The following is a 110,141-nucleotide window of genomic DNA, read 5'->3' as shown; positions in this document are numbered from 1 at the left end:
CTGAATCTTGTATTTCCCAAGATCAATCAATCATGACACATATTACCGAAGGTAGGCCTACAGGAAGCTACATGGTGAATTGACAGGCTTTGATTTTTATCCCCTAAACTACTCTTCAGAAGCCCACATTTTCTCTTTACGACACCATTGAGCCTCATACACATTTGTACTGAAACAAATTCTCCTATATTTGAGGAATTATGAAAGCAATTGTCGTTTTCTGCAGTAAATTATATGCGGATAATCTGCATTAACGTTTTCAAATTTCAATTACATTTTGGCTGGATAGGAGCGGCACCCGCAAAGGAAATTAAATTACTAATCCAAAAAGTTTTTCGGTTTTCACTTTTGCCACCGTATGGAAGCTACTAAGAAGGTAAAGAAAACGCTTATTCAATGTGAATAAGCATTTAAATTTGAAAATGGCCAAACATTTGCTGTCTCAAAAAGAAACTGTAACTCATTTATCGAATTAACTGCCTCGTTTGCATCATGATAGCGTTGTACTAAGTTAATTATAAAAACAGAATAACGTTAAATTAATTTTTACGTTTAAATACGTTGTAGCATAGGTTACATGACGCATACACATACAATGAATTATTAATAATTACAGTCTGAAAGCAGGCTTTTTCGAATACATTTTTGCGCAGTATAGGCGCACACGATACGCAGGCAGAATGTAAGGGTGACCGGGGTTGGTTGGCACACTTTTCATTCTTTGCTGTAGTTCTCTGGCATAGTTTCTGTTGGAATATTCTAACCAGTAGCAAACAAAATGTTAAGGTCTTTCCAGCCATTAATATATTTTATGGTCCACAAATGTGGACATTAAAATATGTGTATAAATTTAGACGACTAATTATTAAAGTCATGTTGTGCACTTGTGCCAACCAGCCCTAACATGGATAGGAATCATTTTCAACATTGAATTAAAATAAGAACCAGAAAACATGAATATTCAATCGAATTAATATAAATATAATACATATATCAAATATATAATAAATATAACATAGAGTAGAAACCAAACAACATTTTTAACCAGTTCATCATTTGAAATGCCACTGAAAGAAACCCCTCAGATACACCAAACGGTGTGTCGATGTCACCGACATCAAGAAACCAAAACTTAGCACGTCGGGGTCACCAACTGTAAGAAACCCCTCAGATACACCAACAGCGTAAGTAGCCTATCTGAGTGGCGAAGGATCGCGTGTAGTCTTACCCGGTGTTACTGGAAGGGGATTAATGTAACGTTGCCTGTTATTTGACTCAAAAAAATAATGTTTTAATCTTTCCTCTGTGCTAACAGTTATGCATAGGAGTAGACTGCTGTCCGCTAGTAGTGTGGCTTTATGCGAATCGTTATCTAACTTGGTAAATTCGGACATGTCTTTGGCTTGTGTAATTTGCATGAATACAACTGTGTATCCTGCTACTACACTGGTGTATAGGCGAGTACGGGGTGCAGATATCATAAATGTGTAGGCTAGGACCTCAAAACAGCGATGTGTTCAGTGGTAAGAGTGAAAGAGGAAGGCCAAGTTATAAAGCAGTTTATTGTTCATTGTCTCTAATGACAATATACAATGGTGCTCAATGTGAGTGGTGATGGCTATACGCGTAAATGGCTTATACGCGCAGGAGACCGTGTTGACGACTCTCCCCGAACCGCTGCTTGTTTCCCCTTATATACAAAACGATCAAAGCAAAACACCAAGTCATCAAATTAAGACATAACCATGGCAAAACAGTATATATCAATAATCCTGCTTGCACTACCTCTGTCGGCATATCACACAGAGTTAACCTTTGTATCTGGCTAGGTGCGGACCCATAGGTCTCAAGATCTTTACGCCGGGCACCCACCGCACGCGTAGCGTAAGCGGCGCGTAAACAGGTTTGTGTCGCGCAAAGGTTTGCTTAAAGCTCTGTATTCCTAATAGCTCTCGCAGTCTGCAGTGGGATTACATCGTGTATTTCACGTTTGTTCACGAGTGTTGATTATGGGTTAAGTGAATACTTGGTGAGAGACCTTTTTCAGTTTGTTTATTTGGTAATATTTTGTTAACTCATGTAAATACGTGAGAAAGTAAACGCTTTAAAGAATTAACATAAGCTTAAATCGCAACGTAGCCTACATAATAATCAATCTCAAACTGTATTAATTTATTTGCTTGGTTAACAAGCGTGCCAATTTTATGAAGAATATGTAATTATCATAATATTAATAAATAATCCGTAGTCAACCATTGGGAATTCCCGTGTCATCATTCACGTCAAAACATTTATAGGATCAGATTTAGTAAAATCAGCTAGGCTGATCAAAAAGATAGCGCAACAGTTTAAACTTGAAGGGATATGAACACCACAACGCCATGAACACCGGAAGCTTTGAAGTACAAGTGCAATAATGGCTTGCTTACAACTTTATAAAATAGGTGCATTTTCATCGGCAAGACCACTAAATCAGATTTTTTAAAGCTCTGTGGATTATCTGATTTTTATTAACATGCCCTTTTTGAAAGCACAGCGAACGAAGACATCGGAGAAGTCAAATAGGCTGAGCAATGGTTGGTTAAAAACTACCTTCCAACACTCGAGCTAACAAACCGCTGCTCGGTGCATTCACTTCTACATCATTCAATAGGCTACGCCTTTCTGTGGTGTATTTTCAAATTTACCCCAACCCCTCTGCAAAATAAGATAGCGAAACTAAGTTTGCCTTTTCCCCAAGTTCCAGTTTTGTTTAGTTTTTTCTGCAAGGACAATACAAAAACGGAAAGGCTTGTATTTTTTAGCTGCTTATAAAATATCTGGGAGGGAACGAGGGACACACCTCCAGTAGCCTAATATAAGGATGAAATATAAATCAGAGCATGTATACCTAGTATTTCAGAGCATATTTATATGTATAAACAGGTCATCATGACGCCCGGCAAGCAAAAAAATAGAACTAAGCTCCAGTTCGCTTGTGTCGCACAAGTTTCGCAGCAGGTTCGTGCCGCGTTCGCAGCTGGTGTAGAGGACGTCGCCCGCTGCCGTTGTAATAACAGTACTTCAACCACACTTCACTTACGCGCGTCGTGCGCTCGCGGCCGCTACGCGTGCGGTGGGTGTCCGGCTTTAGTCAGCACCACACCACCAAAGACACCAACCTGTTCCTCATTACACCAGTTTTCCAACAATGCAAAACATGACTACTTTGCATTAAGGAAAACCTAAAGCAGCACTTGTTTTTACTGTGTGCGTGTGCGCGCGCGCGTGTAAACCTGGTGCGTGTGGATCGGCCCTATGGAGTGTGTGTGTGTGTGTGTGTGTGTGTGTGCCTGTGCGCATGTGTGTTCTTGTGTGTGCAACTGTTGGGACAGTAACCACAATATTGTGCGCGAGTCCCCCTTAAACACAGGCACGTGGATTACAACACGCCTATACCGGGGGTGGTTGTCACAACACCAAAATAACTGCGCCAACCAACCCTGGTTTCAACTCTATTTGATATTATATTCATGATATATTTCATGTTTTATTTTGTATAGGCTATTTAAATTTATTCAATGAATATTTATTCCATTGAATAGTCATGGTTTCTAGCTCTTAGTTGTTCTTATAATACGATATTACCTAGCTAACATCACAGAATCATATATCAAAATTTAGCTGATTCCTATCTCTACTAACTGGAAGTAATACATTTTCAATATTTCTGTCTAACACAGTTTTATGATACGTTTACTGTAAAGACCATTTTTTACTTTTGAAACGGCAAAACTGGAAGGTTGGTCGCACAAAAAAGTGTGCCATTTTTTTAGATGTTTTAACATGAAACATGACTTCAGTTCAAGGACAACAAACATTTTGATTTTACAGTTTTGTGTCTGTGACCCACAAAGGACCTGAAAATAGCTGTGTGCCAACCAACCCCAGTGCCTGCCAGCCAGCCCCGGTCTCTCCTACAATTTAAAGTACGTTAATCAATTAACATTTACATTTTGGCAGGTTTATGCCTCCATACGTGTCGACAGGTTGATTTTGTGTAAAAGTAATTATCTTAACATTGTTAATGTTTTAAATCAAGGGTGGTGCAATTAAATTTGGGTCTCTTTGTGTTTCCTTTTATGTTCCCGTGCGCCACCAGTGAATGGCTATTGGATAAGCTATACTTCTTTACGAACGATCGACTCTGAACAGTAGGCAAAGTACAGTTTGTGTTCCGAAAGTGGCTTATCGGGGCGTGGTGTGTCGTTGGGCGTTTGGGGGAGGAGGGCTGACGCCGTTGTTCCGTTGGCTGTTCAGTTGACACCCTTCTCGAGCGAAAGAGAAGGATGAACGACCCTGGGCTTCAAAAAAGGATTTCCCCAACAAAAAACTTTGTTGCCGGGGGTGTAGGCGGATCGTGTCTTTTACTCGCAGGGCATCCACTAGATACGATAAAGGTGATGCGTTAATCGTGTATAAAATAATAATTTGCTGCATGCATGTCTATAGCTTTAAGTTTAAATAACATACAGTAGCCCAAGCTATCCATAACAGGAATGAAAGTAGCATTTAAGATATACTGTAATTTAAGAATAACACGCCGTTTAACATTGATAGATAGGGTCTACTAGATAGCTAGCGATATTATTTATGTTAATTTCTAGTTTGTATATTTTGGAACTGTCCGCTTTGGCTCTGAACCTCTTTAGCTGCAAGACCCGCGCCTCTGAGTCTGATTCTCCAAGCTACTTCGTAAGGAGCGCGTATACTGAATGGCTATAGTACAAGAGTTGAATTCACCTTAATTTCTGTTTGAGTGAAGGGTGTTTAATAAGGTGAGCAGGTTATGGCTTGCGACATTGGTTTAATTGTTTAATTGGTTAAATAGACTGTTATAAATGCAACAGTTATTGTACATTCTCATTTTAATGTAGTTCCATCACATTGTCTCAGCTGTATGTTTATAATAACCGAAACATCGTAGGTCTACATGTTCGTCTGTTGAGGTATTCCGGCTATTCAACATGTTCTTGTAAATGAGTATGATATTCCAAGTGTAGAAAATAATTCATACCGGGGCTGAAGTCATTAGTGTTTTTCGTGCTTTTATGAAGTTGGTTTTTGTGATTATTCATTTTACCGCAGGTCCCAGTTTTATAGCTTATGAATAGGACAAATACAGGTCACTTAGCCACTGCACCCCATTCCCTTAAGTGGTCTCAGGGTAGCGTTATGTGGGGGAGTGTACAGTGCTCGCGGGCATATCTCAGTCACGCAAAGCAAACTAAACGTTTTAGTTTAGTAAAGCAACTGATTTGTAATTTCTCAGAAATGCATCGACTGCTGTCAATGAATCGATTTCATTGACAATACGAACTATGAACTATAATGGGCAAAAGGAAATCTGTTTTGCCTGTCAGGTTATGACAGGTGCCAGGCAACAATGGCTCCAATGTGGAATTACGACCTGATTGTGGGTGGTAAACTTGTTTACAATCTTGGTGACTTTCCGGTGTGCGGTACAGCTTCAGTCACCTTGAAGCCAGGCAGTTTTTGTGACGTTTTACGCTGCCACGGATACATTTTTGATACACCACAATGCGTAAAAATAAAATAATTGGACAGTAGATCACCTCCTTAAAAATGAATGTCCACTGGCACATGTAAAACAGTCTGTGAATGTCACAAAATTTAGCCAAAATTTTTAACTGTATGGGTCTGCTACTATTCTCAACTAGAATGAATGTGATATAAAACACATTTAAAAAAATAATTGAAATAAATTGCTTAAAATTTGTAACCCAAAAAAGGTAATAAGGAACAATTCAGTTGGCTTCAGGGGTTCGTGATTAATATTTTCTACTGGTCTGACTCCTAGAGTATTTAAAAAGAAACACAATTTGCCGCGTCTTGTAGGTGAAGGTTGGTTGAAGATCATCCAGGGTTCCTCAGGTTATGACTGCATCAATTCCTCTCAACAGCAGTCTGCAGGTTACCAGCTGTCACACATTTACTTTAGTGGCATCTACCCAAGGATTTACAACACTAACGTAAGTGCAAAGATCAGGAGCAGAAGGGCATTAATTGCTATCTTTTTTCTAAGATGCAAAACTTGAACCAGAGCCTATCATTAATCTGAAATATACTCTGTATACTCACACACATTTTGTGTGTACTGTGTGCACCAGTGTATACAGTGGTGCATTCTACTAAGAGCACCATTATGCATTACAGTGGTGCATTCTTCTAATATGTATTTTGTAACAGTCCAATTTACAAGGATGGTTCAAGACATTCTATTATTTTTCTGGTACACAAGAGGTTGTGTACCAGGTTGCATTTGCCATAGGAAATAGTTCCAACTGAAAATGAGATTGAACATGATTTCTTGATTAATAATCAGGTAACATACACACGTAGGACCCTGGGAGTCGTGATGTCACTGAAATAGCTGTTTTAGAGTTACCTGAAGTGCACTCTATTTCTTTAGATGACAAACGTCCTAATGCCCCTTTGCCAGGCAGTTTAACACTTGCAGGTCGTCATAAACTTTAAATTTACTTCAAATCTAATTTTAGATACCTGCCAATAGCATAAAAAAATATCCTTAATTTCTGCAAAACAATCAAAAACATACACCAAAACTGATATAATATCAAAAACTCCCCAGAAAGTGAACTATTTATTTAACCGGTTGCTCAGTAGCCTTTTAGAGAGTTTTCAGACTGAAAATATCAGCATTATTGATTACCCTGAAACATAATGTACCACCAGATCCCAATCAGCACCAAACCTTTTTTTGGACTGGTGTTTGGTAACTGATTTTATCTTTGGTTTTCTGTAGGTTCGTCTCCAGACTCAACCCAGGGCCTCTCAAAGTCACGCAAGTGTCATCTATACTGGAACATATGACTGTTTACGAAAGACATTATCAAAAGAGGTGGGATAATGTACATTTTTTATTGGTACTTACTGCCAGTTCCTGCTTCTTAATTTTGTCTTTACAGTAGTGCTCTCTCTGCCTGTAGAGGGTGCTGGGCCTGTACAGAGGGTAACGCAGTACTCTCTCTCTCTGCCTGTAGGGGGTAATGGGCCTGTACAGAGGGTAACGCAGTACTCTCTCTCTCTGCCTGTAGGGGGTGCTGGGCCTGTACAGAGGGTAACGCAGTCCTCTCTCTCTCTGCCTGTAGGGGGTGCTGGGCCTGTACAGAGGGTAACGCAGTACTCTCTCTCTCTGCCTGTAGGGGGTGCTGGGCCTGTACAGAGGGTAACGCAGTACTCTCTCTCTGCCTGTAGGGGGTGCTGGGCCTGTACAGAGGGTAACGCAGTACTCTCTCTCTCTGCCTGTAGGGGGTGCTGGGCCTGTACAGAGGCATGGGGGCTCCACTGCTGGGTGTGGCCCCCATGATGGCGATAAGTTTCTTTGGCTTTGGTTTGGGGAAACAGCTCCTGCAGCCAGACCCCAGAGCTCCACTCACGTCAGTATGAAGGAATGCAAACTTATATTGTGTGCACGTGTGCATTTGCACCTGTTGTATGTTTGTATGCGAAGATATGTGAGTGGGTATGGGAATGTGCGTGTATCTGTGTTTGTGTGTGAGATTGCGTGTGTGTGTTTGCGCTTGTGTCTGTGTATGAGGTCATGTGTTTGTGTGCAAACTCCTGTGTCTGTACACTGGTATGGCGGTATGGAGGAATGCAGAGAACTCTCTCACACACTTTCTTCCTCTCAGGTCCCAGCAGGTATACCTGTCTGGAATGCTGGCAGGGGTCTTTACTACAGTCATAGTGGCCCCTGGGGAGAGGATCAAGTGCTTACTTCAGGCAAGTAAGCAATACGTGTCTTTACTGTGTGTGTGTGTGTGTGTGTGTATGTGTGTGTCTATATGTGATTGCATGTGTGTGTTTGTGTTTGTATGCACATGCATGACGCGTGTGTGTGCGTGTTTGTGTGTCTGCGTGTGTGTTTGTATGCACATGCATGACGCGTGTGTGTGTGTTTGTGCATCTGCGTGTGTCTTTGTATGTTCATGCATGACACGTGCGTGTGCATGTATGTTCGTCTGCGTGTGTGTTTGTATGCACATGCATGACGTGTGTGTGTGTGTGTGTTTCAGGTGCAGTCTTTGTCAGGACGGCTGAAATATGCAGGACCGCTGGACTGTGCTGTGCAACTATATAAGGAACAGGGGATCCGCAGCGTTTACAAGGGAACGGTCCTCACACTCATTAGAGGTACTGGCAGAGAAATTCTGTCACATGGCAAATATAATAATAATAATAATAATAATAATAGGAGCCAAGCACCTATTATTCTTTTTCCACTGTTGAATATGAATTGGACACTGAGCATGAACATAACCTTTGAATTTAATTTGCAGCTTGTATTCTGGAATTCAGAATTTGAAATTGTACTTTACTACTCAATTCAATATTTCACAACTTGCTATTGTGTTTTCCCAAGCCTGGTCCCCTGGAGGTCTTCAAAGGTCTTTTATTTTATTTTATACAATTTTATGTACATTTGATACAGTTTTCTATGATCTTTCTCCCTGTTCTTCTTTGCTGTTCTTCATTTTATCCATCACATTATTAACAAATGCAAACAACTATAGAACTAAATATTGTTCTTATTTATTTGCTATCACATATTTTGAAATAATATTTTCACAGTAGGAGTGTTTGTGAATGGATCCTTTCACAAATCATTCAGGAAACTGTTTTATTTTCTCATGAGCGCCCTCTATCCAGTGTTCTTGGCAGTGCTGACACACAGGATGTTTGTTTAAATAACTTCAATTTGGTCGATTGTGAAAAATGTCTGCTGTGCCGCACATTAAAACGTCAGAAGTTAATAAAAGTTACATGACTAATGAACTTCTATCACTTTTGAAATCAAAAACAAGAACCTGTGTTATATAATGACTGTCCATATAAAGCCCAATAACCAGGTGCTCATATGAAGGAAAGGTGCAGTTTGAGGTGAAATATGTAATTGGAAAGGGATGTATGTTCTTATGACTCTTTCAGATGTGCCTTCTAGTGGTTTGTACTTCCTGACCTATGAATATGTGAAGAACGCTCTGACTCCTGAAGGACAAAGGTCAGGGTCCCTTTCTCTCTGGTTTGAAGTTTGGGGGAAAATTTAGAGAGTTTGGGGGATGTCCCTCACCTCTGTCTCCCCTTTTCTTCTTTTCAGTGTCACCCAGCTTAGCACTCCCAGAATCCTCTTGGCCGGTGGTTTGGCAGGCATTCTGAACTGGGTGGTTGCGCTTCCCCCAGATGTTCTCAAATCAAACTTCCAGACAGGTACGGGGATTCGCCAGGACTTTTTAAATTCCCTTACTCATTCCCCTTTTCTTTCCAGTTCAGAATGTCCAGCTGTATCTATCAGTGCACATTATGGACCACAGCAATCCGTTTGGTAGAGCTCAGACAAGCCTGAGCTCTCCGCTGAAGCACGTGATGTTGCCTCTGCTTCTCATCACACCGCAGTTCACTGGTTGGGCTCACACAGACACAAGTCTGAGGAAGACACTTCGGGCATGATTTACTAAGACCTTCAGCGCATGGAAAACCTTTTAGCACACGCAAAGCCAGTAACATTTGCACATGCTAAAGGTCTTAGTAAATAAGGCTTTTAACATGCGGCTCAACTGAATGTATGTATATAGGCTTAAATATATGGCCATACGTGTACAGTGGGATAGCACATAAGTTTCAAACTCCAGTGGCGACAACATTTAATTTAAAAAGTTCAAATTGGCTGTGAATGAAAGAAAATGCATCTTTCCCTGATGTGCTTTTCCCCGTGTGCCACTTTCAGCTGCAGAAGGGCGCTACAGGGGGGTAAACCCTAACCCTAACCCTGATGTGCTTTTCCGGTGCCACTCAGCGCGGAAGGGCGCTACAGGGGGGTAAACCCTAACCCTAACCCTGATGTGCTTTTCCCCGTGTGCCACTTTCAGCTGCAGAAGGGCGCTACAGGGGGGTAAACCCTAACCCTAACCCTGATGTGCTTTTCCCCGTGTGCCACTTTCAGCTGCGGAAGGGCGCTACAGGGGGGTAAACCCTAACCCTAACCCTGATGTGCTTTTCCCGTGTGCACTTCAGCTGCGAAGGCCTACAGGGTAAACCAACCTAACCTGATGTGCTTTTCCCCGTGTGCCACTTTCAGCTGCGGAAGGGCGCTACAGGGGTTTGCGGGATGTCCTTGCGAACCTGATCCGGGAGGAAGGGGCTTGTGCTCTCTACAAGGGCTTCACCGCCGTCATGCTCCGAGCATTCCCCGCCAATGCGGTAACATTACCCATAGCACTTAGCGCTACCCTTAGCATGCTGCATTACCCATAGTCCTTTACATACCCATAGCGTATTACATTGGCCTTAGCACTTACAGTATCAAATATGTATGGTTTCATAATTCCAGAACGCTGTAACCATTGTATATTTTGTACAAACTACAATCTGATCTTATTGTGAACTATAATAACACAAGCAATAGGTAATCAGTTACATTAAACACAGCCAACTCCTCACTATCTTATTATGCTCCTAGGATGGAAAAGCAGTTATAATTTGCAGAGTGACAGACTCAGAAAAAAAGACATTTTATGATCTAAAGAAAGTCATTTCAACCAGTTGCAGTGTAAAGGTAAACCAAGGCCTCACTGTAAAAATGATGCACTTCAATAAGCACAAGGAACAATACTAGACCAAACACAAGCCAGGAGAATGTAGGCAAATATGTGCAAGTCCGGTCACAGCTCTTAATGCTTCCCACAGGCCTGCTTCCTGGGATTTGAGTTAGCTCTGAAGACTCTCGACTGGTTGGCTCCCAACTGGTGACCTCTGTGATTGGTTGGCTCTGGACTGGTGACCCCTGGGATTGGTTGGCTCACTGATGACTTGAGCAAGACCAGGACTTCTGGTACCTGGTGTCACTATGACAACAGCTTTCTACAATTTATGATTTATTTAATTTTTTTGTGCTGCCAATAATGTTTACTGACCAGTTGAGTTATTGTAATATCTATTTTTCAGTAAAATTGATTGCTATGTTTGCTTTTGAAACAAAATAAATCTACATTTGTTCTGACAATTTCTGTCTAAATTTCATATTCCTTTTTAAGAAATTCAACATTCCATACGAGAACAATGATGATGCAATCATATAAATAGCAGAATAACATTAACACATTATTGAATATTCTTCCTCATGAGCTGAATCACAATTAGTGTAATGAGGTGTCTAATAAATTATAAATATGCACTTAAACACAGTTCAATTCACAGTCAGACAGAAAAATTTAAGATAATTAATTCTGTGTCGGAATGCTTGTGGAGGGAGAGACAGGGGACAGAAGAATTAGATTAGCCAGAGAGCCTTAATACACCACCTTAACGATGCATCCATTCCACATATATTTTAAAACAAATTTAAATATTAATTCCATGTTTTGATTCAAAATAGTTTGCAAGATATACTCAGTGGCTGCATTGCCAAATATGCCAACAGGCTTTGACTAGCATATATAAGTATGCTTTTAAATGTACACTATATGACCAAAAGTATCTGGGGCTGTTTTGCATGGTTTGAGCTAAGCCAGTTCCAGTGAAGGCAAATCCTGATGTAGCAAGTCTGCATGTTTCAGCATGACAATGCCCCTAGTCACACGGCAAGGTCCATATAGAAATGGTTATGTTGAGACTGGTCTGGAAGATCTTGACTAGCCTGTGTAGAGCCCTGACCTCAACCCCATCCAACATTTTTGGGATGAATTGGAAAGCCAACTGCGAGCCAGGCCTAATCGGCCAATCAGTGCCTGACCACACTAATGCTCTTCGGGCTGAATGGAAGCAAATCCCTGCAGCAATACTCCAACATCTAGTATAAAGCCTTCCCAGAACAGTAGAGGTTGTTATAGCAGCAAAGGTTGGACCACTTCCATATTAATGCCCATCATTTTAGATGAGATGTTGAATGACAGATGTCCACATACCTTTGGCCATGTAGTGCATCAGCTAGCTATGTTAGGCCATTGACGCACCATTGATCCTTCACAAAGGTTAGATAGCTACAGATAAAGCTACCATCCCAATGGACATCAGGGGCCAAAGTAAGCCTCTCCATTATCAATTTTGCTAAACTGCCAGCGGTGGGTAGAGTCTGGGCTGAGGGGTGGGGCTCAAGGTGAGCAAGCCTATGTGGAGCCATAAAATAATATTGTCCAGTTTTGTGACCACTGGGCCTCACCCTGGTTGTGAGTACAGCCTAACCCACATATGGTTAATTAATGAGCGTAGTTTATTAAAAAGAGTAATGACAGACTGACATTTCAAATGTACCTTAAGCTTACAGTGCAACATGAATGAGTAAATGATTTACTCACTCACCCAAACGGAGCTGGCCCAGCATCTGCTATTCACCCTCCTGGCTTTTGGAGAAGTAAGCTCTTGTTGCTGGCATGTTATTTTTGGTGGACAGAACAGAAAGTTGACAGAACCTTTCCTGTGCCAGTACAGTCCGCAGTTTTATCTTGGAAAAACGGGTACTGAAACAAGTGTGGTCAGTAGAGTCCTCAGCATGACTTCTGTATTTGGAAAGGTTTCTACAACACTTGATCAGTTGGTATTGCAAATAGAGTCCCTTGAGGAATCATGTCGTGCACGAACCTTAATTCTGAAAGAGTTCTTTACATTATCTTAAGTTTCCCCAGAGCTGAATACTCTTTAGGGACTCAACTTTTTTTAGGCCAATGTCTTCCTGGGATAGATTACACACTGAATCCCTCCCTGGGATAGATTGCACACTGAACCACTGCCTAGGATAGATTACACATTAACTCCTCCCTGGGATAGATTACACACTGAACCCCTCCCCAACAGATCCCTCAGCCACCGCTGAACAGATCAGCCACCGCTGAACAGATCACACCCACCGCTGAACAGATCACACCCACCACTGAACAGATCACTCAGCCACAGCTGAACAGATCCCACAGCCACCGCTGAACAGATCACACCCACCGCCAAACAGATCCCACAGCCACCGCCGAACAGATCACTCAGCCACAGCTGAACAGATCACACCCACCTCTGAACAGATCACTCACCACCACTGAACAGATCAGCCACAGCTGAACAGATCACACACCCACCGCTGAACAGATCACTCAGCCACCGCTGAAGATCCCACAGCCACCTCTGAACAGATCACCCAGCCACCGCTGAACAGATCCCACAGCTACCGCTGAACAGATCAGCCACAGCTGAACAGATCACACCCACCACTGAACAGATCACTCAGCCACCGCTGAACAGATCACACCCACCTCTGAACAGATCTCACACCCACCGCTGAACAGATCACACCCACCTCTGAACAGATCCCACACCCACCGCTGAACAGATCACACCCACCTCTGAACAGATCCCACACCCACCGCTGAACAGATCACTCACCCAACTGTTGAATGGAGAAATTTCTGCAATATATCACTCAACCAAGATTTTTTGAATTTGTTTTATTTTTGTATTTTAAAATAAATCCCCATTGACAAGTTTTATTTAGCATTTCCCCTAACAGAATGTATTTTACAACAGGCTAAAAACAAACATGGACATAAATAAGTATATTGAGATAAGGCACCATCGGAAATTTTATTCCGTCATTAAAACACACAAACCCAAAGTAAAAAAAATAAAATAAAAAAAACTGTATACAAAATAATTTCATATAAAGGCCTAGAAGGCTTTTGGCATGAGCAAGGTCAAAGGTCACAAGTCCAGACAGTCTGAGGTTTATTCCCTCTGTGCTCATTTGGACATATTACTGCACCACACACTATTTTCTCAATGCCCTAAAGGGAAAGTCCAGTCAATGTCTCATAGTCATTTCATAGATTTGTCATGAATGACAGGAGGTCTCGGCCAATAGAAAGTCCGAAAGCTCAGTCTTATAAGTCAGCACTTAAAATTCATCAAAACTCCTAAGACAGTTTGCCATTGCTGGGCATGCAGTCAGAGCCAGGCGTCACTGTACATACACACACACTCGAATGCGCGCACGCAAGCACACACACGCACGCACACACACGCAAGCACACACACGCAAGCACACACACGCAAGCACACACACGCACAGCTACGTGCTTTAACTCCAGGGAGATGAGGAGATGAAGAAGACAGGATGTATTTTGCACGTTCCCCGATGAACCCGCCTTTACCCCGATGCACAGCGTGTGTGTTCTGCACAGTGCATGTTCAGGCTAGGCTGAGGAAGAGGATGGAGGCAGTGATGAAGAGGAGGGAGAGCTGCGCTTCTGATCGCCGCTGTGCTGATGCCTTCAAATCCACCTCGATGGGATAGTGGTCACTCAAACTTAATGCCTGAAATACACGCACACACACGCACGCACACACGCAATTCCTTAAATACAGACACACAAGCACTTGACGCCTTGCACACACAATGTGAAGTTAACCAACATTACAAGGAGTGGGGTCATTCATGGTGAACAGTGCGCAAGAAGAGGCCAACTTGTTTTGGAAGCTCACTTCCTGGCCTTGTCGAGAGACATTTCTCACTGGCGCCAGTGCGGTTGTCTCAAGTATAGGTCTTTCAGCTACCCGTTTCAACAAAAGGCAGTTTTTTTCCACCAGAACATTGTCACAGTGGGCGTTTTGTGTTGTCTAATGTCTCCCCATGTACCAATTTGTTTGACACAAAGTTATTGTGTCATTTGGACAATATCTTAACATTCTGTGGACGAATCGGGGGGGGGGGGGGGGGGGGAGTTTTAAAGGCAGACAGAGGAGGAGAGGGTTGAAGAACACTGACCTCTTCCTCTTTGAGATGGAACTTCTTGTCAAATTTGTAGACACCAGCAGAAGAGGGCTCAACCCCTCTTAAGAAAGTTTCCCCATGGACCACGAACCTGAGGAAAGGCAGGAGGTGGTGAGGAGAGTAGAAGGCAACCACTTGAACGAAACCACACCATTCACAGGCAAGAGCGCAACACACTCCAACACACCCGCTCCAGTGAGAGCGGAGGGCAGCGGTGGCTCACCGGTCATACGCGCAGCTGGTGCTCTCCCTCACTGTGGTGTCCACCTCGTCTCCAATCAGCCAGTAGAAGCGGTCCATCGTCATCAGCCGGATGTTCTTCCTGTTCTTCTTGGCCACGTAGCCACAGGCCGCGTTGAAGTCCCCCAGGAACATTACGTTCTAATGGGGAGGGGTGGGGGGGTCAGACCAACAGTATTGTTCTCTACATCACATGCGCACACCATCACAATCGGTTTGTATTTTAAAGACAATGGTCACATTTTTACCATTTCCTCCACTTTCACCTCTCCCTCCTTCACCTGCCTCTTACCTCAATTTTCCACTTTTTTTGCACGTCAACAAAAACGTCGTACAGCTCATCGATCTCTTTGGTGGCATTGCTAGGGGAAGAGTGCAGCGGGATCAGGACGAATGTTCCAATCACTGCGCAGAGAGAGTGGTGTTACTCAAACTTTCACTGTGCAGAGAGAGCTGCGTTATTCACAAACTCTCACTGTGCAGAGAGCTGCGTTATTCAAACTCTCACTGTGCAGAGAGAACTGCGTTATTCACAAACTCTCACTGTGCAGAGAGAGCTGCGTTATTCACAAACTCTCACTGTGCAGAGAGAGCTGCGTTATTCACAAACTCTCACTGTGCAGAGAGAGCTGCGTTATTCACAAACTCTCACTGTGCAGAGAGAGCTGCGTTATTCACAAACTCTCACTGTGCAGAGAGAGCTGCATTATTCACAAACTCTCACTGTGCAGAGAGAGCTGTATTATTCACAAACTCTCACAGTGCAAGAGAGCTGTATTATTCACAAACCTCACTGTGCAGAGAGAGCTGTGTATCAAAACTCTCACTGTGCAGACAGAACTGTGTTATTCACAACTCTCACTGTGCAGAGAGAGCTGTATATTCACAACTGTCACTGTGCAGAGAGAGCTGATTATTCACAAACTCTCACTGTGCAGAGGAGCTGTATTATCACAAACTCTCACTGTGCAGAGAGAGGTGCGTATCACAACTCTCTGTGCAGAGAGAGCTGTATTATTCACAAACTCTCACTGTGCAGAGAGAGCTGTATTATTCACAAACTCTCACTGTGCAAGAGAGCTGTGTTATTCACAAACTCTCACTGTGCAGACAGAACTGTGTTATTCACAAACTCTCACTGTGCAGAGAGAGCTGCATTATTCACAAACTCTCACTGTGCAGAGAGAGCTGTATTATTCACAAACTCTCACTGTGCAGAGAGAGCTGTATTATTCACAAACTCTCACTGTGCAGAGAGAGCTGTATTATTCACAAACTCTCACTGTGCAGAGAGAGCTGTATTATTCACAAACTCTCACTGTGCAGAGAGAGCTGTATTATTCACAACTCACTGTGCAGAGAGCTGATATCACAAACTCTCACTGTGCAGAGAGAGCTGTATTATTCACAAACTCTCACTGTGCAGAGAGAGCTGTATTATTCACAAACTCTCACTGTGCAGAGAGAGCTGTATTATTCACAAACTCTCACTGTGCAGAGAGAGGTGCGTGGGCCACTCACACCCTTTCTGGTGCCATTGGTCACAAACCTGTTTTGGGTGCTTTAAGCTTGACCACGAAGGGTGGTCTGGAGAAGGCCCCTTCATCTCCTTCCTGCTTGTCTGGATACTGGTACTCATCCAGCACCTTTACCGAGCCTGTCCTGCAGGGGGAGACAGACAGAGCATAACTACACAAGTCACCTCCCCCCAGAACACAGGGACCAGATCCACTACAGGGGTGCTATTGAACAATGGAGAGAGGAACCTTCTGACTGAATCCCTCCTCCTCCAGAGATAGGGTGTGGGAAAAAATGAGTGAGGTTGTGGGAGAGGGAGGGGGAGAGACAGAGAAAAATAGGAATAAGTACAAAGCATACATGAGATTGGAATGGCAGAAGTAGAGAGAGGGAATGGGAACAGAAGAGGAGGAGGGCAGAGAGAGGGATCGGGGAGGAGAGTTCTGAAAGCATGGGTGTATGCTGTCATATGTACTGATGAGGTCTGCTCTCACCTGTACACAAAGACATACTGCTCCTGGTAAGTAGATGATCTGCCCAAACGCTCACTGGCCACATAATCATAATGATACTTCTCATCATACCTACAAGGCAGGGAACAGATGAAGGACAAGGGGGGGGGGGGGGTACATGTCTTTTAAACATTTTTCTTAAACAATGCTATCCTTCTTAATTGTCCAAAGAGAGTAACAGTTTTCAAATATGGTATGCTTTATTCTCCCTTGATAAAGATGAGCAAAGCAGGCTGTATAAAATAAACTATACAAGCAATGAGTTATGTTATATGCTACAAAAATGGGAAAAATATTACTTAATCCTAAGACCCTCCTTTGATAAAGATGAGCAAAGAAGGCTGTATAAAATAAATAATATAAGTAATGAGTTCTGTTATATGCTACAAAAATTGGGAAAATATTACTTAATTCAAAGACAATTTAGCAAATTCTTTTCCAAAAATATGGCAGTTATTCACACCCCCATTTTCAGTAATTTGTGCACCCTCCCTTCCCAAGGGAAACACTACTGCTTGGTCTTCTTTAGCATTTATCACGAAACTGATGAACATATTCTGCTGAAAGTCTAATGAACCACTCTGGTAGTGTAATGAACATCTATGTTCAAGATTTTTTAAAGGGAAGTTCACAGAAGTCGGCCTCTTATCGGGTCCTCAAAGTAAAACAGACTTTACTGTGCTGACAGGGAGTGAGATTAAGAGACAGAGCTCAGTTGCAGAACATCCGATTGAATCAGCATTATGTGAACTTCAGGTTCTCCATGATACAATCATGTTTTGTATTGTTGGAAAACTGATGTCATGGGGAACAAGTTGGTGTCTTTAGTGGTGGGGTGCTGACTAAAGATCTTGATAACTGTACCAATGGGTTTGCACCCAGCCAGATACAAAGGTTAACCCAGTGTGATATGCTTACAAGCAGGATCACTGATCTATACTGTCATGCCATGATTGTGTCTTCATTTGATGACTTGGTGTTTCGCTTTGATCTTTTTGAGTATAAGGAGAGAAGTGCAATGGTTCGGGGAGACTCATCGACACGGTCTCTTGTGCATATAAACCATTTACACGTATAGCCATTTCACCACTCACATTTTGCACCATTATATTGTCATTATTACTAGACACACTGAACAATAAACTACATTCATTTTAACCTGGTATTCCTCTTTGACTCTTACTATTGCACACCGAGCAGTTTTGAGGTCCTAGCATACACACAGAACTTAGGGTAGTCACTCGCCTACACACTAGTGTCGTAGCAGGATACACAATTGTATTTATGCAGGCTACACAAGCCAAAGACATTTCCGCATCTACCAAGTTAGATAACGATTCGTAGAAAGCCACACTACTGGCGGACAGCAGTCTGCTCCGTCTGTGCATAATTGTTAGCACAGAGGAAAGGTTAAAACATTATTCTTTGAGTCAAATAACTGAGACAATGTTGCATTAATCCCGTTCCAATAACACTGGGTAAGACTAGACACGTTCCTTGGCCTCTCAGATACTTCCGCTACTTGGTGTATCTGAGCGGTTTCTTACAGTTGGTGACCTCAATGTGAAAAGCTCTGGTTTCTTGCAGTTGGTGACCTTGACGCACCGTTTGGTGTATCTGAGGGGTTTCTTACATCTCTGAAATTCAAGTGAACATCTCTGCTGTAGTGCTCCATACTAGGACAGAGATGGGACAGACAGAACACCACGTGTCCCATACCAGGACTGCATTTGGCAGACCCGCTCAGTGCTCGTCGTTGGCTTACCTGTTGAGCGAATCCAACAGCTTTCTAACGGCAGTGTGCTGCGCATCTCTCACCTCTTGAAGCAGGCACACATCGCAGCGAGACACAATCTGACGGAAAAGCAAGCGTCTCACGCACATGCAGTAAAACTCCGAACAACTGCCGACAGAAGAGGACTACTACCGAAACTTAGTAGTTCCTGGATTTTCTCCATTTAGGAACTGTTTACTGAGCTGACTGAAAACAGGATCTGAAATTTCCATTTCCCAAACCAGCCCATCTTTGATAATCACTTAAGGTTGCATATACTTATAAGGCCAAGATAATAAACATGCTGTTTAATGGATGAAGGCAGTATGACAAACTGTCTGAATATTTTAGCGTCATAATACAGAATGTATATGCAGATCTTTGAATGTGTAGCAACCTGTTCAGTACTGACTCTGGAGAACTGAATTTAAAGTAGAGGTTGTTTTCCCCAAAAAAGCCCTGCAGTTCATCCCTCGGGGCGGGGGGGGTGGGGGTGGAGTGCAAGGGGGCCATTCTCACCCGGACGAGGTTGTGCATAACCTTCGGTTTGGACGCCTTGGAGTCACTGAAGCTCTGGACGTTGAAGGCACAGATTTTTAAGCCAAGGCTCAGCTGGGGTCCTAGGGGGCAGAGGAAGAGGAGGAGATGGAAGGGGAGGAAGCACTGTAGAGGAAAGCCACACCTCATCCTTCAGCTGCAGTAAGGAGAGAGAAAGAGAGAAATGAACATACCTGGACTACTGTCTCCAATGGGGCAAATCCCTCTCGACTGTCTGGACTGTGTGTAGGACTGGACTGCGTGTAGGACTGCACTGGACTGCGTGTAGGACTGCACTGGACTGCGTGTAGGACTGCACTGGACTGCGTGTAGGACTGCATGTAGGACTGCACTGGACTGCGTGTAGGACTGCACTGGACTGCGTGTAGGACTGCACTGGACTGCGTGTAGGACTGCATGTAGGACTGCACTGGACTGCGTGTAGGACTGGACTGGACTGCGTGTAGGACTGCACTGGACTGTGTGTAGCACGCTAAGTTCCTCATACACGTACACACACACGCAAAGCACCTCATACACGCACGCAGAGTACACGCAGAGTACCTCATGCAAGCAGACACACACAGGCTTGCCCCCATAAAGAAAAATTGTGCAAAAAGCAACTTGGTATTACTGGAAATTCCACTAGTCTGAAAGACACGCAGTGACTTGAACAGTCAAATTCAGAACAAGCCAGTTTGAAAGAAATAATTGTACTAAGAAAGAGGACAAAGCTTTTCCATTTGCATAAATCTACATAGCTTTGAACACGGTCAAGCTGAGATGTCACTGATGTTTAGCTAAGCCTTAACAACAAAGAAACATGGACTTTAGTGACAAATACATGGTGTTAAATGCTTTATAGCTGTAAAGACATTCAACAGAAAGATGCAGCGTTGAAAACTTATGGGCCAAGACACTCAATATAAAAATCTCCATGTGCTGCCAGGAGAACAGGTTCCCTGTTTCAATTAGTCAGCGCTGTAAGAGCCACTCAGAGGCAGCCATCTTCATGCTTGAGTAACTGGTCATGTACAGATGAGTAGGGCCCACACCCACCCTTTACACTGACTTCAGCTCAATCCAGGAGCCGACAAAAGATACTCTAAATAACTCTGCCTGCCAGCCTAGCAGACCTAACACTGCACACGTCCCTCTTATACAGACCTAACACTGCACATGTACCTCTAAGCACCATCCCTGCAGTGAAGCACAGTGGAGGCAGTGTCATGCTATGGGGGTGATTCTCTTCAACAGGCACTAGGACACTGATCAGTGCAAATTATAGGCAAATACTGACAGAAAACTGGTCTCAGTCTGCTAAAGACCTGGAACGGGGAGAAAATCCACCTTTCAACAGGACCACCATCCAAAGCACAAGGCCAAACCACACTGGAGCAGATCAAAGATGAAAAGATAAATGTCCTTGAGTGTCCCAGTCAAAGTCCAGGCCTCAAATCCATCGTCATTTTGTGGCACAACTTGAAAATGTGGTCCAAACAACCTGAGAGAGCTGGAATAGATCAGCTAAGAAGAATAGGTGAAAATCGCCCTAACTAGAGTACACAGTTGGTAGAATGTTCCCCAAAAATACTTAAAGCAGTTACAGTTGTGATTGTGAAAAGCAGTTCCACCAAATACTAATGTGAGTATACTTACGCAAGAAACATAATTCAATTTTGTCTTTAAAAATATTTTGCTGGCATAAATATACAGTATATACTAATCCATTTCAAAAAATTTTTTTTTGCCTTTGACCAATGTTTGACATTGAGCATGTGAATTTTGAATAAAAATATTAAATGAGTTATGGTTTGGTGACCTAGTTTAATAACACAAGCGCAACAGAACGACAGGATCCTCAAAAAAAAACAATAGCTGACTAACTGTAGCTCACAGCTATCGGTTGGCAGCATGTTCGGAAACCAGCTCCGGTTGCACAATGACATTGTGTTCCAGACATGAAATTCACCAAACAACAAAGAGTGACGACATCGCCCTTGCACACAGTTCACATCTGCAACTGACAACATGAATCGCTGACACCGTGCTCACCTGATCGCTCGAAGCTGTTTATGTGGCACAGTATGTGCCTGTAACACATAAGCCTACCATTCAACGGCCGGTGACGGCGTTAGCATTTAGGTCAAGTCACGAGGATAGTCTATATTTCATAGCAAAAATGGTTCTATTGAGCAATACAGGATTTCAACACAGAATTTCCGCATGTTCGTTTTTACACAGGGAGAGCCTTGCTTTCACCAATCACAGCTAGCTAACTTTTGGACTTGGTTGGAAAACACTTTCATATGTTGGGCTGATTAATTGGAAAATGTAATCCAGTATCGATTACAAATTATATGACTAAAGTCTAATTAGCAACTAAATATTTTGGATTACTGAAAAGGTGGAATCTAATCTGATTACTATTGGATTACTTCTAAATGAATAAGACAAATATACTTTAGATTGAATGTGTTAGCAAAAAACATAAATAAAATGCATTTCCAACAAGACTGGTTTCAGTACACACACTCCCTTCCTCCTCATCTTTCTAAGTAGGTGTGTCCACGCATGTGTGCGAGTTTGTTAATCAGAGTCCTTAAAAAAGGACAAAGGCCAAAAAGTTGATGCAGAAACAAACTGATGAGTAATAAATATTTTAAATTATTTTCCATCACTCCAATTCCATTTAATAGTAATTTGCAGGTTGCTCATTCATAAACAATGGTAAACATGAAGTTCAGTGAATAAACATTGGTAAACTGAGTTTAACTGCACTGACCTATGACTACAACCCGGCAAGCACCGGTAAAGCTACAGAAGTGTTTGTAAGTGTTTGTAGGCTACTAAGCTGGCGTTGGGCCCAAAGGTTATTCCTATTTGTTTAGAATGCTCTCATTCGACTCCGGCGAATCGGTTAGCGTCCGCAGGGAAATACAATTATAAGTAAATGTCAGCCGCTTAAAAGGCGGGCGGGCTTGCAAACGAGCAGTTCCGACGAGAAATGGCTCTTAATCTGTACCCTACGGAAGCGCAAAACTCCATACACAGTGGTTGCCTTCAGAAAACAATGCCGATGTTTCAGGTACAGCGCGATCGCCGCCGATAAGCAAAGCATCTGGTTGATCCTATGCCTGCCAATTCACGCGCTATGCAGGTCGGCTGTCCTCAACTATCTCGTATTGACTGACAGGGAATGTAACGTTGCAAAACGCACTTGAGGACAGAATAATTGAAACTAAACGGCCCATTTAAGTGTCGTCCTTCACTACAAGACCTCCCACGAACTTTGTGGAAAACTAAGAAACAAGAGAATAGCATGCAATTATTGTACGTCGCTTTGTATAAAAGCGTCTGGCAAATAAATGTAATGTAGTGTAATGTAACAGAAATAGCCTAGTGGTGATAGTTTTTCCATCTTGACTTAGTGCGCACGCCAGCCAACAAGAAAGATTATCGTATGAAGAGGAAATAAATATAAAACATGTAGACATTCAAGAAATGGCGTTAACCTACCTTATTTTTAGCCACAATCCAGCTGAAAGCCCAGAGTTCACAGTGTACTAGCGCTTTTTTTAACTTCTAGTTCCTGTCCCACCCTCTTTTTTTGGGGGGGGGGGGGGTTGCCTTTCGGCAGCCGTGTCAATAACGAATAACATAGGCTACGGAGCCGAGAGGAAGGAAGAAAGAAGGAAAAACGGATGGATATATGTGGAAAATAGAAATTCGAGACTACAATACGGTAGACAAAAGAACTCCGTCATTTTTTGTTTGGTCAAATGAAAAATGGTGAGATCGCATCAGACGTGTTCTGTTATTCATAGGCTATAACAATATAGGCAAGTACAATATGTATGTCCTATGATTAACAACGGATGCATTAAAATATGCATAAGAGGCCATTCGTCCAGTCACGTTTACCATAAAATGATCATTACCTGATCATTTTTTATCGTGTGTGGTTAATTATTTTATAACATCAAAGTAAATGAAAGAAAACTGAAAAACAAGACAGTGCAGAAAACTTACCAAATATTTGAAAAAGCATGGCACCGCTATGTTTCGCGTGATATGTTGTCTCATTTCTGCCTCTGGCTGCTTTAACCTCTGTCTTGAAGCCTAATTTAGGATGGAAGAAGGGATTAAAAATAACACATACACAACTTGGGCCAGCCGGGGACGGAGTTACGAACAGTCCAGCTCAGACCTTTCATACAGCGCCGTCTGGAATTGTTGGCACCCTTGGTAGAAATGAGCAAAAACACTGATAAATTTCAATTATCAGCGAGACCTTGCACTCAAAATATGATAGAAATCTAGCATTTTATTGAGGTAAAATTCAGAAAAGAAAATGCATTTCTTCATCAACAAATAAATGGTATTCTGAAAAACATGCATGTCCCAGTTATTGGAATCCTAAAACTTCTTATGATTAAAATGTAGTAGTATATTAACAATTACAATAACAACTTTTGTACACATTCATGCAAGTCTTTAGGAACTCAGTTAGTGGTCATCCATGACTTATTGTTTCACTGGGGTATACATATGAGGTGACACATGCAAAACTCCCTTAGTCATGTTGTATCAACATGGGGAAGTACAGAGAACACACTAAAAGTTGTCTTAGACAGCAGCTACTGAAAAATAGCTAAATGCCTGAAAATACACATCTCCACTTGTTTAAGCAACCTGGGATGTGACGAACATGCCCTTAAGAGAATTTTGTATTTTGGTTCCATGCCATGCTTAGAACCAGGTTCCATGGTCAGATGAGACAAAAATAGAGCTTTTAGGCCACAAACAGCAGATGTGTGTTTGGTGTAAAAAGAGGGATGGTCATGCAGAAAATAATGTATTCCCCACTCTGAAGTGTGGTGGTGATGGATCTGATGTTGTGGGGCTGTTTTGCTTCCAAAGGTTAAGATGCATGACCATCCTCCACTGGTCAGCCTGGTGATAAGCAGACAGCAAATAAATGGGTTGAACAGGTAACATCTGAGGTGAAAGCTAACAGGAATACCAGAAGACCAAATGGTATAGTTAGAATAGTGCAGTTTAGAGGAGCCGGATGATGGATCTGGAGCTCCAGGCTGCGTCAGGGCATGGGCAGGGGAGGAACACGGCTGAAACAGTCCATGACCATGAAGCAAAAGACTGGAGCGATCCCGTGGATACAGGCCGAGGAAACAGACTGGAGCGGTCTGTGGACTCAAGGCAAGGTAGGGGATGGGAGCCCCATGGAAAGAGAAAGAGAAACAGAGAAGACAGGGTTATGGTCAGGTGGACACTAAGCTACCTAGTGTGTCAACTCCATAGGGCCTTCTTGACACTTGAGGTTAAGCTAACTAGCGTGTCCGCTCCGTTGATGCGAGCTTAACACTTAATGCTAAGGTCCCTACCGAGCCCAGGCATCAGTGTTTACTTTCATAGACTCCATGATTATACATGACCATTTGACAGGATTATAGGACTACAGGAATGGCTAACTATAGGACTGACTAAAGAGGGAAGTTTTCGGCCCACACTTAAAGGCAGAGAGTGTGTCTGAAGCCCGCATATACGTAAGGAGATTGTTCCATAAAACAGGAGCTCTATGAGAGAAGGCTCTACCGCCCATTGTAATTTGAGATACACATGAATTTTTCACATAACCAGCATCTTGAGAACGAAGTAACCTTGGAGGAGAGTAAGGAATAAGTAACTCACTGAGATAAGCAGGGGCTAAACCGGTCAGAGCTTTATTCGTTAACAGCAAGATCTAATTGATTCTAGATTTGACAGGCAGCCAGTGAAGAGATTTAAGCACTGGACTGATATGTTCCCATTTCTTAGTTCTACTAAGGACCTTAGCAGCTGCATTCTGTACAAGTTGTACACGTTTCAAGGCCGAGTTGGTGCAAACTGACAGTGCAATGTTACAGTAATCAAGCTGAGAGGATACAAATGCATGAACCATTTTTTTTCAGCATCCTGGGGGGACAACATCTTCCTTAATTTAGTTATGTTCTTTAGGTAGAAGTAGGCAACTTGTCTGATAGTATTAATGTGGGCCTGAAAGGATAGATCTGAATCAAACTGTAATGTTAAATATGTCAGGCAATAAAACGCTGATACAAAACTCGCCCTGATTTTTGAATGAGGGATACAACACAGAACATTGTAGACTGAGCTGTGGCACACCCTTCTGGCCACAAAAGGAAGAAGGTTTCCAGCACTTGATCTCCCCATGAATCCCAATGGATCCCACTGAATTTAAAATTTTTTTAATTTAATTCAGTTTAACAGTATGGGGATCACAAAACACATTTTATGTGCATTATATTCACAGTTCACAATCGGGGTCACAGTAAGAGGAAAAAAGATAAAAGGTAGTAATATTAATGTGTGGTAATAATAATAGCTGCATTCTCTCAGGCCTCAGGTACATCACAGTACAGTACACATACTGTAGAAATGTGACACTCATCATACCTGCTTGTACATAGACAGAAACCAGACTTAAAATAAATATCCTACAAACAAGGATTACCAGCCCTTTCAAGACTTTCATGGGGAGCACCACTACAAGTAATTTCTTCCCCTTTGTAATGGTGAGACTGATTCATTTGGAAGGGAGTTTAGCAATGGTCCCCAGACCTTAATAAACTTATCATTCTGTTTTAGGCTGGCAGTCAATCAGTCCATGGGCCTGAACTTTAAAAATATATACATCTATATCACTGTGTAACTGTATGGGGTTTGTCCTTAATCCAATTAAACAAGATAAAAACTTTTTTTTAAACTAGTCTGAGTCCAGGGATATTTATTTACTTTATGTTAAAAGTTATCGGTATTCTGTGCAGGCTATGAGTACACAGCATTGCATTGCATGCAAAAGTTGTGAGAAATAGATTTAGGCAAAGCAAACTAACAGAACCAACTAACACGCATTTCAATACACTCACCTAACCTATGCTTGCTTGTTTTAGGCATTTAACACATGTATGCTTTGCTTAAATCTGACAAAACATTTATATTGTATTATGTATTTGGAGTCAGGTGGTGTTGAAAACAATAAAAACAATCAAAAAGTGAAAAGTTTTTAGTTCCCCAAGAACTTTTTCCACAAAACTCCCTTTTTCAAACACATTGTGATTAAAGCTTTCAGTAATTTCCAATCATCTCCAGGCCCCCCTGTTTCCATGATGATCTGGCCCTATAATGGCTGGCCACAGCTGGTCAGGGCGGCAGCCCCAGGCAGTGTGAATATGGTGAGGGTGTGGAAGCTGCAGTGGTACAATAATTCACTTTGCTAAATATTTAATATACTCTGTCTGAATTGATATGCCATAACAAGTTTACACCATGTGGTGTCAGAATTGAACCTTTTTAACAATACACCATAGAATTACAACAGTGTGGTGGAAATGAAAGTAACTATGACATGCTAGCTGTTCATTAAAAAACATACATCTACTGAAACTCAAAAGAACTTCACAATTACTGGCCTAAGTATACTACTGCAGGTATCAGTATCAGGTGATCAGTTTATTTAACCTAAATTGCCTAATGTTAGATCACAAACCCTGAAGTCATATAAGGAAGCTTTCTAATATCTAAAATGAAATCAGAAGACGTGTTCTAAATTATTTCCGCATGGTTTAGGATTTAAAATAATGATTACTTTGTTGTGAAAGATGTTGCATTTATGCACTGGCAAGCACATAAGCCCTTTGTTGTAAAATATGTTCGGCTCTCATTTTCTTGGTGTAGAATGTGGTGTTCATCTGTTCTCCCTCACACAGCTGAAGAGGCTGCTGTTCACCCCAGAGTGGGTGAGCAGGAGGTTAGCACCGGCAGGTGTGGACAGAGACAGCGCGTAGTTCAGATACCTACCAAAACAACCGTCTGTTGCCCTAAGATTTCAGGCTCACGTTATGCCATTCGATGGTGAACTGTTCTCTCACCGACCTCAAAAGAGTTGCAATATCGAGGACGGACAAACCAGCTAATAACTCTCCTCAGCTTCTGTAGGCGGTAGCTATGTGTAATGTGAATTTTGGAGCAAAATCACGAGGGTCGGCAATATTTAATATAGCTACTTAATAGATTCAATACAATTTAATAAACAGTATAAACAATCCTCAGAAGCACTCTCTGGCCCAGAGAGGAGTGGGCTGTCCAACTAGTTCCTCTGCTCACAGGCACAGCATGTAGTGCATTGGTAACCAACCCTGTTCCTGGAGATCTACCATCCTGTAGGTTTTCATTTCAACCCTAATTTGGCACACCTAACTCTACTAATTAGCTCAACAAGATATCTAGCTGTTGAATAAGCTGTGCTTTGTTAGGTTTAGAATGAAAACCTACAGGATGGTAGATCTCCAGGAACAGGGTTGGTTATCACTGATGTAGAGCATATGGACATCGCCGATTCTGAGAGGTCTGACAGGGCCATTCTCACCAAGTATGAGATAACTGCCGACACCTACCGGAGAAGGTTTCGCTCCCTGGAAGTTCATCAGGGTGATTTCACTATTCCTTGGTCACGTGCCTTCTCATTGAATATCTCCAGCTACAACATCAGTCAAGCTTACCAGGATGTTGGGATATATATTCAGATTTGAGCTCAAAAGATGAATAGGAGACAAAAGACAATGGCAATGAGATTTTTTCCCCCATGGAATTTACATGCATGTATGTTTTACCATCTTACAGAAACAGTTGTTTTTGTGTTGAGTCCCCCTGGTGATGCCAAGCTATCAGGCGATGTGCGGCTATTATTATACTTAGAGGTATAGGGACCCGGTGAGAGCAATGTTTGCTGATTTCATGAGCCAATAAATGACAGGAGACATCTTTCTGGGCAGTCAACGAAACTGTCAAGCAATGCAATCAACACATCTACCCTGGATTGAAATTGATATTTACCACAGATATTTCAGAAAATAAAAATGGCTATCAGTTATTCAAGATGGTGTGCATGTGTAAGGTACCTCACGTTTTTAAGGAATGTGTTAAAGCACAACAGTGCAAAGAAAGAATTTACACACACATTCAACAATTTTCCAGGTAACACCATCTCACCTCATTGTTACCTTATCTCCCAAGGCAACCACCAGCTACTCACACACCCAGCTTCCAGAATATAGTCTACCTCAATTTCTTTAAAAAATTGAAACATTATGATTTTGTTAAATATATTTGATACAATAATCTCAAAAAGTGACATCTTAAAATTTTTTAAATTAAGTAATGACTTGACTTACCTTGGGAAGCTGCTGAATCCAACTTGAAGAAATATGAGCACACATGATGGGGCGACATAGCTCAGGAGGTAAGACCGATTGTCTGGTAGTCGGAGGGTTGCCGGTTCAAACCCCGCCCTGGGCGTGTCGAAGTGTCCTTGAGCAAGACACCTAATCCCTAACCCCTAACTGCTCTGGCAAAATGAGAGGCATCAATTGTAAAGCGCTTTGGATAAAAGCGCTATATAAATGCAGTCCATTTACCATTACGCCACATGCTTATTTCTAGAACTTATGTGCATTAGAGAAGAGTCAATATTTACCACACACACAGATATGCATACTATGAGATGGTTAATGGAAGCACCTGTAGTTGATAATAGATATTAGAGAACACAATAATCAGTCAGAATGAGTATACAGGGGGAGATACGGGTTGCTATTTCAGCCACAGGGAAAAACACATCCCTGTCCTGTCCAGTGTTATTTCAAATACAACAGTACTTATGAGTCTAATAGGGACCATATGTACTCTGTAAAAGTTGCTTTAACACCAAACATTTACAGTGTACACTAGCATGAGCAATGCTGTTGGTCCTGAAGAGAGAACAAGTGTTGGAGCATTATCACTTTTAGGTTTGGATAAAGACGAGTCCAATGCAAATGATTGTGTGTTGAAAAAATGTGGGGATAACTCACATCCTGGTGTGAACTGCAGTATCCAGAGCAACTGTGCCTTAAACCGACCCTGTTTGACAACAGCAATGCCACTTAAAGTAAGTTATTTGATATCTGACATGGTACTGTCCAGGCATATCTGAGCAATGCCACTGAAAGTAAGGTATCAGATACTAGGTAACATCCTGTATGACTTGCTAGCTCAACAGTCCTTGAACATCTGGTGATGCCTAGCTGTCTGTTCAGCCTGGACTTGCATATGGCTTCTGGGATCATTCTGAATGCAAATATATTGCCAATGAGACTCAATATCGCTGCATGGGCCAGTGTCCTGATTTTGGATCCATTTTGAGGTACAGTATATAATACATCATTCAGACACTGTCCTCAGCTTTTCTTATATGAGGAATGTACACCAGTAGGGGCTCTCTTTGTCCAGAAACAGTATATAGTGTCTAAATCCAATATATAGGCCATGGGACAGCCTGGTAAATGTCTAGAAGCAGTATACCCATTCCAAATCCAACATGTGAATGTTCAAAACAGGATATTTTGTCTGGAAGTCATACTAGTCATGATAGTGTCTAACTTCAGGAACTTGTCCTATGTTTTATGAGGGTCTGGCTTATATTGCTTGTAGATCTGACAAACATTGAATGCTTTCTATACAACCAATATGCGTTTATTATGCATCTGCACTCCCAGAAAAAGGGTGCTTTGGCTAGTCTCTGCTGTTAAACCCTTTTTAGTTCTTTATAGAACTCTGGGTAGCTGTGAAATGAGTGAAAGCTCCCAGATTGAACCATTTTGCCCAACAAAGAACCCTTAAACTAGTTAGGGTTCCTCTATGAAGACACAGAGGATCCTTTAGGAACCCTTTTAAGAGTGCGGGGGTGCAGAATAGTCATGTTAAGCCTTTTTTTTTCAGAAAATGGTCAGTTTTTAAACTGGTGACAAACAGGCCTGTTCTCAGAAGGATCTGAAAGAAATAATTTCTGCATGGGCCTAAGGAATGAGCCAGCATTTGGGATATGTTGTTTGAGGCACTCCCCTGCACTAGCAGGGAGTGAATTCTGGACACAACCTCCTAGCATCTTTCCAGGTTGTGTCCAGAATATAGAAAATATTTTTAAAGAAAATTATGGACATTTTGCAATTGGACAGGGCCTAATGTTATTTAAAACGCATTTGCATTGAAAAGTACAGGGTGTTATGGGTGAAAACAGGCATCACACAGCATGGATTCATCAAGACAAGTGTAACTGTATCAAGCTTGAGTTGTTTGCTATGATAAAATTTTGCAAATTTTGATTTCCTGGCGCCCTTCCAGTTTGTGCCCAAAACAGTATATGAAAATGACTTGAATAAACTGCAGTTGGACAGTCCCTAATGTTTTTTTTTACTTCTGTGAGGAATTATAGGGTTAAACAGGAATACAACAATCTAACGGCATCTACTCATCAAGATGAGGCCTACTGTATCCAGCCTGAGTCATTTGCTATGCTAAAACATCGCAAATTTTGAGTTCATATCACCTTTCCAGCCTGTGCCAAAAACAGTATGAAAATGACTGGGATTAAGAAGACTAGGAATGAGTCAGAAGTCAGCATTTTGGATATCCTGTATCCTTTCAACAGCTTGGCGCAACTGAATTCACCAATCTCAGGATGCCAGCATCCTGACCACTAGGGGGCATGCACAAAGTGTTCACGAAAAACACACAAAAAAAATAAATAAACAGTTACATTAGATTACATTACATTACAGGCATCTGGCAGACGCTCTTATCCAGAGCGACGTGCAGCAAAGCGTATGACCGTAGTTAGAGCTTAACTAACATGAACATTTAACTATGCATTTAAAGGGCAGTATGTTATAAGTTCTCAGGCTTCATCTGTGAGCGTAACACTGCTGCGTGAAATGCATATTGATTGACAGTTGCCCCAGGCTTCTTCTGTTAAATACTGCATCATTGCCGCACTGTCAGCTTAACAGTGCAGCAGCAGAATGAAAGATTTTCATTTAAGGAAATGTGCGTTTAATTTGTCAGGTAAGCCTAGAACAGGTATCCCTAAAGCTACATACAGCCAGTCTAACTTTCAATTAGCATGCAGGGCTACAGCGACCATCCCTGAAAGGGGCAGGGTTACACACACACTATAAACATCCACCACGCACCACCCTTACCCAGTCCCTGAGACATCCCACAGAGAAGAGTGGCTTTAGAGAGAAGACACTGACTCTCCAGCACTGCTGCCCCAAGATGACCTCTGGTGAGTCAACTACAGCTGCATCCAGCTTCCAGACAAAGTTCTGTATGAAAGAACTGCGTTTAAAATTTTTTTTTTTTTTTTAAACATTAAAAAAACCTTTCAAATGAACAAATGCATGATGATTACAGATTTCAACTAATGCTACTACTGATACAACAAATTGTTATTATTACTATTAGGGGTCCAAGCTGCATAGCTGCTGGAACCCTATCGTGTTTCACAATATAGGGTGTAGGGGGTGTTTTCATTTACTGTTACAATTATTTCGCAAGTTTTGAATATAATTGAAACGACTAATGACTAGACTACTGACATGTCAAAGCTGTTTGAAGTAAAATTTCATAGTTCCAGGCTAAATATTTTGTGAACAAATAAGCTATGACTCTCCCCTACTCTAACACGCTGACAGTGGTGGTAAAAGTATTCAAATATCATACTTGAGTTGAAGTAAAGATACAATGATTAAATAATTACCCTAGTAGAAGTGCAAGTCACCTATTAAAAAAAAAAATACTTGAGTCAAAGTCTCCAAGTAGCTGGGTTTTAATATACTCGGGTTTTAAAAAGTACAATTTAAAAAAACATTTTGCAATAAAACAAAATCGACCATTTTATACACCACCTAACATCTCTGTATAGTGTAAAGACGTAAGGTGCCACATTGCCAGTTGAAAAAAGGGACAGGCATGTTTGAATTCTCTAGTGCCTTCTTTGTTTACCCAAGGATGGGAAATAAGTGCCTTCACTTACTGTAGTAGGTAATGCCCCAGGCTCTGCTCTCTACAGCTGCATGTGAGTAACAAATGCACCAATACATTTGTATTGTAAACATACAGTTGAGGCCAAAAGTTTACATACACCGAGGCTAGACATTCAAACTCAATTTTCTGCAACTCCACACATTTCTTTTTACCACACATATCCTATGTTAAGTCAATTAGGGTATCTACTTTATTTCCATAAGAGGTCATTTCAAAATAATAGAGACAGATTTATTTCAGCTTTTATGTACTATGCCAGATTTTCTGTGAGTCAAAAGTTTACATACACTTTGTTAGTATTTGGTGGCATTGCCTTTTAATTGCTTAACTTGAATCAAACGCTTGGGGTTGCTTTCCACAAGCTTCTCACAATACTTTGCCAGAATTTTTGTCCATTCCTCCAGACAGAACTGGTGTAACTCAGTCAGGTTTATGAGCCTCCTTACTCGAACACGCGTTTTCACTTCAGTCCACAAATTTTCTATGGGATTCAGGTCAGGGACTTTGTGATGGCCACTCCAATACTTTTACCTTGTTTTCTTTAAGCCATTTTGTAACAACTTTGGGGGTATGCTTAGGATCATTGTCTTGCTGGAAGACCCAGTTGTGACCAAGTTTTAACTTTTAATCTAGCTGATGTCTTGAGGTGTTGTTTCAGTATTTCTAGATAATCCTCCTTTCTCATCTATTTTCTGAAGTGCACCAGTCCCTTTTTCTACTTTGGACTTGAAGCAAATCTGCCAAGAAGAAAGGGAAAAAATAACTTCCGAACAGTGTGCAGAGCTGGTGGATATAGCTGTTACATTACCACAGCCTTTACTCACATTACTATAATAATTACATTTGTGTATTAGAGTGACCTGTAGCTCTGATGACAAGTTGGATTGTGGGTTTTTTGAGTGACCTGTGGATCTAATGACAAATTGTATCCTGTGTTTTAGATCTCTCCAAAGTGGATCTCCTCTGTCAGAAGAACAATGAGGGCCACAGAACAAGTGAAATCTCTACAGAGCGGCTGATCGTCAGGCGAGGGCAGACCTTCCTGCTTACTCTCCACTCCAGCAGTGCCCGAAGCCTCAAGTCGGAGTCCTTGGAACTCACCGTCCAAACAGGTGTGCAATCGCTCTCTGCTCTTTAGTGATGAGCTCACTAAAAGTATCTAGGGGGCTATCACACTCTGCTGTGTCCCATTAGCCGCTTCATAAGGGAACTGAAGATCACGACTTAACACAGGTCTCTTTTTAAATGTAACAGTATTTTGAGATGTCGATGGCAAAGTCAGAAATACTACACTGACTAGCTGCATAATTATCTGTGATATGGACAGTGGATGTAAAATATATTTGTACAGCGGATAGAGGATCATTAATGCTGAGATAACACAAGGGCGTCGAGCTTAGCGGATCACTGAAGATAACCAGCTGGACAGAGAGCACATGCGTAATTCTCTGGAGAATAGTTTAGTATACATAGTACACATAGTTTTATGAAATTTGAACAGAAAAGTTGAACAAATTGCTATTTCACCCAGCAAAGTGATCTCTGGATGTTAATTAATATTTTGGTTAACAACGGTCATTTCTATTTATTGCAAAAATTGCAATTTGCCGCTTCGCAACCCCGTCGGTCAGCGGTAGGAAGGAGGTCATCACGTCTCCTCGAGCCGTTGATCGTGATCCTGATAACCCACAAGGCCGATCTGCACGCAATCATTCTCCCTGCCGAGTTCCTCCCTCCCTCCCCGGAAGCGGTCGTCCATTCTTCCTCTTCCTCAACGCGGCGGCCATACTCGGATCAGGCAGGACCTGGGTTCGAGCGAGCAGGACCACGGTGTGCATTGACCACTGCACCACCGAAGCTGCAGTCCAAACACTCTTAAATGGCCATTGACAGAGATCCCATCTGATGTTATTTCATGTGTAAATGATAACCCAAGAGAAGTTGCTGTTAAGTGAACAGACGACATGTTGGTTTTTATGTTACTTGCTTGGAACACTAGAATCTAATTTTGGGAAATTCTCATAATCCCTTCTCACAACGGAATGAGAGACTAGCAAGAACAAAACCAAAAAAGCAAGTTAATATTGTGCTCTTTTTAATCCAGGACCCGAGCCCTCTGAAGATTTGGGGACCAAGTGTGTGTTTGGTGTCGCCGGCGAAAGCCTGGCGAAGAAGTCCTGGGATGCTAAGGTCCAGGAGACTTCCGCTACATCAGTGACCCTGGCCATCACTAGCCCGGCGGATGCCAGCATTGGGGAGTACACCCTCTCTGTGAAGACGAACCCCGATATGACCGTGGGCCACAGCGCTGGGGCCTTTGTCCTCCTGTTTAACCCTTGGTGTGCAGGTGAGTGTGCTGTCTCTCTGTGGAAGGAACTTTCCAGAAACACATAAGTCAGGGATGTACAGCTCTACTTATTTTATAACCCGCTACCTTGCTTTCATTTTATAAGTGGCTATAAACACCAATGCTGTTTCACTCCTAAATCAGACTATTGAGAACCACTTTTCACCAAAGATACGTGTGCACTCTGCAGCTGTATGGGCTGATTAATTTACAACAAAAGTTGTCAAGAAATGCTGAAAGATTTCCTTTGCTCGTTAATGCTGCGCTGTGTGTATAAGCACTCCATAATCTGTGCTATATATATATAAATGTGAATTAAATCTGCCCTGCTCATATAAGCATTCATTCAAGCTGTGCTGTATGTACAAGCACTTATTATCGATTCCCGGGTAAGGACACTGCCGTTGTACCCTTGAGCAAGGTACTTTACCTGCATTGCTTCAGTATATATCCAGCTGTATAAATGGATACAATGTAAAATGCTATGTAAAAAGTTGTGTAAGTCGCTCTGGATAAGAGCGTCTGCTAAATGCCTCTAATGTAATGTAATGTAATGTTATTAAAGCTGTGTTGTGGGTACAAGCTTTATTAAAGTGGCACTGTCTGCTCATTAAAGCTCTGCAGTGTGTGTAAGCGCGCATTAAATCCGTTGCGTATGCATTCTCAGAGGACTGGGTGCACCTGGCCGATGAAGAGGAGAGGCAGGAGTATGTGATGAGTGAACACGGCTTGATTTACAGAGGGACAAGTGACTACATTCATGAGTTGGCCTGGGACTTTGGACAGGTAATGGAGCCTGAATACATAAGACTTCCTGCACTGACATCAACTCACATGCGACCATGCCTCCTGACATATCAAAATAGTTATTGAATGGAAGATACCTTCACAAATCACTACGCTTGTGATGCAATTATAGTCTGGCCTGACAATTATATACAGTGCAGGGCAGACCAGAAGCTGCTGCATATGTCATGTTATAGATTTATATAACAGCCTATAACATCCCTTCAGAAGCCAGTAAATATGTGTCCACTGTACTCTGTGATGAGAGATCTTTCTGATGCTTTCAGTTTGAAAGTGACATCCTCGACATCTGCTTGAAAATGCTGGACCTCAACCCCAAATGTAAGAAGAACGCAGCCGAGGATTTCTCCGCACGCTGCAACCCCATCTATGTCAGCAGAGTGGTCAGCGCTATGGTATATCCATCCCTACACCCCAACACACACCCCTCTACACCCTAACACACACCCCTCTGCACCCTAACACACACCCCAATACAACCTATACACACACCCCTACACCCTAACACACACCCCAATACAACCTACACATACACTCCTACACCCTAACACACATTCCAATACAACCTACACACACACCCGTACACCCTAACACACACCCCAATACAACCTACACACACACACCCCAATACAACCTATACCCACACCCCAATGCAACCTACACACACCCCTCTACACCCTAACACACACCCCTCTGCACCCTAACACACACCCCAATACAACCTACACACAAACCCCTACACCCTAACACACACCCCAATACAACCTACACACAAACCCCTACACCCTAACACACACCCCAATATAACCTATACACACACACCCCTACTCCCTAACACACACCCCAATACAACCTACACACACACCCGTACACCTGAACACACACCCCAATACAACCTACACACACACTTCTCTATACCCTAACACACACCCAAATGCAACCTACACACACCCCTCTATACCCTAACACACACCCTTTTACAACCCACACACACACCCCTCTACAAACTAGCACACACCCCAATCCATGCAAGGACAACATTCCCAAAACCAATATGGAACCAACAGAACCACCAGAATCCCATGAAAACCAGAAAACCATGTTGTGCTTCCATTGATTTGTTTCCCATCTATAATGAATGGAGACTTCCTCTATTGTAATTACTTAGACTATAAAATCCAATGTTGCATTTCCAGAATAAAAACACACGTCATTGGCAGATTCATATTCCTCTCCACTACAAGCCTGGTGAAATGGTGCTCTTCAGAGCCCTAAATTTTTCGACAGAATGTACTGAATATTTCCTAACTGATAACATCAGCGCAGTGAGGGTGGGTCTGATGTTATTCAAACTATGAGACACAGGGAAGTTGAAAATAGCGAGGATGTGGGTGTCAAATGTCACATTTCCATGTACCATCCCTCTGAGAATCTGACCAAGGTCTAAGCTGCACATCCCTGGTGTGGCCTATCGCTGCTACAGTAAGTGCTTTTCCCAGACGGCCAGGCCAGAGTCTCCAGAGATCTCTCCATGTCTGGGATCAGAGACTCACAAAGACTTCCTGTATCTGTGAGTGTGAATATGAATGTGAAATAAAGCCGCTTGCTTCTCTCCGCCAGATCAACAGTAACGATGACAGAGGCGTGCTACAGGGCAATTGGAGCATTTTTTTTTGGGGCGGAGTGTCTCCAATGCACTGGAACGGCAGCTTGGACATCCTGAGGAAGTGGAAGGAGTCTGACTACCACCCTGTCAAATATGGCCAGTGCTGGGTGTTCGGTGGGGTCATGTGCACAGGTAAGGGATGCTGTCGACATGCTGTCAGCATACTCTCAACATGCTCTTAAAATACTCTCAGCATGCTCTTAACATACTCTCAACATGCACTTAATATACTCTCAACATGCTCTTAACAAACTCTCAACATGCTTCTAACTTGCTCTCAAACTCAAGGACATGATGCTTCACTGGCCCAGTCACACTGCAGAAGTACACTGATAACCCTGCCATTTAAAATACACTGTTAATGATGACCCTGTCATGTGTAGCAAATTGTTTTATTCAAAGCATATTTGTGATAGACTGGCAAAGATGTGTGCAGACAAGAGACACCCGCAGCAAGCAAGCGAGGAGAAATTTAAACCCAACATGACGGTAGTTTGAATAAAAAAGTCGTTGGATTTTGTATTCAACAGGTTTTACTGGTAGAGGTTAAAAAAAACATGTGTCTGAACATGTGCAATGATTTAAAAATGGTAATGAATCATTCATCGTGTCTTTTTGTTTAAGGTAAGGCACACAATTGACTTAAACTATGGGCACAACTGACCCTGAGGATGGGGTCACTTGTTCCTTATGAACTCAGTCTGTTTGAAGTCAAAATAGGCCTTTCATGTTAGCAATTTAATTAAAGGAACATCACCAGAAGTTAATAGACAGTATCAAGTTATCTAAGCATTTTAGTAAAAGACGAAATGGGGAACAACTGACCTCGATCTCCCCTATCCGAGGTTATTGGCTGATGTAGCTAAATGTCAAATGGGGAGCATTACTGATTGTGGTACTGGAGCATCTGCGATGATGTAATTGGCAGGAAAAAAAAGAAGAAGAAGCAGACGTGAAATCCCCTAAGTTTGGGGCTTTATTGTGGACATGTGAAGTTGTTTGTGAATTCTGTCTATTCGCATGAGGTCAGAAGGTACATAAGTTAAGGTTCTTATGGGCTGAGAGTCTGTAGTCATTGTGGTTATTTGTGTAGGAAAGCCTGAAAAGTGCCAAACCCTCGGTGCTATGTAGGTATGGGGCTTGCTGGTGTAGGTATGGGTTGACATAGGGAAGAGCAGGGCCAAAGGTAACACTGACATTTTGGGTGGTTGCTTCGAGCTTGAATGGTGTATTTCAGGTTAAACACACAGAATTACCCTCTCTTTGTCTGCAATGAATGGCCTGAGATTTTGATAAATATTCCAGGAGATACTGCCAAAAGTCTGTTGGCTATATTATAAGTGTATTTGTGTGTGTGTGTGTATGTCAAGGAATCCAAATGAATGCAATCGTAAACAGTTATTTAGTGATTAACAGATTGCATAGTGTAGTGCATACACTTTGACCCCCCCTCCCACAAAAGCATTTTATGCCACAAATGACTGAAAGTACTAAAGCAGCTAAGTAGGGGAGACCGGGGTTGGTTGGCACACAAAAAATGTAACGGCAAAATATTTGTTTTCTTGAACTGCAGTCATGTATCATGTTAAAACATCTGAGAAATTACTCACTTTTTTGTGAGGCAAACATTTCAGTTTTGTAGTATCCAGTTTTGGAGATAGGAATCAGCTCCAATTTGTCGCCAGATTTTAAAGTCTGTGATGAGTGATGTTAGCTGGGTAACATAATACTATCACAGAGGTGGGTCGCAATGTGAGCGGGGTTGGTTTGCACATTTTGGGGGTTGTGCCAACCAACCCTGGCACAGGTATGTAGTTAATGTGAAAACATCGCTACCGGTAACATTCTCCCATCCTTTACAAGGACTGGCAATTAAATTGGACATTATGTACACAAACAAAAGACGTACGAATAATTTGAAAACCGGACATTCTGGTTGAAAACTGGCTGTCTGACAAGCGTAGTTGCTAACAATGTTAGTATGTGCACCAAGGAAACATTACTTCTCTACAAGCATTCAAAAGAAAAATGCTCACTTCAGGAGGTAAAATGGGGCAAACATTTATAATTTATGATAACATTATCATTTTCTTTGTCATCACCAAACATGAAATTTACCCACTATTGTTGTAAGTTACGGTAGTTACCTAAATTCCAACTAGCAGTTATACACTCCAGTTCAACAAGGCTAATGGTACTTTATCAACCTTGCAAACACCACAATTAATGTTAGCTTGACCTATGGATCATCTACCGACATACAATTAGGTCCATCATGTATACAATAAAACCCATGAAGAAACACTTACTTTAATCCATTTAAAAATGTTCCAAACACTTTCATTTATTTGCAATTCATGCTAAAGGAAAAATTACTTAATCTATGCCTATGCGTTTCTTTGAAGTAGAATGTATATGGGTTTGTGCTTTTCAACACCTAAAACACTAGATGTATAGAATTGTTCAAAAATATAATGTGGTTATTTTATTTTATTTTTACGCAGCAAGCAAGACTAATAACTGTAATCAATTTTCTTTAAAGTTTTGAGGTGCTTGGGAATCCCCTGTCGTGTGATCACAAATTTCATGTCTGCTCATGACACTCAAGGAAATCTATTAATCGATGAATACTACTCTGAGCATGGCATCGAACCCAAGGAGAGCGATGACAGTATATGGTGAGTTTCAATATTTCCTGCCAGATTACTCAATCACTAATTTTTTTCCGGGGTTGCCAGATCCTGTCTCTATACAACAAAGATACTCACTCTAACCCCTTTAATTGCATTCATTCAATTTTTTATTGTGGAATCAGTCTGGCCACACAATATACCATTTTAAAGTGTTCAGAGTCACAGTTCTGTCTCTATAAACTATCTCCATAACCGATGTTAAAACACAGCAAGCGTATTGTATACATATGAATGGGGGAGGGGAGGGTGACAGGCAGGGGGAAAACGAGCTTATTTCATGTCTTATTTTATGTCTTCAACTAGCATGTAGTGTACGATATATAGTATTTTACACCTATAACACCCAAAATATCATTTGGTTACCAAGTGTCGTTCTGGAGTCACCAATAGCCTTTTTGGAAACCTGCCTAGGCATACCATAGCTCAGAAAAAACTATGCAGCATGCTCACCTTTGGTGGCATTGTCATCAAATTCAAACCAGGATTTGTCCAGTGTTGTGTCCAATGGCTCCATCATGTTTCTAAATCCAGCAGCCACACCCACAAACATCTGCATCAATTTTTTTTAAAATCATTTCATCCACTGTTTTTGAACTTCTGTTACTTTCAGAAACATTTAGAGTAATTCTGAATCTTGGAAAACAAGGGTTACCTTTCAGAAGAGACTAAGACTATGCCTGTCTTCAAAAGAGTTCAAGAATAGTACCCATTTTATTTTGGGTTCATTTTCAGGCTTGTGTTTAGAACAGGGTGGGTGATATAGCGGAGGGGTTAAACATTATTGTCCTTACTAAGGCAGTTTGTTTTGCAGCCTACAAAAAAAGTCAATACAACAGTCAGCATTCAACACATAACAAAAGGGGATGAGCAATATCTTATCTGCCAAGGTAGATCTTGCTGTTGCTCACCTATAAATTTACCACACATCGTGATTATCCTACCAAGCCTGTTTTTTCTGTGTAAATTTGGCATGGCCATACCTGCTGGTATGGCCATGCCAAAATTACACAGTGTACTGTACAGACAACAATACAGTACACTCAGTAAAAGTCCTATAAATAGAATCATAATGGTGTTATTAACTTTCAACGAGTTCAATTTCCTCAGGCTTCAATAACCTCAGTACCAATCAGGACAGGAGGTTGAGGTGTTCTATTTTTTCTTTTTTTTCTAAACAAAGCAATTTTACTACCAAATAGTCTCAAAAAGTGTAAACCCCACCATCTGGTCATATCGGCAGGCTCAGTTACACCAGGCAAGATGAGCAGAGCACAGATAAGTATTTGAATCCAAAACTAATACGTATTTGACACAGGTCTGGCTGTGAAGAACAACTCCTGTCAGCTCTGAGATTATGCACTTAACAGAGAACTAATACCTGTCTGACCGTAGGTCTAAGAAAAATAAAATGTTCCAACTAACTCATTTCACTGTCTGTTACACCCGATGGAGCAGGATGCAGAAACTGGTCTTTAAATCATTAGATCATGACTCAAATCATGACTTTTTAGCCTCTCGTTAAACAGTCCACCCCCATGCTTTCATTTTCTGTGCTGTGTGTACTATGGCAAATAATGCCAAATGAAAGAGGTTCAGTTTCTAATTGATACAATTGCAAAATGACAGGTAAATCAGTTGGGTCCCATTTGCCAAGAGTGTTGAAACCTGGAATCATCTGTGCTACGTGAACTTCTACTGACAGAAAAAGCTAAACCTGCATTGTGTTAAAAATGAATTTAACTACGGAATTATGGTACAACACATTTTCAACAATCTTCATTGATCAAGTGATTGGCTTTGACAAAAACCAGCATACACAGTGGGTCCCGAGGACCAGGGTTGAGAAACACTGCTTTAGATCAATTAAGGATTGATTCTGATCTCTGTTCTGTACGCACACAGGAACTATCATGTGTGGGTAGAAGGTTGGATGAGGCGACCTGATCTCCCTGGAGAACCACTTTATGATGGCTGGCAGGTTCTGGACCCCACCCCTCAGGAGCTGAGTGATGGTACGGTCCAGTTCCCGTCCTGCTCTGTCTGAGAATCAGTACATTCAGAACTTGGGCATTAAACATGCTGCAGATACAGAGTTATGTTAATGTATTACCAGACCCAGTGAATCCTTAGCTATGCTAATGCATTACCAGATTCAGTAGGTATTTAGCTTACCAGACCCAATAGGTGCTTAGCAAGTACTGAGATTTTCAGTAGGTACTTTCCAGGGGTACACTGGCTCAGCCCCTCTCTCTCTCTATCTGTACCCCAGGGGTACACTGCTGTGGCCCAGCTGCAGTGAAGGCTGTACATGAGGGACACACAGAGCTGAAGTATGACCTGCCTTTCGTCTTCGCCGAGGTCAATGCGGACCGGGTCAATTGGAAAATCATGGCCGACGGGTCACAGAAGAGGATCCTATTAGACACAAAGTTGGTGGGTCAGAACATCAGCACTAAATCAGTGGGCAGTGACGAACGACTCGACATCACTGCAAACTACAAGTATCCAGAGGGTAAGCCAGAGGAAATGGGATTCCTCACTGCGAGTCTACTGTCATTCTGCTTGAAAAGGATCCTCCTGTCAATTATCAGTATTTCTCCTTAAGAAAAATTCACCTCTTATTTCTGTGTGGCATGTAATACAAAGTACAGTGCCCTCCAGGAAAGGCACCAGAATGCTCCAAATGAAATCAAACTTCTTGTTTTTAAACTGCCCCACCAAGAGATGAACTAAAAGAGGCAGCGTTTTCAGCTTGAATGTCACGGTGTGTGCATGGCCCCAACGAAAACATTTCACAAGCAGGTTGAAAGTTCATAGACATCCCCCTGTCTGAAATTAGTCCATCCAAATATCACATGGCTGGTTGGGGCAGAGTTAAAGTTTCTTTTCTGGTTTATTTCATTACTGTGTGTGTCCCATTACTTTTCACTCCTCACCTCCTTTCCTCCACTCCCCCACTACCACTCGCCTGGAAATATGTGGAGGAAAGGTGGGGAGGAGACGAGTTTGAAGTCACATTGCCAATACAGTTCTGTCCGCTTTGCTTGTCTTCTCCACTATTGTTAATAAATGATCATGGGTTGTGATTTGTTGTTTTATTCATGTTCTTCTTAAGTTAATGTAGTTGCATGTATTTGTTAGGTGTTCTTTTTTATACTGATAACATTACACTGTACTTTATGTACAATGTAATGTGTTTTGCAACGATTTGGCAACACATACTTAAGTATGTCATGCCAATAAAGCATCTTGAATTGAATTGAGTAATTTTAGAAAGAAAAAGGAGGGTAATTAAGTATTTGGTTTGATCAATTGAACCAACAGTACAAAAAAAAAGTGTATGGTATCATTTATTTGTGCATACGGTAACAATGAGGGGCTGCAACCATAGGTACAGTACCATTGGGGAGCTGTAGCCACAGATACAGTATGGAGGACAGAGGACGCGCATGGTTAGAGCTTGAGCGAAACTAAATGCTTACTTGCGATATGGACAGATACCTCCGTTCAAAACAAACTCAGATCTATTTTCGCTACAGCAGCACCCAGATGAAGATGAGACAGCTTCTGTATTAAACAGCTGTCTCATCTTTTGTTATTGACCTGCCTAATATGGCATTTTTCCCTTAATTTTAAGAAACTGAAAAATGCCATACAAACCTCCCATTCTGGAAGTGGCCACCATCTTTGCTCTTCAAGAGGCGGAACAAAACAGGGAGTGGGTTGTCGGGGTTCTGCATTTCTTTGCAATCAGCTTTAAATTTGGCTGACCGGAGACGCATCCTACTTACCAGGCGTAAATGTAGTGTGGTTGAATCTTATCCAGGTATAATCTAGATGAGTCGCAAGAAACGAACAGGTGTAAATTGGGCCATAGGTAGAGTACCATTACAGGGCTGTAGCTATATGAATATAATTATGTACATCAGCGCTAATGCATGTATGTCTATGGCACTCACAGGTACAGAGAAGGAAAGGGAGGCGTTCAAAGAAGCGGTAAAGAGATCTGAAAAACTCCGCGAACCAGAGCCAGCCCCAGTGCCACCCCCTCCCAAAATCTCAGTCAAGATTGAAGAACACAGCAAGCTAATCAACGGCACGGACATCGACCTGGTGATCCGACTGCAGAGCCCCACGCCGCGTGATGTGGTGCTCCATGTCAACGCCCAGGTCATGCTGTATAACAGTGTACTTGAATCTGATGTCTGCAGTGAAGAACAGGAAGTACAGCTACTTACCAACGAAGGTGAAAGGTCACTCTCTTCTGCTGTACCGAACACAGTTCCCTTATGCACACACTCATGCTACTGCAGCATTTCTGTAACATTACGCACATGCATACACGCACACACACGTGTCCATGTAACATTTCCGTAACCTTACACACATCATGCTGGCTTAGAATTTCAGAAGTCTTACGCAAACTCACACACTAGCGGAACATTTTGGTTATCTCATACACATCATCCTAGTGTAGCATTTCAGTGACATGTACACATGGGATTTCAGGCATGCTGTTTAGCAGTTACATCACAAACATATGAAAACACGACTAAACAAAAAAGCGCTCTTTTGTGATTGGCAGAGCTGACGGTCCCTTTCCAGATTCCCTTCTCCAAATATGGGAGTCACATACAGGAAAACAAGAGCATCAAAGTGACAGCAGTAGCCAATGACAAGGAGCACACCGAGGAGGTGTACCTGGCAGAGAAGGACATTGTGCTTGAAAATCCCCCCTTCAGCATCACTGTGAGTCCTGCGCACTCTCCTACTGAAGATACATCCTGGGCTATTAAAACACTGCGGGGATGACATCACTGTATCAGACCAACACAGACCAGAATAATGATCTTTACAATACATGAACAGCATATATTTCTTAATAGATTATGTAAATGTTGCATATAATTTTTTGAAAATGTCCTGAAATCATTTATCTTCTATATACTACTGCATTTAAATTTGAATAATTATAATAATAATAATAATTATTATTATGTATTTGTGGTGACACTGTCACCATAAAGACCCGCCATTTAAGAATAATAATTATCATGGGCTGGAGTGTGTGTGTAATAATAATAATAATAATAATAATAATAATAGTAATTATTATTATTATTATTATTATTTCACACACACACTCCAGTGGCCTTTCTCAGGCCTTATATAACTGTATCCATGCTTGAAAAGGGGGTTCGTCTGTAAACTAGGAATTCTGTTCAGAATCCAGGGTGCCCAGACACTCAGCTTCTTGTGTGAACCTTTTCAGGTCATTGGAAATCCTGTGCAGCTAAAGAACTTGCAGGCGGAGATCAATTTTGATAACCCGTTACCCGAGGCTTTGACTAATTGCTCCATAAAAGTGTCTGGCAGTGGCTTATTGAGGGACCCTGTAGAAACCAGGTGAGTGTCCACCTGCATGGTTTCCAACACAGCAGGAGTGTTTCATTTGACTGATATGATTGTTGGAATGGACAAAAATTAGAAATGGAAAGCACCCTCAAAAAAAGACATTGATCATGATCGTAGGGCCTAAGAGAACTTGGCTTAGCTTGAGATCATGCTGCACAAGCACCTTCCCACAGAACGGCAGAATTCCTGTATTCACTTTTACTGCAATACCTTATATTTGAACAATGATCCCATATAATACATATCTTGCATGAATACAAAATGTCATTTTGTTAATAAAAACTAAATTTAATTTAAAATATTCTAGCTTGTTAAGGACTATGAGCAAAACCGCCATTTGAAAAATTAGGTTGGAGACCATGAAGCGATATCAGGACAGAGCACTAGATAATCCAAGCATGTTGCATGTCTAAAAGTTATTGTCAATGAGGTCATATTAATATAAGAAAATGTATACGTATCAAGTTGAATTTTTTTCATTTAGACAGACGTTCAGGCCTATCGAATTAATAAACAGATATTTTTTCATGAATAAATTTACTCAAATATATATTTAGCTAGCTGGCTAGCAATATGATTTGAAACCATAGCTAACATGTTTAGCGAGCATGCAAATACCACGCATTTAGCTAGCTAGAATGGTTCGGATAGATCCCTTGCTAACTATAATTTTAGCTAATGTTAGCTACTTACGGTAGCTACGCTCTTATTCATAAAATTAATGAAACAGTAGTAACACAAAACAAATCATGAAAGGGAATTTATTAGCTAGTTATAATGTTCATTCTTAGCACTAGCTGGCCATATAAAATTAGTTAGACAGTTAGTTAGCTAGCTAGACATGAAAGTTGCCAGAAAGATCCAACTAAATAGTAACATTAGTCACCACGGCTGTAATTATCTAGCTAACAAAGACAATACGGTACCTGAAGTTAATACAGTTGACTAGTTACATGGTTTTTCCACTTTAGTGGATGTGACATGTTTCATCAATTGACTGCTTGCCACTTTGGCAGTGTGTGACTGACTGACTGCTACTGTTGGTATGCCCATGTGCCTGTGCACTAGACACAACGGCTTCCATTCTTGTTCATTTAGAACTTCAGAACAATGGAATTATTTGGAGAATAGTCAACAACACAATAATGGCATAACATAGCTATACCAAAATCTATATTTGGCTAGCCCATGGTGATTGTGGACCACCTGTGAAATAGTTTTGAAAATGTAACATAGTAAAATGTACTGTGTTGCTGTGTGTGTACGTCTCTCTGCAGGTTTTTGTCTGTGGGCCCAGGGCAGCAGGCTCGAGTTATAGTGGCCTTCACACCCTACAGAATTGGACCCAAGAAGCTGATGGCTAACCTGAACTGTGACCAGTTCCGGGACATCCAAACAAGCTGCAAAATACATGTGAAATCCATGATAACTGGCTTATTTTAAATGTTAAACCACTTCACACTGTAAAAAAGTACAATGTAGGGATTACAATCTCTTGTGGTATCTATGGTGAAGGTTCACAGAGATGGCAAAACAGGGATTCTGTCCATTTTCTGCAGCTATGCTGATGTCGCGCAGGCTATAAAGGATTATTTGAGTGGCTCTGAGCTGGAATAAAGACCCTTTACTCCATGCAAACCTTATTTTTCTTTCATTCTAACTGTTGGAATAACTGCACTGTCCTCACTAGTCATTTCCCTGACATTATACAAAATGGAACCGCACACAAAACATATTAGTGAAATTAACCAACACATACCCAATTTCATAATGAAAAATGAGTCTCCCAAACCTACACACAACCACACGTTCTTACACAAAATCACACAAATCTACACGCTCTTACACAAAATAATCTTAAAAAGCTTTTGCACTGTTCTTCAGCTAAGAGCTGGACCGTGTACAGAACTAAAGCAATAAAGCCAAATGCTAGTGGCCATCAGAGATATTTAGGGTATGAAAATCTCAATTAATATTAATTAGAACAAAAAATAATGAGGAAAAATTGAGAACAGTCCTATCGCTGCATGGTGTTTCTATTCATCACATAAAACAACATTTTAAGTTACATTTGCTGAAAGGCTCAAATGGCAAGGATGCTAACAGCGCAGATCTTTGACAACTGCTACAGCTCTGTATATGTCTACTGTACTTCAAAAAACATGCACTCACCACTGGGCAGATTGCATGAGATTCAAACCTTCTCTCAAAGAGCCTAATTCATACTCTTAGAGTAGGCTGACTGTACAGCATATTGGAAATTGTGAAGATTAAAACCAGAGGCAATAGACTTACAGACTTTGCACTTTTATAAAGCAAGTTTCATTTCCAACATGTCCATGTTCCCTATTTGGGACTACGTATCTTGTATCACTCTTTCAGCAGAGTTTTTCCACAAACTGCGTAGGCACGTAGCGAACAATTTTGAAACTAGTGTGAAAATATGATGGATCCTGCATTAGAGCGTGTATTGTCATTTCATCATAATAGTTGTCAGTTGGTAGAGCAATGCCCTAACAATGCAAAGGTTGTGGGTTTGATCCCAGAGGACTACATATACTGAAATGTACTGTATGCATTCATACACGTTCATATGTCTTTCTTTGGACAGGTGTTCAGATTAAGGTGAAGACTGATGGGGATTTTGACCTGCTAGGTGCGGATGTTCACTCCCAGACCCCTAGGGGGTGTGCGGCGCTACACGCCGCGGCATCGCGGGGCCAGGCTGACTGCATGTGTGAGTTGCTGGCCAAGGGGGCGGAGCTGCACCTGCAGGACAGGGAGGGGCTGACGGCCGTAGGTGTGGCCAAGCGTCTGGGACAGACAATCAATGACTCATGGCGGCACGCATGTGTAAGGTGCCCCACTTTTTTTTAAAGGAACATGTTATAGCACACAGCGCAAAGAAAAAAACTTACGCAACCTGTCTGCCAAATATTCCCCACGGGAGTACGTGCAGTCATCAGTTTTCCAGGCCACCTCACTTCATTCTTCTCATATCTCCCGAGGCAACCACTCACACACCCAAAACAAAAGAGTTTTGCTAAATTTACTTAACCCAACAATTTCAAAAAGCAACAATTTTGAATAAAAAAAATATGTGACTTTTGTCATCTTTGAGGCAAATAGCATCCTCAACAGAAACTCTTGCCTTAAAATGGCCTTAACTGTACACCTGACTCCAGGAGCTGGCTCTCCCCTGGTTCCTCTCAGTGCTGCCCTTGGTGTAAGAGTGGGATTCACCATCTTCCCAAGTTGTTGCCTCATTCCTAAATTCTAAGTTGGCACTTTTTGAGATTTCGATTGCCAATATTGCAGAGGGGTAGAGCAAGAGGAGTGAGAGTAAGAGAGGAAGCAGAAGAGCCAGGTCAGGTCAGAGTTATTAACATCACTCATTAATAAAATGATCAAAGCCTGGACACATTTTCATTGGCAACTAATAAAAACAATAATTAACTAAAAATGGTCTAGAACTGCATGTAGGCTACTGTGTGCTATGGAATGTGTCCTTTTGCACGCAAGACTACGTGTACCTAAAATGTACGCAATGTACACACCCAGAAATACATTTTTTTATAAGACACAATGGTGTCTGGTACTATTTGCAGATGATTTGTGGTTTGAAAGTGTCATTTAAACATTCCAGCTCTGCACACTGCAAGTAAAGACATCTCCCTGGTCATTTGTGATGAATAATCTAACTGTTTGCTTAATCCTGATGAGTAATGCTAGCAACAGTTGTAATGGAATTATTTATTGAATTGTGTAATAGGGAAAGTGGAAAAAATACTACAGGTGCTAACCTGTCTGCAGGTGTTATGACAGGAAATAACAGCGTGTACTTGTCTGACTGGAGAAAAACAATGCATGAAAAAAAGCAATGAACCTTCAAAACATAATTATACATGTGTGTGTGTAACGGACTAAACATTAACAGGAATTTAACAAACATCCTCTTTTTAAGACAAGCCCAAAAATAAAATGGTTATTGAACCCCTTTGACTACAGGCATAATCCCGGCATTGCAAGATAAATTGTAGTTGTAAAACAACCTTTTTAAGTATAAAGTCTCAAGAACTTCTTTTGCCTGTGCATAACATTCTCAGCATGCATACAGGAAACATTTATGGATTGTTTAATGCAGAAGAAACAATTTGTGTCCTTTTATGAAAGCCTAACCACCTGTACATCATTAGTATCATAATTTCATTGGTTTCCAAGAGCCTGAATTTTTGAGTGAGGTTTTCTCAAAAGAATTTGAATTATTTATGGTTTTTGCACACATTGAATGAAAACAAAATCCAATTGCTGATTTGCATTATAGTCTGAATTATGATGGGATTATGCTTTCAGAAATGGGATCCTCCAGAAATGGACATGTCATTTTCCAGAGAGCCGATTGGTCAGGAGGCAGTGTCTTTAAACACTAGGCCTGAACACTGCTCTGCAGCGTAAATCACCATGACAATTTAACCCAATCAAAAGAAAGCTTCTTTTGCGGTACCAGAAACTCAGGATTAAGCCAGAAGTTAGGTGGCCTACCCATTTAGCCTGAATCGCGATACAAGCCCCTGGTGTTAGGTTTGTGTAGGGAACTGTTGTATTATTGGTGTTTGGTACGTGTAGCATACGGGTGTTTGTAATGGTGTTAGGTGTGGGTACCGGTGTTAGGTTGGTGTAGCATGTGTTGGTGTTACATGTGCAAAATGCTTTTTTTTTAAAAATACGAGCATGAGCTTTTGCCCTGGCTTGCTTCCTGTGTTCCTGGCACAGCTGAATCTGTGGAGGATGGATGGATCACACTAGTGTTTCACAGACAGGACCATAAGGTGCAGTCTTTCATGACACTATGACTAACAGAAGCATACAGATGTCTGACTGATGAAGACATCAGGCAACTCCCTGCATTTTAGGGGAAAGGGCCTAGTATCTAACAAAAACTATACTTGGGGAAATCTAGTAATACCAGTTTTATAAACATTGCATTTGCCAATACTAGCAACAGTGTTCTGGCTCACCCTAACAAAGCACACCCCATTCAACAGATAGTGATCTCATCGAGCAGCTAATTAGTAAAATAAGGTGTGCCAAATGTTTGAAGAGAACACCAGGAGGACAGCACATCTCCAAAAACAGGGTTGGGCAACCCTGTTCTCCATACACAGAACAACTGGCCAACATCATATCACTCATATCAAAGGCAAGTTGCTTTTGTTGCATTCAGAAGCAAAAAAAGAATGTGTCACTGATGCAAAGTTCTAGCTTATCCGGAGACATTTCATAAATACAGTATCACTGTTACTTGAATGCTTACAAACAAAACAAAATTACAACCTGAACAACTTCAGTTTGTTTCCTTAAGGGACACTTCTGCATAATTACAAAAGCAGAATGCAAGATATGAGTGCACAGACAGATTAAAAAATATATTTTTTAAGACTTCATGAAAAACAAGTAAACTGCAAATTGGGAATGCAAGTCAATGTTCTCACAGAGACAAATAAACCTACGGAAATACTAAGAACTAGAGTTGCATTACATTACACCACATTTTACATTAAAGTACACAGGTTTACAAATAAATCAACTCTGATAAAATACATTTTACTCCAAGTACAGTATATTTGATTAACTGCAGACACATGTACAGTAAACATGGTTAAAGCTTAACCAATGTGAACATATTACTGTGCATTTAGCAGTCATTACTCAGTTCTCAGGCTTCATTTGTAGGCATTACACTACTGTGAAAAATGCATGTTGTCTGAAAGTTGCCTCAGGCTTCCTGTAAAATACTGGATCAAAAGCAAACGTGATTGCCTCACTGAGACATAAAAAGTGCAGTGGCAGAATGTCAGATTTTCTTTTAAAGGAATGTGCATTCAATTCGTCAAGTAGGCTGATGATGAATACAGGCGTTCCTAAAATACCAAGAAGTCAGCGTAACTTTCAATGAGGCATGCGGGGCGATAGCGACCAACCCTAAAAGGGGCAGGGTTGCACACACATTAAAGACATCCACGATCAACCATCCTTACCCAGTCCCTGAGACATCCCACAGAGAAGAGTGGCTTTAGAGAGAAGACACTGACTCTCCAGTACTGCTGCCCCCAAGATGACCTCTGGTGAGTGAACTACAGCTACACCCAGCTTCCAGACAAAGTTCTGTATGAAAGAACTGCGTTTCAAAAAAGCTTTTTCAAAAACCTTCAGAATGAACAAATGCATTATTACCATTATGACAGATTTCAACTAATGCTACTATATATTAACCATGATCATAGATGTTATTAATAGTAGTATGGATTTTGTACTAGATGTGACTTCACTGCCTTCACTGTATAAACACTAATCTAAAAAGTCTTAAGACCACAAATTTGTCTCAGAAAAAGCGAAGATGTTTGTTGGTGCCAACTTTCGCACTCCGGGTGACACTACTGGGATGAACAGAATCGCTGGATGCAGGGAGTTCGGCGATTCGGTTTTCACCTGCGTTTCATTTGCCGAAAGAAAGAACGCAACTTATTTTCAAATCAACGAACAAACGTGCAAATCTTAACCGTTCACCCTGGCAGGTTGCTGGCAAAAATAACAAAGACAAAGTAAACCAAACGCGAATGCAGAGAAAGTTTTTAAACCTCTGTCTCTCTCTCCCTCCCTCCACCCCTCCAAGTGCGTGTTCCAGGTCGCACACAGCTTCGCCACAGGCAGACAAGGCGCCTGGGCAAACTGTATGCGACCTGTAACACGCACGCCGAGAGAGTAACTAGTAACCAAAAATGTTGCATAAAATACTCCGTACTGGTTATGGTTTATATTGCATATAAGTTATTACATTTTGAAAAGTAATATTAAAACAGCCGTATTTGAATTTTCAACAAACAGCACACATCGTTAGACGTTCGATACTCACTCAGCGGAGTTTAACCTCAATAAGTCACTCTTCCCAAAATTTGCTTCGTTGAGGTTGCTGAATATTCAGTGGTGTTTCACAGCTTATATCTTTTCATTATTACCTAAAATGTGAAGTTATAGCAAACATAAATTTCCGTGCAACCGAACATCAACGGAAAAGATACTCAAAGTACCAGTAACGTTAGGGATCGTGTCAAAAGTGCGAAATTTAAGCTCCTGGACTGATTTAGGTTGCCAAATAAGCTGACCTCCCTTCCCCTCATTGTCCGTATTAATCTGCATGCTACCGTGAGTAGTTCACCTCTCCCCTATGCTCCCCTAATGCTAAGTGAGACTCAGTTGGTAATGCAACTCGAAAGGAACAATTCCTTCAAAATATACTGGATGAGTCACAGACTTGAAAGGTCCATCCATTATCTACAGTATACCCGCTTATCCTGAGCAGGGTCGCGGGGGGTGTTGGAGCCTATCCCAGCTTGCATTGGGCAAGAGGCAGGAATACAGCCTGGACAGGCTGCCAATCTATCGCAGGGCACACACACCATTCACTCGCACACTCATACCTATGGGCAATTTAGAGTCTCCAATTGGCCTATCTGCATATCTTTGGACTGTGAGAGGAAACCGGAGTACCTGGAGGAAACCCACGTGGACATGGGGAGAACATGCAAACTCCACACAGAAAGGCCCCAGGCCGAGATTCAAATCCACAACCTTCTTGCTGTGAGGCGACAGTGCTACCCACTGCACCACCGCGCAGCCCTCACTTGTGCAAGATGTACTGAATTAATCAAAGACTAAATTGGTAATAAAACTAAAAAGGTAGTGAAAGAACAATGACTCACACATATACTGAGTGTACTAAGTACTGCCACAGCCGTTATTGAAATGATCATGAACATGACTATAAGCATTACATTTGTGTTCTAGTGTGCTCTGCGGCTCTAATGACAGGTTGTACTGTGTTTTAGAGTGATCAATCAGCTGTATTATGTGTTTTAGATCTCTCCAAAGTGGATCTCCTATGTGAGAAGAACAATAAGGCCCACAAGACGAGCAAAATCTCTACAGAGCGGCTGATCGTCAGGCGAGGGCAGACCTTCCTGCTTACTCTCCACTCCAGCAGTGCCCAAACCCTCAAGCCGGAGTCCTTGGAACTCACCGTCCAAACAGGTGAGCAATCGCTCTCTGCTCTTTAGTGATGAGCTCGCTAAGAGTATATAATAAGGGGCTATCACACTCTGCTGTGTCCCATTAGCCTCTTCATAAGGAAACTGAGGATCACACATTCAGTCCCTGGTGGTTTCTGGAAGTGTGGTTTGTTAGGGAGATGTAAGGCTGCTGCTCATCCATGGAAGGAATAGTTACTGTTCTTGTGTCATGTACAGACTCACAGAAAATACACTCAGGTATAAATAATTAATGTGAACATAGGGAGCCCATGACAGATATAAAGACTTAGTTTATACATAATGTAATGTTTGTATTCTCAGGATGCTTGGCCGAAACATGTTGGAGTTTTTAATGTTCTTATATGAACTGGCCTTATATTAAAGCTTTTTAACTTTAGAAGAGTGCCTTAGTTCTACTCTTTATCCCTCGAAATCAAACTAATATTGTGCTTTTATGATCCAGGACCCAAGCCCTCTGAAGGTTTAGGGACCAAGTGTGTGTTTGGTGTCGCCTCTGAAAGTCTGGCAAAGAAATCCTGGGATGCTAAGGTCCAAGAGACTTCCGCCACATCAGTCACCCTGGCCATCACTAGCCCGGCGGATGCCAGCATTGGGGAGTACACCCTCTCTGTGAAGACGAACCCCAATATGACCGTGGGCCACAGCGCTGGCGCCTTTGTCCTCCTGTTTAACCCTTGGTGTGCAGGTGAGTGAGCTGTCTCTCTGTGGAAGGAATTTTCCAGAAGCACATAATAAATCAGGGATGAACACGTCCGCTGGTTTTAATTCCAAACAGCTATCTTGCTTTAATTTTATAAAGTGCTTTAAATACCAGTGCTGGTTCACTCCTATATCAGGTCAAAGAAAACCAATTTTCACCAGATACATGTGCACTCTGCAGCTGTCACTTAATCAAAAACACCAGATCCCAAATTTAAATGGGCTAGGAGGAATGGGGAAGTAAGAGCAGAAGGTGTCTAGAAGTCCTACAACAGGCATTAACGATGTAATTCCGTGCTCATTAAAGCTGTTCTGTACGTATAAGTGATAATTAAATCTGTGCTGTGTGTATAAGCACTCATTAAATCTGTGCAGTGTGTATTATATAAGTGCTTAATAATGCCATTCTGTGTGTATTCTTAGAGGACTGGGTGTTCCTGGCCAATGAAGAGGAGAGGCAGGAGTATGTGATGAATGAACATGGCCTGATCTACAAAGGGACATGTGGCTATATTAGTGAAATGGCCTGGGATTTTGGACAGGTACATTGAGCCTGAATACATAAGACTTCCTCAAATTAAGACCACCTCATGTGCAACCATAGCCTAGGCTACTTAATGTTGTTAGCTAATTGTATGCCCAGAAGCTACATCCAGGAATACCACTGCTTCTGTTGCTACCGTATTGCTAGCTACCTTGAATTGTTCTTTACCAAGTTGGATGGATGATGTCCTTAACTATTGGTTTCTGGGAAGCATAGCTATACCTAACTGTTACAGTTTAAGCTACTGAGTTTTCCATTATGTTTTCTGTAAGATAGGAGCACGTCTTTGTGAAGAACCAACGTAACAAATGTGAATTCAATTTTTCTTCAAACAACATGTACTCACCACTGGGCAGATTTCTCACACACACATACACACACACGCACACACATACACTTTTCCTTTAAACTGTTTGCACTTATTTATACTTAATTCACAGTTGTATTTATGTTAATATATTTGGTCTTCTGGGCTAAACCTTAAAGTTAGTTCTGACTTCCAAATATTTTAAACTGCTGGCTTTTTGTATTAGCTGTCTCTTGAACAACAATTTGCACATTTTATTCTAAATGTGATGATGGGCTCCAAATGCATTTTTCTTCAGTCAGTTTCTGGTTTAGTGGATATATAGGCTATAGGTTTACCTTTTATATATTAGTATTTCCCAGTATTTAAAATGTTCAAACTGAGAGTTTTGAATTATTGGTAATTGAATTAAAAATGTCAAATATGTGTCTTGTAAATATGTGTCCACTGTACTCTGTGATAAGAGATCTTTCTGATGCTTTCAGTTTGAAAGTGACATCCTTGACATCTGCTTGAAAATCCTGGACCTCAACCCCAAATGTAAAAAGAACGCAGCCAAGGATTTCTCCGCACGCTGCAACCCCATCTATGTCAGTAGAGTGGTCAGCGCTATGGTATGTCCATACCTACACCCTAACACACACCCCAATGCAACCTACACACACCCCTCTATCCCCTAGCACACACCCCAATACAACTGACACACCTCCCTACACCTTAACACACCCTCTTACACAACCCTACACACACCCCATGGCACCCTTATACACACCTCCCTACTCATTAACCCCACCCCGTACATTGCTAAACATACCTCCTTACACAGTAACATACCCTCTACACTCTTACCACACTGCCCCCTACAACCTAACACACAGCTCCAAACACCAAGGCACACCACCATGCACCCAAGATACACTTCTGTCTGACATCTACATTTAATTTCTGGTCTTTTTGGAATATTTTGCTGTCTTTTGGTTTTTGAATTTCATACTTGACACATCCTTGGATTACTTTAGGACAAGCACACTGTGATTTGTACTTTAGGACAAACTTCCTCTGTAGTGAATAGAGACTTCCTCTCCTGTAATTACTTCAGACTATAAAATCCAAGGTTCTGAATCAAGAATAAGAACGCATACAGTTCATTAGCAAATTCATATTCCTCTCCACTGTAAGTCTGAGGAAAGCAGCACTCTTCAGAGTCATAAATCATTCAACAGAATGTACAGAATATTTCCTAACCGATCACATCAGCGCAGTGAAAGTGGGTCTAAGGTTATTCAAACATGAACTATGAGACACACAGAAGTTGTTGAAATAGCAGAGGACGTGTGTGCCAGGTGTGACACTTCCATGTACCGCCCCTCTGAGAATCTGACCAAGGTCTTAGTTGCATATCCCTGGTGTGGCATATCGCTGGTGCAGTAAATGCTGTTCCCCGACGGTCTCCAGAGATCTCTCCAGATCTGACCGCTGGGTTCAGAGACTAGCAAAGACTTCCCTTCCTGCAAGTGGGGATACAAATGTGATAAAAACAAGTCTATGGCTTCTCTCCGTCAGATCAACAGTAACGATGACAAAGGCGTGCTACTGGGGAAGTGGGGCACGAACTACATTGGCGGAGTGTCTCCATCGCACTGGAACGGCAGCGTGGACATCCTGAGAAACTGGAAGAAGTATTACAACCACCCCGTCAAATATGGCCAGTGCTGGGTGTTCGGTGGGGTCATGTGCACAGGTAAGGGATGCTGTCAACGTACCCGCGACGTGCTGTCAACATACATGCTTCTAAACTGACTCCTAAACTCAGGAACATCATGCTGCACGGGCACAGAAATAGATTCTTAATCCGTTCATTTTAAATACACAGAAAACCATGTCATTTTAATCAATAACTCTGATGTGTCCTGTACCTCTGAATCTTGTGGCTGTGGATGTGAGTGTAACAATTGGTGAGAGAATTCATAAGGTATAAAATCACAAAAAAAGAAGACTAATAACTATTATTTATTTTGTGTTCTTTTTATTTTTCAAGTCCTGAGGTGCTTGGGAATCCCCTGTCGAGTGGTCACAAATTACGAGTCTGCTCATGACACTCAAGGAAATCTATTAATCGATGAGTATTACGCTGACTATGGCGTCAGACCCAAGGACAACAATGACAGTGTCTGGTGAGTACCACTGTTTTCTGCCAGATTACTCAATCAACTGTAGGGAATATACTAATTTCAAAATGGCGGGGATAGTTAAAACGTGTCCATTTTAATTGTTAAAACAATCATCCCACAGCACCAATTATTTCGTTTTTATTTTATTATTTAACCTTTATTTACCCAGGGTAGGTTCGCTGAGCACGGATGCTCTTTTGCAGGAACACCCTGCTTCACACTCATACACATTCACACCTGGGAGCTGCGCAGTACAACCACAATCCTCTATTGTTAGCCACTGAGCAGCTCCACTGGAGGGAGAGAACATTTTTGTCAATTAAATCAGGAAATGATTAGGTGGCAAGTTTTTGTGAGAGCCAGATCTGGGATTTTAGCCAGGACGCCGGGGAACCCCCTACTCTTTGCGATAAGTGTCATGGGATCTTTAATGACCACAGTGAGTCAGGATCTTGGTTTAACGTCTCATCTGAAAGACGGCATCTCCTACAGCAGTGTCCCCGTCACTGCACTGGGGCATTGGGGTTCATTTGACCAGAGGGAAGACTGCCCCCTGCTGGCCCACCAACACCACTTCCAGCAGCAACTCAGTATTCCCTGGTGGTCTCCCATCCAAGTACTAACCAAGCCCACACTTGCTTAGCTTCAGCCAGTCGGGCAGGAGCAGAGTGCATGGTGGTATGGCTGCTGGCCAATTTAGTTGTAGTAATAATTTCAGTAAGTAATCACTCTCATAAAATTACTATTATCTAAACGTAAATTTTGGATTTCAATTCATTGTTAAAATGACAATATTAATAGTCAAATTAATCCTAACAAGGATGTAGTTGTTTTTTATACACAAGTTTAAATGAATTATTAGGCCCTGTTAAGAACTCCTTTTAGTTCTGAGCTTATGCACTTAAAAGAGAACTGTAATACCTGTCCGACTGTAGATCAAAGGAAAATTAAATGGTCCAACTAACTCATCCACTGTGTGTTACACCCCATATGGTATAGGATCCAGAAACTGCTTTGGTCCGCATGTCGAGACTCAATAGTAACCTTTTAGTCTCTTGTTAAATAACTCGTCCCCTATATCCCAAATCTGTTCCCTACTTAAGTTGGTTGGTATAAATGGTGCTTTAGATAAACAACGATTGATAGATTCAATTAGTGATTGATGGATTGAACCCTCCTATTCTGATCTCTGTTCTGTATGCACACAGGAACTATCATGTGTGGGTAGAAGGTTGGATGAGACGTCCTGATCTCCCTGGAGAACCACTTTATGATGGCTGGCAGGTTCTGGACCCCACCCCTCAGGAGCTGAGTGATGGTACGGTCCCTTCCCCATGCTGCAGATACAGAGTTATGTATTACCTCGCCCAGTAGGTACTTAGCTATGCTAATCCACTGCCAGGCTCACTAGGGTCTTAGCTATGCTAATGTATTACCAGATCCAGGAGGCGCTTAGCTATGCTAATGAATGACCAAACCCAGTAGGTAATTAGCTATGCTAATACATTACCAGACCCAGCAGGTACTAATCTGTGTTAATACATTACCTGACCCAGCAGGTACTAAGCTATGCTAATACATTATCTGACCCAGCAGGTACTAAGCTATGCCAATACATCACCAGATCCAGTGGGTACTTAGCTAGGCTAATGTATTACTAGACCCTGTAGGTACTTAGCTATTCTAATGCATTACCAGAGCACTAGTACTTACCAAGTACTGAGTACTGAAGCATGGCAACCTCTCTATACTTGAGCGGTACACTGGCTCATTCACTCTGTCTCTATAACCCAGGGATAAACTGGTTCACTCTCTCTCTGCACCCCAGGGGTACACTGCTGTGGCCCAGCTCCAGTGAAGGCTGTACGTGAAGGACACACAGATCTGAAGTACGACCTGCCTTTCGTCTTCGCCGAGGTCAATGCGGACCGGGTCACTTGGCTACTCATGGCCGACGGGTCACAGAAGAGGATCCTATTAGACACAAAGTCTGTGGGTCAGAACATCAGCACTAAATCGGTGGGCAGTAACAAACGGCAAAACATCACAGAAAACTACAAGCATCCAGAAGGTAAGCGAGAGGAAACTGGATTTCTCACTGCGGATTTACTGCCATTCTGCATGAAAACAATCCTCTTGTCAAATATCAGTTGTTCTCCTTACGAATGATTCACCTCTCATTTATGTGTCAGATATATACTTTAGTCCACAACAAAGAATCCTATTTGACCACCTGTTTACGTCTACTTTTAAAAGGGACCCATCTGATACATGTGTTAATACGGTTTACAATTCAAGCAGCCTAAAAGCGTACACGAAGGTTTGGTTACTGATACGATATAAACCAATCGCAAAATGAGATAAATAATATTTAGAAGCATCTTAGGTCCCCAACTAACATCCCCTGTATTTTAGCTGATAACTACTCTTCTTCCCACAGGCTTTAAAGTCACTTAACCTCGGTATTCAACAGTGGCCTGACCCCTCGTCTCCCATTTAACTTCTTTTAACATTTAACAGTAGGCTACTTCCAGAGAATGTTTGCGCATGTAATTATGTCACATACAATGCATGTGCGAAAAACGTATGATAATATCGCGTTTTGAATGACTTGCAAATCGCAGTGACCGAGAAATTCCGATCTGTGCGTTTAGAGTCGCATTGGCCGATATTATAGTCCTATGAGATTTATTTCTGCATGAAAGTGGCCCAAAACAGATCTGAAAATATCCGCTTGCACGTGCTTGTTTTCCCGTTTACATGTTCATAATACATATCTGATCCATACCACGTGAGCAAGAAATCTGAACTGCGTCACTTTTACCAGGTAGTGTAAATGTAGATAGATGTAGAACAAGTGTGGGTCTGACTGTAGCCATAAGTGGAGTTAACATCCAACCATAGTTGCGCATAAATTGAAACTGCGGTTGAGGGGACACCTTCAATTCGAAAAAACGACAAAATATCGCTAAAAAACTTTTAAACTTGGCCATGGTGGAAAAGTTGCCGTTAACGATAAAGGGTAATGGAAACATTTTTTTTTTGGTAGAAAAAATGATGACGTGACAGCGACCAAAGTCACAAGCTTCCACTCCAGAAAGCCGCAAAAATCTCTTGTATGACATGCTGGGCCGCAAGGGACACAGCAATGTGTTACCTAGAATGCTGAGCGCGTGTGTCTTGCAAACTCTGTTTAATTATGTTTGGCTGGCACTTCTGTTTACGTAGGCCTACTGGCCTAATGTTTTTGCGGCCTCTTCAGAATATTCGCATAACACAGCGATTCGCATTTTCTTTTGCCGACATTTTCGGAAATTCACTTAACATTTGCAAAACATTTGGATGGAAGCTTAGTGATAGACACTACCATTGGGCGACGGGGCTGTAGCTACAGATATAATTATGTACACCAGCACTAATGCATGTGTGGCCATGGCTCCCACAGGTACAGAGAAGGAAAGGGAGACGTTTAAAGAAGCGGTAAGGAGATCTGATAAACTCCGCGAACCGGAGCCTGCCCCAGCGGCACCCCCTCCCGAAATCTCAGTCAAGATCGAAGAGCAGAGTAAGCCAATCAACGGCAAGGACATCGACCTGGTGATCCGACTGCAGAGCCCCACGCCGCGTGATGTGGTGCTCCATGTCAACGCCCAGGTCATGCTGTACAACGGTGTACTTGAATCTGACATCTGCAGTGAAGAAAAGGAAGTACAGGTCCTGCCAGACACAGGTAAAAATATTTTCTGCTGTACCGGACACAGTTGCCTTTTGCATACACACTCTAGCATTGCATTTCAGTTACCTTACGCACTCTCATGCTACAGTAGCATTTCAGTAACGTCACACACACACACACACACACACACACTCATGCATATGCACAAACATACATGTTCATGTTAAATTTCAGTAACCTTACACACATCATGCTAGTGTATAATTTCAATGACTTTACAGACACATCATGCTTGTGTAGCATTTCAGTGACCTTATGTACACTCACATACTAACATGGGATTTCAGGTTTGCTGTTTAGGAACATTACATCGCAAACATATGAAAACATGATCAAAAGGTGAAAAGCTCTCGTTTGTGTTTGGCAGAGCTGACGGTCCCTTTCCAGATCCCCTTTTCCCAATACGGGAGTCACATACAGGGAAACAACAGCATCAAAGTGACAGCCGTAGCCAATGACAAGGAGAGCACTGAGGAGGTGTCCCTGGCAGAGAAGGACATTGTGCTTGAAAATCCCCCCTTCAGCATCACTGTGAGTCCTGCGCACCCTCCTACTGAAGATACATCCTGGGTCATTCAGACACCAGGAAGATGACATCACTGATCTTTACAATACATGCACAGCATATATTTCTTAAACGAAAATGTAAGTTTTGAATTTAATTTTAGAAAATGCACTGAAATCACACATAATGTATATACTAATGCAAGTTTATTTGAAATAATAATAATATTTATTATTATTATTTGAAATAATAATATTTATTATTATTATTATTATTATTATTATTATTATTATTATTATTTCCCACACACTACAGCGGCATAAAATAAGCACTTTCCCAGCATTATTTAAACTAAAGGTTGTAAACTAGAGGTTGTATAAAGTAGAGGGTGTATAAAAGTCCATGATCAATATTTTGCTTAAACTGCTAGATAAAATAATTATAACTTTAATGACTGCATAAAACATGAATCATGTTTCTTGTGCACTATAGTGCAAATAAAAAACTGAGGTTCTATAACTGAATCCGTGCATTGCATAGAATCGTACACATTTCAGACCAGATACCGCAGACAGAGCACGTAGTGCAATACTGTTGAGAGGAGGTTTTAATGTCCCAAGGGCTCACCGTCTAAGGCTGAGGTCCAAATCAGAACACACTGACCTGGGTTATCTAGTTTGGAGAACGTCTGTGGCTCTGGAACGTCTGTGGCTCTATTCCCTCAGCATATCGCTCAGCAATCACCCTGGACTGCCGGGTCTCCGCGGCAACAGTGTCACCGCAAATGAAGTTCCTCAGTGTGCAGTCTTCCACATCCATTTTGTGGATTTTTGTAACTGTATCCATTTTGAAAATGGGTTCATCTGTAAACCAGGAATTCTGTTCAGAATCCAGGGTCTTGTCACTGACACTCAAAGCGCTGCTTGTGTGAATCTTTTCAGGTCATTGGAAATCCTGTGCAGTACAAAGACTTGCAGGCGGAGATCACTTTTCAAAACCCCTTGTCTGTGGCTCTGACTGACTGCTCCATAACGGTCTCTGGCAGTGGCCTATTGAGCGAATCAGTAGTAGCCAGGTGAGTGGCAGCTCTATGGTTTCCAACACAGCAGGAGTGTTTCATCTGACTGATATGATTGCTGGAATGGACAAAAATTAATATGACCTTGCCAACAGGTATACTAGAAAAGAAAAAGAAAAGGAAAACCAAACAATTATGTTGCATTCTGTCAACAGTTTGTCGTGGAATGTAACTTGTTCAGCAGGGCTGGGGTCAATTTTGAATCGCATTGAGAATTGCTGAATCAATTACAGTTCAGTACTTGAATTTGAAATATGATTGCAGAACATAGAATTGAATGAAAGGAAATTATATTTTATTAAATTTCAATGGCAAATTAATTTCGTTTTTAACTTTCATTCATCACAATTTATAACTATGTACACTCACATATTAATGGCATATTGTTAGAAGTATTATGTCTAAATTTAACAATGATAAAAAATCAGTCTTTTAAAAGTGCAGTATGTTGCCAATTATGAATTCTAATCGATACCAAAGTTCAGAAGCGGAAGTAGCGTGAGTGCTGTGGGTGAGGCGCTCCCATTTTAGCAGCCATGGGGGACCCCCTAGGGAGCCAAAACATAAACACTTAATTCATGAAAAACATTGATTCATGAATGTAGACATGTATGCTAACATTGTGTATTGTTTGCAGTAAATTATATATATATATATATATATATATATATATATATATATATATATAAATTATTTTATTTTAATCGGAATTGATACTGAAATTCATTTTTACATTGGACTTGTTTTTCCTTTCCGATTTTACTTTTTTACTTACATGTCAGACACCATTGTGCTCATTTGACTGTTTTCAAGAATTTGTGCCTGCACTTAATCACATTGAAAACACCATTACACATTTTCTCACAAAAAACACTATGAAATGTTTTAGATGTTACTTATTCATACGTTCGTATCAGACCTAGGTCAAATACACATTTAAAGTATTTTAAATACTTTTTTAGAGATGAAATTCAGCATTTACAAATAGAGAATATTTAAATTACAAAATGTATTTGAAAATATGTTTAAGGAGCATTTGCATGTATTTGCAATTACCTTCAAATATGTATTATAATACAGAATTTTCAAATACAAAGTGCTTGATTTAATGGAATTATTTGAAAATACTTTCACAACATAAGGCCAGTGCAACATGTGCAATTGCACCAAGGTGTTGAAAGACTTGAAAAACACTGGATATGCAAGAACCATCTCCAAAAGTTGAGTATTTTGTCTAATTAGAGGACAGTATTTTGATGAGAACGTGTCAGGTGACTGCTGACGGCCCCAGTCCAGTTGTACCAATTACCATTGTTAATTGGTAGTGAATATGCACAGCTGAATTCTATTCTATTTTATATTTTGTCTAACTTTACAAAATGTAAAAGATGGAACTGTACATATTGCCTTCACTCACCCTAGCTGGTAGCAGGGCCCGTATATGGGCAAGCTTGTACACAGTTTGCATATTGGACAGTTGAAATTGGGTGTGATTGGAGATGCCAAATTTTTTTTTCTTTTAAAGGTACTCTATCAGAATAATATGTTCTCCATGCACTCTGTAAGAGTAACATGTTTTCTATCAGTGTGAAATGTATTAAAACAGGGTTGATTGAGCGCTAAAGATTTTGTTGTGCGTTTCTCTGCAGGCTGGAGTCTCTGGGATCAGGGCTGCAGGTTCGATTCCTGGTTCCCTTTACGCCATACAAAGCTGGAACCAAGCAGATGGTGGCTGATTTCGACTGTAAGCAGTTCCGGGACATCAAAACCAGCTGCAACGTAGATATTAAACATTATTCCAGGGCCTAAGGTAGAAGAAAGCTGTCAATTCTCTCTACTGTGACAATAACTCCCTTTGTACCTGGCATTGACATGCGTTTGGGTGATCGGACGGCTATCAGAACCATCAGAAGCAACGGCAGCCCCCTCCCTGGACTTCGCCTTTTTGGGAGCATGTCTCCTAAGCCTGCCATGGCCATGTTTACAAGCGGTACCAGCAGAGGGCAGCACACTGCAGACCTGCAGGGGTCTGAACATAGTTTCCTTCAGGGGCACCAGAGACGCTGATGAACCAGGGCGATCATCTTGACCATATGAAAATAAAGGTGTAAATGCACCCACGACACATTGAGGATGGAGTGTGATGCAGTCGCCCCAAACCACCTTCAGAGGTGGTCAGGGAAGCACTGTGACTGTGACACTGCGAGAGTAAAAGCATTTTCAGTCCACAAGCTACAACTGCATAATTGGAAATACGCATTCATGTACTGTAGCTTTACAGACAGCCACCAATATCATTCAAGGGTCCCTTTTTTATTGGAAAAATAACAGTAACATTAGCCTACTACAAGTCAGTTACAGTATTTTTCAAGGGACTTGCGCACTAGGGAGAGGGGGTTGTTGCGTGTGTAGTTGTTTGAGCTGTAAGTGAGATCGTCATCGAACCTCAGTGCGGACAGTGGAGGCGTATGTTAATGCCATGTGTAAATGTAATCCAGCTAAATCATGTCTAGATACAATCTGGATTCAAGATGAATGTTAATACCAGGCGGGTCAGTGCTACAATATGGTGTAAAATCCCTTTACAGATTATATTGTGAAGGTTCAGGAAGATGGAAAAACAGACATTTTTGCTAATTTTCTGCAGCTATGCTGATGAATGTGCAGCCTATGAAGGATTGTATTTGATGAGCTGGAATAAAGTTCTTCTACTCCATATAAAACTTATTTTTCTGTCATTGTAACTGTTGGTATAACACTGCGAAGTCATTTCCCTGACGTGTATACAGAATTAAACAGCACACAACACATACAAGTTAAAATAAATGAACCAACACATCAATTTTACAAAGGCAAAATGAATCGAGACCTTAGTGCACAAAGGTGACAGCACTGTGATACCCACATTAGTGGAGATATTTTTTTTCACACAGCTCTTAATGGTCTGGCCATAATCGTTTCACGCTACATATATATATATATATATATACACACACACACATATATACACACACATATATATATATATATACACACATATATACATATATACACACATATATATACACACACACACATATATATATACACACACACACATATATATATATACACACACACATATATATATACACACATGTATACACACACACATATATATATTAATAAATATATATATGTATGTGTGTATATATATAATATATATATATATATACACACATATACACACATTATATGTATATATACACACATACACACACACACACATATATATATATATGTGTGATATATATTATATGTGTGTGTGTGTGTATATATATATAATATTGTGTGTGTGTGGTGTGTATGTGTGTATATATATATTATATGTGTGTGTGTGTGTATGTGTGTATATATATATATGTGTGTGTGTATGTGTATATATATATATATATATATCAGGCTTTATCCAGTTGGTTGTTAGGTGGACACAGGTGCGCATCGTCAGGCAATCAAGCCCTAATCAGCTCCACCTGCAGGACTGAGACGTGCACGCGGCCTCCACAAAGCAAGGACTTATTATTGACTGCTGTTTGCAAGCCAAATTGCCCCTTGGGGACATTAAAGGTTTACTCTACTCTACTCTACTCTACATACACAAAATCAGACACACATACTTGCTCTTACACAAAATCATACACACCCACATACTCTTACACAAAATCACACATGCCCACGCTTTCTTAGACAAAATCACACACACTCACATACTCATACACAAAATCATACACACCTACACACTCTTACACAAAAATACACACACCCTCATGCTCCTACACAAAGTCACACATACCCACATACTTCTACAGAAAATCACACACACCCACATACTCTTACACAAAATCACACACCCATATATTCTTACACAAAATCACACACCCATATATTCTTACACTAAATCACAAGCACACATGCTCCTTACAGTCACACACACCCACATACTCATACAGAAAATCATACACACTTGAACAAAATCACACACTCTTACACAAAAAAAAACACACACCCACATGCTCTTGCAAACAATCACACACACCCACATACTGATACACAAAATCACACATGCCCAAATGTTCTAACACACAATCACATAAACCTACTCTTGCATAAATTCACACACACCCACACACTTACACAAAATCACACACACCTACATGGTTTTATTCATACAAACCTATACATTCTTACACAAAGCACACACACACTCTCACATAAAATCACCACACCCACACACTTTTACACAAAACACACACACACACAAAAGTATTTGCATAGCTAAGAGCAAGACAAAGTGTACAGTATAAAACAATAAATACCAAATGCTAGTGGTCCTCAGAAACATTAAGATAAACGTATTGTCCCAGAAGGTAAAATTGTCATTTGGCAAAATGTTTCACAAGTCTAAAAACAGCAGGGTACACAGAAAAATGCACAATCATACAAAAGAGAAAAGTTTACAACAGTGCAGCACAGAGCGATACACACCGCAATATCGGCAATCTAAAGTGCTTCTGTGTGCAATACAGGCGGGCTGTTGTTTGGAGTTCCGTGTGGTGTTTGGCGCCCCCAGGTGTTTAGTGCTGTAATAGAGCTCGGGATAAATGATATGTATCGATTCCGTCTGAGCTGTAGAACCCTCTTCATGTATGGGGGTATTATTGTCTCAAAAATAAATAATTATATGAAACAGATCCACAAATAAATGTAGCAGATCCAAAAATAAATGCAGCTGGTTCACATTTGTGCATTGTCTGTCGCTTACATTTATTTATGGATTTTTGGCACATTTTGGAAAAAATGCACAAATAGTTTTTTTTCCACTGAGTCGAGTCCTGCCAATCAGATTTTAAGACATCCTTTCGCCGACGCCCTCTTTACTCCAACCAATCGCAGCACGCATACACTTCAGGATTCCGTTGCGTGGCACCGAGACAACCGTGCGGTGGGAGACGATTGCTGCATCTTTTTGATCAACGAAAGATCAAACCAAAGTGAAACCACATCATCTTATATTTGTACTATCCCACATTACAAAAAAGCTCATGTAGTCAACATGGCCCTCCCATAAAGACTTGCAACACATATTTAACGAGTTAGCTTGCTTTCTGTAGGCCCTGCGCAAACTCTAGACGAGGCTGGTGTCCTTAAAGTGTTGAAAGCACGTCAGTAATCCATAGCTTGACAAACGCTAACGTTAACTAGCTAGCTTCTACTGGCTAAGTATGTCAACAAGACGTTATTTGCAGTCCTCCATTGTGGAAGGAAGTCCACATCTGATGGATGTAAAGTTACAAAATTTAAGTTTTGGAGCGGCCTAGTCAAAGTCCTGACTTGAACCCAATAGGTGCTTTTGTGTTTTGCATTTACCCAGGTTCCATTTGTCTAAAGATCTGAGACAATTCAGTGTGACAAATATGTAATAAGAGAAAATAAAGAAATAATTATTATGGCACTGTATGTGTGTGTAGTTGTGTATCTTCAGATAAGGTCAATATTTTTATATATTTTTATTTTCTGTATTAACAGCCATTTATACAGATATGTGTGTGTAAATATGAGAGAGACTGCAATGTTCATGATTTACAGGATTTACACACACAAACACACCCACAAACAAACAATGGTGTTATCATTTCTAAGCGCTTTTGTGCTGTGTGCTCTTAATGCCAGACACTTGTTTACTGTGTGTTGGAGTCCAGTGGCAGGGTTGCACGCCAGCCATTACAACAAAACAAAAGGTAACTACGGATACCTTGCTGCTGCCAAACAGGAAAACGAACGAGTCGCTGCTCACGCACCAGCGCTCGCAAGATGCTAAAAGAGGACAAGCTGCTAACATTATCAGAAGCTTCAAGCAGGCTATGTCGAAGCCTTCTGCGATAACATCGTCTAGACAGCTGTCACTTCGGGCTTCAAATGTTGAACCGTCAAGCTCACGCTCGAGACAGACCTGGTTCAGCGTCAGGGTCCGCTTGCACGATACCGGAGAGCTGTTCCTCGTTCCAAAGTGCAGCTTCAGTATGAAGATTAGAGAACTGAAGAATGTTCTGGAACTGGTCGCTGGAATACCCACAGATTTCCAGAGACTGTGCTACCTGGACAAAGGTAGATAGCGAAAGTAGACAGTAAATGTAGATATGGTAAAATGTACATTTTAGTAATATATCTGTGCGTGTGTGTGTGTGGGTGCGCGTATTTCACCAGGTGTCTTGATGGATGAAACCTCATTTCGATATAATGGCATTGTCCCTGGAAGCACACTCTCCTTGATGATCTGGCCCTATAGTGGCTGGCCAGAGCTGGTCAAAGCTGCAGCCGCAGGCAGTGTGAATACGGTGAGGGTATGGAAGCTGTGGTGGTCCAATAATCCACTTTGTCACTTTGATAAATATTTCTTATACACTGGATTGATAGGCCATTACGCAACTGTCAGCACTGAACCTTTTTTAAAAAGTACATCACAGAATTACAACAGTGTGACAGAAATCAAAGTAACTAGCATGAGCTAGCTGTTCATTAAAAACATGCATCTATTGAAACACAAGAACTTCACAATTACTGGCTTAAATATACTATTGCAGCTCAGGTATCAGTATCAGGTGATCAATCCCTTTATTTAGCCTAAACTGGCTAATGACAGATCACAAACTGAAAAGTCACCTTATGGAGATTTCTAATATCTAAAAGTAAATTGCAGGACATATTATCAGAATTATTACCTCATAGTTTAGGATTTAAAAAAATGTATTTGTCAAAGATGTTGCATTTATAAATGGCCAAACACTGTTATTTGAACATCTTTGTCATAAAATATGTTGAGCTGTTGTTTTCTTGGTGTAGAGTGTGGCGTCCACCTGTCCTTCCTCCCACAGCTGAAGAGTGTGGTGTTCAAACAAGCCCCCTTCTCTTCTTCTAAGTCCAATGAGGCTGGCAGTTTGGCAGCATCCTGGCTCTCCCACCGCCTCTTCTCCGCCCTCTTCATAAGTGTTCACCGAGGACACCTGCCTGCCGTCCGCTTCCTGTTACAGAACGGTACACCTTCCTGCTGCCCACTTCCTGTTACAGTTCGTACACCTTCCTGCCATCCACTTCCTGTTACAGAACGGTACACCTTCCTGCCGTCCGCTTCCTGTTACAGAACGGTACACCTTCCTGACGTCCGCTTCCTCTTATAGAACGGTACACCTTCCTGACGTCCACTTCCTGTTATAGAACGGTACACCTTCCTGCCGTCCACTTCCCGTTACAAAACGGTACACCTTCCTGCCGTCCACTTCCTGTTATAGAATGGTATACCTTCCTGCCGTCCGCTTCCCGTTACAAAATGGTACACCTTCCTGCCGTCTACTTCTCGTTACAAAATGGTACACCTTCCTGCCGTCTACTTCTCGTTACAAAATGATACACCTTCCTGACGCCCACTTCCTGTTACAAAACGATACACCTTCCTGACGTCCACTTCCTGTTATAGAATGGTACACCTTCCTGCCGTCCGCTTCCCGTTACCAAATAGTACACCTTCCTGCCGTCCACTTCCTGTTACAGAACGGTATATCTTCCCATTGCGCCCCAATACTTCAAAAATCTATCCTCCTTTCCTCCACTACCACCTCGTCTCTGTGCCCAGGAAACCTATCTTTGAGTCCTCAAAACACCTTCAGTGTCCCAATATTGGAGGAGATGAGCAAACGTACAGAACTGTGTTAGCGAAGCGGCTTCAAAAATGTCTCCTCCCCTCCTTTCCTCCACATACTTCCAGGTAGGAGACAATTGATAGTGGGGGAGTTGAGGAAAGAGGGGTGGAGAAAGTATTAGAAGAATTATAGAAGTATTGATACCAAAATTAGGTCAGGTTACAAGAAACAATACTGGTTGGTGGTATCTACCCTAAAAAAAATCGTTGGACATGTTATTGCATTGGCTAGGACAAACTGATTAATTTCACATATACTTAATTGCGTAGAACCTGTCAATAATACTATTAAGCTAATGCAAAAATGTATTTTTTTGTTTACTTTCTAATATTGCGTACAACTACTAGTAGATTTTTTTTTTTTAGTGTAGTAGAGTTTGATATCTTGTGTTGGGCAGAGCGACTAGCTTAACTAGCCTACATTTTAATAAGAATTCCTAAGAAGTTTGGGGCTTTATCGTGTGCACATGTGAAGTTGTTTGTGAATTCTGTCTGTTAACATGAGGTCAGAGGGTACAGAACTGAATGTTTTTAAGGGCTGAGAGTCTGTGGTGATTGTGGTTATTTCTGTAGGAACCCTGAAAAGCACCAAACTCTTGGTGCTGTATAGGTATGGGACATGCATTCTTCATATTTAATTTAGCTTTTCTCTCTTTTTTGCTGTTGGGCATTTTTAACATCATGGTAATATTGACCAAGAGCAGATGTTCAGACTAAGGTGAAGACTGATGGTAATTTTGTCCTGGTAGGTGCGGATGTTCAGGCCCAGACCCCTAGGGGGCGTGCGGCGCTACACGCGGCGGCATCGCGGGGCCAGGCTGACTGCATGCGGGAGTTGCTGGCCAAGGGGGCGGAGCTGCACCTGCAGGACAGGGAGGGGCTGACGGCCATAGGCGTGGCCAAGCGTCTGGGACAGGGGCGGAGTGTCGGCCTGCTTTTCCTGTGGGACTGGCAGCAGAGGGCTAAGGGCCTGGGGGCCACGCCCCCCCTGCAGGAGGGAGAGCTCTTTGCCCATCAGTGTTTCGATTCCTGCCTGAAAACTTGGCTGTGTGGGCCTGAGGCTCAGCAGTACAGAGCTGACCTGCAGGAGAGGGGCCGCCCCAGGGGCCCTGCAGGGGAGGGGCAGCTCCAGGGGGCCCTGCAGGGGAGGGGCAGCTCCAGGGGCCCTGCAGGGGAGGGGCAGCTCCAGGAGCCCTGCAGGGGAGGGGCAGCTCCAAGGGCCCTGCAGGGGAGGGGCAGCTCCAGGAGCCCTGCAGCAGAGGGGCAGCTCCAGGGGCTCTCTCCCAGGGCTCCTCTGAACATGGACCCAAGAGGATCCCAGAGAACCTTGATGACAAGGACAGCGAAGAGTTCTGACTGCAAGAAGAGGATACAGCAAAGCCCCCAAACAGGAGTTCATATAGTTGAAAATGTGACTTTATAACAGAATGTAATTACTTACAAGCCATTTAACTATTTTGCCTCCGCAGTGGAGTCATGGGACAGGCATCACATCTGCTGACTGAGACGAGTGCAATTGTACCTTTAGCATATCTCTAAAAAACAAGGAAATGGAGAATGAACATCATTGGCTACAATGCCATTGTTGAAGTCCTTAGCCAGCACGGAGGAAGTATCACATATGTGTATGTCCATTACCATGCCTAGTACCATTGACCACTCACAATTTTCTGTTGTTTATCCCCCTCCCCCCCATTCTCAATTTCTCAGTCCCATTAAAAAGTTTTTCGGCATGGCGGTGGAAGGTCTTTGACCGCATTCCCCAAATGCGATTGCCCCTTCTACAACTAATGGAGAAGGCGTGTGGCGATATAGCTGTAGACACATACCAGGGCTGGATCCATCATGCCAGGCGATGCCTCCCCTGCTGCTTGACCAGGGAGAACATTGCCTGTGATGTTAACCAGGTCCTGTGGCTAGGCAGAACCTGAAGACAGGATGCAGCCCAGCCTATTTTTCTATTGTGTTCTGCATGAAGAACACTTTACGTACCCAACTGCGTTTGCTGAAATGCATACAGGATTTTGGAAAGATTTTGCTGTGTGGTATTTCTGTTTTTATATATAATAATACTGCAATCTTTTACTGTAGCCTGTTGAGTATAATATTAGTACAACAGACTACTGAGCTAAAAATGTGACTATTCTCATATCCTGCACCCTCACTTGGGACAGAAGACACTGGAACATGTGGTCGACTAATTCCACTGGCCTGGGCTCCATTGTGATGTTCAGCACTTCTGCTGTGCTTGCACTATGTATCAGCAGACCTTAAAAATTCCGTCTAAAGAACTGTTAAGGTTGATATTCTGGGTTCAGTATTCAGAGTGCTGGCCCACTAAAAGGGTAACTGAAAGTGACCCCTAAATAGTGATTCTTAAAACTAGGTTGGGGATGGTCCCTTCTGAGGAGTTTGCTTTGGAAGAATACCACATCATCTTCCAAACTTTGCCCCAGCAAGTTGTGGTATACAGCAGTGGTGAGAGAGGCCCTAGCCATTAAGTGGGCTCTCCCCTCCCTCCAGTACTACCTGCTGGTATTGAGGTGTACCCTGGTGCTGGACCATGATCCTTAGCAGTGGATGGAAAAAGGACAACACCAGGGTAACTCGCAAGTTCCTCTCACTGCAGGCTTTCAGGTGGTGCATTGTCCAGGGGCCCAACATGGTAATACTCATGCACCCTCCCGAATTCGCTATTGACCCGCTGGACGGAAAGGTGAAGGGGGGAACTGTGTGCAGGGATAAAAATCTCCATCCTAGTCCACATACACCTGCTGTCCTGGTTCCACAGCAGAGGAGTTCAGCACCATGGCCAACATCAGTGGGACTAGGGGAAAATTCAGCACCCCTGCTCCCAACTCAAGCCTCGACAGCTCCAAGAGAGGCCAATTATTGAATCGGGCAGGCGGATATCTGGAAGCAAGAAGAGCAACTGAAGCACATTCAGATAATTAGCTGCCTTCCTACAAAAGGCCAGTTTCCCTTCAGTATCCCAGAGAGGCAGTACATTGAACACCCATGTATACACTACACACACTTAACACTAATACACAGTACACGGTACACAGTACACACCTATAAAACCAATAGATACAACAGTGCGCTACACACGTAAGACCAATACACACACTACACACACCTAACACCAATACACACACCAGTACACTACACACACCTGACATCAACACACGCTACACACACCTAACATCAATACAAACAAACCTATACATGACACACACCTAACACCAATACATACAACACACACCTAACGCCAATAACACAAACTTTTACCTAACACCGATACAGATGGTATACCCACGCTGGGGCTCACCAGTGTTACCTGGTTGTGAGACAGCCACAGTAATCTAGGTCAAATCTAGGTCCAGAAATGAATACACATAACACTAGCTAATAAAAAATACATTAGTCAAGCATCTAAGTTAGTTTGGAAATTTTTGTATCTTGCTTCTCAGTAGAATTAGAATGTAACAGAACAGAACATTTAAAGCCATTTTTCTCACTTTGTCCTTTTTTTTGCATGGACAATGCATGTAAACTCTGTTACTGAGTGTGAGAGAGACGGAGAGAGAGGGCTTTGAATGTGGACCCAGCTCAAATTATATTGTTAAATAAAAAGATAAAACATTCTAACTAAGTATTGTTTTGTCATGGTAATTGAGTTAATTTAGCAGAAGAGTAGCAGAATGCAATATGTAACTTTTCTTGAGTATCAATTTTGGTTATATAGTTCTCTATTCTTGAAGACAGAACTTCTAGATGGACAATGTGCTATTTTAATTGTTCTCACCCCACCATAACTCAAAATACAGGCCTATTTTGCTTCAATATTTACAAACAATACAAGGGTTAACAAACCTTTTATGGTTTTAAAGTACATCTAAAACTACTTTTCAGCTCCTCTTGCAAACTGCTATTCCTTGTATCAAGAGCTTGTCAGAGCTAAAAGATAGATTTAGATATTTAAAAAAAACCTTTAAGAAGTCTCAAGAGGTTATGTTTTCATAGTTTAGCCTTTGCTAAACGCCCCCCCACCCCCTTCAGACACCCACCACCACACCAAGAGATCAATTCCGCAGGAAAAACTGGACAGTGTTGCCGAGGTCAATCTGCTTCTCTAGCGGACCGAATATCACAGAGACAAATAAACCTAGAGAGCAGTGCATTATGTTAAAAGCTGCCATGCTTCATTTCCAAGCGTTACACTGCTGTGTCAAATTCATATTGTTTGAGAGCTGCCGCAGGCTTCCCCTGTTAAATACTGCATCATAAGAAAAAATGATTGCCTTGCTGACAGATAGGCCTAAACAGTGCAGCGACAGGATGTCAAATTCACACAAAACAAGAAGAAAAAAAAAACCGTTTTCAATTCGTCATGTAGGCAGAAGATACGTACAAGCATTCCTAAAATACTACACAACCAGTTTAACTTTGAATGAAGCCAAAAGGGCTTTAGCGACCAACCCTAAAAGGGGCAGGGTTACGCACATATTAAAGACATCCACGACCCAGCATCCTTACCCAGTCCCTGAGGCATCCCACAGAGAGAAGAGTGGCTTTAGAGAGAAGACACTGACTCTCCAGCACTGCTGCCCCAAGATGACCTCTGGTGAGTGAACTACGGCTACATCCAGCTTCCAGACAAAGTTCTGTATGAAAGCACTGCATTTCAAAAAAGCCTTTTCAAAAACTGTTAAAATTAAATGCATTATTACCATTATGACAGATTTCAAATAATAATACTATAATTTATTATTGTTATTATTGTTGTTGTTGTTAACCTGTTACCATTCATATAAGAATTATTCTTGTCACCATATCAGTACTGCACTCTAAAAACACTGCTTTGGCCGTTGTTAGTCAACTTATATTGACATTACTCGTTTTTTAACCTTTTTTCATAAGATGCCTTTGATTCTATTTCCTGCTGAAATAAACAGGCTGGATTTGTCAGAAAGCCTTTCTACTGGAAAGCATCCAAAGCATTCTTCCTTGTGTTCACACAGTCAGGCTTAGTTACCTGAATGCACCTCAAAAACATTTTTAAGCTAGCATTAGCTAGCTAGCTAATTCTGTCATTATGAAGTTGGAGCTTATGTTGCACATACGATCTCTTATATTCAAATTGGGTTTTTTCCTGCAATAATGAATAAATACTGATAAAGGATTGTCAGTGGCTTGTCAGCTGTAATGTAGGATTTTTTTAAGTGCCACTAAAATACTAATACATAAATTGATGCAATTACTATAATAAAAGTAATTTAATACATTTGAATACATTACACCTGCACACAATAAGCTAGCTGAATACACATGCTATTATAATTATACTATTACTGAAAATACAAAGTTAAAATACATAAATACATTCACTTAACCCCGGTTATCTCCTGTGGAGATTCTAGGTCATCCTTGTACGACCACCACCTGACCCTTTTCTGGGCCATCTTGTCTAGCTTTGTCCAGGTGTATCCCCAGTATTTCTGTTTCTGTTGAACTTATCCAGTTGTTCCTTGATGTACCTCTGTTCCCTTTTCCCTGGGGATTCCAGGTCAAGGACTATCTGGTGATGTTGCTTCTGTCAGTGAAGTGAGGATTAAATCAAATATGTTGGATTTTCTGAATCCTGCTATTTTAACCACTGAACCCCTCGTTTGATGTCCAGCAGTCTGAATACCGAACACAACTGCAGCAACTGTAGCAAAACCACTCACTTATCCAACAGTGTAAACTAAATGTATTCAATTTAATTTGTTAATTATCATTGAATATATCAATAATTAATTAAATCACCAAATTTGTTTATATGCAGAGTAATTGTTGGATCAACCCTTATCAAATGTCCAACTCACTACCAGATTAAAATAAAGAAATGTATTAAGCTACAACAGCTATTCATGGTTGCGTTAGCTAGCTAGCTAACGTAGTTAGCGTACGTTAGCTGTACGAACGTTACTGAGCTGGCATCACAAATAATTTTATTTTGCCGACGTTACACTTCTAAGTCTAATTTTAGCTCGCTAATAGCCTAATTTTAGTTAATCACAATTAGCTGCATCATGTATAGCCAGTATCATCAACCCTGTGCTGCCCTGCACAAACCTGAAGCTAGCTGCTCTGCACTCTCCGGCTGAGCTGCTGACTGGCTCTCAACATCCGCTGCAACAAATAACAAATATTTATAAGTGTCTGACATAACTATAGAAACAAAAGGAGATGATATGTGGCTACATGTCAAATATATGTCTTTTATGATTATTATTGGTTATTTCTAAATAATGTGTAGTTGCACGAGACCGCTAAGAGGATACAATGGGAAGCTCCGGCCCCTCCCTCAGCCTTGTAAAATTGAGCAACTCATCCATAGACATATGTCTATGAACCAAGCGGCCAAAACCAGACTTCGTTTTTGAAGCTCATTTCCTGGTGTTGTAGTTCCTGGTTGCTCACTAGCGCCACTACGGATGGCTCCAGTATAGGTGTTTTCATATCCGGTTTCCATGTAAGTCTACGGTACAAATGCAATAAAAATACAAAGCCACTAATTTTTTCTCACAAGAACAAATAGTCATAATAGGTGTATTTTATTCGTCTTATGACTGTCCATGGGTCTATTTTATGATTTATTGCATCATTTGGGCACAGGGCCAATATTTGTTCTGGACCAATGAGGTACAGCTTGCGTCACTTCCGGATTACTTCGGAGTACTATGCTACAGTAGGGGCCACAGTCTATGGTCACTGGGGTGGGCGGTGGCGCTTCTTGGCCTTGCCATTGCGGCTCCGGCTACGGTCCGCCTGTGCTAAGTCTGAAAATGCAGGCATCCCATTTCGTGGTGATTTCATTATGGCGTGTGCTATTTACAGCTGCACTAGACGACCATAAAATAATCCTCCTCTTAAGTTTTTCGGTAGCCGAGTCATTTTTACTATTTCCTTTAGCCTACTTAACCAAATAATTACTCGGCAGAAAGCGTAATCAGCCTGCTATATTTGGTAAACCAGCAGTAGCCTGTGCTAAAACAGTTCGCAACTTCGGCTACCAAGCCGTTTGACTAGCTAGCTAACCTTAACCGGCAAACATTCAATCTGTCAAACGTGTTTGGCGGCTTGTCAGTCGTGTACATTCCGTAAATGTCTACCTGGGCCATGCTTCAAGCATGTGACAAAGCTACTATAATCCCGATTTTGGGATAAACGCTTTTTCAGTTTCACAAAGCGAATTAAGAGTCTCAAGGTTCATTTGCTGAAATCACACACACAGAATTTAACGAAATTAACCATCTTGGCATTTAGAAAGGAATATGTTTTTAGCATTTAAGAGACCGACAAGCTAGGCATTTAAGACAGTGGTTCTCAGAATCGGTTCTGGGGGCTCCTTGCGTATATTGGCTTTTCTCCATTGGTTTTGATGATTTACAAGAAAAAAACGATAGCCTAATAATAATTAGAAATTCAACGTAGGCTACATTATTTTTGTCTTCATGCACCAGGTGGAAAACTTGCTGTACAAAGTGCGTTGTCATATTTACACGCCTGCAGATCAGTTATTAAAATACTTGGTAGATTTGTTAATAACCGCTGACAGTGTTAATTTTTATTCGGTAGAAAGTGATTTGCGAACGATCGGTCAGCTAGCGTCACCCAGCAAGTGAACACCACAAACGGCGATGGAGTAGCTAGTAGTAGCAGTTACTGGCTCATTAACTGACTGGCGAAAACCTACGACGATAACTTGCTCGGTTAACAGCAGATCTACCAGACAGTTATACGAAAATTAGCCTAGTCAAATCACCAGTAGCCTACACATCTCCGATTGATTGACCATCAGTGTAGTCAATGTTCTTCCCCTGTGGTTCATATTGCTAATGCGTGAGCTAACCACGGATAGCCTACCTAGCTCACTGGCAAGCTGATATGCTAGTTAAGCATATTCGTTTTGCTGAGAAACATGAATTGAAGATAACTGAACATAGCCTAATTGTATTTTTAATGTCATACATATAACGTGATTACATGACAGTACAGTCACGGATGGAAATTAAACTCCGTAAACATCTGATAATATATTTTAAAACATAACGGCAGACAGTCAGCTAGCCTCGTTCAGGTTGATGGGCTTTTCCGCACCGGACTGTCAATCAAATTGTAAAAATCACAGAGCGGCTTTTAAACTCTGTGGTTTTGGCTCCAACTCCAAAATGGCCGCGCCCGCCATTGAGCTTCAAAACGTATTTTCGGAGACCCACGGAGAGTCAATGGGTGACGTCACAGTAGCTTTGTCCATATTTTTTACAGTCTCTGCTATGAACCCATCAACCGAGTTGCTCGGTGTGAACGCCCTGTTATTCCCTCAAATTATAAATTGCCTCCTAGAATTTTGATGCCCTCAAATTACCAATTAGTTACATCAAATTAGTTATTCTTACAGTCAAATTACTGAATTTGTTCTCCCACATTATCAATGTGCCCTCAAATTACTAAATGGTGTTCTCAAATTACTAATTTTCTTCCCCTGAATTAGTCATTTGGCCATCAGATTACTTCCTTTGTTCCCACAAAATGGTAATTATATAAGTGTGTTACATTTTCTCAGATATTGGTTCCAATTTCCTCCCTTTTCCTCTCTTTGGTCTCTTGACACTGCATGCTCGGAACACTGCACAATACCAAACATGAGGTGCTGCCATAACCAGAGAGATGGAAATGGAAGGCATTATTTAAGAATAGCTAAATTTAAACAAGGGAACAAATTATTAATTTTTGGCCAAATATGCGTAATTCCAGAGTTGTGGACACAAATGACTAATTTAATGACGTGTGGGATTGTGCGTTGTAGAGTGATCTATGGCACTGACCATAAGTTGATTTGTGTTTGTCAGACAGATCTGTGGCTCTAATAATGAGTTGTATTCTGTGTTTTAGATCTCTCCAAAGTGGATCTCCTCTGTGAGAAGAACAATGAGGCCCACAAGACAAAAAAAATGTCTACAGAGCGATTGATCGTCAGGCGAGGGCAGACCTTCCTGCTTACTCTCCACTCCAGCAGTGCCCGAAGCCTCAAGCCTGACTCCTTGGAACTCACCGTCCAAACAGGTGTGCAATCACTCTCTGCTCTTTAGTGATGAGCAAGAAATGGTGCTATTGATGGTATCTACTCTGCTGTGTGCCATTAGCCCCTTCATAAAGGAACTTACGGTCACGGCCTTAGTCCCTGATGGTTTCTGGAAGTGTGGTTTGTTAGGGAGATGTAAGGCTGATGCTCATCCGTGGAGGGAATGGTTACTGACGATGTGTCATGTACAGACTCACAGAAAAGACACTCAGGTATAAACAGGTCTCTTTTTAAATGTAGTTGTATTTGAGATGTTGATGGCAAAGTCAGAAATACTACACTGACTAGCTGTATAGTTATCTGTAATCTGGACCGGGGATGTAAAATATATTAGCACAGTGGATAGAGGATCATTAACTCTGAGAAAAAACAAGGGCTTCCAGCTCACCGGATCACTGAAGTTAATCAGCTGGACAGACAGCACATGCTTAATTATCTGGAGAACAATTACAAATAGTTTTATACTATTTTGTAGACTCATTGACACGGAAAAGTGTAATGAATTATTTTTTCACCCAGAAAAGAGGATAAATATCCTTGGAATGTTACTTGTTCAAGTTGCAACAAGTTGCCACTGTGTTGCCACATGCCCATACTTACATTCCAAACATTTTAAAACTGTTATTGACAGGTATCCTCCCTGATGTTGTTTCATGAGTAAATGATAACCATCACATGTTGTTACCATTAAGTGAGCAGGCGTCATTCCGTTTTTCCATTTGTTTGGAACACTAGAAGAATCGAAGTTTGGGAAATTCTCACCATAAGCCAATCGCACAACTGACTGAAAATAGGGGGAAAAAAATAAATCAAACTAATATTGTGCTTTTATGATCCAGGACCCAAGCCCTCGGAAGATTTAGGGACCAAGTGTGTGTTTGGTGTCTCACGGAAAAGTCTGGCAAATAAGTCCTGGGATGCTAAGGTCCAGGAGACTTCCGCTACATCAGTCACCCTGGCCATCACTAGCCCGGCGGATGCCAGCATTGGGGAGTACACCCTCTCTGTGACGACGAACCCCAATATGACCGTGGGCCACAGGGCTGGGGCCTTTGTCCTCCTGTTTAACCCTTGGTGTGCAGGTGAGTGTGCTGTCTCTCTGTGCAAAGAATTTTCCAGAAACACGTCAGGGATAAACAACTCTGCTTATTTCTATACCCAGCTACCTCACTTTAATTTTCGAAATGGCTTTAAACACCAATGTAGTTTCAGAAGTTGGCATGAAATCCTGAAGCAGGCACTAACGTGCAATTGTGCACTCATTTAAGCTGTGCTCTGTATATAACCCCATTAAACTGGCACTGTGTGTATAAGCTCTCATTAATGCTGTGTTGTGTGTATAAGCTCTCATTAATGCTGTGCTGTGTGTATAACCCCCTATTGAACTGGCACTGGGTGTATAAGCTCTCATTAAAGATGTGCTGTGTGTATAAGAACTCATTAAAGCCACACTGTGTATAAACACTCATTACAACTGTGCACTGTGTTTAAGCGCTTATTAATTCTGTGCTGTGTGTATAAGCACTCATTAAAGTGGCACTCAGTGTATAAGCGCTCATTTAAGCTGTGCTGTGTGTATAACGTCTGCACTCGCAGAATGAGAACACAAGTATTCCAGTGCCATATATTTTAATGAAAAGAAGCAGTTCGTTTTCACTGCAAACAAAACATGAAAGCTTTTAGCTGACCTTGTATGCAGACACTCGCTCTCAACTCGCTTAGCTTGCCAGTACTCCAGCAAAGCCTGCTACCAAGCACATTTTCAGTATCACACTCCTTTTCTCTAACAGAAATTAAGTATCCAATTAGCCAAGGGATGTAGGTTGTAGGGATGTGAAAAATTAATTGATCTCTAGTAATATTTTCAGAATACGAAAACTGTTATTTCCTCACTCTTCCCTACTGCTATGCTGGCGCATTTCATCATAGACGGCAACAGTGACAGCTTCATAGAAGCAAATAAAGTATTCTGAAACCACAAATTACAAGGCTCCACATCATCAGCAAACAATCAATGTGCAGCTTTTCATTACTTCTTAAAACATATTGTATTAGGGGCGAACAGGCAGATTTGAGTACCAAATACAACAAATATGACCTTATCTGTCCTCGGCTGGTCGGCCTCTTGGGACGCACCAAAACAATCGCGCCCATGGGGTTTTTTCTCATCGTGCTTGACATTGGCTGCAGGTTGTCTTTGGTAGGCTACCGATGCCAGACTTTCTGTCAAAAAAGAGTTAACTTGTGAAATTTTGAGTGCCATTTTAAAATTGTGGTTAAATCGGATTTTTAAATTTCGTAAGTCAGAAGACAGATCACAACAGAAACCCCTGCCGGCGGTGGCATGAGAAAGGTTCAGTTGAGGAAATTTTGTCGATGTGAAAAGGGAGGCCTTATGGGACATGGAGTTTTAGACTATTTTGGCGATCTAAAAACACAAAACAGGACATTTTAATCATTGAAATTTCCTCATTCATTGCAATATAGTTAAACCCTGAAACACATACTTCAAACTCAGACTTAAATGCTAAATAGTCTGCTTATATTTAGCTTTCACCGCTTTATTTAATAGGGAGGAGTATAACGGAAGTATCGTTTCGGAAAATTCCGCTTTGCCTGCATATAAGCCCTCATTAAAGCTGTGTTGTGTGTATAAGCCCTTATTAAAGCTGTGTTGTGTGTATAAGCCCTTATTAAAGCTGTGTTGTGTGTATAAGCCCTTATTAAAGCTGTGTTGTGTGTATAAGCCCTTATTAAAGCTGTGTTGTGTGTATAAGCCCTTATTAAAGCTGTGTTGTGTGTATAAGCGCTTATTAGAGTGGCACAGTGTGTATAAGTGTTCATTAAAGCCATGCAGTGTGTACAAGTGCATATTAACGCCATTCTGTGTGCATTCACAGAGGACTGGGTGCACTTGGCCGATGAAAAGGAAAGGCAGGAGTATGTGATGAATGAACATGGCCTGATATTCAGAGGAGCAAGTGACTACATTCATGAGTTGGCCTGGGATTTTGGACAGGTAATGGAGCCTGAATACATAAGACTTCCTGCATTGACACCAGCACAGATGTGACCATGCCTGCTGACATATCAAAACACCTGTAGTTCTTAAAGGGCTGCTGGGTAGCTCATTCAGGTAAGGCACCATGCTGTAGTGCATGGATGAACCCCATGGATCTGGATCGAATCCAGACTCTGCCAGTGCCGCCTGGGGCAAAACTGGAGAACTGTGGATGCCCACACTCTGCTGATTCGGCAGTGGGGTTTGTGCATGAACTTTGGGTGCCAAATTTATGAATAAAAAGAGTTGTTGTTTGGAAGATACCTTCCCAAATCACTTTGCTTTGAAGCAATCACAGACTGGCCTGACAGCTCTTGCATATGTCACATTATAGATTTATATAACAGCCTATAACATCCCTTCAGAAGCCAGTAAATATGTGTCCACTGTACTCTGTGATGAGAGATCTTTCTGATGCTTTCAGTTTGAAGCTGACATCCTTGACATCTGCTTAAAAATGCTGGACCTCAACCCCAAATGTAAGAAGAACGCAGCCGAGGATTTCTCTGCACGCTGCAACCCCATCTATGTCAGCAGAGTGGTCAGCGCTATGGTATATCCATCCCTACACCCCAACACACACCCCAATACAACCTACACATACACTTCTACACCCTAACACACACTCCAATACAACCTACACACACACCCCTACACCCTAACACACACCCCAATACAACCTACACACACACCCCTCTGCACCCTAACACACACCCCAATACGATCAACACACGCAACCCTCTGTACTCTAACACATACCACCCTCACACACAACCCTACACACACCCCTCTACACCCTAACACACACCCCAATACAACCTACACACACACCCCTCTGCACCCTAACACACAAACCAATACAACCTATACACACACCCCTACACCCTAACACACACCCCTTTACAACCTACACACACACCCCTCTGCACCCTAACACACACACCCCAATACAACCTATACACACACCCCTACACCCTAACACACACCCCAAAACAACCTACACACACACCCCTACACCCTACACACCTCCCAACAGCCTAACACACCATCCGCATACACAACCCTACACACACCCCTCTACACCATAACATACCCCCCTATACCCTTACAACCACCCCTCTATACCCTAAAGCCTGATTTATACTTTGTCGTACAACCCTTTTGAAAAGTGTCGTGTGAAAAAATGAAAGCGTCACACCTGTTAAGTTCATTTGTTGCACGCCATAAATTTTGCCACAAAATGGCTCACTCAAGGGAACAGAGCAAGGGAAGTGAATGTATTAAACTGTAACTGAATCCAGCCTATAAGAGAGTGTTTTTATAGGTCTTGGCATTGGTGAGTGCGACAAGTAAAGCTGCGGGAGTCGGTTGGTGTGGATTTTAGAAAATCGGGCCTGTGCAGACTTCTGAGATCTCTCCAGGTCTTACAGTCTGGGTTTAGAGACTTGCAAAGACCTCCCAGTCTCTGTGTGTATGAATATGAATGTGAAATAAAGCCACTTGCTTCTCTTCGTCAGATCAACAGTAATGATGACAGAGGCGTGCTAGAGGGCAATTGGAGCAATTCCTTTTGGGGCGGAGTGTCTCCATCGCACTGGAACGGCAGCGTGGACATCCTGAGGAAGTGGAAGGAGTCTGACTACCACCCCGTCAAATATGGCCAGTGCTGGGTGTTCGGTGGGGTCATGTGCACAGGTGAGGGAAGCTGTCAACATGCTGTCAACATACTTTCAACATGCTCTTAACATACTCTCAACATGCTCTTAACATACTCTCAACATGCACTTAACATACTCTCAACATGCTCTTAACAAACTCTCAACATGCTCTTAACAAACTCTCAACATGCTTCTAACTTGCTCTCAAACTCAAGGACATGATGCTCCACTGGCCCAGTCACTCTACAGAAATACACAGAAAATGCTGCCATTTTAAATACAGTGATAACCCTGCCATTTCAATTACACGAATAATGCTGCCATTTTAAATACACTGGTAACCCGGTCATTTTAAATATGCTGTTAATGATAACCCTGTCATTTTAACTGGTCAGACTGTAACTTTTACCTCTCAATCTATTTTCTATATGGATTTTATTTTTTTAAGTCCTGAGGTGCTTGGGAATCCCCTGTCGTGTGGTCACAAATTTCTTGTCTGCTCATGATACGCATGGAAATCTGTTGATCGATGAATACTACTCTGACCATGGTGTGCAACCCAAGGAGAGCGAAGACAGTATATGGTGAGTTCCACAATTTCCTGCCAGGTTATCAATCGCAAATCCTGTCCACATTCAACTAACTTGTTTCTCATACACAAGTTTGAATGAATCGCTTGGCCTTGGCTGTGAGGAACTCCTCTCAGTTCTGAGATTATGCACTTAACAGGAAACTTAACTTAGAATATTGGGACAGGCATTATCAGGATTTTATCGATTCGATACCACTATTGATACAGCTTTAACAATCAAATGCTTTATTGATATTGTTCAATACGTTTTGATATTTGGAGGAAAAAAGACAATTTTTCAGAACAGAACATAGCAAGTGTACAATTTTCAGCAGCAATATTGTAAATATTGTAAAAAGCAAAATATAATGTATACCAACAAAGAATAAATATCAATAAAATAAATAATATGCTTTACAACAAAAAGCATAAAAGAAATTCAGCAGCATACAGCAGTAAACGAAGGCAACGATCATGGGACCAGATTACATTAATATTACAGGGAAGGGCCATACGCCAGGAGGTACCTTATACATGGGAGCGACAAAGGAAGGCTTTTGTTTGCTCCTCGTAGCTACGTGGTATCACCATCACACACGCTAATTTAAAGGCATACTATGCAGGAGTTTTTTTAACCTGTGTCAGTTTCAGCTCATTAGCCATTTTGTTTAAATATGCAATTCTACAGGAAATCAGGAAGGGGGCAAATACTTTTTCACAGCACTGTATGTCTAACCTAAGATAGAGGAGGAGGAGGAGGAGGATGGTCCAGCTGCAGGGGGAATTTGAGAGGTTTCACATTTCTGCTTCAAATGGTGAACCTCAGAACGGTGCTTTAACATCCTCTTATGTTTTCACTTTTGTGAAATTTAGCCAAGGCTGGGACCACTTTGGGTGCCCATCCCCACAGTAATACCTGCCATACATGTACCTATTATTATTATGTAGGATTATTAAATATTCCAACTGATCTACTGTCTGTTACATGCCAGAAATAGAAATTGCTTTGGTCTTTAAATGAAGACTCAAAAATAACTTTTTAGCCTCTCATTAACCCTTTAAGATGTAAGATTGCAAATATGTGATTAGAATGTTCTTCACTGAACATTCTACTGCTGATGTAACAATCACTACTAAAAGCAATGGAGTTCTAGAGCACTGACTTAGAATTTTGAAAAAAAACATTCCAAAAACGTACTCTTCAATGGGTTAAACTCCTGCCCACTATGTTCCAAATCTATATCCAACTTGAGTTTGTTGGTATAAATGCCATTTTAGATGAAAGAGGATTGATTGATTGATTAATTGATTAATTGAACCCTCTTGATCTGATCTCTGGTCTGTATGCACACAGGAACTATCATGTGTGGGTAGAAGGTTGGATGAGACGTCCTGATCTCCCTGGAAAACCACTTTATGATGGCTGGCAGGTTCTGGACCCCACCCCTCAGGAGCTGAGTGAAGGTACGGTCCATTTCCCATCCTGCACTGTCTAGAAATCAGTACATTCAGAACTTGGGCTCCAAACATGCTGCAGATACAGAGTCATGTTAACGTATTACCAGATCCAGTAGGTCCTTAGCTATGCTAATGGATCAACAGACTCAGTAGGTATTTAGCTAGGCTAACGTCTTACCAGACCCAGTAGGTCCTTAGCTATGCTAATGCCTTACCAGACCCAGTAGGTACTTAGCAGACCACTATGTGCGTAGCTAGGCTAATGCATTACCAGCCCAAACCTGTCTGAATATGGTGGCTGTGCAGCCACTCACACTGTATATGCCAGGGATACACTGGCTCAGTCCCCCTATCTCTGTACCCCAGGGGTACACTGGCTCAGTCCCTCTCTCTCTCTGTGTACCCCAGGGGTACACTGGCTCAGTCCCTCTCTCTTTCTCCCTGTACCCCAGGGGTACACTGGCTCAGTCCCTCTCTCTTTCTCTCTGTACCCCAGGGGTACACTGGCTCAGTCCCTCTCTCTTTCTCCCTGTACCCCAGGGGTACACTGCTGTGGCCCAGCTCCAGTGAAGGCTATATGTGAAGGACACACAGAGCTGAAGTACGACCTGCCTTTCGTCTTCGCCGAGGTCAATGCGGACCGGGTCACTTGGCTAATCATGGCCGACGGGTCACAGAAGAGGATCATGACGGAAACAAAGTTAGTGGGTCAGAACATCAGCACTAAATCAGTGGGCAGTGACAAACGACTTGACATCACTGCAAAATACAAGTATCCGGAAGGTAAGCCAGAGGAAATGGGATTCCTCACTGTGGATTTACTGTCATTCTGCATGAAAAGGATCCTCCTGTCAATTATCAGTATTTGAATGATATAATGATAAGAATGATTCACCTGTCACCTCTGTGTCACGTATGATACATTAGCCCATAACAAAGGAAATGTACAGATCCCCCCTGCAAAAGAAACAATGTCAGCTTTCTGAAACATCTCCTTTGTTGAGTTTTGCCTCTTTTCAAAACAACATTGACAAAACGCCCCGGAACACTGGCGTGCTTTGGTTGCGACTTTGTGCGGATATGCAGAGTTGGCATACTTCGTAGAAAGCACAAATTAAGCTCTGTGGATGTTCGTAAGCAGCCGGGGCATTATATTTCGAAAGAGACATCGTTCAGTTTTTGTAATGTAATTTTTGCTGCCTGGACGCCACAAAAGCTAGCGACCCGTGAAGGTCCCTTGTGCCAGGGTGAGCTGCAGTAGATTTCTAGAAAACTCATAAAATCTCAGAGAAACTATAATTAGTAATAGTACTCTGAATACTGTTTCACCTGATCGCAGACTATTGTACAAAGAAAGCATAACAGCGTTTGAGATAAGTTTGCTTATTGAACAATACATAAAACAGATGGCAGTTGGAAGATAAACATATGTTTTTCTGATGTTTAATAAGGGTCTCAAACGCAAGGGCCCCTGCATGAACGGACTTATTTATGTTCGGCTAGCTCTCCGTGAGAGGATCATGGGTCCTCCCAACCCACAGGTCCGGGAGGAGCTGCCCCTGCCTATACCTCCGCCCCTGCCCCATCTAGTGAATGTCTATATAGGTCACTAAGTAGACCTTAGTGACCATGTTTTCTTTCTAGATATGTATCACAGTGCATTGTGGGATATTTTTAGTACCCTAAAATGTGTGCTAAATTTGATTTGAGAGTTTGAATACTACACCAAGATGGCTGATGGAAGTTTTTCTGTGAACATTAGGTACAGAGAAGGAAAGGGAGGCGTTCAGAGAAGCAGTGAGGAGATCTGAAAAACTCAGCGAACCAGAGCCAGCCCCAGCGCCACCCCCTCCCAAAATCTCAGTCAAGATCGAAGAGCAGAGCAAGCCAATCAACGGCAAGGACATCGACCTGGTGATCCGACTGCAGAGCCCCACGCTGCGTGATCTGGTGCTCAATGTCAACGCCCAGGTCATGCTGTATAACGGTGTACTTAAATCTGACATCTGCAGTGAAGAAAAGGAAGTACAGGCCCTGCCAGACAAAGGTAAAAAAACTTTTCTGCTGTCCTGAACACGGTTGCCTTTTGCATCCACTCTAGCATTACATATCAGTTACCTTACGCACTCTCACGCTACAGTAGCATTTCAGTTACCTTACGCACTCTCATGCTACAGTAGCATTTCAGTTACCTTACGCACTCTCAGGCTACAGTAGCATTTCAATTACCTTACGCACTCATGCTACAGTAGCATTTCAGTTACCTTACGCACTCTCATGCTACAGTAGCATTTCAGTAACGTTACACACACATACTCTCGCACAAACACACACACGTTCATGTAAAATTTCAGTAACCTTACACACACCATGATAGTGTAGAATTTCAGTAACTTGACAGACACATCACGCTTGTGTAGCATTTCAGTGACCTTATGTACACTCACATACTAACATGGGATTTCAGGCTTGCTGTTTAGGAATGTTACATCACAAACATATGAAAACATGATTAAAAGGTGAAAAGCTCTCGTTTGTGATTGGCAGAGCTGACGGTCCCTTTCCGGATTCCCTTCTCCAAATATGGGAGTCACATACAGGGAAACAACAGCATCAAAGTGACAGCCGTAGCCAAGGACAAGCAGCACACTGAGGTGGTGTACCTGGCAGAGAAGAACATTGTACCTGAAAATCCCCCCATCAGCATCACTGTGAGTCCTGCGCACTCTCCTACTGAAGATACATCCTGGGCTATTGAAACACTGCAGGGATGACATCACTGAACCAGATTCAAATAATAATAATACTAATCCAGCAAGCAAGGTGCTTGGTTCGAATCCCGGCCAGGGCATTTTTGTGTGGAGTTTGCATGCTCTCCCCATGTCTGCGTGGGTTTCATTTGGGTACTCCGGTTTCCTCCCACAGACCAAACACATGCAGGTTAGGTTAATTGGAGAGTCTAAATAGCCCCTTGGTACCAGTGTATGAGTGAATGGTGAGTGAATGGTGTGTGTGCCCTGCGATGGACTGGCGATATGCCTCTCGCCCAGTGCATGCTGGGATAGGCTCCAGCACTTCCTGCCACCCTGACCAAGAACATGCATGTATAGATAATGGATGGATAGCTGTGCAGAAATTAAGCTCTGTGGATGTACATGAGTAACCGTGGCAGTACATTTGGAAAGAGACGTTGCTGTAAAGCTTTTTGAATGTAAATATTTGGCACATTGAGGGCCTGAAAAATATGGGTCTTTTGAGGCCCGTTGCATCAAGGTGAGCTTCAGCGAAAATCTAAAAAACTCATCAAATCTCAGCAAACTATCTGTATGATAGATAGTACTCCGGGTAAGTGGAGATTACTCTGGGTCAGAGGAGACATTAAGCTACTGTACTTCCTTACTATTGTGGCAAGCCGAACAACAGTGCTGTAAACTAGCAATAATTAAATTTGATTATTATTAAACGACTAAAAAATATGAAAATTTGTAAAATACGAAAATTTGTCACACGAAGCACTTTAATACTGTAGATCAAATAAAACAGAATAAAGATAATGGACATTGAGGAAACAGTAAAACAGGTAACACAGTAATACCTAAGACCAACCAAACAAAGCCTTGTTGCACCTTTGCCCAGGTGAGCAGGTGTTCAGCATAGCAGAATAAATGTCAGAAAGCAGCATGGCTGGCGGGCGCCTCTCCGATATTTGGGCGTGTGAATATGTCACAACTAACTCCACTGACACAGATACTGAACAAAGGCGGGCACATACATGACTGGGTTTATGGAATTTGTTTTTATGAATATTTATAACTGTACCCATGCTTGAAATATGGGTAGAGTTATAAACAGCGTTTCTCGCTGGAATCATTCCAGGTCACTGGAGATCCTGTGCAGTTCCGAGACTTGCAGGCAGAGGTCCGGTTTGATAACCCCTTACCTGTGGCCCTGACTAACTGCTCCATAACCATCACTGCCAGTGGCTTATTGAGCAAATCAGTAGTATCCAGGTGAGTGTCAGCTGCACGGTTTCCAACACAGCAAGAGTGTTTCATCTGACTGATATGATTGCTGGAATGGACAAAAATTAATATGACCTTGGCAACAGCTATAGCAGAAATGAAAAAGAAAACCAAACCAAATTTTTGTTGCCTGTCGACAGTTTATGTCATGGTGATTCCTGAATTCAGTTCTTGAATTTGAATCGATATTGGTTTCAGGACGCAGAATTTGAGTGAAATTAAACTGAGCTGAATTAAATATTATGGCAATGCTAATATTAATTTTCATTTATCACTTTACACTATGTATACTTTCATATCCATGGCATATTGCTACAAGAAATATAACTAAATTTAACACAGATAAAATCAGGTTTTATGAAGCATTACTGCCTTTGTGGAATAATTCAGTGTTCATTCAGAATGTACTCTATCGGTGTAAAGTCTATTAAAACAGGGTTGATTTAGTTCTAAAGAATTTGCTGTGTGCTTCTCTGCAGGCTGGCGTCTCTGGACCCAGACCTGCGGGTTCGAGTCCTGGTACCCTTTACACCCTACAGAGCTGGAACCAAGAAGCTGGTGGCTGATTTTGACTGTGACCAGTTCCGGGACATCAAAACCAGCTGCAACGTAGATATTAAACATTATTCCAGGGCCTAAGGTAGAAGGAAGCTGTTAATTCCCTATAAAGGGACTAAGCTACAATGTAATGTTAGATCCTTTTATTCTATTGTGAAGGTTGAGGAAGATGGAAAAACATGGATTTTACTTATTTTCTGCAGCTTTTGTAATGAGCGTGTAGCCTGTGGATGATTATATGAGAAGCTCAGACCTGGAATAAAGCCCCTTTACTTGCATAGAAAAAAAATAAAAATTCTGTCATTCCACCTGCTGGAATAACAACACTGCACTGTCGTCATGAATCATAATTCCTGACAATATTCATAACACACAAAACATATTAGTGAAAACAAATGAACCAACGCATCCATTTGACAAATGCAAAGTCAATCACGAGACCTTAGAGTAAAAAGGTAGAAGCACTACGACGCCCACATTAGCGGAAGAGAAAAGCTTTTTTTATTTCTTCACACAGCTCTTAATGGTCTGCCCATAATCATTTCACGCTGCAATGAAATGTAAACACAGCAGAGCAGAGCTTATATAAATACTTGCTTTTATTCAGTAATGAAAATAAAGGGGTACACTGTGTACCTCAGGAGCCTGCGTTTTTACCAGAGGAAGCTTCATGCTTTCAGAAAGGAGTCGCAGGCGTACGCGTTGGGAGCGCAGGCCTGAACACTCGTGCCTGAACACACGCGCATGCGCCCACACGCTCCCCTCGAACCCGGGCCTCAGTGGCAGGCCTGCGCCAGGGTTTTGGCTTTCTGCAGGTTGTGATCCACCGCCCCGTTCAGGAACTGCACCCAGCCCTGCTCCGCCTCCATACACACGTGGCTCGCCCTGATTGGAGGGGAACAAACCAAAGGGAAATGAGAGAACCAATTTTGGAAGTCGTTATTCTTACAGAAAATCACAAACACCCACATACTCTTAATCAAAATCACAGAAAGTCACTCATACCCACACCCTCATAAACTAAACCACACACACTCATAATCAAAATCACACACACTCATAATCAAAATCTCACACACTACACACTCATAAACAAAATCACACACACCACACACTCATAAACAAAATCACACACACCACACACTCATAATCAAAATCACACACACCACACACTCAAACAAAATCACAAACACCCACATACTCTTAATCAAAATCACACACACCTACACACTCATAAACTAAACCACACACACCACACTCAAACAAAATCACACACACCCACATACTCTTAATCAAAATCACACACACCCACACCCTCATAAACAAAATCACACACACCCACGCAGTCATGCAAAAAATCACACGCAACCACACGCTCTCACAAAAAAATCACAAACACACTTAAACAAAATCACACACACCCAAACACTCTTAGCCTCTTACACAAAATCACACACACTCAAACACTCTCACACAAAATCACAAACACCCAAACACTCTCACACAAAACCACCACACAGCCCTGAAGAAAATCACTCAAACCCACGTTCTTGCACGGCATCCCACAAATCCACACGCTCTCAGCCTCCCACACAAAATCACACACTCCCACATACAATAAATACACAAAGCGATTGCTCATCGCTTGGTTCTGCCCTCAGGACGAAGTCCCAATTCAAAGGGCGATCTCAGGACATCTGTCCCGATTCGATCCAAATTCCGTCCTTAAATTCCTGAGTTTTTGTTGAGAGAAGGAACTTCACTCAAACTTAAGGGCAAACAGTGGCTGAATGCATTCTTCTTCCAGCCAAAGACAGCCTCCTTTCAGCAGGAAGAGTCATTTCTCTTTCCACGCAGACCCGTACGCTGTCGGTGTGACTGAGATGTTTTCATTGCGAGTCAGGTCTGCGCGCCTCAGCGTGCGGACTGTTTGACGACGAAGCTGGACTGGAGTTACCCAGCGAGTGCCCCCAGAGAAGCAGGTCAGAGGTGTGAAAATGCGCGGCGATAAAAGATAAGTCGTGTGCGGACTGCGGAACGGGGCACACGCACCACACACACCGCACGCACCACACGCACCGCACACACTGCACACAACGCACGCACCGCACACGCTGCACACACCGCACACGCACCACACACACCACACGCACCACACACCACACGCACCGCACACCCCCACACACACCGCATGCACCGCACACACCGCACGCACCACACGCACCGCACACACCACACGCACCACATGCACCACACGCACCGCTGCCAAAACCGGAACAACAGGCCGGGACAGAACTGAGCCGGTTTTCTCTCCGTCACTTGACCGTAGATCAGATCGGCAACAAAGGCGATGACACAAGGTGCAATGGAGCATAGAACTCTACTGCTGTCCGAGGGAGGGAGGGGAGGAAGGAGGGAGAGAGAGAGGGAGGGAGGGAGGGAAAGAATGAGAACAGGATGAAACACTCACCTGGCGATCTCCAGAACCTTCTTCACCACCGACGCCAGCCTGCAAGCCTGGAACAACGACAGGGCCAGTGCGGATTACACACAGCACTGTGCTACCGCGTGCACACTGAACACGCCCGTCTGTTTAACTCCCACGCGTGTCCACAGCGCAGTGCATCAGGAGCACCTCTCCTCTGGCTTTTCATTTCTGAACACAGCCTTCAGCTCTTACGCACTGCAGTAGTTCCACGTGAAAGGCGCATTTCTGAATGCATGCTAGCAAACGGATGCACGGGTATAGGTTTCATTTCAACCTCCGGGACCACCGAGTCTCACATAGTCAATCTGAACACTCACAAAGTCTCACTCCCACAAGTATACTAGCTAGTCTAGCAATGAATTGAAAACGAACATACTCTGGGTGACAGGTCTCCCCGTCTCCCCCCCAAAACCTATGCATATTACAGGATGACAGTGCAAGGGCAGACCTACGTTCAGTTCCACTGCAGCATGATCCATAGGTGGGTAGAGGCTGAGGGCCAGGTCATCCACACTGTGGGGAACACAGAGAGAGTCAAACTTAATTCCTGTCCACACTGTGGGGAATAGAGGGAGAGTCAGAATGACTTCCTGGCCACACTGTGGGGAACAGAGGGAGAGTCAGCATGACTTCCTGTCCACACTGTGAGGAATAGAGAGTCAGACTGACTTCCTGTCCACACTGTGGGGAACACGTTCAAAGTGCTTTACAGTGATGACGGGGAAACCTCAGGACCTCAGTTTGTTGGCGTCTCCTACAGCACAGTGTCCCCATCATGGCACTGGGCCTTATTTGCCAAGGGGGAAGATCCCCTCCTACAGGCCCACCATTACCACTTCCAGCAGAAAGTTAGCTTTCCCAGGCGGTCTCCCACTCAAGTACAAACCAATCGCACACCTGCTTAGCTTCAGCCACTCAGCAGGAGCAGGGCAAAAGGGGGTATGGCTGCTGACCGGCAGCCACACAAATTTCAAATGTCACTGATTTTAAAAAGCAGCTGATTCTGTTCTATGTGAGTGCTGCAGGGGGGGTAAAGGATACAACATGTTTTAAACGTACGAACACAGAAAATAAGTTTGCAGAATGAGATCTTGGTTGTGGTGTCTTCAGTAATGTATTCAATAAAGCCACTATCCCACAGTAGCAATGTGCTCAGCAACCATCTTCCTCCTGACGCTGGCGACATTACCGCTGATGTTTTCTGAAGAAAAACGTGAAGTGCAACCTGAGAACGGGCGTGCTCAATTCCTGTTTAACTACCCAAGCAAGAAACCGGGGTTTCATCTGGCGTTCCAGACTGATGCGAAACAAAAGGCTTTATCGAGACTGCCAGTCACCGTACATCAGGAAGGCACCGCACTCTGACAGCTGAGGTGTGCGCAGGTCAGATCCACCGTTAACATGCCAAGGCATGCTAAATGAACCAGCTGCATCACAAAACTGTGAGTGGGGGTGAGAGACAGTGCGGGGACAGACTGATGTGAGTGTGGGTGAGAGACAGTATGGAGACAGACGGATGTGAGTGTGCGTGTGAGACAGTATGGAGACAGACAGATGTGAGTGTGCGTGTGAGACAGTATGGAGACAGACAGATGTGAGCAGTAGACGAAGATGTGTGTGGGTGTGAGACAGTATGGAGACAGACGGATGTGAGTGTGGGTGTGAGACAGTATGGAGACAGACAGATGTGAGTGTGGGTGTGAGACAGTATGGAGACAATGAGACGGGATGTGAGGTGTGAGACAGTATGGAAGACAGAGAGGATGTGGACGTGTGGGTGTGAGACAGATGGACACAAGGTGACAGAAGACAGGATACATGCGACGATTTGAACAGCCTATTCCTATGAATTACCAGCGTGCATGCTCACCAAAACATAAACCGTAAAATCCCACTTGAGTTTGATCGGAATAATAAAGAAATGCATCCCTATTGAGGGGATAACGATCGGTGTATAAAATCAACTTGTCAATGCAAGTAAAAGCAGGCAGCCAATCAGAGCAGGAGAAAGATAATCATTTCATAATTATTATTTTCGATGCCATCTGATCATCTCGTTAACAGACGAGATGATCATCACTGCATTACAGTTTGCATTCCAGTGCTCCCAAAGAGCCCTTGCCAAAAAAAGTGGGTGTGCGAGAAGTCTGAGCTGGAACTTCCTTCTCACTGCTGTGAGTGACATTTCTTTATTAAAAACAAAACAAACAAACAAACAAACAAAGTGTTTGAGCTGACTTGACAATCTGCCAACACATTCCAGTAATGCTGTAATTGAGTCTGAAGCTTAATTTAAAAAAAAAAAAAACACACACACACAGTCCATAATCACACTTTCATTGTTTTAAGAGATTAGTTCTCTTTAGCTGGATACTAGTCTCACAGACCGACACAAGCAGCCCTAGGTTAATAAAAAGCAGCCCATTGACGGACATTTTGAGTGGGATTTGACTGGAGCAGAGCACAGGTAATCGAGGAAGGCGCTGCTAGCCTTAGCCCGCTTCGCACGCAGTCTACTGACCGAAGCGCGGCGAGGTCGGCTGCTAACCTGGGGCTGACTTCCTTGGCGATGTCGGCGAGGTCGTCCAACTGCGCGATGCTCTCGGCGGTGTCCACGCTCCCGTTGGCTCTGACGGCGGCGGACAGCTTCTTCAGGCACGCCGCGGACGCCTTCATTAAGCCCCGGCACGGACTCATGAGCTGCCGGTCCGACTCGGACCAATATGTGTCCTGGTTGCCCCGGGAAACCAGGTCCTCTTCCTCCAATACATCGCTGAAGGGATCCTGGCTTTCTGCCTGGGCCTGGAATGAGCAAACGTGTAAGAAACAGCTAGCAGCCTAGCACAGAAACAATCACACCGTAACACGCACAGCTATTGGCCAGGAAGACTATATAGTCACTATGGACACTATAGGCACCACGGGCACCATAGGTGCTATGGGCACTATATAAGCACTATGGACACAAAAGATGCTATGGATACTATTGGGGCAATGGACAATATAGGCACTGTGGACACTACAGGTGATATCGACAGTACAGGCACTACAGACACTACACAGTAGGACCATGATTCTCAAACTCTGGCACGTAGCCACATCTTCCTGGTCCCCCCAAAAGGGATTCAAAACACAAAAACAGTACTATGAAAGTACCGCTAATTTATAAAACGAATCAATTAATGAATGAAAACCTTCTTTTCAGGGAGATTTTCCTGTTATTTGGAGGATATTCGGAGGCTCTTAAGCTGAAATATTCTGACCTGGCAACGCCTCAAGGTATATGTGTACATGTTGTCAGATCACAATGTCCCAGACATGCCAAGAAGAATGATAACAAAAGTCAGAAGCTTGACTGTGAAAACAGTTCAACCTCAAACGGACAGATGACTTTTGTTTCGCCATCTCATGCTAATCCCAAACAGCTGCGTTTAGTCTGTCAGACGACCATTGTGGTTTCCAAGGCTGCCAACATCAGGTGCTACTGAGAAATGTAACATTCTAGCTTCCACTCGTTTCCCACCCAGTAGCACTGCAAGAAAATCTTCCACGAGCTAATTATTTTAGCTGCGGCTTCGGCTCTGGCCTGTGTCCTCTATACTCTTTACTACAAAGTCCTCATTCGTCATGTGTAGTGCAGTGTGTGTGTGTGTGTGTGTGTGTGTGGTGCAGAGGTGTGTGAGTGGAGAGCTGTGTGCGGTGCAGCGGTGTGTGTGGTGCACAGGTGTGTGTGGTGCAGAGGTGTGTGTGTGTGGAGAGCTGTGTGTGGTGCAGCGGTGTGTGTGTGGTGCAGAGGTGTGTGTGTGTGGACTGGTGTGTGTGGGTAAAAGCACCTGCTCCATCTCCTCTATGGCATCCTTCACCACGGCGGTACATGAGACCAGGATGTCCAACACAGCAGCCTGGTTATCTGCACAAAACACAAAAGCCAATCACAACGGAGCATGTGTCTGCGGGAATTCATAATCAGGGAATATTGAGTTTCAGGCTTACACACACAAACAGTTATTCATTATATTTCAAAATGAATAAGTACACTTGTAGGTTCGGCAAAGATCATGGATAATCAGGAGTCACTCAGACAATATCTACAGATTAAAGCAGTCGTAACGTTAGCCGTTTAAAGCCTTGCGCTACAACATTCTGGCCTTCAAAAATATCTTCCCTATTTATTTTTGTTCTCGGTGCTCCACCTTTTTAACGGCGGTAACCAAATCTGATTTCACCAAAGACCAGAACTAGCCTGCCCTGAAATGACAAAACACTTTACTGAACTGTGACAATAACGTGATAAACAAGAAAAACATTCTTAATCCAGAGCCAGAATCAACCCATGACACCTAAAAGCTGGTGACAGGTGATGGAGATTTAGGACGGTGATTCAGCCGAATGGCGTGTTTCCATAAATAGAAAGATGATGGTGAAGAGCGTGATGGTGAAACTCAAAGCTGTGTGAAGCTCAGAGGCGTCCGTGACTGGGAGAAAAAATGTGGGTTCCCAGGGTCGACTCTGAGAACCCCCACTACCTCACACTCCCATACTGAACCCTCCCACTACCACACACTCCCATACTGAACCCCCCCACTACCACACACTCCCATACTGAACCCCCACTACCACACACTCCCATACTGAACCCTCCCACCACACACTCCCATACTGAACCCTCCCACTACCACACACTCCCATACTGAACCCTCCCACTACCACACACTCCCATACTGAACCCCACTACCACACACTCCCGTACTGAACCTCCCACTACCACACACTCCATACTGACCTCCTGATACCACACACTCCCATACTGAACCCCCTACCACACACTCCCATACTGAACCCCCCCACTACCAAACACTCCCATACTGAACTCCTGACTACCACACACTCCCTTACTGAACTCCCCACTACCACACACACACCCATACTTAACCCCTCACTACCAAACACACTCTCCTATACTGAACTGCCCCATTACCACACACACTCCCAAACTGAATCCCCCCACTACCAAACACACTACTGAACCCCCCACTACCACACACTCCCATACTGAACCCCCCACTACCACACACACTCCCATACTGAACCCCCCACTACCACACACACTCCAATACTGAACTCCCCACTACAACACACACTCCAATACTTAACCACTCACTACCAACCACACTCTCCTATACTGAACCGCCCCATTACCACACACACTCTCAAACTGAATCCCCCCACTACCCAACACACTACTGAACCCCCCACTACAACACACACTCATGGTGTTCCACATGAAATCAATGACACAGGGGACATTTCTTGTCCAGACTCATATTTTTTATATGTATACCTTCATATAATAAACAGTGAAACTCACGATACAGTTTTAAAGCAGCTTCCAGTTTTCACAGCTCAAACGTCCTTTGACATGAATACATGGTCACACAGTGTCCCCTAGTGGCTGCATAGTAAAATTTTAACGCATTCAACATCCTTTCCATGACATCAGAAGCCTCTTTAACGTACTTAAAATCCCTTACATAAATGCCAGTGCTAATGCTTTCAAAATCTCACCGCAGATCATTTTAAATATGTGTGAAATGCGATGTGTACGGCATGCAGATCGTCCCACACACTCACCCCGAGGCAGGTGAGGAAAACGGTCGCAGGATAGCCACACCCCTCCTGTAGAAGTCAGCTGTTCCTGCGATAAACTACAGTTAAAAAAAACAGGCGCATAACTCAATCATGCGTGACACAGCAGGAAATGTTTGCACCAGGAGTTCATTGGGAACAGTAACTATTCGGGGAGATGCTACGTATCATAAAAATATGGGTTCTAGCACTCCTGTTTATTACAGTAATAATACAGTTCTGTGGAAAAGTATTTGCCCCCTTCCGGATTTCCTCTATTATTGCATATTTGTCACACTGAATGGTCTCAGATCTTTAGACAAAATGTAATATTCTATAAAGAGGAAATGAGTAAACACATTTATTTAATTAAATAATCACACACTCATATTACCCATGTGAAAAAGTAATTGCAGGACAGCAGTGTGTTTCAGACTGCGCTGAGGTACAGACCGCACTGTGGTAAAGGCTGCGCTGTGGTACAGGCTGCACTGTGGTACAGGCTGCGCTGTGGTACAGACTGCGCTGTGGTACAGGCTGCGCTGTGGTACAGGCTGCGCTGTGGTACAGGCTGCACTGTAGTACAGGCTGCGGTGTAGTACAGACTGCGCTGTGGTACAGGCTGCGCTGTGGTACAGGCTGTGCTGTAATACAGGCTGTGCTGTAATACAGGCTGCGCTGTGGTACAGGCTGTGCTGTAATACAGGCTGTGCTGTAATACAGGCTGCGCTGTGGTACAGGCTGCGCTGTGGTACAGGCTGCGCTGTAGTACAGGCTGCGGTGTAGTACAGACTGCGCTGTGGTACAGGCTGTGCTGTAATACAGGCTGTGCTGTAATACAGGCTGCGCTGTGGTACAGGCTGCGCTGTAATACAGGCTGCGGTGTAGTATAGGCTGCGCTGTGGTACAGGCTGCGCTGTGGTACAGGCTGTGCTGTAATACAGGCTGTGCTGTAATACAGGCTGCGCTGTGGTACAGGCTGCGCTGTAATACAGGCTGCGCTGTAGTACAGGCTGCACTGTGGTACAGGCTGTGCTGTGGTACAGGCTGCGCTGTGGTACAGACTGCGCTGTGGTACAGGCTGTGCTGTAGTACAGGCTGCGGTGTAGTACAGGCTGCGCTGTAATACAGGCTGTGCTGTAGTACAGGCTGTGCTGTGGTACAGGCTGTGCTGTAGTACAGGCTGTGCTGTGGTACAGACTGCGCTGTGGTACAGACTGCACTGTGGTACCTCTGTAGGGGAGAGCTGAGGATGACGTCTATAAGCTGCACCAGGCCGTCTAACACCGCAGCCGTCGCATCTCTGACCACTCTGCGCAGCGTCATGCCTGCAGGGACACGGGCACACAGCGTTACAGCATACACACACACACAGACACACACAGCGTTACAGCGCACACACACACACACACACACACACAGACAGACACACACAGCGTTACAGCATACACACACACACAGACACACACAGCGTTACAGCACACACACACACAGACAGCGTTACAGCATACACACACACACAGACACACACAGCGTTACAGCACACACACACACACAGACACACACAGTGTTACAGCACACACACACAGACACACAGAGCGTTACAGCACACACACACACACAGACACACACAGCGTTACAGCACACACACACACACACACAGACACACACAGCGTTACAGCACACACACACACACACAGACACAGACACACAGAGCGTTACAGCACACACACACACACAGACACACACAGCGTTACAGCACACACACACACACACAGATACACACAGCGTTACAGCACACACACACACAGACACACACAGCGTTACAGCAACACACACACACAGACACACACAGCGTTACAGCACACACACACACACACAGACACAGACACACACAGCGTTACAGCACACACACACACAGACACACACAGCGTTACAGCAACAAACACACACAGACACACACAGCGTTACAGCAACACACACACAGACACACAGTGTTACAGCACACACACACACACACACAGACACACATAGCGTTACAACACACACACACACACACAGACACACACAGCGTTATAGCAACACACACACAGACATACAGTGTTACAGCATACACACACGCACACACGGTCGCACACACACACAGACACACACACACAGCGTTACAGCATACACACACACCCACACACAAAATGTTACAGCATACACGCACGCACGGTCGCACACACACACACACACAGCGTTACATCATACACATGCACACACACGCAGTCACACACACAGACACACACACAGACAGAGTTACAGCATACACACACACACACCCACACATGCACAGACACACACACACACAGCATTACAGCATACACAAACGCAGTCACATACTCACACACAGACACACACACAGTGTTACAGCATGCACACACACACGCACACACACACACACGCACACACAGACAGACAGACACACACACAGCGTTACAGCATACACACACATACACACGCACGTACAGTCATAAAACACACATACAAGGACACACTCGCATACACACACACACACACGCACGCGCACGCATACACACACGCACTGACTGGTTAAACTTTCGCAGCGGTGTGTGTGCTTACCTTGGCTCTTAGGCAGCCAGTAATACACTGTGGACAGAGCCAGAACGCTTTTCTGAATGGACTCGGCCAATCTCTCACAGTCCTGGAGAAACAAGGTCAGTGAGAAACACAGATTCACACACAAACACACACACACACATATATCTACATATACACATGCATGCATGCACGCACGCACGCGCACACACATACACACACACGCGCGCGCACGCGCACACACACACACACACACGCAGCTTCAGTCTGAGTATCAGCATTCCCACACACTCAAAGTGCATCCTGTCTGTTTGGGTTCATTATCCGGACTTCATACGTTAAAGCAGAGCTCCCAAACCTGCCGTCTATGTGTCTTCACTCTCTACATCCACATTTTCACGCAGGCAGTAGAACACACTTCTGAAATCATTACTTTGGAACCCCCATATGAAGATACTTAGCACTAGTACTTTACTGAAGTTGTCTTGGAAGCATCTGCAAAGTGAAAGTAATGCAACTGAATGTAATTAAAAATCAGCCCTAGCAGGATTATTTGAAATCTGCTTATGTCTGTGAGCTTCTCTGCTAACTGTCAGCTAGCTTACATGCAAAATACAGGCAAATGCAGAGGAATGAGCCCAACTCTCATTTACATACAGCACACCTGAATGAGCCCGATAGCACAGACTCATTTATATACAACACACCTGAATGAGCCCGATAGCACAGACTCATTTATATACAACACAACTGAATGAGCCCAATAGCATAGACTCATTTATATACAACACAATTGAATAAGCCCGATAGCACAGACTCATTCACATACAGCACACCTGAATGAACCCGATAGCACAGACTCGTTTATATACAGCACACCTGAATAAGCCCGATAACAGACTTATTCACATACAGCACACTGAATGAGCCCGATAGCACAGACTCATTCACATACAGCACACCTGAATGAGCCCGATAGCACAGACTCGTTTACATACAGCACACCTGAATAAGCCCGATAGCACAGACTCATTCACATACAGCACACCTGAATGAACCCGATAGCACAGACTCGTTTATATACAGCACACCTGAATAAGCCCGATAACAGACTTATTCACATACAGCACACTGAATGAGCCCGATAGCACAGACTCATTCACATACAGCACACCTGAATGAGCCCGATAGCACAGACTCGTTTACATACAGCACACCTGAATAAGCCCGATAGCACAGACTCATTCACATACAGCACACCTGTCGACCCTGCTCAACATGGACACAGGGCCGTACCTGTGGAGAAGGCAGAGGAGGTTTGGAGAAGGAAAGGCTCAGTTTCGTGGCTTCCTGCGAAGCTGCTTTGACTGCTTGGCCTGAAACGAATAAAGGGATGGCAGTTAACACAACTAGCTATGCTACTGTGACCATATGCAGTAGGCCCAAATCTGGCTATAATGAAGGATGCGTACATAAGTTTCTGACGACATGCTGGTTTTGCAATGGCTGTTATAAGGGCATTCTGGGCTTTGTGGTCTGGATTCTGAAAATCCACTCCAAGTAACTCTAAAAAAAGCTGCATTTCCAGAGGCAGTACATATGAACAGATGAATTTCACAGCATTTATCCACAAACATAAATACCAGTTTTTGTACTGTATTGATACTTCATTTCTTTAGCGCAGTGGTCTCAAGTTGCATGTGCCACAAGAAACTGTTCCAACTGGAAACAAGATAAAACATGATTTCTTGAAGAATTATCAGGTAATAAAAACGGGTTCAACCTCTGAAGGCAAAACTGAACAGCTATGAAAATAATATGCTCATACGTATGGCCTCTGGTTATTGCTGTACAGGCTGTTTTGAAGTTACTAGAAGGTTATTCACTCGGTGAACAATGCATTAAAAAAAAACACATTCATGCCAACTTATTGACAAATACTTAAAACCACAAATTCCAAATGTAAATGCATAATATTAATATATAATATGCTTTCTGTGATAGGTTTGAAGAGAAAACTCATATAATAATTCATATATACTTCATGTTTGTTGTCAAAGAGACGTGATCATATATGTCTGGTATTAGAGTGAAAACCAATAGGAAGATTTACGGAGACACAAACCCACATTAAAAATGTTGAAAATATTTCGTTTTAGTTTTTCAGTGTGTCATTATTGCCATTTCCCACGAGTTTTAATTTTCCTCAGTTGCTTGCTAACGGTACTCAACTCAGCGTATCCCAGAAATTCTGCAGGTTAAAGCCGCCACTCGATTCATTCGACTCTCCATCTGAAAACAGGGAAATACACGCATTATTAAAAGCGAGCGCAAATACAGTGCGGTCTGTAAGTATTTGGACACCGACACAATTTTTGTTGTTTTGGCTCCGTACTCCAGCACATATTCACATCCATATCCAGTGATCCATTTAGGAATCAAAGCCCTCTTTATATTCCCCCCCTCCCCAATTCGGGGACCAAAAGTAATTGGACAAATTAACATAATCTTCAATAACGTTGTCATATTTTGTGCTTGGTCGCAAAAGCTTTGCATGTGATGAGAGGCCTGAATTCTCCAACCCACAGACTGGGTATGCCCTGTCAGGGCTGTACTGCGGCCATCTTCAGTCCCTGTTCATTTTGAGAAATTTTTGCCTTCTGTCTTTTCTTCGGGGGCTGAAATGCATGTTCAATTGGATTCAGGTCGGGTGACTGACTTGGCCAGTCAAGGACATTCCACTTTTTGGCACTGAAAAACTCCTCAGTTGCTTTAGCAGTGTGTTTGGGAGAACTGTCCTGCTGCAAGGTAAAGAGCCATTAAGTAGGTTTTGAGGCATTTGATTGGATCTGAGCTGTACACTTCAGAATTCATCCTGCTACTGCCGTCAGCAGCTAGCTATATCATCAATGAAGACAAGTGAGCCAGTTCCAGGGGCAGCCAGACATGCCACATCAACAGCAATATCTCCATGCTTCAATGATAAGGGGGAGGTGCTTTGGATCATGAACAGTTCCCGTATTTCTCCACTCTTCTTTTCTCATCACTTTGGTACAGGTTAATATTCATCTCGTCTGACCAAAAGTTCACTCCAGAACTGTACAGTTTTTTTTTTTTAAATTTTATTTTTACTTTTTAGCTGTAACCTGGCCATTCTGTTTTAGAGGCTGACAAGTGGTCTGCAGCTTGCAGTAAACCTTCTGACGTTATGCTGGTGTAGTCCCCTCTCTATTTTAGTCTTTGACACATCTATGCCTATAAGAGTGTTTTCGATCTGTTCGATGGTTGAAAAGTAGTTTTTCTTCACAGCTGAAGAAAAACGATCATCCACTACAGGTCATCTGTGGTCTACCGGGTTGTTAGCTATTGCTGAGCTCACCAGTGCGTTCTTACTTCTCAATGTATCCAACAGTTGAACCTAATGTTTCGGCTATGTCTCTGATTGATTTATTCCGATTTCCACTATTTTTATTGGCTTTCTTATGCGTGAACTAATGACGCAAGAACACAAGAAAACAGCTGACCAAGAAATAACAGAGCACCCAATTGTCCAGTTACCTTTGGTCCGCCAAAATGGGGGGGGGGGGGGTATGTATATAAAGGACTGCAATTACACCATGGTTCACCCGATTCGGATGTAGCGTCAAATAACCGCAAATTAAAGCTGACAATAAGCACTTTAACTTCATAGGCATTGTTTCATTTAAATGCAGTGTGCTGGAGTACAGAGCCAAAACAAAAAATCGTACCACTGCCCAAATACTTACGGACTGCACTACATGTATTACTTGCAACATTCGCGGGCGTGCCTACACAGCTAATATCAGCTGCCACAGTGCGCTGGGCCGTACCCCAAGTATTCGCTATCTAGCTGTATCATACATCAACACACAGCAAAGTACAGCTGTTAGCATGCTAGCAATCTAATAAAAACAAAATTAGCGAGGTAACGTAGGACAGTCGTTAATATTAAATACAGCTTTAGCTAGACCGTAGGGCCAGTTGGACTCAATTGTCTGGTACCTGTCAAAGGGTAAAAGTAATGACTGATGTGTTCATGTCATGAAAGAAAGTGTGCGCAAGCTAACTTTTGCTAGCTACACCAGCTCTAACAGCAGTGATACAGAGGGTTATAACCTATGGCAAACACAACGTAAAATACAAGTTTTAAACACAGCTAATCTATCTGACATATAATGCAGATAGTTAGGATTCACATTATCTGGCAACACTGGACTTCACTAGCTACCTATAGCTGTCTAGCGTGAGCCAACGTCGCTAGGCTAGCTAACGTTAGCTAAAAACAAGGCTGGACTATGCATCAATGAAGACATCTCATTTACCTTTAACACGGTCCCGAATACACTGTACAGAATTTAAGAGATTCCTCAGGGGAATCGATACGTCCGGACAAGAGTTATCGGCGCTCATATCGCCGTTTGGGGACTCCGAGCACGGTACGCAAATCACATCATCTGAGGCTGAACGCCTGCAGTTGCCATGCTGCCCGTTTAGAAGATGCTACCAGAACTCGTGTCGGAACTTATTTAGTGACACCCATGCGATGCTGTTTGGGTCCCGTCGGAGGATTTTTGTAGTGACACTCAGCACTTGTCAAAGCCTATTTTTTACAGTCTCTGGTCAAAGCGCGATACCTCAGGATACTTTTGATACAGAACTTTTATGGGTAACTAACCGGATTAGCATTCTCATTGGAATCAGTGGTTGTTCCTCAGATTCTGAAACCGTGTGCACCAGTAGTGTCCAGCAAACTGTATGCTATTAGCAAAGAACGTTAAAGAAAGTCTTTTCTAATAGTCTCACTCAGCTGATCAGTCAGTTTCTTGAAAACTCGCAAGGTGGCGATAGAGTCCCATAAAGCAATTGTCACGAGTCCAAGGTGCATGGAACAAATTAATAGGTGGAAGAGGTGGGAAAAAGTAATTAAACTATATTTACGAACTGTTTAAGCATATATTCTATTCCATTATGAATAGTATTTTTTTTTCAATTAACTGTGTGTGTGTATGTGTGTGTGAGAGAGAGAGAGAGACTTTCATAATTATTCTGAATGTATTTGTGTTAGAAGCTGAATAATTAAGTACATACATAGTGGTAAATGAGTGAGTTTACCACTACACTCTCCTTTGTTTAACACCAATTATCCATTTATAACCACAGGTCTTTTATGCAAGCTACCATGTGATATGATGTCACAGAGAATACACAACAGTCTTGGAATTGGAATCCTGTCTGCCATACAAAATATTTATCATCACACATTATTAAGTGGCAGCATCTTTGTGTTCTTAAATCTGCTGGTTTATTATCAAAATTCTCTGATTTAAATAAATAGCAACTGAAATAAATGCAATCATAAAAATATAATTCCAGTAGTATTACAAACAAAATTAATATACTTTTTTATGATGTGCACAGTACTTTGCCTCACTGAGACATATAAAAAAAAATAAGTAATACTAGAATAAAATGTAGATAAATGTCTGGGATGGCATGCTGAAAAGCATTGCTGGACAGCATTGTCCATACCATCATTAAGATATCGTCAGTACAGAACAAACACAGCACTAAAGTTGGACAGTACTGGACAGCATCGGGCAGCATCTCATTGCGTTAATAGTTATTTATGTTTTGAATGTATGTCCACCCTGGGCGGCCAAAATCTAATCTGATCTAATCTAATCTAGTCAAATCTAATCTAATCTAATCTAATCTAGTCTAACTGTCCATGCAGTTGTGGATATTGTTGGTAAAGTGCATGCCGTGCTGCTGAGTCGGACGGTATTGCTTTCATTAACACTTTCCCCGAGTAGGCAAAGGAGGAAGCTGTTTGTTCAGGGCCCTGCTGTCTGCTTCTTTTCTGCTGGATACTCTCACACACGGTTGCACAAACACAACCTGGGTTCTACATGCACAAAAAATATTTCAAGCTGAACTGTAAAAATGTAAAAATATTTCCACAACAAAACAGAAATGATTTAACACTGTGCACAAACACCAAAATCATTCCAAAGGATGGTTAGTTTTGAATTTTATATGATGCAATGCATTCATGAAGACTTTACACTTTATTAAATATGTGTTTTCACCTGTCCATAGCTATGCCAATAACACTGCAGAAATAAAGATCTCTGTATAGCCTTCTTCACCAATACACACATTACGAAAGCACTAGCCGGTGAAAAGTTCACCTTGAATATTGAATTAAGCAGAAAACTGCATGTAAAAATCTGATATTGTGTAATGCTTTGTAATTATTCTTGGGTCAGACACATTTATCAACCAGTTTCAAAATGATTATGCACAAGGAGGCTTCAGAGAACGACAATAACATAGACAGTGGAAAATATTAATTAAGATGGGAGATATTAGGATTCTAAGTATGTTGGGATATTAGAGTTTTATTCTGAGCATTCATATTAAAGCTGAAAAAAGTGAATATGTTACAGATCAACTTTTTAATTCTGCTAAAGGTCAGAAGGCTGTGTTTTCCTGATAAAAACAAATTTATTTCTCAAAATAAAATCCCTCCTAAAGGCATTCATAGAGAATCATAAATGGATAAAACCCTACCAGATCTCAATGTGACCGAAATTCCAAGAAGTCAAAATGGGGTTCACTGCAAATGATTGAAAACATGGGCTGTTGCATTTTTACATGGTCCCTTCAATGATTAAATCTGATGCAAAGAAAGAAAATCAGTAAACAAACTGCAGAGGGTCATCTCCAATGACTACAAATATGTGACAAGGTTGTGATCAAGGGACAAAAACAAAATGCTATCTGCCTGTTATGTATTCCTTCTGAAATGGCCAGCAGTTTTAATCTAGATAGGTGTTATTTTGAACTTTGCACATCATTAAACTTGCAGACTCTAAACATTCGTATTGCTGTGGAGGTAAGTTATTTCAATCCTGAAAATGGAGATACATCCGATATGGACACATTGTTAGTTTCTAGATTAAGCTGGACCTTGTCTGATAATCAGGGGGCACAACACAAATTTCTGGGGCCTATGCATATACTGTCTCTGTGGGCCACCTTAAAATTCTACACCAAAGCAAACATTTGAATCCAGGCTTTCATAAACCATCTATGCCTCGTAAAGGTGCCTGAAATGTTTTGCTCTGGACCAGAGCTTCTTGGGCCCAGGACAAAGTTCCTGCTCCCACCTCCCCACCCCCCTAAAAAAATTGCCCTGCTCAGGACTCACGTAACAACACGTGTTATCAGTTGTTGAACAAGTACATTAAGTGTCCTGTCCAATCAGTGAGGTCAGAGGTATCTCTTGTTTATGTTCTCCCTGTCCCTTAGTAAAGATACATCATTCTGAGGTGACTGTATTTCCTAATTACTTTGCACAATGCCAAATTAATGTTTAATCTATGCAGACAACAAACTACATGCAACACCCTACTGCACTGTAATTGCGTCGTGCAACTGGATTTTGTTTAAAATGGTGATGCACAACTGACTTCAACTGGCAACAATCAAAGACTATGTTACAGAAAGCAGGTGTAGGTTCTACAACAAAAGCATGCTTATTGCATACTGTAAATGTATTGAGTTTCAAGTGAGGAAACAACAGCAATCACAAGATTAGATAAAGAACACCTTTTCTATGAACAACAGCAGATTGCAGTTCACACAGTATAGTTTTACAGCAAGAATGCTGCAGTTCTTAAAGTAGAATAATGAGAATGAAGACTGAACACTTCTATGTTCTTGATTTAAATATTTGGCGAACACACATGTAAAAAAAGTCAAGTCTGTCATTAATAAAACAATGCTTTCGATAATGATACTAGGGTCACAATATTCCAGTGTCAAAGCAAAAAATCCACTGAGCAGTTAACATAAATTCTTTACTAAGCTATGCGGTGACTTGAGCTGGAACAATTTCATTTGCCTAGTGATAATAGACTAAAAATAAATGCAAGATACCCTTTGTTTATGATAGAGAAAGCTTTGAGCAGAGGCCAACTTCGGTTTACACGGAATTGGAGTTAACTGCATTCTTATGGCCCTGAACTCATATCGTCAAAAACTGTCTTTTAAATTTTCCACTGCCAGGGTTCCTGAAAAAGTACAGCACCGTAAAGCTGAAAATTACTTTCACTAGTTTGCTGTTCCAAAATACAAATGCTAACTGCAACTCTGACCGTTTCTTTAAATGATTTGTGAAAAGGGGAAAGTGGGACCTCAGAGATGAATTTGCCGGAGGCTTTTCATTTCAAATACAGAGATCATATGATTAATTTCATTCAATATTTTATGTATGTGAGTTAGTGCCCTGTTGCTCAGTACAATGTATGTTTGAGGCAATTGTGAATCAGAAATACATTGTACTGTCTGACAATGCGTATGAAACAATATAGTAATTAATTAAAACAAACTGGTGGACATACTCAAAAGCTGAAACAGGTTAGTAGGATATTGTTCGTAGTGCATTCCTCAGATTGTTACGCTTTCAAATTTCTTCTGAAGTTCTCTGAATCTTCCTTCAATGGAAATAAATAAGGAATAAGATATTCTATTTTAATAGTGTTTTCCATTCATTAGTCTATATCAGGGGTGTCAAATTCCAGTCCTCGATTGTCTACAGGTATTTCTGGTTTCATTTCGATCGGCAGGAAATAAACACCTTGCGAACAAAGTTTGTGAACTCTTTAGCCGATCAATGACTAAATTAATCACTAATGATGAAACACATCAAAAAACCGACAGACCCTGCAACTCTCCAGAACTGGAGTTTCACCTGTGGTCTATTTAGTATTCACT

General features: G+C 42.2%; 6 protein-coding genes and 2 long non-coding RNA genes across 14 annotated transcripts; 4 read left to right on the top strand and 4 right to left on the bottom strand.

Annotated features, from left to right (window-relative positions):
- The first annotated feature begins 4,237 nt into the window (after positions 1-4,237).
- si:dkey-150i13.2 (mitochondrial carnitine/acylcarnitine carrier protein) lies at positions 4,238-11,083 on the top strand. The gene is made up of 9 exons (XM_064305801.1): positions 4,238-4,439; positions 6,827-6,922; positions 7,333-7,460; positions 7,716-7,806; positions 8,100-8,217; positions 9,013-9,085; positions 9,182-9,291; positions 10,160-10,281; positions 10,768-11,083. The coding sequence occupies exons 1-9, from the start codon at positions 4,329-4,331 to the stop codon at positions 10,828-10,830; spliced, it is 912 nt and encodes a 303-aa protein (XP_064161871.1). The 5' UTR covers positions 4,238-4,328; the 3' UTR covers positions 10,831-11,083.
- A 2,448-nt stretch (positions 11,084-13,531) lies between these two features.
- Positions 13,532-23,477, bottom strand: dnase1l1 (deoxyribonuclease I-like 1). 4 transcript variants are annotated; one of them, XM_064304773.1, is made up of 9 exons: positions 23,444-23,477; positions 19,394-19,494; positions 18,866-18,954; positions 17,083-17,172; positions 16,620-16,732; positions 15,363-15,475; positions 15,054-15,211; positions 14,825-14,921; positions 13,532-14,373 (listed from the first exon to the last, which is right to left on the bottom strand). In XM_064304773.1, exons 1-9 carry the CDS (start codon positions 23,460-23,462, stop codon positions 14,248-14,250), a joined length of 906 nt encoding a protein of 301 aa, XP_064160843.1. In that variant the 5' UTR covers positions 23,463-23,477; the 3' UTR covers positions 13,532-14,247. The 4 variants fall into 4 exon arrangements, with proteins under 4 accessions (XP_064160843.1, XP_064160842.1, XP_064160844.1 ...); XM_064304772.1 differs by lacking the exon at positions 23,444-23,477 and adding an exon at positions 22,931-23,098 and having other exon boundaries at positions 19,394-19,568; XM_064304774.1 differs by lacking the exon at positions 23,444-23,477 and adding an exon at positions 22,931-23,073.
- A 7,953-nt stretch (positions 23,478-31,430) lies between these two features.
- Positions 31,431-65,161, top strand: LOC135237172 (protein-glutamine gamma-glutamyltransferase 2-like). 4 transcript variants are annotated; one of them, XM_064303996.1, is made up of 13 exons: positions 31,432-31,595; positions 33,298-33,468; positions 34,461-34,703; positions 35,371-35,489; positions 35,777-35,905; positions 37,131-37,308; positions 39,719-39,854; positions 41,772-41,881; positions 42,139-42,381; positions 43,831-44,115; positions 44,455-44,618; positions 45,142-45,275; positions 46,562-46,922. In XM_064303996.1, the coding sequence occupies exons 1-13, from the start codon at positions 31,586-31,588 to the stop codon at positions 46,725-46,727; spliced, it is 2,088 nt and encodes a 695-aa protein (XP_064160066.1). In that variant the 5' UTR covers positions 31,432-31,585; the 3' UTR covers positions 46,728-46,922. The 4 variants fall into 4 exon arrangements, with proteins under 4 accessions (XP_064160069.1, XP_064160066.1, XP_064160068.1 ...); XM_064303998.1 differs by lacking the exons at positions 33,298-33,468; positions 34,461-34,703; positions 35,371-35,489; ... (7 more) ...; positions 45,142-45,275; positions 46,562-46,922 and adding exons at positions 53,202-53,372; positions 53,835-54,077; positions 54,515-54,633; ... (7 more) ...; positions 62,296-62,429; positions 64,082-65,161 and having other exon boundaries at positions 31,519-31,595; XM_064303997.1 differs by lacking the exons at positions 31,432-31,595; positions 33,298-33,468; positions 34,461-34,703; ... (8 more) ...; positions 45,142-45,275; positions 46,562-46,922 and adding exons at positions 51,271-51,409; positions 53,202-53,372; positions 53,835-54,077; ... (8 more) ...; positions 62,296-62,429; positions 64,082-65,161.
- On the bottom strand, positions 48,773-52,624 carry LOC135237175 (uncharacterized). The gene is made up of 3 exons (XR_010324764.1): positions 52,198-52,624; positions 51,323-51,449; positions 48,773-51,079 (listed from the first exon to the last, which is right to left on the bottom strand). It is a non-coding gene; the product is annotated as an uncharacterized LOC135237175 (long non-coding RNA).
- A 3,085-nt stretch (positions 65,162-68,246) lies between the features above and the next one.
- LOC135238308 (ankyrin repeat domain-containing protein 60-like) lies at positions 68,247-71,587 on the top strand. The gene is made up of 4 exons (XM_064306091.1): positions 68,247-68,576; positions 68,676-68,806; positions 69,344-69,503; positions 70,914-71,587. The coding sequence occupies exons 1-4, from the start codon at positions 68,333-68,335 to the stop codon at positions 71,585-71,587; spliced, it is 1,209 nt and encodes a 402-aa protein (XP_064162161.1). The 5' UTR covers positions 68,247-68,332.
- Positions 71,588-71,846: 259 nt separating this feature from the next.
- LOC135237176 (uncharacterized) lies at positions 71,847-76,882 on the bottom strand. The gene is made up of 4 exons (XR_010324765.1): positions 76,285-76,882; positions 75,556-75,760; positions 74,704-74,831; positions 71,847-73,077 (listed from the first exon to the last, which is right to left on the bottom strand). It is a non-coding gene; the product is annotated as an uncharacterized LOC135237176 (long non-coding RNA).
- On the top strand, positions 74,710-90,954 carry LOC135237173 (protein-glutamine gamma-glutamyltransferase 2-like). The gene is made up of 13 exons (XM_064304000.1): positions 74,710-74,791; positions 79,108-79,278; positions 80,137-80,379; positions 82,198-82,316; positions 82,783-82,911; positions 83,876-84,053; positions 84,465-84,600; positions 85,942-86,051; positions 86,586-86,828; positions 87,808-88,092; positions 88,593-88,756; positions 89,922-90,055; positions 90,547-90,954. Exons 1-13 carry the CDS (start codon positions 74,782-74,784, stop codon positions 90,704-90,706), a joined length of 2,082 nt encoding a protein of 693 aa, XP_064160070.1. The 5' UTR covers positions 74,710-74,781; the 3' UTR covers positions 90,707-90,954.
- A 154-nt stretch (positions 90,955-91,108) lies between these two features.
- Positions 91,109-105,890, bottom strand: ccndbp1 (cyclin D-type binding-protein 1). The gene is made up of 11 exons (XM_064304001.1): positions 105,683-105,890; positions 103,572-103,631; positions 102,636-102,715; positions 101,364-101,445; positions 99,970-100,066; positions 98,745-98,818; positions 96,947-97,023; positions 95,662-95,915; positions 93,566-93,626; positions 93,096-93,142; positions 91,109-91,510 (listed from the first exon to the last, which is right to left on the bottom strand). The coding sequence occupies exons 1-11, from the start codon at positions 105,768-105,770 to the stop codon at positions 91,402-91,404; spliced, it is 1,029 nt and encodes a 342-aa protein (XP_064160071.1). The 5' UTR covers positions 105,771-105,890; the 3' UTR covers positions 91,109-91,401.
- Positions 105,891-110,141: the final 4,251 nt, after the last annotated feature.

This window comes from Anguilla rostrata, chromosome 13 (assembly GCF_018555375.3).
Source record: "Anguilla rostrata isolate EN2019 chromosome 13, ASM1855537v3, whole genome shotgun sequence".
In the NCBI taxonomy this organism is placed as follows: Eukaryota; Metazoa; Chordata; class Actinopteri; order Anguilliformes; family Anguillidae; genus Anguilla; species Anguilla rostrata.
This window is presented reverse-complemented; position numbering and strand designations above follow the sequence as displayed.

What these genes read in the sequence shown, in the direction of transcription:
- si:dkey-150i13.2 (XM_064305801.1), top strand. Translation starts at nt 4,329, where the DNA reads ATGAACGACCCTGGGCTTCAAAAAAGGATTTCCCCAACAAAAAACTTT. An exon ending in ATCCACTAGATACGATAAAG is followed by an intron (nt 4,440 to 6,826) that starts GTGATGCGTTAA and finishes GGTTTTCTGTAG; the next exon opens with GTTCGTCTCCAGACTCAACC. An exon ending in GACCCCAGAGCTCCACTCAC is followed by an intron (nt 7,461 to 7,715) that starts GTCAGTATGAAG and finishes TCTTCCTCTCAG; the next exon opens with GTCCCAGCAGGTATACCTGT.
- LOC135237173 (XM_064304000.1), top strand. An exon ending in CGGTGGGGTCATGTGCACAG is followed by an intron (nt 84,054 to 84,464) that starts GTGAGGGAAGCT and finishes TATTTTTTTAAG; the next exon opens with TCCTGAGGTGCTTGGGAATC. An exon ending in AGCAAATCAGTAGTATCCAG is followed by an intron (nt 90,056 to 90,546) that starts GTGAGTGTCAGC and finishes GCTTCTCTGCAG; the next exon opens with GCTGGCGTCTCTGGACCCAG.
- dnase1l1 (XM_064304772.1), bottom strand. Translation starts at nt 19,561, where the DNA reads ATGAGGTGTGGCTTTCCTCTACAGTGCTTCCTCCCCTTCCATCTCCTC. An exon ending in TTATGCACAACCTCGTCCGG is followed by an intron (nt 18,955 to 19,393) that starts GTGAGAATGGCC and finishes CTTTTCCGTCAG; the next exon opens with ATTGTGTCTCGCTGCGATGT. An exon ending in CTGTTGGATTCGCTCAACAG is followed by an intron (nt 17,173 to 18,865) that starts GTAAGCCAACGA and finishes CCTGCCTTGTAG; the next exon opens with GTATGATGAGAAGTATCATT.
- LOC135238308 (XM_064306091.1), top strand. Translation starts at nt 68,333, where the DNA reads ATGTCGAAGCCTTCTGCGATAACATCGTCTAGACAGCTGTCACTTCGG. An exon ending in ACTGTGCTACCTGGACAAAG is followed by an intron (nt 68,577 to 68,675) that starts GTAGATAGCGAA and finishes GTATTTCACCAG; the next exon opens with GTGTCTTGATGGATGAAACC. An exon ending in CCGCAGGCAGTGTGAATACG is followed by an intron (nt 68,807 to 69,343) that starts GTGAGGGTATGG and finishes TTCCTCCCACAG; the next exon opens with CTGAAGAGTGTGGTGTTCAA.
- LOC135237172 (XM_064303996.1), top strand. An exon ending in CGGTGGGGTCATGTGCACAG is followed by an intron (nt 37,309 to 39,718) that starts GTAAGGGATGCT and finishes TTTTCTTTAAAG; the next exon opens with TTTTGAGGTGCTTGGGAATC. An exon ending in ACAGCTACTTACCAACGAAG is followed by an intron (nt 44,116 to 44,454) that starts GTGAAAGGTCAC and finishes TGTGATTGGCAG; the next exon opens with AGCTGACGGTCCCTTTCCAG.
- ccndbp1 (XM_064304001.1), bottom strand. Translation starts at nt 105,770, where the DNA reads ATGAGCGCCGATAACTCTTGTCCGGACGTATCGATTCCCCTGAGGAAT. An exon ending in GAATTTCTGGGATACGCTGA is followed by an intron (nt 102,716 to 103,571) that starts GTTGAGTACCGT and finishes TATTCGTTTCAG; the next exon opens with GCCAAGCAGTCAAAGCAGCT. An exon ending in CTCCTCTGCCTTCTCCACAG is followed by an intron (nt 101,446 to 102,635) that starts GTACGGCCCTGT and finishes TTGTTTCTCCAG; the next exon opens with GACTGTGAGAGATTGGCCGA.